The following is a 131,123-nucleotide window of genomic DNA, read 5'->3' as shown; positions in this document are numbered from 1 at the left end:
AGGGGGGGAAGAAGACAACAGGACTTTTATTAGGCACATTTTTGTATGTGATACGCTTGCTTGTAGTATTTATCATACAGAATTTCTCAAAGACGATGTATAGTCTTCAGTCAAAAGACAATTTTAAAATGTAATATTGATGTACAATCTGAACCAGGTGTATGGGTGATAGGCAACGCCTCTGCGCTCAGTGTGCACAACATTCTCAGTGGATTCAGTACAGCTCTGCAGGGAGAGCATGTGTAGAGTATAACTGTATTACTTGAAGGGAACCTTTAAGGAGTTCTTTATCCTGTAAAAAAAAAGTTTCACTTACCTGGGGCTTCTAGAGCTCCCTGCAGACGTCCTCTCCTGCGCCTGTCCTCAAGGATCCTCCCGTCCCCCGGAGCTGGGCACTTTCCTTTTTTCGTCTAACTAGACGAACACCACTGTGCCTACATGGCCGTCCGCGTCCTCACTCCCACTTGCGTCTCCGGGAGTTTACTGCCTATGCGCAGGAAGGCCACAGGCAAGGGAGCGCGATCGAGGACACGCACGGCTGTGCAGGCGCACTGGCTTGGCGACTGGCCGAAAATTAAACTGATCCACAGCAGGGGACCGGATGATTAGTGAGTGACGGCGCGGGCCCAGGACGTCTGCAGGGGGTTGGTAGAAACCCCAGGTACGTGAAACTTTTTTCTTTTCACTCAGTTAACGTTGACTATAAATTTTAGTCCCCGACCCCAAATTAAATATCATATCTCACTGACCGTCCCTACAAGTGACACAGCTACACATCAGGCTTTATTCTTACAGCACAGATGTTGTTAATTATATATAAGAGATTCCTGTGTTGACATCTAATATAGTCACAATTTGACTTAAAAAAAATACAGATTTCTTTGTTGCAGCAGCACAAGTGACTTGTTTTTTGATGGATGTAAATTATAGGCACATTAATAACATTAATTATTTCCTTTTAACCAATAGCCATTGCCAGGTCTTGGCACTCACCTTTATAGCGCAGCACGCGGGGGAAGGGGTTGTACAGCGTCAGCACCTGCTTGTGGCTGCTCTGGTCATCCGCATAGAACTCCAGAGTGGGCGGGAAGACGAATATGGGGAGGGGGGAGCGACTGGCAGATGTTGAAGTGGACCTGTCAGAGATTGTACTCCATTCATCATCTTCTCCTCTGGCAGGCGGCCCCCTGTGCATGGCAGACCACCTCTGCGGGACATCTGTCTGTATCACTGCCCCGTGTATGGGAGGCGGGGGTCACTCCCAGAGGATACGGGGACCGGCAGCTGGAGGGGCAAGACAAAGACATGCATGGTTACTACAGGACAAGCGTCAGAGATCACTGATCCATTCCCACGAGAGGTGCTCACACTCTGTCCTCACCCCAGTCACACACTATTATTATACATTTATATAGCTCTGACATATTCCACAGCGCTGTACAGAGATCACTGATCCATTCCCATCAGTCTCTGCACCAGAGGAGCTTACACTCTGTCCTCACCACAGTCACACACTATTATTATTATACATTTATATAACTCTGACATATTCCACAGCGCCGTACAGAGATCACTGATCCATTCCCATCAGTCTTTGCACCAGAGGAGCTTACACTCTAATGTCCTCACCACAGTCACACACTATTATTATACATTTATATAGCTCTGACATATTCCACAGTGCTGTACAGAGATCACTGATCCATTTCATCAGTCTTTGCACCAGAGGAGCTTACACTCTAATGTCCTCACCACAGTCACACACTATTATTATACATTTATATAGCTCTGACATATTCCACAGTGCTGTACAGAGATCACTGATCCATTTCATCCATAAATAGGGGCATTGAGGAACCCTGGGCAGGAGTGGTCCGCCCATGACGCCGCCTCAATGTCTTGCATAAGGTAACATCTCCACGAGGCAGCATCCCACCTGTCCCTTCCATCCTCGCAGCCGCTGCTTGTTTTACATTTCGATTACCTCCAGTATAGGTAGCCAGGTATAGGTGCCCCCCAGTATAAGTAGCCAGGTATAGGTGCCCCCAGTATAGGTAGCCAGGTATAGTTTCCCCCAGTATAGGTAGCCAAGTATAGGTGCCCCCAGTATAGGTAGCCAGGTATAGGTGCCCCCAGTATAGGTAGCCAGGTATAGGTGCCCCCAGTATAGGTAGCCAGGTATAGGTGCCCCCAGTATAGGTAGCCAGGTATAGGTGCCCCCAGTATAGGTAGCCAGGTATAGGTGCCCCCAGTATAGGTAGCCAGGTATAGGTGCCCCCAGTATAGGTGCCCCCAGTATAGGTAGCCAGGTATAGGTGCCCCCAGTATAGGTAGCTAGGTATAGGTGCCCCCAGTATAGGTAGCCAGGTATAGTTGCCCCCTGTATAGGTAGCCAGGTATAGGTGCCCCCAGTATAGGTAGCCAGGTATAGGTGCCCCCAGTATAGGTAGCCAGGTATAGGTGCCCCCAGTATAGGTAGCCAGGTATAGTTGCCCCCTGTATAGGTGCCCCCAGTATAGGTAGCCAGGTATAGGTTCCCCCAGTATAGGTGCCCCCAGTATAGGTAGCCAGGTATAGTTGCCCCCTGTATAGGTAGCCAGGTATAGGTGCCCCCAGTATAGGTAGCCAGGTATAGTTGCCCTCTGTATAGGTAGCCAGGTATAGTTGCCCCCAGTATAGGTAGCCAGGTATAGGTGCCCCCAGTATAGGAAGCCAGGTATAGGAGCCCCCAGTATAGGTAGCCAGGTATAGGAGCCCCCAGTATAGGTAGCCAGGTATAGGTTCCCCCTGTATAGGTAGCCAGGTATAGGTGCCCCCAGTATAGGTAGCCAGGTATAGGTGCTCCCAGTATAGGAAGCCAGGTATAGGTAGCTAGGTATAGGTGCACCAGTATAGGTAGCCAGGTATAGGTGCCCCCAGTATAGGAAGCCAGGTATAGGAGCCCCCAGTATAGGTAGCCAGGTATAGGAGCCCCCAGTATAGGTAGCCAGGTATAGGTTCCCCCTGTATAGGTAGCCAGGTATAGGTGCCCCCAGTATAGGTAGCCAGGTATAGGTGCTCCCAGTATAGGAAGCCAGGTATAGGTAGCTAGGTATAGGTGCCCCCAGTAAGAAGGGGATGGGAAACTGTGTTAATGATCACTATTATTTAAATCATCTATAGAAGTGAATATTATCAGCACAGGACCAATAAAGAGCTAATACTGATGTTGAGGGTGGGCTCAAGCCCAAGGGCCCCGATGCGGTCGCTACCTCTGCAGGCCCTATTGCTACGCCACTGACTGCAGCACAGCGGGTCACCGCTGATCTGAGCTGGCCGGCACTGTCTGTGCTGGAGGAGGTGGCCACAGATTCAAAAGGTAACATCAGTGTGGGGGAGGGAAGGACAGGCTGGCTACCTATACTGGGGGCACCTATACCTGGCTTCCTATACTGGGGGGCACCTATACCTAACTACCTATACTGGGGGCACCTATACCTAACTACCTATACTGGGGGCACCTATACCTAACTACCTATACTGGGGGCACCTATACCTAACTACCTATACTGGGGGCACCTATACCTGGCTTCCTATACTGGGGGCACCTATACCTAACTACCTATACTGGGGGCACCCATACCTGGCTACCTATACTGGGGGCACCCATACCTGGCTACCTATACTGGGGGCACCCATACCTGACTACCTATACTGGGGGGCGTACATTTGAATACGGCGCTGGTAGACTTGGGCGCAGGATCCAGCTGTTAAATGGCTGGTCCTGCTTCTGCACAAGTCCGGGGCGTTTTAATTACTATTCCCCCTCCAGGCCGACATGGATAGTGAGGGAATGAAATAATTCGGCTTCCAGCGATTGCTGGAGGCCGAATTATTGTGTTTTTTAAGCAACTTCGGCTCCGTCTTCTGACGGAGCCGACCTTCCTCACTGAGCGCCGCTATAGACTGATTCCCATTACAGTCTATGGCGGCGCTGGCTGCGCCCAAATCTAGCAGCGCTGAAAAGCACTGCTCCGTACTGGGGGTACCTATACCTGGCTACCTATACTGAGAGCACCTTTTTACCTGTCTACCTACCTAAAATAAGGGTGTGGGGTTTTTTTTTTTTTTTTGGGGGGGGGGGGGGAGTTGCGGCACAGCTATAACGTGAGGTGTAAATTGTCGGGTGCTGTGCAATCTTTTCAAATCCTCACAAGTTTGCCTCAGGCAGCAAAAAGTCTAGAACTGGGGATAGAGGAGGGTGGGGGAGAGGCACAGAGGAGCCCAGAGGCTTGGAAGAGTGGGAGAGAGGCATTGAGGGCATACATTTGAAATCAGCGCCGGAGACTTGGGTGCAGGATACAGCCGGTATAAGGCTGATCCTGCTGCCGCACAAGTCTGGGCCATATTAATTACTATTCCCCCTCCAGGCCGCCATGGATGGTGGGGAAAGATATAATTTGGCTTCCAGCGATTGCTGGAGGCTGAATTATTGTGTTTTAAAAGCAACTTCAGCTCAGTCTTCTGACGGCGCCGAAGTTACTCACTGAGCGCCGCTATATATGTGATTCCCATTACAGTCTATGGTGGCGCCGGCTGCGCCCAAATCTACCTGCGCTGAAAAGCACTGCTCCGCATCGAGGAGCCCTGGATGTCTGGGGGTTGGGAATGGGGAGCAATAGATATCTGGGGGTTGGGAAGGGTGGGGGGAGAGGCACTGAGGATCCCTGGATGTCTGAGGGTTGGGAATGGGGAGCCATAGATGTCTGAGGTTAGGGGTAGTTGATGAAGTGCCCAGATAAGCACAGCAAGGAGTGATGACAGGTCCTTTCTAGCTAACAGTATCACCTGCCTAGGTTGGGGGGGAGGAGCTATTAGCTATGATGGGCAGCAAGAAGGGAACCCTCTGTTAAAACGTGACGTCACTGCAGGCTATGGTCACCCCGCCCTCCCCCTGCGAGCTGTCAGCAGGGCTATGCAGTGACGTCACACCTCCGAGGCATAGCCCCTCCCCCTCTGCACCCCAGCATAGCCTGTCCGCAGACGGAGCCCCCCAAACACTTACCTGCAGCCGCTGCCATCCCCGCCGCTTCCGGCTCTCACTGTGCTGCCCGCTCATTGGCCGCCGCGCCCGTCCGTCAGGTGGGCGGGGAGCGAGGCTGGCACGCCATTGGTCGGGAGGTGGCTAATCAGCTCGTGAAGCAAAGGGGGTTGCCAGGAGACGGCGGAGTCCCACCCCCACTCATCATGTGATCTTCGCCTGCCGACGACCAGCGGCCATTTTCCCGGAGACCAAAATCTAGAGAGCAAATCATTATGTGCCTAGAGACAGCTGGTCTGGTCGGATACTGTGAGGGAATTCTCAGCCTGCTGGCAGCTGTCCTGAGGAGAAGTCATAATATCATCTCAGGAGAAAGGTGCAGCCACGGGTCATGTGACCTGAATGGCAGAGAGAGTATTAAAGGCCTACTGTAAAGGGGGGGGGATGGTAGGGGTAAAATGAGTTGAAGTTACCTGGGGCTTCTAATGGTCCCCCACAGACGTGCTGTGCCCGCGTAGCCACTCCCCGATGCTCCAGCCCCGCCTCCGGTTCACTTCTGGAATTTCTGACTTTACAGTCGGAAAAACCACTGCGCCAGCGCAGCCGCGTCCTCGCACCTGCTGATGTAACCGGAAGCATACTGCGCAGACGCAGACCGTACTGGGCCTGCGCAGTACACTCCTGGTGACATCAGCAGGAGTGAGGACGCGGCTGTGCAGGCGCAGTGGTTTTCCGACTTTAAAGTTTCATATTCCGGAGGCGGGGATCGGAGCATAGGTGACTGGCTGCAGCGGGCACAGGACGTCTTTTGGGGACCTCTAGAAGCCATAAGTAATTTCAACTCTTTTTTTCGCCCTACCCCCTCCAGTACTCCTTTAAGGTCATTGATTGATAATTGATAAGGTTTTATCTAGAGTTCATGCTTTCATTTGTATAAGTTTGAAGTAAACCCAAAGCACTAATTTAATCTGATTCTGACTCCATGAAGCTAGCGTGAGAAATCGCTGGTGACTTTCTGTGAAGGCTGTGTGACAATAACATTTTCTGTTCCAGGGATATGCATGACTAATATGCAAATGATCACTGTTGCTAGGAGTGTTGGGTGGAAATTCACCGGTGTCAGGAGGAAGTTTCTCAGCACCATGATGAACTCACTAAGGACCCTTTTCCACTAAGATTTGTTTTCCCACAACCGCTATTTTCATGCAGTCTATCAGGCGTACGGCGCAATTGTGGGGGGAAAAAAACGGCAGGAAAATAGTTACTTTGCTATGTGTAGAGCTCAAACGCATTAACAATGCAGCAGGACAACGATTGCGATGAGGAAAAGTTGCATTGCAAATGTTTCACACTAATGGAAACGTTCACCATGGATATTTAAAGCGGAACCATACAGATGGAACTGGGCGGAGCTTAGCAGCGTGCTGCATTGCCGCTGATTTTAAAGAGAAACTCCAACCTAGAATTGAACTTCATCCCAATCAGTAGAGAAATATAATGATTTTCACAAACACACCATCAGGGGGCGCTGTATGACTGATTTTGTGCTGAAACCCCTCCCACAAGAAGCTCTGAGTACCGCGGTACTCTGGGCAAACTGCCACAATGTAACAATGTTCACAGACAGGAATTAGCTGTTTACAGCTGTCTCTAACAGCCAAAACAGCTAGGAGCAGCTACATAACCTGCCCACAGTAAAAATGTCACCATGTAATAAATGTCAGAATGTAAATCAGGGAGAGGAAAGATTTTACAATGAGCAAACACTGACTAAATCATGTATACATAATTATGGTAAAAAATGAAGCACTTTTTTTACTACATTATTTTCACTGGAGTTCCTCTTTAATGCACATTTTATCTCTGAAACGTGTGAGTGAAATACTTGTTTTTTAGCTATATAATAGAGCTTTATTATACTATTGAAGCGTGTAACTTAAAGGATAACTGTAACGAGAGGGATATGGAGGCTGCCATAATTATTTTCTGTTAAACAATACCAGTTGCCGGGTAGCCCTGTTGGTCTATTTGGCTGCAGTAGTGTCTGAATCACACCAGGAGCAAGCATGCAGCTAATCTTGTCAGATCTGACAAAAATGCCAGGAACACCTGATCTGCTGCATGCTTGTTCAGGGGCTTTGGCTAAAGGTATTACAGGCAGAAGATCAGCAGGGCTGCCAGGCAACTGGTATTGATTAAAAGTAAATAAATATGGCAGCCTCCATAGCCCTCTCACTTCAGGTGTCCTTTAATGTAGGTGAAGCGAACTAGTGGTAATACTGTAAGAGATGGAGGAGCATAACTTGTTTTTTCCCATTTCACAGAAATCACCAATGCAGCTGCGTTTGTAGCCTGAGCTGACCTGCTTCCACGTGGCGGTGTGACCTGGCAGCAGAAAATGTCACGTCTGAGCCTCAGCCAGGCATTTGCTAGCGCTGCATTCACTGCCTTTAAAGGACACCCGAAGTGACATGTGACATGATGATATAGACATGTGTATGTACAGTGCCAGGCACACAAATATCTAGGCTGTGTTCCTTTTTTTATTTATCTGCCTGCAAGAGTTAATTATCAGGTATGTAAATGGCTGACTCAGTCCTGACTCACTGATAAGAAATTCCCCTTTTTATCTCTTTCCTGCTCTCAGAAACCATTTTCTGCTAGGAATGTGTTTTATAGTTTGAATTTCTTATCACTGAGCATCACACTGTAATCACTTCCTGTCTGAGTCAGGACTGAGTCAGCCACTTACATACCTGATATTTAACTCTTTCAGGCAGAGAAAGAAAAAAAAGAACACAGGAAAGTTATTTGTGTGCTAGGCACTGTACATACAGTCATACACATGTCCATCTCATCATGTCACATGTCACTTCAGGTAACCTTTAACCTCGGATGTGTGTAACAGGTGTCACTGTAGGGAATATGTTCCTCTATCTCCGAAATAACAATGTAAGTGCAGGACTATTTATTCCCTCGTCTTCAAAGTACACAGCTTGGCCCTGATATATCATGTGTAGCAGAACGGATTTTGTCATCGAGGTGAGATGTCCATAAATGCTGGATTGAACAGATGGACAATCAGTCTCAATTTATAACACCTTCCTCCCCCCAGGGATGGAGCTACCCTGATTGAGTGTGGTAAGGAGTTACAAAGGTTAGGGGCAGCATGACAGAAGGTTCTGTTTCCGGGGCTTTTCAGGTAGATTCTGGGAATGACTACATGTTTAGATGTTGCTGATCTGAGCTTGTGTGAGGAATGGTGCAGCTGCAAGAAGTCCTTCATTTATCCCACACATAAGTGAATTGAGATTTGAGCCAATATGTAGCTATCAACAAATGATCCAATCAAAACGTTCAGACTGAGGTCTGCTGAAGATTGTCCGTTTGCCTTCTCCGTCACTTTGCAATCACGTGCAACTGACCATTCACCCAGGAATGGGATGAAGACAAATAATCTGACGAAATACATATGGTACACGTATTTACAGTGCTTCTTGCTTGTCCAACCAATCAATCACTGATCAGGAAAGTGGTTGTAGCGATTGATTGCCCAAAAGATTACCTGCAGATTTCCTGGAGCGTAGACAGCTCTCCAGAAGCTATAAACGTTGGAAGATCTTCCATTGGGGATTTTTTCCAAAGTACAGTAAGTAGGAAGATTTTACAGCAGCAGAGGTTTAATTACTGAAGTTTAATTTCCCGTTGTTCTATCCATAAGCATTATTATTATTCTGCATTTATATAGTGCTGACATTTTCCCCAGTGCGTTTATTGCACACACTGCATAATTCAGCTCACTTTAAAGAGACACTGAAGCGAAAAAAAAAATATAATATAATGAATTGGTTGTGTACTATGAATAATTACTAGAAGATTAGCAGCAAAGAAAATATTCTCATACTTTTATTTTCAGGTATATAGTGTTTTTTCTAACATTGCATTATTCTATAATATGTGCAGATTACACAACACTCAGCATTCAAAATGATTATTTCAGAGCAGTCTGTGAAGTAATGACCTCTCCTCTAACAGAGGAAAAGTAAACAGTTCACTTACAGTTGAGATAATAAAAGTCAGATAACAGCCCTCTCCACAACTAACTTAGTCAGAGAGCTTAATGGCTTGTTTGCATAGAGATAACAACTGGACTTTCTCAACTCTTCATGTACTGGAAACAATTAGACTGATGTATCTGATCTTAATGTTTTATTTCTTAGCTGTACTACACATACAAATCATAATATCATAATTCTTTTTTCGCTTCAGTGTCTCTTCAATGGGAACCTGAGGTGTGAGACCTATGGAGGCTGCCTTATTGATTTATTTTAAACAATACGAGTTGCCTGGCAGTGCTGCTGATCTTCTTGGCTGCAGTAGTGTCTGAATCACACACCTGAAACAAGCATGCAGCTAATCTTGTCAGATTTGTCATAGATATCTGTTCTGTCATCTGATGCTTGTTCAGGGTGTATGGCTAAAATTAGTAGAGGCAGAGGATCAGCAGGACAGCCGGGCAATCTGCATTATTTAAAAGAAAATAAGCATGTCAGCCTCCATATCTCTCTCATTCAAGTTCCCTTTAAAAGGGAACCTGTAGCGAAAAAAATGTGTTCCTAGGTGGTACTTAAAAGTCACAGGTTAACTTTAAAGGAACACTATTGCAAAAAAATTATAAAATTATAAATACATGTAAACACATACAAATAAGAAGTACATTTCTTCCAGAGTAAAATGAGCTATAAATTACTTCTCTCCTTTGTTGCTGTCACTTACAGTAGGTAGTAGAAATCTGACAAAACCAACAGGTTTTGGGCTAGTTCACCTCTTCATGCGGGATTCTCAGCAAGGCTTTTATTCCTAATAAAGACATTCCCTGAAAAGGATTTATACAATGATGCTAGCCAGACTCCTGCTGCGAGGGGCGCCGCCAGCGTGCAAGTGAGTCACGCCCTCGCTTGGGGCCCGCTCTGCTGCTGGTGGCTCCCAAGTGGTGCAGCAGGAGGGTGGGCGCAGCGGGTGGGGGCCGGGGGTAGCGGGCAGAGAGAAGTTTCAACTCAGAGGCTGCGTGCAGGGATCGAGGAAGCCAGGTGAGTTGAAACTTCTCTCTGCCCGCTCCCCCTGCCCTATTCTGGAGACACCTACCTATCCAACCTATACTGGGTCATCTACCAAACCTATACTGAGGGGTATCTACCTATCTAACCTATACTGGGGGCACCTACCTATCTAACCTACACTGGGTCATCTACCTATCTAACATATACTGGGGGCATCTACCAAACCTATACTGAGGGGTACCTACCTATATAACCTATACTGGGGGCACCTACCTATCTAACATATACTGGGGGCATCTACCAAACCTATACTGAGGTGTACCTACCTATCTAATCTATACTGCGTGCACCTACCTATCTAACCTAAACTGGGGGCATCTACCTATCTAACCTATATTGAGGAGTACTTACCTATCTAACCTATACTGGTGGCATCTACCTAACCTATACTGAGGGGTACCTACCTATCTAACCTATACTGGGGGCATCTACCTATCTAATCTATACTGCGTGCACCTACCTATTTAACCTATACTGGGGGCAACTATACTAGCTAACTTATATTGGGGGCAACTATACTAGCTAACCTATACTGGGGGCATCTACCTATCTAACCTATACTGAAGGGTACCTACCTATCTAACCTATACTGCGTGCACCTACCTGTCTAATCTATACTCGGGCACCTACCTATTTAACCTATACTGGGGGCAACTGTATTAGCTAACCTATACTGGGGGCATCTACCTATCTAACTTATACTGAAGGGTACCTACCTATGTAACCTATACTGCGTGCACCTACCTGTCTAATCTATACTCGGGCACCTACCTATCTAACCTATACTGGGGGCATCTACCTAACCTATACTGAGGGGTACCTAACTAACCTATACTGCGTGCACCTACCCATCTAATATATACTGGGGGCATCTACCTAGCTATCCTATACTGAGGGGCTCCTACCTATCTAACCTATACTGGGGGCACCTACCTATCTAATCTATACTGGGGGCATCTACCTATCTAACCTATACTGAGGGGTACCTACCTATCTAACCTATACTGCGTGCACCTACCTATTTAACCTATACTGAGGGGTACCTACCTATCTAACCTATACTGCCTGCACCTAGGGCCGGCGCTACCATAGAGGCAAAGGAGGCAGCTGCCCCAGGGCCCCAGAGTTTGTAGGGGTCCCGACTCCCCAGTGGCTACAAGAGGAAAAAAAAAAATTTCAAATCGACTTTATAGTTTTTGAGAAAATCGATTTTAAAGTTTCAAAGGAAAAAAAATACACATTTAAAAACCAGCCGACTTTAATGGTTAATAGCAAATCCACCTTAAATGCTAGAAACCCTAAATTTGCAGGATATGTTAAGACAAGACAAGACAAGACAAATAACATTTATATTGCGCTTTTCTCCTTGCGGACTCAAAGCGCCAGAGCAGAGCAGCAGCCACTAGGGCGCGCTCTATTGGCAGTAGCAGTGTAAGGGAGACTGGCCAAAGATCATTGGGAATAAGTGGAAAAAACTATTTTTCAAAAAGACCTTATAGTTTTTGAGAAAATCGATTTTAAAGTTTCAAAGGAAAAAAGTATACTTTTAAATGCAGTAAATGTTACTTTTAGTACCTAACGGTAGTGTAATTTTACATGTATCAAAAGAAAGAGCAATACATTTCCTGACGGGGGTTTTCAGGGGGTCTATACGCAGCCGCAGCGCTTTGGCCAGGGATCGCTATACAGCCGCAATATGGCTGTATGAAGATCCCTGGCATTTTTTTCCTATTTTCCTATTTTTTTTTTAATTATGTGGGGTCCCACCTCCTGCAAATTTTTAACCCCTTGTCCCCCATGCAGGCTGGGATAGCCAGAATGTGGAGCTCCGACCGATTGGGGCTTCAAACCCTGACTATACCAGCTGCAAAAAAAGGTCCCTTAATGCCAATTTTTGCTCCGGGGTATCTGTTGGGGGGGCCCCCCAGGTTTATTTTGCCCTGGGGCCCCATTGTTGCTTAAACCGGCCCTGGGCACCTACCTATCTAACCTATACTGGGGCAACTACTATACGGGCTACTTGTACTGGGGGGACCTATAGCTGGCTACCTATACTGGGGGCAGCTAGACCTGTCTCCACGTGGGGACAGGTATAGCCTAGAAACTGCTAGTATTTGTTTTTTGTTTGCTCTTGTTTTGGCCACGTCAATTTTTTGCCATGGCGCTTAAAGTTTTGTAGTGTGGCTACCCATTTTCTCGCCTTCATGGATGGGGGCCTCAAGTTATGGACTGCTTAGGGCCACCAAAACCAGCTGCACCTGTTCACTGTACACTTTTTTGCACTTGGAGGGAGCAACTGCCATTCACTAAGTGCTTTTGAAACTTAAACAAAACCCTGATAATCCCCCATGAGGAGATGGGCTAGTCCAAACCTGTCGATTTCTACTACCTACTGTAAGTGACAGCAACATAGGAGAAAAGTAATTTAGGACTCATTTTACTCAGGGAGAAACGCACTTCGTATTGATATGTCTTTGCACGTATTTTACATTTTAAAATTTTCGAAATAGTGTGGTCCTTCAAGCTACAAAAAAGCAATAAGGATACAGAGCTGGCACAGCAGAAAACCTACTATTCAAGCATTCATACAGATGAACTGAATTCAGGGGATCAAATGATCTGGAAGTCCAAAACCACAGTGTGTCACTGGGTCAGCTCTGGACACAAAATAGCAAGTGTGCGCAAATCCAAAGTTCATGGCCATTGTCAGCGCTCCTGGATCCACGGTTTACAGTGTTTCTTCTCCGCAGTACCGCCCACAAGAGCCACGTCAATCCTGACACAGTGACACTAACAGGGCTTGTGCTTCCTTATAGGCAAACTTGGCCGTTTACCAGAGCCCTAGAGAAGGCTGATTGACCCCCCAGGTCTCCCCCAAATTGAATAGTGGTCCAAGACCCCTGCAGAGTACTCGCAGCAGAGTGTACTTGCCTATCCGGTAGTGTTGTCCGGATCATGAACGATTCGGATCTTTGATCCGAATCTATTTTGTGAGTCGAATCATCCGAATCATCAAAATGAGTGATTCGGATCTCAAAGGGGGCGGGGCCAGGAGCGACACGCCCCCCTCTCAGCGGGCAGCGGGGTCCTGGAAGCAGAGCAGAGATGGATCGCTCGGTTGAAGGGGAGGCAGCCTTGCACAGCCACAGGTAGATCAGAGAGAGGGGACATGGGTGCCACTGCCAGATATGTGTAGAGCACACAGACTGGCTGAAATGTGCTGCTCATTATAGGCTGTCTGTTCCGTAGTTGTGCACAGTGAACAAATGGGAAACTTTTGGCACATCTCAGTAACGTTACAGGCAGCGTGCTGGGCTAGGACAGGGCAGGCACTGTGATTGCAGCGCAATATGATCCTCCTGCACTTCTCTATACAGCTGCACTTCACTTCTGGGAATGCTTTGGGGAATGGGAGTTGGGAGTATACAGATGAACATATAGGTGAAATATATGTAATGCATAATGATTGCAGCATGTGGGTATTGTGTGCAAACAAACATTTCTGCTCTCTGCTCGTCCCTCCTCCCTTCTCTGTCCACTCCCTGCCCTCTGTCCATCTTCTCTCCCCTTCTCTGTGTGTCCACCCCCCTCCCCTTCTCCTGTCCTGCTAGTCATTTCACCTCCGAATGCTTCCCTTGTAAAATGATCCGAGATTCGGATCAAAGATCTGGATCTTTCCAATGATCCGATTCGAATCATCCGGATCATTGAAAAGATCCGAACTTCGCATCTCTACTATCCGGGCGGCATGCTCCTCCTTCTGTCTTTTGTCTCGCCAGCCCCTTCCCTCCGTGACCCAGCGACGCCTACGAAGTCACATGACAGAGAAATGGCGCTGGCGGCAGATAACGTGTCACTGCCATCTACATCTCTAGACAGAAATATAACAATTTCACAGGCAATTTCCTAACGCTCTACCATGAATTACAGCCCAATAAATAACAGCACAAAAGTAAAATAAACCACACAGTCGACATTGAACAAAACATGATGTTTATTGAGGTGAAAGGTGTATGGGCTTCAGATGAGGGCCCTGTATGGGAAGCCATCTTGGATGGGTGCCATTTTGTTGGTGGGGTACCCTGGGTGTGGGTAATGTCCAGAAATAGAGGTGGGGGGAGGGGGGGGATTAGGAGAGACAATTGGATCAGTGCTAGAAAAATAAACATTTCAGATAAAGTTCAGGTAGCGATGCGAGATGAGAATTGAAAAACAAGCAGGATTACTTCTACAGCGAAACAGCTGCCATTAAGCGAATCACCATGGTGATAAGACTACATTTTCTAGGCATATTGCCATAGTAACAAGGTAGCCACAGCAGCACTTTGTGTGTTACGACCTGTGTTGCCATAGTGACACCAATGCAGTGCTAATACAGTTTCTAAAGCAGCCAAAAGACATTGCAGTACACCTAGTTCCATTACTGCTATGAATGCCACCATAGCAACCAGGCCACTTCTTGAAATGTCGCCATAGTAACTAGGCATCCATTACTAGAAGAATCACTATTGTTAGGTACCATCTATCACTATTATACTGTAGGTTGCCATGGAGATTCAACAGCCCTGAGGTGTTACCATAGCAATATGTCAGCCATTACCAGAAACTTTACTAGCAGCGTTGCCACAGCCAGAGGCCAGTAACGGATCTGCAGCAGCATGGCTGCTACTAGCAGGGCTTCTTAGAGACGCTGGACAGGATCTGGTGCTGCTGGGCGCGGTACGCAATCACGAAGCTGTCGCCTAAAATTCTGCCGCGTCCTTCATCATCAGTCATTCCCATGAAGAGATAGCTGGCGCCTGAAACAAACAGATAATATAGTGGTTAGCCCCACACGGTGTCTGTGGTACTCATCTCCACAGAATATCTCCCCCTGAACAGGGCGAGACTGGGAGCTGAACACAGATCTTAACGCTTAGTACACACAATGCAATTCTGCGTCAGATTGACGGTCTGATTGATCATTTCCGACAGGTCCGATCTGATTCCTGAACGCTTTTTTTCTGATTTATTTTCTGATTACTTATTTACAAAATTGATCAGAAAAACGATCAGGGATTAAATCGGACCTTTCGGATATAATAAATTTGACTGTCAATCTGACAGAAAATTGCCTCATGTGTACTAAGGGAGCAGTCACTTGCTCATCATGTATAAGATATGGGCTGCAGTGGAACAATGATGGGGAGTAGCAGTTCATAGTCACACCACGTGGCTGTCATACAAATACTCGCACACTAATACGTAAGCTCAGTTATAGGCTCAGTCCACACTAGCGTAAAAAACACAACTTTTTCTGGATTGCCCATCAGCGGACGAACATGAAAACGGTTACTGTGTCGGTTTACATTCAGTCGCCGCTTCCACACCGACGTGGTTGGACTCTATGTCCTGCTGATGGCTGTGTGGCTCTGACAGGACATATATTCCAACACATACTAGACCGTTTAGTGGGGGCAGGGCCGGCCCGCTCATGAGGCGGGGTGAAACTTTTGCCTCAGGCGGCACTTCTAGGGGGGCGGCAACCGCCCGTCCATGGGTGCGGGGGGGGGGGGGCCGCCGCCAAGCTGGAGGGGTAGCGGGCAGAAAGGGGGTATTGGGCCTAGCGACGGCTCCACTAATGTCACTTCCTGCAACGCCGCCCACTGTATTGTAAGTGGAGGGTGTTGCAGGAAGTGACGTCACTGGAGCGCACGCTGGAACCGGAAGAGGTGAGTGATCCCCGCCCGTCCCTCTTACTATCGGCTGCTATGTAACCATTTAAAGCTGGAGGTGGAGCGCAGATTGGGGGACCCAGGCGAGGGAGGGGGGGTCCAACCCCCTCACCGCCGCTAGGCCCAATACCCCCCTTCTGCCCGCTAACCCTCCAGCTCGGAGGCCGCCCCCCCTGCACCCACGGCTGGGGGTGGCAATTTTTTCTAAGTTTGCCTCAGGCGGTAAAAAGTTTAGGGCCGGCCCTGAGTGGGGGACAGAAATGGCAAATGTCCAGGGACTGAGCAGCCTCAAGGGAGCTGTAGGAAGCCCCAGGTGAGTATAAAACATGAGACTTCTTTGGTCTCAGGCTCTCTTTAACACGGCTTGTGACAATAATGTGTGCTAATTCACCGATTAAAAATCTTGTGTGATTTGAAAAACGTGATTGCGGCAGATGTGTTATGTCTCAAAGGCACTGAATTGTATTTCCGTTCTTTGTGCAAAACTGCATCCACAAATTTCCTGTGTTTAAAATTCGGACGACAGATCTGGGTTTTGTGAAATTTGCAATTTGTGTTTCAATGCAAGTCATTGGGAACGCGGAATATTCGCAGTAAAATTTTTTGTTTTGCAGGTTAGTTAGATGGATTTCCATGTAAATTGACTACATTAGTACTTATAGAAAAATCGCACATTGGAACATGCACAAACAAATGCACAACAGTTCATACAAAAAACAAAATACATAAATCGCAAACGTAGAATTGTGCATGTGGGAAATCGCTTGCGTAAAACGCTAGGACAAGTGTAAATGCTCCATAAAAACCTGACTGACTGGTCACAATCACATGACCTTGTCTCACTGCTGCTTCCTGCAGGGGACATGAACAGAACATGTGATTAGAACCAGCCAATCATGCTTACCTCCTGAGATTCTACTCTGGGATAAACACTGTAGTGTAAAGTGGACCTCCCTAGGGCTGAGTCCCTAGGATCAGGATTTAGCTTCTCCTTCTGTAGGTAATAAGGTTCTCAGTGTTACCTTTCTTCAGGATGGGGCATCGGGGACACTCGTTGATGATCTCCATGCTCATGGTGTTGCCGGCCTCCTGGATGTTGAGGTCTCCAGCCTTGTACGTGTTGATGATGTTGATGCTAGCCAGTAGCGTGCCTTGCACCTCTCCCTTAGCCAGAGACTTCACTGTCCCGGTCAGCACTAGGCAACAGAAAGCGGAAGTCAGGATGGGATAACATTTTATATCAATCTTCTCCAAGTCACCTCAGCCTTGTAGAAACCAGGCTCTGAGGAATAAAACCTAGCTGAACGATTGATTCTTCAAATATAGCAACTAACTATACCCAGAAAGTCATTAATTATACTTTTCAATGCGGTATGCAATGCAATACTTTAAAACTGAACATCTTTTTAAAAGTCAATTCACTAACGATATGTTAGTGAATTGACTTTTAAAAAGATGTTCAGTTTTAAATCTGCTCTTTTCTGCTTTACCAGATGTGTTACTGCTTAATGAATTCAGACTCTTTGTGTCCAGCACTGCTGCTATAAACAGTTTACATTCTCTTATCACCCAGATTAATGTTACAATTTCCCTTCTTCCGTTCTTCCTGCAGTTGGGGTCTAATGCTAAGTACATACCATACAATTTTCTGTAATGCTGGGAATACACAATGACATTTTTCAGTTGATTTACTTCCCAATCTTATTTCCAATCATTTTTCCGATCGATTTTTTTTATCTTTTCTTATCAATTTCCATTTACTTCTATGAGAAATCGATTAGAAAATCAATCGAAAATAAGATTGGACATGTCGGAAATTATCTATCGAACCATCTATCTGCTGAAAAAACCTTAAGTCACTAAAAAAAATGATTTTTGCTCACCTGGGGCTTCCCTCAGCCCCCCTGCAGCTGATCGGTGCCCTCGCCGTGCCTCTCTGATTTTCCCGTCCCCGCCGGGCTAAGGGAAGCCCCAGGTGAGTAAAACTCATTTTTTTAGTGACTTAAGTGCCTCTTTAAGGTGTGTACACACGCCCTACTACAGAGAACGACGGGTCTGTCAGACCCTCCCACTGGGCAGGCGTTCCCCCAACAGTAGTGCGTGTGTACAGTCTGCCTGCAGACTGATAAGGCTGTTTCTGAACGATCCGCTGATCCGCAGGTAAATCTAACAGAGAAATTGTATGGTGTGTACCTGGCATAAGGTGAGATGGGCAATGACATGTTAATATTTCCCGCTTGCATGCAAATTTAATGGCCAATCAGAACTTGCAGGAAGTCCATGTGATTGGCTCAGCTGAAGGCTGCATACAATTTACATTACATTTGCATGCCAGCTGGAATGATTTCCATCTCACTGACTAACTGCGATGGCCATACATGTGTCAATACCTCCAGCAAATTCACTTTGATTCAAACCAACGTTGATCCATCGACCCCAAAACAACCGACTGATAAAGCTCTGATCGATTTTGGAGAAATCATCAATCAAAAGCATGATTGTTTACACTGGAAATGTTCATTAAGCCGGTAGAGGGAGGAGCCTCAGAGGATCAACATCCACATCGATCTTAACTTTATTAACCGCTACAGAACGAATGGGAGGAGCAGATCTATCGACTCTCATTCACTCCTCTGGTGACATGGTACATCGATCACTACTAACCAATCAAATCCTGATCTGAGAGTGAGTGATCGCTTCCTGGGTGGGGCTGCTATCAACCTGTATTTGGCCGACTTTAGTCTCAGTATTGTAAACAAGATTTGCAGTTTAGCTTTCCTCTTCTGTGGAATAATGGGTAGTTAGCATGTATGCAGTTTGCAAAAAGACCAATTACAATACAATACAATACAATAACATTTCTATAGCGCTTTTCTCCCATAGGACTCAAAGCGCTTAGGCTCTCTCAGATTCAGTAATTGGTAGTAGGATGAAGTATTCACACAACAAAAGTTATATTTCTGCAAATGCCAAACTGAACAGGTGGGTTTTCAGTCTGGATTTAAACACGTCCAGGGATGGAGCTGTCCTGATCTGTTGAGGTAAGGAGTTCCAAAACGTAGGGGCAGCATGAAAGAAGGCTCTGGGACCAAAAGTTTCCAAGTGGACTCTGGGTATGACTAGATTATTAGAACCTGTGGATCTGAGAATGCGGGGATTGCTACGCAGCTGCAACATATCTTTCATGTATCCAGGGACCAGATTATGTAGTGATTTAAATGTCAACAGGCCGATCTTGAATAGGACCCTCCATTCTATAGGTAGCCAGTGAAGGGAGTGCAGGACTGGCGTTATGTGGCAGTGACGGGGTTGGTTGGTTAGCAGTCTGGCAGCAGTATTCTGTATCAGCTGTAGGCGGTACAAGACCTTTTTTGGAAGGCCAGTGTAGAGAGCATTACAGTAGTCCAGTCAGGATGTGATGAAGGCATGGACTAAGGTTGGCAGATCTTCTGGGGGGATGAGGTGCTTGATTTTTGCAATGTTCTTCAGGTGAAAATAGGATGATTTCACTACAGCAGAGTGTAGCACATGCTACACTTGATTGGTCTTTTTCTGAACTTCATAAATTTGCATTGAACTTGCACTAACTTGAAATCATTAGCATCTCATTAAGCATTCGTTGTTTCAGCAGACTAACACAATCATCATGTTTGGCATTTCTTACCGAACTGGTTGGAACAGTAATGGGTTCCCAGCGTTCCCGTCTTCCGACACTTCTCCGGACACTTTCCAGGTGCACCTGTAATGATGTGGTAAGACTGTTAACATATTGTATGTATACCATTCCAAGTTCATACATTAAGGTTCCCTGCTGTAGAGTCCAGTGACCCCATGACTGAGCACATGTCTGAGCACTTGGAGTATTTCTGTGTAGAGTACAGAGCTATGAGACCCTAGTTTCTTCTCTCTCTGGGTGTGGTGGGGCGTTAATTGTACCCATTGCTGTGCCTGTTATAAGGGGATTTCCATTCCCCGCAGGGTTTTTCACATATATATGAAGAATACAGCAGGCTCGACAATGTCCTACACTACAGACTGAATACAAAAACTCAGGGACTTTGGGACAAAGATATCACCACTTTCTTAAAGAGAAACCGTGACCAAGAATTGAACTTCATCCCAATCAGTAGTTGATACCCTCTTTTACATAAGAAAATCTATTCCTTTTCACAAAAGGATCATCAGGGGGATCTGTATGGCTGATATTGTGGTGAAACCCCTCCCACAAGAAACTCTGAGCACCATGGTCCTGGCAGTTTCCTGTCTGTGAACCTTGCTGCATAGTGGGAAATAGCTGTTTACAGCCGTTTCCAACTGCCAAAAAAGCAAGCAGCAGCTACATAACCTGCCAGCAGTAAAAATGTTACCATGTTATAAATGTCACAATGTAAATCAAGGATTCAAAGGATTTTACAATGGGCAAACACTGACTAAATAAAATCATTTACCGGTATACATAATTACTGTAAAAATGCAGCACTTTTTTATTACATTATTTTCACTGGAGTTCCTCTTTAAGCTCCTGCAATGAACGCTCCTCCCTATAGGTCCCTCTGCTGAGGTAAGTATTTAACTTTTTTTGTTTTTAAAAATACAGGTTTACTTTTGGCCTGGTGGGGGACTGGGCTACTTTTCAGCTTGATCCCTTCCCTGTGCTTCAAACTACAATAGGTTTTCTTCCAACGTCAACTGGTGAAACTTTCAACCAGAAAATAAGGTACAACACCTTTTTAAGTCAAAAATTATTTTTTATATATATAAAATTGATTTTGAAGGAAAGGAAAGGAAAAATGTTTTTTAAACTCAAAAAATGACACTTTAAAGAGACACTGAATCGAAAAAAAAAATATGATATAGTGAATTGGTTGTGTACTATGAATAATTACTAGAAGATTAGCAGCAAAGAAAATATTCTCATACTTTTATTTTCAGGTATATAGTGTTTTTTCTAACATTGCATCACTCTATAATATGTGCAGATTACACAACACTCAGCATTCAAAATGAGTCTTTCAGAGCAGTCTGTGAAGTAATGACCTCTCCTCTAGCAGAGGAAAAGTAAATAGTCCAGGAACAGTTGAGATAATAAAAGTCAGATAACAGCCCTCTCCACGACTAACTTAGTCGGAGAGCTTAATGGCTTGTTTGCATAGAGATAACAACTGGAGTTTCTCAACTCTTCCTGTACTGGAAACAATTAGATTGATGTATCTGATCTTAATGTTTTATTTCTTAAGGCCCATACACACGTCGGATTTTAGCGAACGACCCGTCGTTTGAACGGCGGATCGCTAGTAACCAGTCTTATCACCCGAACGATAGTCTGTACACATGTCGGATTTGACGCGAAAACGTCCGAACGACGGAACGTTCAAACGACGGGTCGTTCGCTAAAATCCGACATGTGTATGGGCCTTTAGCTGTACTACACATACAAATCATAATATCATCATTTTTTTTTTCGCTTCAGTGTCTCTTTAAGGGCTGGGGCACACCGAGCGGCTTTTTGAGCGTTTACTCTAGGGTAATGTATTTCAATGGGCTGGTGCACACCAGAGCGGGAGGCGTTTTGCAGAAATGCATACTCCCGGGGTGAGGCATTTTTTGGATTGCGGAGGCGTTTCTGCCTCCAATGTATAGTATAGGAAAACCGCAAACCGCTCTGAAAACGGCAGTTCAGAGCGGTTTGCCAGACGGTTTTGTTACAGAAGCTGTTCAGTAACAGCTTTACTGTAACAATACATGAAATGTACTACACTGAAATCCGCAGCAGCAATCCACAAACCCGAGCAAAACGCATCATAAAAATAAAAAAAGCGTTTAAAAATCTGCTAGCATTATGCGGATCTGCTAGTGGGTTTTTGGTGTGCACGGGGCATAAGAACCAATTTTACTTTCCTTTGCATTTTTAAAATTGATTTTCTCAAAAACTACAAGTTTTTTTTTGTTTTTTTTTATATTTTTTGCCTTGCACTAACCCACTTTGCTACTAACCACTAAAGTCAGCACAAAATGATGCAAAAATAGCACGAAATTATGAATGGATGACACAAAATCAATTCAATCTACAAACTGTAATTGCGTATCGGCATAATTGTGAAGATATGTGCGTAATTTTGCGTAATCGTAATTATCTGAATACGATCATCGCTGCTGAGAAGAAGACTTTTGTTGGCGAACTGCTCCAGGCAGAGGTTTTATAATGGTGGAAAATGATTGAGAGGTGAACCCACCCAACTCTTGATTAAATGCAAATTCTCAAGACATTAACCCTCCAATCACCTGCAGGAACGATGGCATTTTCACGTTTCGGTTTTGCTGTGGTGGTTGGTTTGGGTGCTTTGGTGGCTTTGGGTTTTGGAGTTGGCTTAGCTGTGGCTGGCTTGGAGCTGGCCTTGGGCGCAGCAGGTTTTCTGGTGGGCTTGGGAGTGGTGGTCTTTGATGTGGGTTTAGGCGTGGCTGCTGGTTTGGGGGCAGGCTTCTGCGTTTCCGGCTTCGGTGTTGGTTTAGGGGTGGCTTTTGGGCTGGGCTTGGGCTTGGCGGGCGGTTTTGTCCCAGTAGGTTTGCCAGCAGCAACCACGCTTCCCGAAGTGGCTTTTGAGTCAGGATCTTTCTTGGGTACCTCTGAGGGGTCCTTCATCCTGTAGGTGGCCTCGAATCCGCCTGCCGTCAGGCTGAGGTCAGACACGAACTGAACCAGCATCTCGTTGCCATCAGAATAGACATTACTGAAATATACACATGGAGAGGAATCAGAGAACAAGTCATACAGTACAGTCCTGGGCATCTGGCATCTTGAGAAGTCAAGCAAACAGGCTTAATTGTAAGACTGATCTCCCACCACCAGACAAGGCCATATGGACATTTTACCACCCAAGGCCGACTATGACCACAGGATGGGGCCTCCTCAACCCCCCCATCCTGTGCACCACCATACCTCCCAACTTTTTGAGATGAGACAGCGGGACACTTAAGCCACGCCCCCGACACACCCCTAACCACACACCCCCAACACACCCCTAGTCAAATATATATATATATATATATATATATATATATATATCTCCTTTATTTAAAATTAAAATATTTGTGGGTGGGGAGAAGGGTGAGGGTGCCCAGGGTAAGAGCACAGCGGAGCGGGCAGTCTTACCATTCCTTCTCGCGTACGGGCATCTGGTCTTCTCTGCTTCCTGTGACATCACAGGAAGTAGATGGAAGCAAGAGATGCCTGGTACGCGAGTAGGAATGGTAAGACTGCCCGCTCCGCTGCGCTCTTATCTCTGCATACAGGAGGACACTGGGGGGCACATTCGGAGGGAGGGAGGGACAATACTATCCCAGACCCGCATCCCACACACCGCATCCGCCGGCTGGGGCCTCGATCATTTCTTTTGCACATCTGACCCCCCAGCCGCCCGGGACACTGGGGGGTCATAACGGGATAGCGGGACAGCCCCCCCCAAATCGGGACTGTCCCGCCAAAAATGGGACGGTTGGGGGCTATGTCACCACCCATCCTGTGTGCTCCCCCTGTCCTGTTTGTTCCCCTGGTCCTATGCTCTCACCTAGTGTTCCCCCTATCCGGTGTACTTCCCTGGTCCGGTGCTCCTCCCATTCTGTGCTGTGCTTGGGGAGTGCTCCACTGCCCACCCCTGTGGAAGCAGGGTGGCTGCAAATTGGGTCTGTGACTGCTGCAGTTTACATGTTTGGCAGCCTGCTGCCCGCCCCTTGCTTCCTGGTGCCTTAGGCCATGGCCTTTGTGGCCTTGTTTCAAGTCCAGCCATGCCCACAGATGAAATACAGAGCAACTCGCAGCGGAAACCACTTATAAAACTCCCAGGCACCGGTACTCTTCACTTCTACAGCTGCTCTGCTGCATCCGCGCTGTATGGCTCCTGATGCATCATGTGACCCGATGCAGGTCAGGTGACACATCGGGGGCCCTACGAGGATGCTGCAGAGCAGCTGGGACCTGCAGGAGTAAAGAGGACCGGCACCCAGAGGTTATGTACGTTTTTTTCTGCTGAGCTGTGCTCTGCAAAATGGAAAAGGCCCTTCCCCATAGCTCTCTCCTGACCTCTGGTTATTTGAGACTTCCCCGTGGTCAAGTACTGGTTAAAGTGGACCTGAACTCTTGCACAGGACACAAGGAAAACAGAAAGAAAGCCACCCTGTGTGTTTTTAGAGAGAAGAGCCTGTCTACTTCCCACTTATCTCTGGGTAATCACAGGCGTAATTTAATCCCTGTGTCAGCTCAGGAATTTGGCAGTCCTCATCCTCAGCAGACACAGCTAATTAGTAAACACAGGATATTAACCCTTCCTCCGGTTCCATGAAAGCAGGAAGTAGACACACTGCCAATTTATTTCAGGAGTTCTGTATGAAGTAACAAATGATTTTCTTATTTTTTTGAGCAGAGAGGAAGTTCTGAGTTCTGGTCCGCTGTAACCAGGACCTCACTGTATTTTGTTGTTGGCGGATTGGTGGTGTGTTGCATGGCCAACTGTAGCTGGGGAATGCAGCAGTGCCTCTGCCTAAAATGCCTAATCCTAACTGATCAGTTCACAAAACACCCTAAGTGCCCCCCCCCCTCCCCCTTTCATAGAGTGCTTTACAATTGCCAGCAGTGGATTGTACAGCACCTTAAATCACCCAAAACCCTGTGCCAGAAAATGCGGCAAAAAGTGCTACACCAAACACTAGCACTATCACAAGCGTTGATCACCGTGGGCCCCAGGCCTAATGTAATCACATAACTCCCAACTCATCCTCGAGGTACAACAGACACGGTGGGTAACAGATTGACCTGGTCTTAGGGCTCACTTTGGCGAGGTGTCTCCACAGAATTTGCCGATCTGTCGGTTGTTGTCCGTATCGGCTCCGTTGAACACAGCCAGGTAATCATAGCGGCAATAACTGTCTGCTTCAACGTCAAACTTCCCGAAGGTCAGTTCCACCACCTGTCACACACAGGGCAATGTGTCACGGTACGGCTATATCAGCTGATGGAGATCAGAATATCAGTGCAGAGGGTCCACCTTACCTGGTGTTTGGGGGCAACGATATGCCAGGAGCAGCTGATACCGCTGGGGTAGTTGGTCTTCGGCCAGTTGGGACTTGAGATGGTGCCCTGTTCCTTCTCCAGCTTCCCTCCGCAGAAGAGATTTTCTGCCCCACAAACACCCCAAATACAGCAATACTGTCATTATGGCAAGACATAACATATCACCTGATATAATCACTTTGTCATTATTACCCTGCAGGAGGAGGGGCGGTCTGGCAGCTCCCTTCTGTTTGTGTCACCCTGCAGGAGGCAGGGCAGACTGGCGGCTCCCTTCTGTCTGTGTCACCCTGCAGGAGGAGGGCGGAGTCATAGTTCCCTTCTGTCTGTGTCACCCTGCAGGAGGAGGGGCAGACTGGCAGCTCCCTTATGTCTGTATCACCCTGCAGGAGGAGGGGCAGACTGGCAGCTCCCTTCTGTCTGTGTCACCCTGCAGGAGGAGGAGCAGACTGGCAGCTCCCTTCTGTCTGTGTCACCCTGCAGGAGTAGGGGCAGACTGGCAGCTCCCTTCTGTCTGTGTCACCCTGCAGGAGGAGGGGCAGGCTGGCAGCTCCCTTCTGTCTGTGTCACCCTGCAGGAGGAGGAGCAGACTGGCAGCTCCCTTCTGTTTGTGTCACCCTGCAGGAGTAGGGGCAGACTGGCAGCTCCCTTCTGTCTGTATCACCCTGCAGGAGGAGGGGCAGGCTGGCAGCTCCCTTCTGTCTGTGTCACCCTGCAGGAGGAGGGGCAGACTGGCAGCTCCCTTCTGTCTGTATAACCCTGCAGGAGGAGGGGCAGACTGGCAGCTCCCTTCTGTCTGTGTCACCCTGCAGGAGGAGGAGCAGACTGGTAGCTCCCTTCTGTCTGTGTCACCCTGCAGGAGGAGGGGCAGACTGGCAGCTCCCTTCTGTCTGTGTCACCCTGCAGGAGGAGGAGCAGACTGGCAGCACCCTTCTGTCTGTGTCACCCTGCAGGAGGAGGGGCGGAGTCATATCTCTCTTTTGTCTGTCACCCTGCAGGAGGAGGGGCGGAGTCATAGCTCCCTTCTTTCTGTTTCACCCTGCAGTAGAAGAGGCAGACCAACAGCTCCCTTATGTCTGCGTCACCCTGCAGGAGGAGGACGGAGTCATATCTCCCTTCTGTCTGTCACCCTGCAGGAGGAGGGGCAGGGTCATAGCTCCCTTCTGTCTGTGTCACCCTGCAGGAGGAGGGGCGGAGTCATATCTCTCTTTTGTCTGTCACCCTGCAGGAGGAGTGGCGGAGTCATAGCCAGAGCCGTAACAAGGTCCTCCAGCACCCAAGGATGAGACACCAAAGTGCGCCCCTCCATCCCTCCCACCCCAACCGTCACACACTGATTGCTATTAGACTAAGAGGTGCCCCAGGGCCCCCAACACCTTATTCTATAGTTATCTGGCTTGCAGTCACTGCCATGTATCCCCTCTTCTTATTTCTCTATGCTGCAAACTCAGTAGGGTAATGATAACAGAGTAAGTTGTGTGCCCCTCCTACACTGCGCCCTGAGGCTGGAGCCTCGGCCCGGCCCTGGTCATAGCTCCCTTCTTTCTGTTTCACCCTGCAGGAGAAGAGGCAGACCAACAGCTCCCTTCTGTCTGTGTCACCCTGCAGGAGGAGGGGCGGAGTCATATCCTCCTTCTGTCTGTGTCACTCTGCAGGAGGAGGGGCATCATGTTTGGCCAGAGGTTTGTATCTCACCAGTGTTTTTAGCAGCTCCTGCGCTGTACCACGCCAGGAACCCTCGTCCGCCTGTCTCCTCGTCTGTCACCATCTCCAGCATCATCTCTGGTCCAGAAGACATAATGGCGCCGGGTCGGAATGTGCCGCAGACTCGCGCTAACCTCTGAGCATTCTCGTTGTGTCCATTGTAGATGTTGAGGTAGTCATAGCGACAGCTGGTGTCCGCCTCCATGTCCAGAACTCGGAAGGACAGAATCACAATGTGATCATTGGGGACCTGTCACGGCAACAAGAAATGTGTTAATGTGTGTCAAAGCAGAGCAGGATCATCCTCAAGGCAATCTAGGCAGGGGCCTGGGGCCTAAAAGGTGTCAAGGAGCCCACAAGCCATCTTTCCTGACCCTTCTCCACCTCTGCTTACCAAAATATCTATAGGGGGCGCCAGAGCTACTGCCTTGCCTAGGGCCCCAACAGATCTTAACCCATCTCTGTTTGAAAGTGATTAATAAATGAGCCAAGTAATATCCGTCTGGAAACAGCTCCTTGGCTGGAAGCAGACAACTCTCCATGGGGATTCGCCTGTTTGCTTCCTGCCCCTCTATTGCCTCTTTGTGATTGGACGGGAAGCAGGCGAGCAGAGAGACGTCCGCTGAAAAGGGGAACCTGCAAACTTGGGGCTCATAGTAAGAGGAACTAAAAAGCTACTGACATTTTCTTGGGGGCATTAGAAAACTGCAACGCACAACCTTAGCATGATATCGTCTCTCACTGAGCGTACACATTCTATGCAACTATTAATACCTGAAAATTTGCATTTTACTAGAGAATTCTAAAAGCCGAACTACAATCAAAATATCTTGCAATACCTCAGCCATACTGTTCTAAGTATTTTAAGAACAAACTTTTTTAAAAAGTGCTTGAAAGGGTTAATATGTTTACTTTCGTCTTCTCCCGGGAATCCTACCAGTGTGTTGCAGTGGACCTCACTGATCTCTCCCGGCTGCCGGGAGACTATTCTTTCACTCATCTTTCACTCATCTCACTCATCTCCGACTGCAGAACTTAAAGGGAACCTGAAGCAAGAGGCATATGGAGGTGGCCATATTTATTTCCTGTTGAACAATACCAGTTGCCTGATCTTTCATGTATGTCTGAATCACACACCTGAAACAAGCAGCAAATCCTGTCAGAAACACCTGATCTGCTGCATGCTTGTTCAGAGTCTATGGCTAAAAGTGTTAGAGGCCGAGAATCATCAGGTCAGCCAGGCAATGTGCATTGTTTAAAATTAAATGTCATCCTCTCCTCCATATTCCTCTCACTTCAGGTTCCCTTTAACCACTTCACCTCCAAGGGGTTTTCCCCTTAAAAAGCCAGGGACGTGATTGATAGACCCCTGCAAGCACTTATGGCATCTTGCAGGGATGTAGTTACTCACCCCAGGGGAGGGGAAGTGGTTAAAGTGTGCCTAAAGGGAGAGAATGTGACCAATTTGGGTACTTACCTAGCAGAGGTAAGTCTTTCAATCCCCCAGAGGCTTCCCCCGTCCCTCTTCACCTCGCTGCTCCAGCACTGGGACCCTCGAGGTTCATCCACAAGCCATTGTCGATGGAGCATGGCCACACTGCACAGAAGGCTCACAGCCCTGCAGCATCACGGAGCCGAACGAGCTCAGCTTTCCCCCCCAGGACCAAGCATCGGCTCCATGCTGCTGCTCAATTACATGAGAAATCTATTCTTTTTCACAAACAGACCATCAGGGGGCGCTGTATGACTGATATTGTGGTGAAACCCCTCCCACAAGAAACTCTGAGGACCGTGGTACTCTTGGCAGTTTCCTGTCTGTGAACCTTGCTGCATTGTGGGAAATGGCTGTTTACAGCTGTTTCCAACTGCCAAAAAAGCATGCAGCAGCTACATCACCTGCCAACAGTAAAAGTGTCACCATGTAATACATGTCAGAATGTAAATCGGGGAGAGGAAAGATTTTACAATGGGCAAACACTGCCTAAATCATTTATACATAAGTATTGTAAAATAAAGCACTTTTTTTATTAAATTATTTTCACTGGAGTTCCTCTTTAAGCGCTGTACACACACTAGACTGCAGTTGTCAGAAACAAATGACCGGTCGCCTGATAATGTTTTAAAACATTTCCCCCAACAACAGGTAAAGACAATGGTTATCGCCTGTGAAGAATGATCCATTCAAAAAACGTCACGTGCTGAATTTTACACTTCCGTGGGTCTCTATTTTTGTGCTTCCGCCAACAATCCAATCAGCGAAAAGTTGTTGTGCCATTGCTGAAATTAAAAAGTTCTCTGATGTTGTTCGCTTGTCACTAATTGTCTGGGATCACTTGTTTTCTGATGAACGCGGTCAGGGCCGGTCCGCTCATGAGGCGGGGTGAAACATTTGCCTCAGGCGGCATTTCTGGGGGGGAGGGGGGCGGGCACCCGCCTGTCTATGGGTGCGAGCTGGAGGGGTAGCGGGCAGAAAGGGGGTATTGGGCCTAGCGGTAGGGAGGGGGGTTGGACCCCCCCTCCCTCGCCTGGGTCCCCCGATCTGCGCTCCCCTCCAGCTTTAAAAAGTGAAGTACCGGTAAGTGGACGGCATTGCAGGAAGTGACGTCAGTGAAGCGCACGATGGAACGCGGAAAAGGTGAGTGATCCCTGCCCGTTGCCTCTTAATCATAGAGCTGATACTTCACTTTTTAAAGCTGGAGGGGAGCGCAGATCGGGGGACCCAGGCGAGAGAGGGGGGGCGATTTTTTCTAATTTTACCTCAGGCGGCAAAAAGTCTAGGGCCGGCCTTGACCACGGTCTAACATGTGTACAGAGTTTTATAGCTGTAAATCAAGCAATCTGTCTCTCCAATTATTGCTCTGACCTATTTAGACAGAATGAGTCAGGCAGCTGGCTGTAGAGTTTGACAGACAATGATAGATTGTCAGAATCAGGGTAGGATTTCTGAGAAGGACACAAAGACCATGGCCTTGGGTGATAAAAAGCAGAAGGGCACAGGACTTGGAGAGAGGAGAGACTACATGTCAAGGTAAATCATCTCTCTCTCCTGATTTGCTTTGCTCTGCCTGAACTTCAGAGATCCCTGCATCTCTTTCACTTCCTGCTGTGTGTGCTGCCTGAATTTCAGAGATCCCTGCATCTGTTTCACTTCCTGGTGTGTGTGATGGCAATCAGCATCTGCTTTCACCTGATGATCACATCCTCTGTATGATGAGTGGGGACATACAAGCTGCTGTGAGTAGTATCAGGGCTTCACAGCAGCAGAACTCTTGAGTTCGGTTTGGTGAGTTTCCTCATGCACTCATTCACATTCACCGACACAGATGCTCACCGTGATCTTCCAGACGCATCGCTTCTTGTGCGGGTAATAATTGGGGAATCCCTCGCTGGCGACATAGCCGAACTCTCCGGAGTACTCACCTCCGCACAGGAACACCGGTCTGCAGGTGGGAAGGCAGGAGGTTATATATAGGTTATACATGTTACAGGGACACAGACATTGATAGAAACTTGATAAAAACAACTACAGCAACTAAACCGGTCATTAAACAATACAAATCATATGATCTCTCCAAGACTTTTAGTAATATTATTTAGTGTTTATATAGCACCGATATCTTCCGCAGCGCTGTACATTGTCTTGTCACCTAACTGTCCCTCAGAGGAGCTCACAATCTAATCCCTACCATAGTCATATGTCTATGTATGTATTGTGTAATGTATGTATTGTAGTCTAGGGCTGGTTTAGGGGGAAGCCAATTAACTTATCTGTATGTTTTTTGGGATGTGGGAGGATGCCAGAGTGCCCGGAGGAAACCCACACAGACAAGGGGAGAACATATAACCTCCGTGCCCTGGGCTGGCTGGGACTTGAACTGGGAATCCAGCTCTGAAAGGCGAGAGCGCTAGCCACTACTCCACCGTGCTGGTTTTATGGGTCATCTTTGCCCGATATCACCTTTCACCTTCTCCTGGGATCTGGTTATTTAAAGAGAAACTCCAACCTAGAATTGAACTTTATCCCAATCAGTAGCCGATACCCCCTTTTACATAAGAAATATAATGATTTTCACAAACAGACCATCAGGGGGCGCTGTATGACTGATTTTGTGCTGAAACCCCTCCCACAAGAAGCTCTGAGTACCGCGGTATTCTGGGCAAACTGCCACAATGTAACAATGTTCACAGACAGGAAATAGCTGTTTACAGCTGTCTGTAAAGCCAGAACAGCTAGAAACAGCTACGTAACCTGCCCACAGTAACAATGTCACCATGTGATACATGTCAGAATGTGAATCTGGGAGAGGAAAGATTTTACAATGAGCAAACACTGACTAAATCATTTATACATAATTATGGTAAAAAAATGAAGCACTTTTTTTACTACATTATTTTCACTGGAGTTCCTCTTTAAGCCAGGGGATCTGCAGGCAAAGCCTGTGTTAATTACCAGTAACTGGGTGCTCAAGCAATAAGTTGGATGCACAATGTGGAAAGTTGCTGCTACATAGGAAATAATGGCTTTAGACGATCAACTACAACTAGTGGTCATTTGAACGACAGGGTTAGTGTTTGGAATTAGGAGGGGGCCAGGGCTGGATTGGCCTTGGGTGATAAAATCAGAAGGGCGGCAGGACTTGGAGAGAGAAGAGGTCATATGTCAAAGTACATCATCTCTTCTGGTGCACAGCACAGCTCCTCCTGGTGACAGCAGGCCTTGGGCCCTGTAAAAGTACAAATCCGGCTCTGGGAGGGGGAGGTTAGTTTTAGACACTTGAAGGGGGGTTGATATTAATCATTAGGTGGGGGGAGGTTTGGTTTAGGCACTAGCAGAAGGGGAGCAGGGTAGTGCATAGTAAAATACTGATAATGTAAATGTACTATCGGCAACACCCAGTGCCCAACTCATGTGGCAGCACAACATGTACGCCTCACCCTCCCATAGCAGGTGTAGCCAGCTCCCACCCCCAATAACTGCAGCCCAAAGATTGAGATATGAATTGTTTGGGAAGTGCTGCTAAGTATAGGCGCGTACACACGCTGGATTCCCGCAAACGACGCGTCCTCAGACCCGCCCGCGGTGCGGCGGTTCTGCCAACCGTTTCCCTGTGTGTACAGTCTGTCGGCAGTCTGATAAGGCTGGTTTTGACAGATCCCATTTGACAGAAGCACATTAAGGGGCCCTTTTACACTTAATGCGGTGAGTTGCGTCGCGTCCCATTTGCCAGAATGAGACGCAACGTGGTGCAACATGACACACATTAACCACCTTAGCGTTCAATTTATGGGGCCGCGGGAGGGAAATGTTTGTTGCACTAGGCTAGCTACACATGTTCCCCAAGTCCCCCTGCACCGCTCTGGTCCCCCCGATCCCCACCGGCTATATTTACCTAGCCGCGATCCCGCGAGAACCGCACCTTCCCCAAACAGCTTCTATCGTTGCTACGCAACGATCGGACATGACGTTTGATGTCACCGACGTCATGCGCAGTCCCGATCCTCCCCATAGCGACGCCTGGATGCTATTGGAGAGGCTGCGCCATCGCGGGTTCCAGGGGGTGGTATGTATAAGAGCGGTGATCGGGGGGGATCAGAGGGTGGCGGCGGCGATCGGGGGACACATGTAGCTAGCCAAGTGCTACCGGTAGCTACATGATATAAAATCATTTTTATTGAAAAAAAACCACCCGGGGCCATGCGATCCCCTGAGCTCGTCCATACCGCTCAGGTGGTTACGTTTTTGAGGCCTTGATCACACTATAAGCATTTCCGTTTTTCCTTTAAGCGCTGGCAATTTTAGAAATCGCCCTACACTTGTGCAATGTTTTTCTATGAGAGTGTTCAGATGTGAGTGTTTTGATTTCTCAGAATTCGCAAACGCTCTACATGTACCATTTTCTGGCTCAATGGAAGGTATAGGGAAATCGCAAAGTGCTATAGCGATTTCCCCAGCGCTTTTATGAATAAATACATTGTATTGTATTATTTCCGGGTCAAAGAGTTCACCTCCTGACTGACGCTCTGCAAAAGCGCTTAGAAAACAGCTTTTCTAAGCGCAATACCTCTGGGTCAATCCTAATACCAGGTCTGTGAGCAATGGAGTAAACAAGGATCCTTATCTTACCCCATTTAGATGGTCTGTTTGAATTAAGGCATCTTAATGACGTATTTATGCTTGAAAAAAATATCTGTTTTCCCTTTTGATGTTGCATGTATATAGCTGTCTGTACCACCAGCTTGCAAACTAACAGGATATAAACCTGACGAAGGCTGCAAGGCCGAAAGCTTGCTTATTCTTATTCATTTGTAGTTAGCCAATAAATGGTATCATCCTGATTTAAAACTTCTTGCTAAGCGCAAAGTTCAGGGAAAAGCGCTTTTGAAAAAACTTTATAAATCAATCAAGACGTGCGATAGCGCTGGCGATTTATAATGTGAACAAGGCCTACGGGGGCCCTGAAAACAACCAAAAACATAGTTTGTACTATATATAAATCAAGAGTTGCCAGAAAGTAAATCATTTGTCCACGTTTCTCTCTGTGTAACACAGGACTCAACTTACACACAGATTCCACTTACAGACAGTCCCCCCCGGCACAGAGCCTGTTTGTGAGCAAGGGACCGCCTGGATTGTAGTAATCCTATATTATAATCCCCCTGTGTCCCTGCGTACACTCCCATGTCCTGCGTTTGCGCTACTGCGCATGTGCCGCATGGACAGCTGTTGGGACAGGAGCAGGACGGACCAGGGGGCCAGCGGGGTGGACATGTGTGCGCATGGCGGCGCGCGCTGACATGTGGCGGCAGTGACAGACCTAGAGCTCGTTTTTAAAGAGAAACTCCAACCTAAAATTGAACTTTATCCCAATCAGTAGCTGATACCCCCTTTTACATGAGAAATATAATGATTTTCACAAACAGACCATCAGGGGGCACTGTATGACTGATTTTGTGCTGAAACCCCTCCCACAAGAAGCTCTGGGACCGCGGTACTTTTGGCAGTTTGTTACAATGTAACAAGGTTCACAGACAGGAAATAGCTGTTTACAGCTGTCTCTAACAGCCAAAACAGCTAGGAGCAGCTACATAACCTGCCCACAGTAACAATGTCACCATGTAATACATGTCAGATTGTGAATCGGGGAGAGGAAAGATTTTACAATGAGCAAACACTGACTAAATCATTTATACATAATTATGGTAAAAAATGAAGCACTTTTTTTACTACATCATTTTCACTGGAGTTCCTCTTTAAATGGGCCTAGGTCAACTTGTATTATTAATAATTTATATATATCGCCAGCATCTTCCATAGCATTGCACAGAGAGTAAAACACAGGTAATAGCATAGAAACATGAGTTGTTTAACACACTGTACAATCAGGACATCTAGCGATACACGTACAGTATATACAACATAGATGATGTGTGATGGGATCCTCAGCAATTCTGGTACATGTTCATAAAGCAGAGACAGGAAACACTAGGAGTCCCTGCCCCTGTGAGCTGACAATCTATTATAATATAGTATCATGGGTATAAGGGGGATGAATGATGCATGAAGCAGGGGTTATATTGCAGACGTCACATGGCAATAATACTGTGACTACCGCCAGACAGTGTACCGCAAGTATTAGTGTGAAGCGCGGTACTGGAGTAAATCAAGCATTGCTATGGTAACGCATGTTACTAAGTTATTTGAGTACCGCACGTCGCAGTATACTGCTGACGGTAGTCACGGTAATATTGCCCTGCACTGTCTGTGCACAGTAATATAACCTGCTTTGTGCATCAATCCCATTGAGCTGAGCTCTACTGTGTATGATTATAAAGGTCTACTTCATGTAATTTCTGCCTTTGCCCAGCAGAGGGGGCTGAGAATGTACAAGTGAAGTTTTCACATAGAGAAATGCGCTTGTTCAAGTATTCATTGGATAGTATGCGATTTCAGTAAGTAAGCAGATGCCAACAACAAACATGTGTGTAACTAGAAATCCCTGCCCCCGTCCCCTAGCTTTCTGCACAGGTAAACTGATCCAATGTCATCCAATTGGCCAGAGCACACTTTAATGTGTTTTTCCCATGCAGGTAAAAACAGCAGTGAAGCACTGCACACATTTTCTCTATCAATTACATTAGCTTCTGTGATAAAACGTGCATGTTTTCACACATACAGACACACATGGTGTGCCAAAACACATACAGAAAACCGACAGACGAGTGTGCTCCCAGCCTCAGCTTATTACACTCACTCTGTCCACCTCTGATGGAGCAGAACTGGCTCTGCAGACTCCTCTGGCAGCATTGCTACAGTACACAGCACTTGGGGAGGGTAGAGAGGTTGGGGGCTGGGCGTTGCACAGAAGAGCCTGTCTACAAATAGGGCTGGTGCACACCAGAGCGGTTCTGGAGCGTTTTTTAAAAGGCTTGCAGGGGGAAAATCGCTTGGCTAATGTTAGTCAATGGGATGGTTTACACCAGAGCAGGTCGTTTTTTCCACAAACGCACACTCGGGGGCTGCATCATTTTTTAGATTTCTGAGGAGTTTCTGCCTCAATGTTAAAGTATAGGAAAGTGGAAAACCGCTCTGAAAAATGCTACATCAGACCTGTTTTCCAGGCGTTTTTCTTACAGAACCTGTTCAGTAACAGCTCTTACTGTAACAGTATATGAAATCTGCTGCACAAAAACGCTCCAAAAAACGCCAGGCATGTTTACAAAACCTCTCTAAACATGCCTAGAATCGCTCTGAAAATCTGCTTCAAAAACCTCTAGTGTTTTGCAGATCTGCTAGAGGTTTTTGGTGTGCACTGGGCCTTTGTCGACAAAACTTTGAATGATTCCTTACCAGTGGCCGAGAGCAGTTGCAGTCATTAGAGAGTAGAAAGTTTTTTCTCTCCGTACCCTTAGTTGTCGTCTCCCTGGACAGGGAAAATAAACTTCTCCCCCCACGGGGCCCCCTGCGACTTCTGGACCCCCTGCGTCTGCATCCCTTGCAGGGTCTATTGTTATGCCCCTGCCAACAACTATAACCAAATGTATGTTTTTATTGATAGCGTAAGACACTGATTTCCTCTCACATGGCGGTTGTCATCAGGGCCGGTTTAAGCAACAATGGGGCCCCAGGGCAAAATAAACCTGGGGGCCCCCCCAACATATAACCCGGAACAAAAATCGGCATTAGGGGACCTTTTTTGCAGCTGGTATAGTCAGGGTGTGAAGTCCCAATCGGTCGGAGCTCCACATTCTGGCTATCCCAGCCTGCATGGGGGACAAGGGGTTAAAAAGTTTCAGGAGGGGGGACCCCACATAATTAAAAAAAAAAAAATCCCACACTCTAAACATAAAAAAAAAATTGGGAAAATAGGAAAAAATGCCAGGGATCTTCATGCAGCCATATTGCGGCTGTATAGCGCTCCCTGACCAAAGCGATGTGGCTGCGTATGGACCCCCTGGAAACCCCGTCAGGAAATTTATCGCGCTTTCGTTTGATGCATGTAAAATTACACTACCGTTAGGTTTGCTACTAAAAGTGACATTTACCGCATTTAAAAGTATACTTTTTTCCTTCGAAACTTTATAATCGATTTTCTCAAAAACTATAAGGTCTTTTTGAAAAATTGTTTTTTCTTCTTATTCCTAATAATCTCCTTAACATATCCTGCAAATTTAGGGTTTCTAGCATTTAAGGTGGATTTGCTATTAACCATTAAAGTCGGCAGATTTTTAAATGTGTATTTTTTTTCCTTTAAAACTTTAAAATCGATTTTCTCAAAAACTATAAGGCCGATTTGAAAAAAAATGTTTTCCTCTTGTAGCCACTGGGGGCCCCTACAAGCTCTGGGGCCCTGGGGCAGCTGCCTGCTTTGCATCTATGGTAGCGCTGGCCCTGGTTGTCATTGGATACGGGAGTGATATCTCCCCGAGGTGTGTACACGGCAGGGAAATCTAAACAAAGCTTCAGAATCTCAGGCTAAGCCTATACTGTGTGCATTGCGTTATCCATGTGTTATAGTTCATACATCGTGTAGGGCACACTCTGCGCAAAAAACCCTGCTTGCTATTTACATAGCATGAAGAATGTATATGTAAGATGCACACTTTTTCCTCAAATCACTAAGGGCAGTTCGGTTAAATAATTTAGGCCGGTAAAATACAGCATTCGGTATTTTACACTTTTTTTTCCCCAAATTCACTAAGATTTCCCACGTGCGGTAGAAGTTTGGCAATATACCCCAAAAAATGCTTCAATTCACTAAGCATAGCTCAGTAAGGGCTGGTGCACCTCAGAGCGGTTCTGGAGCGTTTTTAAAAACGCTATCTGTTTGAAAACCGCTTGCATAATATATTTCAATGGGCTGGTGCACACCAGAGCGATTCGTTTTTTCCACAAACACAAACTCGGGGGCTGCAGCATTTTTTAGACTTCTGAGGCTTTTCTGCCTCAATGTTAAAGCATAGGAAAGTGGAAAACCGCTCTTAAAAACGCCAGATCAGAGCAGTTTTCCAGGCATTTTTGTTACAGAAGCTGTTCAGTAACAGCTTTAGGCCCCATTCACACTGCATGCGTTTCCGTCCGCGTTTCGGGAACGCGTGCAGGAGGCAGACACGCATGACATCAGACATTGCATAGACAGCACTGTCTGATGTTCACACTGCAAGCGTTCCAGACCAGTGCGGTCCAGGAACGCATGGTGCACGCATTTTTTCCCAAAACATGCGGCTGACCCATTCACTAAAGTGAATAAGATCAGCCATGCAACGTATACAAATGAGGATGGCGTGCGTTCGTACGCGTTGCATTCCGAACGCACTACCGTCCACGTTTGCTGATGTGAATGTGGCCTTACTGTAACAATATATGAAATCTGCTACACAAAAACGCTCCAAAAACGCTAGGTAGGTTTAGAAAATGTCTCTAAACATGCCTAGAATCGCTCTGAAATCTGCTCCAAAAACTTCTAGCGTTTTGCGGATCTTAAAGCGGTTTTCGGTGTGCACTGGGCCTCTGTCTCACCAGCTGTGGAGCAGGTCAGGCAGGAAGCTGGGAGTCTTCCTACAAGTGGTGTGCAGGAGTCAGGGACTTTTCTGTCCAGTGCTTCTCCAGCATCTGCAGCCACCAGAGGGAGCTCTTCTGTATTCAGTTATACAGTTATGCACATCTACAGGGATACAGAAAAGCCTTTATAAATGTCTCCTGCTCTGCCTACTGAAGCCCTGCCCTTCAGAATATTGGATAAAATGGGGTGAGAAGCATGGCTGTGTGGCTTTCCCTATCGGCTGCCTGGCTCTCCCTATTGGCTGTCTGCTTCCTCTGTCAATGTTACCGCTTGGATGGAGAGAGTGAGTTACGGGCTGGTCAGAGCTGGAGGTAAATACCGCAAACTTTTACTTGATTTACTGACTGCTTAAATCTTTGTGAATTGCCATTTCTTGCCAGTCGGTAATTTTCAGTGCGGTAATAGGTTTAGTGAATCGGTATTTGGCAGTGGCAGCGCCAGGGGGGTGTTTTGGATGCTGAAGCAACCCCTAAAATTCTCCAAGCACCCCCCAGCATGAACGGACTTTCAGGGTCTAAATAGACGCCGTGTCAGTTCACTGACAGCAGCAGCCTGCAGCTCCGACAGCAGCAGAGCAGGGCTACGGTAAAATGGCGTCCGAAGCCCTGCTCTGGAGACTTTGGCTTCGGGCCCCATTTTCCGGGAGGAGGTCTGCAGTGCTGCAGGTGAGTAAATGTTTTTTTTTTTTCATTTATATTAGCAGCAGGTGTATGTTCTGGCCAGGTCTGCCACATGATTGCACGTATTCTCTGGTCAAATCTTCCACATGATTGCATGTATTTTCTAGGCAAATCTGCCGACATGATTGCATGTATTTTCTGGTCAAATCTGCTACATGATTGCACGTATTTTCTGGTGGAATCTGCTACATGATTGCACGTATTTTCTGGTCAAATCTGCTACATGATTGCATGTATTTTCTGGTCAAATCTGCTACATGATTGCACGTATTTTCTGGGCAAATCTGCCGACATGATTGCATGTATTTTCTGGTCAAATCTGCCACATGTTTCCATGTATTTTGTGGTCAAATCGGCCACATGATTGCACGTATTTTCTGGTCAAATCTTCCACATGATTGCACGTATTTTCTAGTCAAATCTGCCGACATGATTGAACGTGTTTTTTGGTCAAATCTGCCGACATAATTGAACATGTTTTCTGGTCAAATCCGCCGACATAATTGAACATGTTTTCTGGTCAAATCTACCGACATGATTGAACGTGTTTTCTGGGCAAATCTGCTCACATTATGTGTATTTTCTTGAGAAAATCTGCACAATTATGTGAATTTTCTGGGGAAAGGGTCACCAAAACTTGGGCCCACTGTCTTTGTGTTGCACTTTTAAAGGGAACCAGAGGTGTCTCTGCAATGACTCACGCAGTGACGTAACAATAGGGGCTTGCTCAGGGCCGTTTTGGGGGGCAGTAGGGGTCGCAGCATGAGGTAAAAGCATGGTCACACATTGGCTGGGAGGGGGGACACTCCCCCCTCACCTCGAGCTCTCCCCTCAGCGCTCCCCTCCAGGATCAGCAGCAGCAGCAGGCGGTGGGCAGGTACACATACCTTCATTTGTTCCACGCGTCGGAGGTTAAGCTCTCTAAGTGTCTTGACGCTACTTCCTGTTTATATTCTCCCTGTGTCTGTACGAGTTTCCTCTGGGCACTCCGGTTTCCTCCCACATCCCAAAAACATACACATAAGTTAACTGGCTTCCCCCTAAAACTCTATATATACTTCCACTTACACCAGAATAGATCATTTTTTTATAACCCCTGCCTTGCTGAATACTTTAATTGCTTCCGAGATAGGCCCAATTTCCTGGTCAGATCATGCTCCACTAGATTTAACTTTAAACTTGGCAAACAACCCAAAAATCCCCTCGGTTTGGAAGCTAAATGACAGCTTACTTTTAGATGAGGAAGTTTACCAAGATATTTTAGAGAGCTTAAACAGCTTTTTCCAAATAAATACAGGATCTGTAACTGATTATTCCACTGTCTGGGAAGCTCATAAGGCAAACATTAGGGGTAAACTCATCGCAATAGCAAGCAGAAGGAAAAGAGCAGCCCTTGCAAAAGTAACAGATCTCCTCACTCAAATTACTACACTAGAAGAATCTCATAAAAAAAGTCCCTCCAAACAGTTATTTAACAAACTGGAAGATCTGCGCAAACAATTAACTGATCTTCAATATACTTCAGTAGAAAGGTCTTTGCTCTTCACAAGGCAAATGTTCTATGAGAAAGGGAACAGGGCCCATACACTATTAGCCAAAAAACTTAGGGATATAAAAACACGCAATGCAGTCCTTTCCCTTAAAGATAAGAAGGGGGTGATACAACATGATCTCCGCTATATAGCCCAGATATTCAGGGAATATTTCTCCGAGATATATAACCTCCAAAAAACAGAAAATTATTCACATCCCACCCAAACAGAAATGAAAAACTATCTTAAATCATGTGGGCTCCCCATATTGTCAACAAATCAATTAAACATACTAAATGCAGGCATAGAACAGGAAGAAATTATTGAAGTTCTTAAAAAAGCTCAGCCCCACAAAGCCCCTGGTCCTGATGGATACACAATGGCCTACTATAAAAAATTTCGAGATATTTTGGCTCCAAAAATGACTTTACTATTTAATAATTTTATGGGAATGGATCCTATTCCAGAAACAATGCTAAAATCGCATATGGTGGTACTGCCCAAACCAGATAGAGATTCATTAGACCCTAAAAATTACAGGCCAATATCTCTACTGAATACAGATTTAAAAATATTTACTAAAATCCTAGCAAATCGCCTATCCCCGCTATTACCATCCCTGGTAGATAAAGACCAGGTGGGATTTGTCACAGGTAGATATGCAGGAGATAACATTCGACGCACTATAAACTTGATAGATTTTATCAACCATTCGAAACTTCCTTCTATACTATTAAGCCTTGACGCGGAAAAGGCCTTTGATAGGCTGAGTTGGCCTTTTCTGTTCCAAACTTTGAGGACCATGGGCTTTGAGGGAGCGTTTCTGAACACCCTCTACAAATTATATTCCAATCCCCAGGTAGCCTTAAAAATCCCATTTACAGACCCCCACCAATATTTCTCAATTTCCAATGGCACCCGTCAGGGCTGCCCCCTGTCCCCCCTGATTTTCGCCCTTTCTATAGAGCCCCTGGCAGCCCGGATACGGGGCAACCCCGATATAACAGGGATAAAAATTGGGGAAACTGCATATAAAATCTCGCTTTTTGCAGACGATGTGTTAATATCAGTAACTAATCCACATATATCCCTCCCTAACATGCATGCAGAGCTCTCTAAGTTTGGATACCTCTCAAACTATAAAATAAACGATAGCAAAACGGAAGCTCTCTCCTTTTATCTTTCTCCCCTAATGGTGGACGGTCTGAAGTTGCGGTTTCCATATAGATGGCAAAAAGACACCCTTAAATATTTGGGAATTCATCTCCCCTACGATTCCAAGAAATTACTTCAATTTAATGTTTCCCCCTTAATCAATCGCATCATTAAAGACCTAAATAAATGGAAAGATTACAACATTTCCTGGATTGGTCGTATGACAGCGTTTAAAATGAACTCCCTACCTAAGCTAGTTTATATATTCTCCACAATACCTATGTGGATACCGCAATCTACACTGCTCCCCCTTCAAAAAGCTCTACTACGCTTTATATGGCATAGTAAACCACCCAGGATTTCCCAAAAAATAATAACTTTGCAAAGACAATTTGGAGGCCTTTCAGCTCCAAATATTTACAACTATTATGTGGCAAGTCAATTTAGGCAGATGGTAGCATGGCTTGAGAAAAGACCCCATGCAAAATGGGCACAAATAGAGTTTGAGGCATTTATGCCTTTTCATCCAAGTGCTTTCCTATGGAAAAATAATGTTCCTCCTAAGGAGGCGAGGGAGATATACTCCTCCCTACGGTCTAATTTGAAATTATGGACAGTTGTGGGGAGGCGTATATCCCTCTTTCCGCAGGTATCAGTCATGATCCCAATATTTGGCAATCCCAGATTCACCCCAGGTCTTAAACGCACCACAGCATCAATATGGCATCAAAATGATATTTGGTTTATCTCTGATTTAATGAACCCTTTTACAGGGAAGCTATACAATTATGATGATCTCAAGGACCATATAGCACTTACCAATGCCAACTACCTGCAATATATGCAAATACGACATTTCGTAGCATCCATCTCCCCCAAGTTGGAATTTCCACAGAAGACAGAGTTTGAAATAATCTGGGATGCAGGTCCCACACAAAAAGGACTAATTTCTTCTCTATATACGTGGCTGAACTCCCCGCAACGTAAGATTCTGGAGTACCAACATCGTTACATGGCATACTGGGACCATGCACTGGAAACAGATACTACTCTTGATACATGGTCAAAGATCTGGATAAACGCATCTAAATCCTCTATTTGTGTGCTTACAAAAGAGAACATATACAAAATAATGCTACTTTGGTATCAAACACCAGTTCGCTTACATAAATGGAACCCCTCTCTTTCCCCGGCATGCTGGAGGAACTGTGGTCAACCTGGCACTCTTCACCATCTATTCTGGTTCTGCCCGGAAATCCAAACCTACTGGTCGGATGCTCTCCAGCTAATAACTCGCTATACTGGTCTAGAAATTCCTAAAGACCCTTGGATCTGCTTGTTGGCTAAACCCATACCGAAGATGAAACCCCATAACCAACGTTTGCTTAATCATTTTCTGACAGCAACGAGATGTGTTATCTCCAAACATTGGAGAGACACCTCTCCACCTAATATCTCTGAAGTGTTAAATAGAGTGAAATATATTTATAAACTAGAATATCTTACGGCTGTAATGCAGGATAAGATTCACATCTTTCAAAAGGTATGGAAAGATATTGACCTGTAAGCAACATATGGTGGTTTGTAAGTTAAGGGTTGATCCCCTGTGCGCTTATTTAGGATTATAAGATCTGGTGGGCTGGCAGGCCACTCTTCCCTTCTCTCCTTCCTTCTTTCTTCTCTGATCTGAATTTCACTTCTGTTTTTTCTCCCTTTTCTCTACTTCTTTCTTACCCCAGAAGAGGGATCTCCATCCCTCCTAGGATAACGGTCTAGCGGGGTCGTCCCATCTCTTTGAGAAAGATGACAGATTTAAACCCATATGGGACTCTCACAGCAGATGGGGTGACTCTTGGTTGGGCTATTGTAATGATGCAAATAGATAATAGATATAAGATATAATTGATTTCCACCTGATTAACAAATAGAGACTACTGAATCAGCTGTTAACATAATATAGCCAACTATTTTGTTCTGATCATTTAAAAATATCTGTGTGGAATGTTTTGTACTTTATTATGCAAAGGAAAAAAAAATAAAAATATTTAAATACAAAAAAAAATCTATATATACACTGTACAGCGCTGCGGAAGAAGTCAGCGCCATATAAATACTAAATAATAATAAAAATACTGATACACTGCCAAGAGGAGGTTAATCCCCCCATCCCACTCCATAGTGTACCACGTCATCGTCCCCCCTCCATAAAAACAAACACATCTGTACAGAACTTGGCCCTGAGCTGTTTCTGGAGGGATGGAGTCCTGATCACGTCAGGTGACAGTAATTGTGCGTGTGTACACATCATTATTGTGGACTGTGTGCGGTGTGACTCTCTGACTGTGATGGAAGGGGGGGGGGGGTTCTGTTTATCCACGTGTGGGGCATGCGGTGGTGGGACGTCCGCCAGGATCTTCTGCATCAGCAGCGAGTGAGTCTCCCTCCAAGCGCTGATTTATGTGCGTTGTTGCGTTGCGAGCCGCAGGAATCTCCACCGCTGGAATTCGCCTTTATTCTATTTCTCTGCAGCGCTCTGTGCGTGTCTTTCTTTACATTATTGTGTGGCAATGGGACCACAGGACAGATTCCTTTACATTATTATCTCATCATCGCATGGATGTCGCAGGCTGACAATGCTGGAGCATCACATCTGCTAACTCTCCACTTTAAATTCCAAACATTGCTGGCTTTACTCTAACCTGTCATTTCCTCCTCCTGTCCTGTCTATATATAATATCTAGAGGGGGGGGGGGGGGAGAGGGGTTATATAGGAAAGGAGGAAAGGGAAGGGGAGAAAATAGAGAGGGGGAGAGAGAAGGAGGGAGAGAATGGAGAGGAGGAGACAGAGTGGCAGAGAGAGAATAGAGAGAAGGAAGGCCCCAGAGCCCCCAAGGTGTGTGTCCCCTCCCCTCCAGCTATGGTAACCCCATACATGCCTGCAGGGAATGAGGAAGAGAGGTGCCGTCGGGAGAAGTCCGGAGGTAGAGCCTGGTGTCCTGCCCGGATTAGGTAAGACCAGGGCCAGTTCTCTCATGAAGCAAGGTGAAACACTTGCATCAGGCGCAGAGATTGCAGGGGCAGCATGTTTGTACTGTGTGCTTACATGTACAGCATGCAGGAGAAGCGAGAGGAGAGCGAGGTGAAGAGGTCATCTTTGGGGAAAAGCAGCTTGTTGTGCTGTGGGAGGAGTCTGACAGTGAGTGAGGAGGGGGGAGGCAGGAGAGCAGCAGTGTGAGGAGGCTGACAGTGAGTGAGGAGGGGGGAGGCAGGAGAGCATCATTGGGGAAAGCAGCTTGTTGTGCTGTGTGAGGAGTCTGACAGTGAGTGAGGAGGGGGGAGGCAGGAGAGCAGCAGTGTTTCATTTGACTTGCACAGCAGAAGGGAGGAGGTGGCACTGCTGTCCTGACTGATGAGGAATGGAGTGGCTGAGGGTGAGCAGTCTGTTTGTCACAGACTCACAGCCAGCCAGTGTGCGATTGTGTTGAGCTGCAGCATGTCATGTGAGAACATTAAATGAAGCAGAGTAAATTGATGGGTGCTGTCGATCATTCTAAATCGGGTGGGGGGGGGGGGGGTGCATCCTTACAAGTTTGCCTCAGGCTGCAAAAAGTCTACAACCAGCCCTGGGTAAGACTCCAATGTGTGTACACTCTGGATTTGTAAGCTAAAGGAAGAGGGGAGTAATTGGGTCCCCAACAATGCTTTTGGGTACATATCACATTTTTTGGGTCACATCAAATTTCATAAAAGTCCTGGTGGCCTAAAATATTGGAGACCCCCGGGGATCCAGCTTACTGAATGGTGGCCTTTTGCTGGACTCTTTACTGTTGTAGTATGTCAGACATACCTCCCAACTTTTTGAGATAAGAAAGTAGGACACTTTAAGATATGCCCCTTTTACACCTCTAACCACGCCCAGCCACACCCCTCACCATGCATATCACAAAGAATTTAGAATCAAAGGATGTTGTTTTATCATTCAAACCACACTGGTACTCTTTATCATCAGTAGTTAATCTTTATTTTAATATTTGAAAATAAGATATATATCAATTTAACTACTTAAGCCTATCTGGACAAATATATCCGTCCAGATAGACTGTGCAGCTGCTGCTGCCTGAGGCGCGCGCTCCCGATGCCTGCCATTAGCCCCCAGATCAATGAATGGGAATATAGTTCCCATTCATCGATCTAAGTCCCCCGCAGAAAAGACAATCTCTTATCAGAAGCCGCAGTCTTTCTGTGTAAAAAAAAAAAAAGTTTCCCTTCCTCTTTCTAGTTCCTGGAAGCGAGATTGTTTGCTTCCAGGACTTTTTGACTGTGGCCATCTTGTGGCCAAATAGTAAAACTACACCCACATACATTTTTTAATATATAAGTGCATTATATTACATTTAAAATTAGCTGTTTACCTCTCACACCAAAAATTACTCAAATAAAATAATAATTAAAAAAAAAAAAACATAAATAGTTACCTAAGGGTCTGAACTTTTTAAATATGCATGTCAAAGGAGTATATTAATGTAATTTTTTAAATTATAAACTCGTAAATACTGATGGACGCAAATTGAAAAAATGCCCCTTTATTTCCAAATAAAATATTGGCGCCATACATTGTGATAGGGACATAATTTAAACGGTGTAATAACCGGGACAAATGGTCAAATAAAATACATGGGTTTTAATTATGATACCATGTATTAATTTCAAACTATAATGGCCAAAAACTGAGAAATAATTCATGTTTTCCATTTCTTTCTTAATCCTCCTGTTAAAATGGATTTAGGATAAAATAATTCTTAGCAATATGTACCACCCAAAGAAAACCTAAATGGTGGCGGAAAAAAACAAGCTATAGATCATTTCATTGTGATAAGTAGTGATAAAGTTATTGACGAATGAATGGGAGGTGAAAGTTGCTTGGATACATAGTGAACAACATTGTAGGCTGAAGTGGTTAATTGATAGGAATAAACACGTTTTTCAGTAGAAAGATACATCTATTTACACAGATCTGTACATCAGTCCTGAAAGAGGGACAAATGAGGGAGAAAGAGGGACAGAATGATGTGGCTCCTAAAGAGTGACTGTCTCTCCAAAAAAGGGAGCTGTGTATGTGTCAGAACTTCAGCAAAGGTTCTATGTAGAGTGCAGAGGATAAAGAACGCCAGCAGTCCACAGTTTCTAGAAAAGTCGTGCCGCGGCCAGAGGAGCAGCGAGTGCTGCTGTGCGAGGATTTGGCAGCGGCGCTACTCGCGGACGTGGACGGCTGCCACACGTTGGAGGTTAGGAGGGCAGCGGCTCAGAGGCTGATTGTGAGCCGTCCAGTGACCCTTTCATGCCTGGAACCGTGTTACAACCGCTGACACTGAGCTCTGTGTCTGACTCCGTACGATAGAGCCAGAGCCAGCCAGACAACCAGTGATGTCACTGCGCCAAGAAAGCCAAACGCTGCCGGTATATACAGCTGTAGATTGGCGTCTGTTTATAAAGTTTGGCCAAACTGAGGCAGAGTAGCGGTAACATTTATAATCTCAGCAGCAGAGGGGGGAGGTGGGTGGGGACTGATGACTGCTCTGTACTGGTAAGTGAAAGTTGCTTATTAGCTGGGGAATGCCCACTGCTCACTCTCCCACCAGTCGACAGTTTTGTAATGGATTCAGGGTCATGTGACTGACTTTTTCTAAAGGGGTTTCTGTGGAACAGCTGCATCAAATATGAGAATTACGTCAGCATCAGGACAGACCCCGACTCAACTCTAGTCACAGTAACAAATCCAGATTGTGAACCAGGAAATAATTGTATGTGACTAATAAATGTGACGTTATCCTTTGTGAAATAACAGATATCACTGGAAAGAAAGTAAAAGCGGAGATAAAAAGGATGCGAGGGAAGAGGGAAAAGAATGTAAAGGGGGGGGGGGGGGGTGTAAATGGATTGAGGCAATCACACACAGATACGGCAGTTGCATTTCACTGTGGAGACCCTTGAATTCTTTCTCAGACATGAGAGCAACTGGCTGCTCATTCATTGTTCAGCGTTAAAGGAACTCTATCAAACCAAGTGTTCTAAGATGACAATGTACAAATAATGTGTAAGTAGCTGTGTAAACATTTTCCTACTTTTCATGTTAAATATGAGAGGCAAAAGCTGTAATTCCCTGTGTGTAGATTTAGGTAGGTGTGGAATGTCTCATTTGCATAGGTGAATCTATGCAGTCTGACATGCTAAGAACAGTGTAATATTGAAGCAGAGTTATATGAAATGCCTCTGGTGTCTGGTGTCACATACTATTACAAATGTTTATGTTGCACATAAGATATGTAACAAATGGGTGTCAGCATACAGAGAGAATCTGATTATTGGGGATCTGCAGTATCCACAACAATACAGATGTCACCTGATTATTGATGATCTGCGGAATCACCAATAATACAAGTGCGACTAACCTCCGGACACCTAACACAGTGAATAAACAATAGCAACAGCAATAATATAGCAAGATGGTGGAAATGTCCACCACACAGCGATTCCTTAGAGGTGTGGTTACTTCTGAATGGGAACCCCGTGTGTGAGATCTTCAGTCCAGGCAAAGAGAGGAATCTTGGCCTCTAGCAGTAATCGTCTGCTAGGGCTGGCATCTCGGAGAGGCAAGCCTCAGAGATAGCCCTACAGTGGGAGACGTTCCACTGAAGGGAGAAAGGTCAGGCGAGCAAAGGTTCGGCAACAGAGAAGGCGGCAACAGTACAGAAACAGAAGACTGATTCAGAGTCGTTTAAACAGGCAGGGTCGGCAACTTGAATCAGATAGGCAGAAGTACAAGAGCGTTTAGAGTAAAGAGTAGTCAGGGATAGCCAGAGTCAAAACACAGGTAAATATACAATACAATCCTAATCTAAGGTGTGACGTCCTTGGTGACAACACCTGGAAAACTGAGCTAAGGTCTGAGCGCTAACACAGAGTGTATTCACGACAGCAGACAGTGAGCAAATGACATCTGTGGGCTTAAATGCAGAAGCCCAGTTCCACCAGCTCGCCCAGGGGGCTGGAACTGAAGTCAGCATGTGATTGGCTGGCTGAGGTCAGCTGATCGCCGGATCAGCTGACCCGTCTTCTTAAGAGATAAATGTCCTGCCGCCTCGCGCGCGTGCGCCTGACCCTCTGCCTCTGAAGAGAGAGGCCAGGTCCCCGGTCAGCGCACGCCCGCGCACCGAAGTCCGCCAGCTGGATTGCGGGACCCGCCGCCATACTGTCAGCCGCGGCGGTGACCGCCCTGCTGAGAGTCGGAAACCGCCGGCTGGGAAGCGGAGGCTGCCGCCATGCTGCCCTGCGCGGCGGCGGCGGCTCCGCTATTCCTCACAAGACAAGATATATTTCCTCTGCTCTTTGCAGAGAGCTCAGTCAGAGACAGGCAGAGCTGTCTCACACACACAGGGCTAACAGATGACATGTGAGGGAATTCCCCCTCCCCTCATGGTTCACTTTGCCAGCCTTCAGATTTTTCAGTCCGAAAAGTGTGAAAGAAATAAGATAAACGGTAAACAAAGAGATAAGCAGCATTCAAATGTATACACCAGTACTTAGCAGCACTTCCCAAACATTTCCTATCTCAATTGAAAAAAAACCAACATGTTAATTGATAGTGTTCCTTTAAGGCAAACCTGAGGCGGACTTTCTGTTTTGCCGCCGGTCATTTTGGCGCAGGGTGAGTTGTATGATGGCTCACCCTGCTCCTGCTGAAATTCCATGCAGTGTTAATTATATCCACCCTCAGAGTTGTAGCAATATCAGAGGGATAAGTAATTTTGGGTCCGGCAATGACCCGCACCGGAATTACAACGCTGCGCGGCCATAGACATGATAACATTACGCCTATGACCGCTCCCAGGTCAGGCACAGTGCAGGAAAGAACGTGCGCCAAAATGACCTGCCTCAAACCTGATACAAATAAATGGGCTCCCTCGGTTTCCATTTTATCCCTGCTGTTGCTCCACTGCGAAAAGTCGCAAAAAAAAAACGTGAAGGCGAAAACGCACGCTAAAACATCTTTGGCTACCTATGGGGAAGGGACGTACCTATGCTGAGGGACACCTTTGGCTACATGTGGGAGGGGGCTGCCTATACTAGGAGATACCTTTGGCTACATATGGGAGGGGGGGCTGTCTATACTGGGGGACACCTTTGCTTACATATGGAAGGAGAGCTGCCTATACTGGGGGATACCTTTGGTTACATGTGGGAGGGGGCTGCCTATACTGGGGGATACCTTTGGTTACATGTGGGAGGGGGCTGCCTATACTGGGGGACACCTTTGGCTACATGTGGGAGGGGGGCATACCTATAATGGGGGATACCTTTGGTTACATGTGGGAGGGGACTGCCTATACTGGGGGATACCTTTGGTTACATGTGGGAGGGGACTGCCTATACTGGGGGATACCTTTGGTTACATGTGGGAGGAGGCTGCCTATACTGGGGGATACCTTTGGCTACATGTGGGAGGGGGGCTGCCTATACTGGGGGACACCTTTGGCTACATATGGAAGGAGAGCTGCCTATACTGGGGGATACCTTTGGCTACATGTGGGAGAGGGGCTGCCTATAATGGGGGACACCTTTGGCTACATGTGGGAGGGGGGCTGCCTATACTGGGGGACACCTTTGGCTACATATGGAAGGAGAGCTGCCTATACTGGGGGATACCTTTGGCTACATGTGGGAGAGGGGCTGCCTATAATGGGGGACACCTTTGGCTACATGTGGGAGGGGGGCTGCCTATACTGGAGGACACCTTTGGCTACATGTGGGAGAGGGGCTGCCTATAATGGGGGACACCTTTGGCTACATATGGGAGGGGGCTGCCTATACTGGGGGATACCTTTGGCTACATGTGGGAGGGGGGCTGCCTATACTGGGGGATGCCTTTGGCTACATGTGGGAGGGGAGCTGCCTATACTGCAGTATCCACCTTTTGCTACATATGGGAGGGGGGCTGCCTATACTGGGGGACACCTTTGGCTACATGTGGGAGGGGGGCTGCCTATGGTATACCTCCCAATGTTTTGAGATAAGAAAGAGGGACACTTAAGCCTAAAAAAAAATTGAATTGCTATGGGGCCTAATCATTTCTAGCTACTCCCGTTTGCATAACTGGTCCTTTTCAGGTTGTGTCCCTGTACAGAAACTTGATTATATAGATATAGATTGTGGTCCCCAATTCTGAAAAATCTATGTGCAAGTGCAGCCACAGTGATCCCTCTATAACAAGTGCAGCCACAGTGATCCCTCTATAACAAGTGTAGCCACAGTGATCCCTCTATAACAAGTGTAGCCACAGTGACCCCTCTATAACAAGTGCAGCCACAGTGACCCCTCTATAACAAGTGCAGCCACAGTGCCCTCTATAACAAGTGCAGCCACAGTGATCCCTCTATAACAAGTGCAGTCACAGTGATCCCTCTATAACAAGTGCAGCCACAGTGATCCCTCTATAACAAGTGCAGCCACAGTGATCCCTCTATAACAAGTGCAGCCACAGTGATCCCTCTATAACAAGTGTAGCCACAGTGACCCCTCTATAACAAGTTTAGCCACAGTGACCCCTCTATAACAAGTGCAGCCACAGTGATCCCTCTATAACAAGTGCAGCCACAGTGACCCCTCTATAACAAGTGCAGCCACAGTGATCCCTCTATAACAAGTGCAGCCACAGTGACCCCTCTATAACAAGTGCAGCCACAGTGACCCCTCTATAACAAGTGCAGCCACAGTGACCCCTCTATAACAAGTGTAGCCACAGTGACCCCTCTATAACAAGTGCAGCCACAGTGATCCCTCTATAACAAGTGCAGCCACAGTGACCCCTCTATAACAAGTTTAGCCACAGTGACCCCTCTATAACAAGTGCAGCCACAGTGATCCCTCTATAACAAGTGTAGCCACAGTGATCCCTCTATAACAAGTGCAGCCACAGTGATCCCTCTATAACAAGTGTAACCACAGTGACCCCTCTATAACAAGTGCAGCCACAGTGATCCCTCTATAACAAGTGCAGCCACAGTGATCCCTCTATAACAAATGCAGCCACAGTGATCCTTCTATAACAAGTGTAGCCACAGTGATCCCTCTATAACAAGTGCAGCCACAGTGACCCCTCTATAACAAGTGCAGCCACAGTGACCCCTCTATAACAAGTGTAGCCACAGTGACCCCTCTATAACAAGTTTAGCCACAGTGACCCCTCTATAACAAGTGCAGCCACAGTGATCCCTCTATAACAAGTGCAGCCACAGTGATCCCTCTATAACAAGTGCAGCCACAGTGACCCCTCTATAACAAGTTTAGCCACAGTGACCCCTCTATAACAAGTGCAGCCACAGTGATCCCTCTATAACAAATGCAGCCACAGTGATCCCTCTATAACAAGTGTAGCCACAGTGATCCTTCTATAACAAGTGTAGCCACAGTGATCCCTCTATAACAAGTGCAGCCACAGTGACCTCTCTATAACAAGTGCAGCCACAGTGGCCCCTCTATAACAAGTGCAGCCACAGTGACCCCTCTATAACAAGTGCAGCCACAGTGACCCCTCTATAACAAGTGCAGCCACAGTGACCCCTCTATAACAAGTGCAGCCACAGTGATCCCTCTATAACAAGTGCAGCCACAGTGATCCCTCTATAACAAGTGCAGCCACAGTGATCCCTCTATAACAAGTGCAGCCACAGTGATCCCTCTATAACAAGTGCAGCCACAGTGATCCCTCTATAACAAGTGTAGCCACAGTGATCCCTCTATAACAAGTGCAGCCACAGTGATCCTTCTATAACAAGTGTAGCCACAGTGATCCCTCTATAACAAGTGCAGCCACAGTGACCTCTCTATAACAAGTGCAGCCACAGTGGCCCCTCTATAACAAGTGCAGCCACAGTGACCCCTCTATAACAAGTGCAGCCACAGTGACCCCTCTATAACAAGTGCAGCCACAGTGATCCCTCTATAACAAGTGCAGCCACAGTGATCCCTCTATAACAAGTGCAGCCACAGTGATCCCTCTATAACAAGTGCAGCCACAGTGATCCCTCTATAACAAGTGCAGCCACAGTGATCCCTCTATAACAAGTGCAGCCACAGTGATCCCTCTATAACAAGTGTAGCCACAGTGATCCCTCTATAACAAGTGCAGCCACAGTGACCCCTCTATAACAAGTGCAGCCACAGTGACACCTCTATAACAAGTGTAGCCACAGTGACCCCTCTATAACAAGTGCAGCCACAGTGACCCCTCTATAACAAGTGCAGCCACAGTGATCCCTCTATAACAAGTGCAGCCACAGTGATCCCTCTATAACAAGTGCAGCCACAGTGACCCCCCTATAACAAGTGCAGCCACAGTGATCCCTCTATAACAAGTGCAGCCACAGTGATCCCTCTATAACAAGTGCAGCCACAGCGACCCCTCTATAACAAGTGCAGCCATAGTGACCCCCCCACTGCTGGCTGGAACCCTCTTCTCCTCAGTAGTCGCGCTCCTGTCCGTGTATGAGTGCGGCCAAACTAGGCAGGTGCAAGTAGGAATCACGGCTGCACAGAGAAATAAGTTGCACCTGAGTGGCTTTATGCTATTGCGTATGCGCGATCCCTACTGGTGCCTGTGCAGTACGGCCGCACTTGTACCTGGATGGGGACACAGTCACGAGCAACACATCCGACAATTCTGCTAAATATGTTCTGGATGGAGCCAGCCCTGCAATGGAGGGTGTAAAGTGATTGGGGGAGAGTCCGGACTGTCCAGAGGCTTCCACTACTGAGGAAAGTATTTTTATATATTTTTTTTATTTAAGTTCAGGTACGCTTTAAATGTCCTCATCAGGAGATGAGCCTGGAATCTGTGTGTCTCCTGACCCTGATGGGGGCTGTGGCTGCGATGTGCAGAATATATGAATGGGTCTTCTGGCACTCCACCTAAACATATATAACAAGGCAGACATAGCGGCCTGTATTCGCCCTGCTCAGGCTGTATACAGGGGGCTGTGTTATCTGGTAAATAGCAGGGTTTTTATATACAGGGATCAGTCTGTATGTGGACAGAGGGGTCTTTATACCTGAACACGGGACCCATTCACTCAGCGAACCCCAAATCTGCCTCGCTTCAAAGACGTGTGAGTATCGTTACAGAGGAAGCGGCAGCATCCGGCGCTGGAATTACCGTAACGGCGTCCATAGATGAACCGTGCAGGGAAAACTCTAATGGACATGGCAGCAATGTCACCGAGCACTGCTACTGTATATTCTGTACCATCAGTGATCCCACCAATCTGTAAAGATTCCACTGCGCCTGCCTGCTGCACGCATGCCTCCCAAGCACCCCCACGTACTCACTCCCCCCGAGCACCCCCGCCGCACTCACACCTCCCTAGCACCCTCGCCGCACTCACACCTCCTGTCCTGAGCACCCCCACCACACTCACACCTCCCGAGCACCCGCGCCGCACTCACACCTCCCAAGCACCCTCGCCGCACTCACACCTTCTGAGCACCCCTGCCACACTCACACCTCTCGAGCACCCCTGCCGCACTCACGCCTCCTAAACACCCCCGCCACACTCACGCCTCCCGAAAACCCCCTGCCACACTCACACCTTCCGAGCACCCTCGCCGCACTCACGCCTCCCAAGCGCCCTCACCGCACACACGCCTCCCGAGCACCCCCACTGCACTCACACCTCCCAAGCACCCCCACGCACTCACACCTCCCGAGCACCCCCGCCACACTCCTACCTCCCGAGCACCCCTGTGCACTCACTCCCCCCGAGCAGCCCCGCCGCACTTACACCTCCTGAGCACCCTCGCCGCACTCACACCTCCCGAGCACTATCGCCGTACTCACACCTCCCGAGCACCCCCACCACACTCACACCTCCCGAGCACCATCGCCGCACTCACGCCTCCCGAGCACCCTCGCCGCACTCACACCTCCCGAGCACCCTCGCTGCACTCACACCTCCAGAGCACCCCCGCCACACTCACACCTCCCGAGCACCCCTGTCGCACTCACGCCTCCAGAGCACCCTCGCCGCACTCACGCCTTCCGAGCACCCTCGCCGTACTCACGCCTCCCGAACACCCCCGCGCACTCACACCTCCCGAGCACCCCTGACGCACTCACACCTCCTGAGCACCCCCGCGCACTCACACCTCCCGAGCACCCCTGCCGCACTCACTCCTCCTGAGCATCCCTGCGCTCTCACACCTCCCGAGCATCCCTGCGCTCTCACACCTCCCGAGCACCCCCGCTGCACTCACACCTCCTGAGCACCCCCCGCCGCACTCACGCCTCCTGAGCACCCCCTGCCGCACTCACGCCTCCCGAGCACCCCACAGCACTCACACCACCCGAGCACCCCCGCGCACTCACTCCTCCCGAGCACCCCCGTCGCACTCACACCTACCGAGCACCCCGCCTCCCGAGCACCCCCACTGCACTCACACCTCCCGAGCACCCCCGCGCACTCACACCTCCCGAGCACCCTCGCTGCACTCACACCTCCCGAGCACCCTTGCTGCACTCACACCTCCCGAGCACCCCCACCACACTCACACCTCCTGAGCACCCCTGCCGCACTCACACCTCCTGAGCACCCCCACCACACTCACACCTCCCGAGCACCCCTGACGCACTCACACCTCCTGAGCACCCCCACCACACTCACACCTCCTGAGCACCCCTGCCGCACTCACACCTCCTGAGCACCCCCACCACACTCACACCTCCTGAGCACCCCTGCCGCACTCACACCTCCTGAGCACCCCCACCACACTCACGCCTCCCGAGCACCCCCGCCGCACTCACACCTCCCGAGCACCCCCGCCGCACGAATGCCTCTCGAGCACCCCCGCGCACTCACACCTCCCGAGCACCCCCGCTGCACTCACGGCTCCTGAGCACCGGGACAACGTCCTGAAAGAGGGACAAATGAGGAGGGACAGAGGGACAGGGCTCCCAAAGAAGGATAGTTGGGAGCTATGTTACACAGGCAGTTGTAATATGTGCACACAGCACTGCATCCACGCCATGCATATTACAACTACATTTTAGATATAGATGTGTGCATAAATAGAGACATTTCATGTATGAGGAGAGATGATAATGATAGTGTACTGCATTAACAAAGAGGAGTGATGGACGCATTGTATAACATGAAGTGACAGTGTATGAGGAGGGGTGAGTGCAGCGTGGTATGAGGAGGGGGTGAGTGCAGCGTGGTATGAGGAGGGGCGAGTGCAGCGTGGTATGAGGAGGGGCGAGTGCAGCGTGGTATGAGGAGGGGTGAGTGCAGCGTGGTATGAGGAGGGGCGAGTGCAGCGTGGTATGAGAGGGGTGAGTGCAGCGTGGCATGAGGAGGGGAGAGTGCAGCGTGGTATGAGGAGGGGCGAGTGCAGCGTGGTATGAGGAGGGGCGAGTGCAGCGTGGTATGAGGAGGGGCGAGTGCAGCGTGGTATGAGGAGGGGTGAGTGCAGCGTGATATGAGGAGGGGCGAGTGCAGCGTGGTATGAGGAGGGGCGAGTGCAGCGTGGTATGAGGAGGGGCGAGTGCAGCGTGGTATGAGGGGCGAGTGAAGCGTGGTATGAGGAGGGGTGAGTGCAGCGTGGTATGAGGAGGGGCGAGTGCAGCATGGTATGAGGAGGGGCAAGTGCAGCTTGGTATGAGGAGGGGCGAGTGCAGCGTGGTATGAGGAGGGGCGAGTGCAGCGTGGTATGAGGAGGGGCGAGTGCAGCGTGGTATGAGGGGTGAGTGCAGCGTGGTATGAGGAGGGGAGAGTGCAGCGTGGTATGAGGAGGGGCGAGTGCAGCGTGGTATGAGGAGGAGTGAGTGCAGCATGGTATGAGGAGGGGTGAGTGCAGTGTGATACGAGGAGGGGTGAGTGCAGTGTGATATGAGGAGGGGCGAGTGCAGCATGGTATGAGGAGGGGCGAGTGCAGCGTAGTATGAGGAGGGGCGAGTGCAGCGTGGTATGAGGAGGGGCGAGTGCAGCGTGGTATGAGGAGGGGCGAGTGAAGCGTGGCATGAGGAGGGGAAAGTGCAGCGTGGTATGAGGAGGGGCGAGTGCAGCGTGGTATGAGGAGGGGCGAGTGCAGCGTGGTATGAGGAGGGGCGAGTGCAGCGTGGTATGAGGAGGGGCGAGTGCAGCGTGGTATGAGGAGGGGCGAGTGCAGCGTGGTATGAGGAGGGGCGAGTGCAGCGTGGTATGAGGAGGGGCGAGTGCAGCGTGGTATGAGAGGGGTGAATGCAGCGTGGCATGAGGAGGGGAGAGTGCAGCGTGGTATGAGGAGGGGTGAGTGCAGCGTGGTATGAGGAGGGGCGAGTGCAGCGTGGTATGAGGAGGGGTGAGTGCAGCGTGGTATGAGGAGGGGCGAGTGCAGCGTGGTATGAGAGGGGTGAGTGCAGCGTGGCATGAGGAGGGGAGAGTGCAGCGTGGTATGAGGAGGGGTGAGTGCAGCGTGGTATGAGGAGGGGCGAGTGCAGCGTGGTATGAGGAGGGGCGAGTGCAGCGTGGTATGAGGAGGGGTGAGTGCAGCGTGATATGAGGAGGGGCGAGTGCAGCGTGGTATGAGGAGGGGCGAGTGCAGCGTGGTATGAGGAGGGGCGAGTGCAGCGTGGTATGAGGGGCGAGTGAAGCGTGGTATGAGGAGGGGTGAGTGCAGCGTGGTATGAGGAGGGGCGAGTGCAGCATGGTATGAGGAGGGGCAAGTGCAGCTTGGTATGAGGAGGGGCGAGTGCAGCGTGGTATGAGGAGGGGCGAGTGCAGCGTGGTATGAGGAGGGGCGAGTGCAGCGTGGTATGAGGGGTGAGTGCAGCGTGGTATGAGGAGGGGAGAGTGCAGCGTGGTATGAGGAGGGGCGAGTGCAGCGTGGTATGAGGAGGAGTGAGTGCAGCATGGTATGAGGAGGGGTGAGTGCAGTGTGATACGAGGAGGGGTGAGTGCAGTGTGATATGAGGAGGGGCGAGTGCAGCATGGTATGAGGAGGGGCGAGTGCAGCGTAGTATGAGGAGGGGCGAGTGCAGCGTGGTATGAGGAGGGGCGAGTGCAGCGTGGTATGAGGAGGGGCGAGTGCAGCGTGGCATGAGGAGGGGAAAGTGCAGCGTGGTATGAGGAGGGGCGAGTGCAGCGTGGTATGAGGAGGGGCGAGTGCAGCGTGGTATGAGGAGGGGCGAGTGCAGCGTGGTATGAGGAGTGGCGAGTGCAGCGTGGTATGAGGAGGGGGTGAGTGCAGCGTGGTATGAGGAGGGGAGAGTGCAGCGTGGTATGAGGAGGGGCGAGTGCAGCGTGGCATGAGGAGGGGAGAGTGCAGCGTGGCATGAGGAGGGGAGAGTGCAGCGTGGTATGAGGAGGGGTGAGTGCAGCGTGGTATGAGGAGGGGCGAGTGCAGCGTGGTATGAGGAGGGGCGAGTGCAGCATGGTACGAGGAGGGGCGAATGCAGCGTGGTACGAGGAGTGGCGAGTACAGCGTGGCACGAGGAGGGGAGAGTGCAGCGTGGTACGAGGAGGGGTGAGTGCAGCGTGGTACGAGGAGGGGTGAGTGCAGCGTGGTATGAGGAGGGGCGAGTGCAGCGTGGCATGAGAGGGGTGAGTGCAGCGTGGTATGAGGGGGGGTGAGTGCAGCGTGGTATGAGGAGGGGTGAGTGCAGCGTGGTATGAGGAGGGGAGAGTGCAGCATGGTATGAGGAGGGGAGAGTGCAGCGTGGCATGAGGAGGGGTGAGTGCAGCGTGGTATAAGGAGGGGCGAGTGCAGCGTGGTATAAGGAGGGGTGAGTGCAGCGTGGTATGAGGAGGGGCGAGTGCAGCGTGGCATGAGGAGGGGAGAGTGCAGCGTGGCATGAGGAGGGGAGAGTGCAGCGTGGTATGAGGAGGGGTGAGTGCAGCGTGGTATGAGGAGGGGCGAGTGCAGCGTGGTATGAGGAGGGGCGAGTGCAGCATGGTACGAGGAGGGGCGAATGCAGCGTGGTACGAGGAGTGGCGAGTACAGCGTGGCACGAGGAGGGGAGAGTGCAGCGTGGTACGAGGAGGGGTGAGTGCAGCGTGGTACGAGGAGGGGTGAGTGCAGCGTGGTATGAGGAGGGGCGAGTGCAGCGTGGCATGAGAGGGGTGAGTGCAGCGTGGTATGAGGGGGGGTGAGTGCAGCGTGGTATGAGGAGGGGTGAGTGCAGCGTGGTATGAGGAGGAGTGAGTGCAGCGTGGTATGAGGGGTGAGTGCAGCGTGGTATGAGGAGGGGTGAGTGCAGCGTGGTATGAGGAGGAGTGAGTGCAGCGTGGTATGAGGAGGGGCCAGTGCAGCGTGGTACGAGGAGGGGAGAGTGCAGCGTGGTATGAGGAGGGGCGAGTGCAGCGTGGTATGAGGAGGGGCGAGTGCAGCGTGCTATGAGGAGGGGAGAGTGCAGCGTGGTATGAGGAGGGGGCGAGTGCTGCGTGGTATGAGGAGGGGTGAGTGCAGCATGGTATGAGGAGGGGTGAGTGCAGTGTGGTATGAGGAGGCGCGAGTGCAGCGTGGCATGAGGAGGGGTGAGTGCAGCGTGGTATGAGGAGGGGTGAGTGCAGTGTGGTATGAGGAGGGGTGAGTGCAGCGTGGTATGAGGAGGGGCGAGTGCAGCGTGGTATGAGGAGGGGCGAGAGCAGCGTGGCATGAGAGGGGTGAGTGCAGCGTGGTATGAGGAGGGGTGAGTGCAGCGTGGTATGAGGAGGGGTGAGTGCAGCGTGGTATGAGGAGCAGTGAGTGCAGCGTGGTATGAGGAGGGGTGAGTGCAGCATGGTATGAGGAGGGGTGAGTGCAGCATAGTATGAGGAGGGGTGAGTGCAGTGTGGTATGAGGAGGCGTGAGTGCAGCGTGGCATGAGGAGGGGAGAGTGCAGCGTGGTATGAGGAGGGGTGAGTGCAGTGTGGTATGAGGAGGGGTGAGTGCAGCGTGGTATGAGGAGGGGCGAGTGCAGCGTGGTATGAGGAGGGGCGAGAGCAGCGTGGTATGAGGAGGGGCGAGTGCAGCGTGGCACAAGGAGGGGAGAGTGCAGCGTGGTATGAGGAGGGGAGAGTGCAGCGTGGTACGAGGAGGGGAGAGTGCAGCGTGGTACGAGGAGGGGCGAGTGCAGCGTGGTACGAGGAGGGGAGAGTGCAGCGTGGTACGAGGAGGGGCGAGTGCAGCGTGGTACGAGGAGGGGCGAGTGCAGCGTGGTATGAGGAGGGGCGAGTGCAGCGTGGCATGAGGAGGGGCGAGTGCAGCGTGGCATGAGGAGGGGAGAGTGCAGCGTGGTATGAGGAGGGGTGAGTGCAGTGTGGTATGAGGAGGGGTGAGTGCAGCGTGGTATGAGGAGGGGGAGTGCAGCGTGGTATGAGGAGGGGCGAGTGCAGCGTGGTATGAGGAGGGGTGAGTGCAGCGTGGCATGAGGAGGGGCGAGTGCAGCATGGTATGAGGAGGGGCGAGTGCAGCGTGGTATGAGGAGGGGCGAGTGCAGCGTGGTATGAGGAGGGGCGAGAGCAGCGTGGTATGAGGAGGGGAGAGTGCAGTGTGGTACGAGGAGGGGAGAGTGCAGCGTGGTACGAGGAGGGGCGAGTGCAGCGTGGTACGAGGAGGGGCGAGTGCAGCGTGGTATGAGGAGGGGCGAGTGCAGCGTGGTATGAGGAGGGGCGAGTGCAGCGTGGCATGAGGAGGGGAGAGTGCAGCGTGGTATGAGGAGGGGTGAGTGCAGCGTGGTATGAGGAGGGGTGAGTGCAGCGTGGTATGAGGAGGGGGAGTGCAGCGTGGTATGAGGAGGGGCGAGTGCAGCGTGGTATGAGGAGGGGTGAGTGCAGCGTGGCATGGGGAGGGGCGAGTGCAGCGTGGTATGAGGAGGGGCGAGTGCAGCGTGGTATGAGGAGGGGTGAGTGCAGCGTGGTATGAGGAGGGGCGAGTGCAGCGTGGTATGAGAGGGGTGAGTGCAGCGTGGCATGAGGAGGGGAGAGTGCAGCGTGGTATGAGGAGGGGTGAGTGCAGCGTGGTATGAGGAGGGGCGAGTGCAGCGTGGTATGAGGAGGGGCGAGTGCAGCGTGGTATGAGGAGGGGTGAGTGCAGCGTGATATGAGGAGGGGCGAGTGCAGCGTGGTATGAGGAGGGGCGAGTGCAGCGTGGTATGAGGAGGGGCGAGTGCAGCGTGGTATGAGGGGCGAGTGAAGCGTGGTATGAGGAGGGGTGAGTGCAGCGTGGTATGAGGAGGGGCGAGTGCAGCATGGTATGAGGAGGGGCAAGTGCAGCTTGGTATGAGGAGGGGCGAGTGCAGCTTGGTATGAGGAGGGGCGAGTGCAGCGTGGTATGAGGAGGGGCGAGTGCAGCGTGGTATGAGGGGTGAGTGCAGCGTGGTATGAGGAGGGGAGAGTGCAGCGTGGTATGAGGAGGGGCGAGTGCAGCGTGGTATGAGGAGGAGTGAGTGCAGCATGGTATGAGGAGGGGTGAGTGCAGTGTGATACGAGGAGGGGTGAGTGCAGTGTGATATGAGGAGGGGCGAGTGCAGCATGGTATGAGGAGGGGCGAGTGCAGCGTAGTATGAGGAGGGGCGAGTGCAGCGTGGTATGAGGAGGGGCGAGTGCAGCGTGGTATGAGGAGGGGCAAGTGCAGCGTGGCATGAGGAGGGGAAAGTGCAGCGTGGTATGAGGAGGGGCGAGTGCAGCGTGGTATGAGGAGGGGCGAGTGCAGCGTGGTATGAGGAGGGGCGAGTGCAGCGTGGTATGAGGAGGGGAGAGTGCAGCGTGGCATGAGGAGGGGCGAGTGCAGCGTGGCATGAGGAGGGGAGAGTGCAGCGTGGCATGAGGAGGGGAGAGTGCAGCGTGGTATGAGGAGGGGCGAGTGCAGCGTGGTATGAGGAGGGGCGAGTGCAGCGTGGTATGAGGAGGGGCGAGTGCAGCGTGGTACGAGGAGTGGCGAGTGCAGCGTGGCACGAGGAGGGGAGAGTGCAGCGTGGTACGAGGAGGGGTGAGTGCAGCGTGGTACGAGGAGGGGCGAGTGCAGCGTGGTATGAGGAGGGGCGAGTGCAGCGTGGTATGAGGAGGGGCGAGTGCAGCGTGGCATGAGAGGGGTGAGTGCAGCGTGGTATGAGGGGGGGTGAGTGCAGCGTGGTATGAGGAGGGGTGAGTGCAGCGTGGTATGAGGAGGAGTGAGTGCAGCGTGGTATGAGGGGTGAGTGCAGCGTGGTATGAGGAGGGGTGAGTGCAGCATGGTATGAGGAGGGGTGAGTGCAGCGTAGTATGAGGAGGGGTGAGTGCAGTGTGGTATGAGGAGGCGCGAGTGCAGCGTGGCATGAGGAGGGGTGAGTGCAGCGTGGTATGAGGAGGGGTGAGTGCAGTGTGGTATGAGGAGGGGTGAGTGCAGCGTGGTATGAGGAGGGGCGAGTGCAGCGTGGTATGAGGAGGGGCGAGAGCAGCGTGGCATGAGAGGGGTGAGTGCAGCGTGGTATGAGGAGGGGTGAGTGCAGCGTGGTATGAGGAGGGGTGAGTGCAGCGTGGTATGAGGAGCAGTGAGTGCAGCGTGGTATGAGGAGGGGTGAGTGCAGCGTGGTATGAGGAGGGGTGAGTGCAGCATAGTATGAGGAGGGGTGAGTGCAGTGTGGTATGAGGAGGCGTGAGTGCAGCGTGGCATGAGGAGGGGAGAGTGCAGCGTGGTATGAGGAGGGGTGAGTGCAGCGTGGCATGAGGAGGGGCGAGTGCAGCGTGGTATGAGGAGGGGCGAGTGCAGCGTGGTATGAGGAGGGGCGAGTGCAGCGTGGTATGAGGAGGGGCGAGAGCAGCGTGGTACGAGGAGGGGAGAGTGCAGCGTGGTACGAGGAGGGGAGAGTGCAGCGTGGTACGAGGAGGGGCGAGTGCAGCGTGGTACGAGGAGGGGCGAGTGCAGCGTGGTATGAGGAGGGGCGAGTGCAGCGTGGTATGAGGAGGGGCGAGTGCAGCGTGGCATGAGGAGGGGAGAGTGCAGCGTGGTATGAGGAGGGATGAGTGCAGCGTGGTATGAGGAGGGGTGAGTGCAGCGTGGTATGAGGAGGGGTGAGTGCAGCGTGGTATGAGGAGGGGCGAGTGCAGCGTGGTATGAGGAGGGGTGAGTGCAGCCTGGCATGAGGAGGGGTGAGTGCAGCGTGGTATGAGGAGAGGCGAGTGCAGCGTGGTATGAGGAGGGGTGAGTGCAGCGTGGCATGGGGAGGGGCGAGTGCAGCGTGGTATGAGGAGGGGTGAGTGCAGCGTGGTATGAGGAGGGGCGAGTGCAGCGTGGTATGAGGAGGGGTGAGTGCAGTGTGATATGAGGAGGGGTGAGTGCAGCATGGTATGAGGAGGGGTGAGTGCAGCATGGTATGAGGAGGGGTGAGTGCAGCGTAGTATGAGGAGGGGCGAGTGCAGCATGGTATGAAGAGGGGCGCGTGCAGCGTGGCATGAGGAGGGGAGAGTGCAGCGTGGTATGAGGAGGGGCGAGTGCAGTGTGATATGAGGAGGGGCGAGTGCAGCGTGGCATGAGGAGTGGAGAGTGCAGCGTGGTATGAGGAGAGGAGAGTGCAGCGTGGTATGAGGAGGGGCGAGTGCAGCGTGGTATGAGGAGGGGCGAGTGCAGCGTGGCATGAGGAAGGGAGAGTGCAGCGTGGTATGAGGAAGGGAGAGTGCAGCGTGGTATGAGGAGGGGCGAGTGCAGCGTGGTATGAGGAGGAGCGAGTGCAGCGTGGTATGAGGAGGAGCGAGTGCAGCGTGGTATGAGGAGGGGCGAGTGCAGCGTGGTATGAGGAGGGGTGAGTGCAGCGTGGCATGAGGAGGGGCGGGTGCAGCGTGGTATGAGGAGGGGCGAGTGCAGCGTGGTATGAGGAGGGGCGAGTGCAGCGTGGTATGAGGAGGGGTGAGTGCAGCGTGGCATGAGGAGGGGCGAGTGCAGCGTGGTATGAGGAGGGGCGAGTGCAGCGTGGTATGAGGAGGGGCGAGTGCAGCGTGGTATGAGGAGGGGTGAGTGCAGCGTGGTATGAGGAGGGGCGAGTGCAGCGTGGTATGAGGAGGGGAGAGTGCAGCGTGGCATGAGGAGGGGCGAGTGCAGCGTGGTATGAGGAGGGGTGAGTGCAGCGTGGTATGAGGAGGGGTGAGAGCAGCGTGGTATGAGGAGGGGCGAGTACAGCGTGGTATGAAGAGGGGCGCGTGCAGCGTGGCATGAGGAGGGGAGAGTGCAGCGTGGTATGAGGAGGGGCGAGTGCAGCGTGGTATGAGGAGGGGTGAGTGCAGTGTGATATGAGGAGGGGTGAGTGCAGCGTGGTATGAGGAGGGGTGAGTGCAGCATGGTATGAGGAGGGGTGAGTGCAGCGTAGTATGAGGAGGGGCGAGTGCAGCGTGGTATGAGGAGGGGCGAGTGCAGCGTGGTATGAGGAGGGGTGAGTGCAGCGTGGCATGAGGAGGGGCGAGTGCAGCGTGGTATGAGGAGGGGCGAGTGCAGCGTGGTATGAGGAGGGGCGAGTGCAGCGTGGTATGAGGAGGGGTGAGTGCAGCGTGGTATGAGGAGGGGCGAGTGCAGCGTGGTATGAGGAGGGGAGAGTGCAGCGTGGCATGAGGAGGGGCGAGTGCAGCGTGGTATGAGGAGGGGTGAGTGCAGCATGGTATGAGGAGGGGTGAGAGCAGCGTGGTATGAGGAGGGGCGAGTACAGCATGGTATGAAGAGGGGCGCGTGCAGCGTGGCATGAGGAGGGGAGAGTGCAGCGTGGTATGAGGAGGGGCGAGTGCAGCGTGGTATGAGGAGGGGCGAGTGCAGCGTGGCATGAGGAGGGGCGGGTGCAGCGTGGTATGAGGAGGGGCGGGTGCAGCGTGGTATGAGGAGGGGCGAGTGCAGCGTGGTATGAGGAGGGGTGAGTGCAGCGTGGCATGAGGAGGGGCGAGTGCAGCGTGGTATGAGGAGGGGTGAGTGCAGCGTGGCATGAGGAGGGGCGAGTGCAGCGTGGTATGAGGAGGGGCGAGTGCAGCGTGGTATGAGGAGGGGCGAGTGCAGCGTGGTATGAGGAGGGGCGAGAGCAGCGTGGTATGAGGAGGGGCGAGTGCAGCGTGGTATGAGGAGGGGTGAGTGCAGCGTGGCATGAGGAGGGGCGAGTGCAGCGTGGTATGAGGAGGGGCGAGTGCAGCGTGGTATGAGGAGGGGCGAGTGCAGCGTGGTATGAGGAGGGGTGAGTGCAGCGTGGTATGAGGAGGGGCGAGTGCAGCGTGGTATGAGGAGGGGAGAGTGCAGCGTGGCATGAGGAGGGGCGAGTGCAGCGTGGTATGAGGAGGGGTGAGTGCAGCATGGTATGAGGAGGGGTGAGAGCAGCGTGGTATGAGGAGGGGCGAGTACAGCATGGTATGAAGAGGGGCGCGTGCAGCGTGGCATGAGGAGGGGAGAGTGAAGCGTGGTATGAGGAGGGGCGAGTGCAGCGTGGTATGAGGAGGGGTGAGTGCAGCGTGGCATGAGGAGGGGCGGGTGCAGCGTGGTATGAGGAGGGGCGAGTGCAGCGTGGTATGAGGAGGGGCGAGTGCAGCGTGGTATGAGGAGGGGTGAGTGCAGCGTGGCATGAGGAGGGGCGAGTGCAGCGTGGTATGAGGAGGGGTGAGTGCAGCGTGGCATGAGGAGGGGCGAGTGCAGCGTGGTATGAGGAGGGGCGAGTGCAGCGTGGTATGAGGAGGGGCGAGTGCAGCGTGGTATGAGGAGGGGCGAGAGCAGCGTGGTAAGAGGAGGGGAGAGTGCAGCGTGGTACGAGGAGGGGAGAGTGCAGCGTGGTACGAGGAGGGGCGAGTGCAGCGTGGTACGAGGAGGGGCGAGTGCAGCGTGGTATGAGGAGGGGCGAGTGCAGCGTGGTATGAGGAGGGGCGAGTGCAGCGTGGCATGAGGAGGGGAGAGTGCAGCGTGGTATGAGGAGGGATGAGTGCAGCGTGGTATGAGGAGGGGTGAGTGCAGTGTGGTATGAGGAGGGGCGAGTGCAGCGTGGTATGAGGAGGGGTGAGTGCAGCGTGGTATGAGGAGGGGGAGTGCAGCGTGGTATGAGGAGAGGCGAGTGCAGCGTGGTATGAGGAGGGGTGAGTGCAGCGTGGCATGAGGAGGGGCGAGTGCAGCGTGGTATGAGGAGGGGCGAGTGCAGCGTGGTAGGAGGAGGGGCGAGTGCAGCGTGGTATGAGGAGGGGCGAGAGCAGCGTGGTATGAGGAGGGGAGAGTGCAGCGTGGTACGAGGAGGGGAGAGTGCAGCGTGGTACGAGGAGGGGCGAGTGCAGCGTGGTACGAGGAGGGGCGAGTGCAGCGTGGTATGAGGAGGGGCGAGTGCAGCGTGGTATGAGGAGGGGCGAGTGCAGCGTGGCATGAGGAGGGGAGAGTGCAGCGTGGTATGAGGAGGGATGAGTGCAGCGTGGTATGAGGAGGGGTGAGTGCAGCGTGGTATGAGGAGGGGTGAGTGCAGCGTGGTATGAGGAGGGGCGAGTGCAGCGTGGTATGAGGAGGGGTGAGTGCAGCGTGGCATGAGGAGGGGTGAGTGCAGCGTGGTATGAGGAGGGGCGAGTGCAGCGTGGCATGAGGAGGGGTGAGTGCAGTGTGGCATGGGGAGGGGCGAGTGCAGCGTGGTATGAGGAGGGGTGAGTGCAGCGTGGTATGAGGAGGGGCGAGTGCAGCGTGGTATGAGGAGGGGTGAGTGCAGTGTGATATGAGGAGGGGTGAGTGCAGCATGGTATGAGGAGGGGTGAGTGCAGCATGGTATGAGGAGGGGTGAGTGCAGCGTAGTATGAGGAGGGGCGAGTGCAGCATGGTATGAAGAGGGGCGCGTGCAGCGTGGCATGAGGAGGGGAGAGTGCAGCGTGGTATGAGGAGGGGCGAGTGCAGCGTGGTATGAGGAGGGGTGAGTGCAGTGTGATATGAGGAGGGGCGAGTGCAGCGTGGCATGAGGAGGGGAGAGTGCAGCGTGGTATGAGGAGAGGAGAGTGCAGCGTGGTATGAGGAGGGGCGAGTGCAGCGTGGTATGAGGAGGGGCGAGTGCAGCGTGGCATGAGGAAGGGAGAGTGCAGCGTGGTATGAGGAAGGGAGAGTGCAGCGTGGTATGAGGAGGGGCGAGTGCAGCGTGGTATGAGGAGGAGCGAGTGCAGCGTGGTATGAGGAGGAGCGAGTGCAGCGTGGTATGAGGAGGGGCGAGTGCAGCGTGGTATGAGGAGGGGTGAGTGCAGCGTGGCATGAGGAGGGGCGGGTGCAGCGAGGTATGAGGAGGGGCGAGTGCAGCGTGGTATGAGGAGGGGCGAGTGCAGCGTGGTATGAGGAGGGGTGAGTGCAGCGTGGCATGAGGAGGGGCGAGTGCAGCGTGGTATGAGGAGGGGCGAGTGCAGCGTGGTATGAGGAGGGGCGAGTGCAGCGTGGTATGAGGAGGGGTGAGTGCAGCGTGGTATGAGGAGGGGCGAGTGCAGCGTGGTATGAGGAGGGGAGAGTGCAGCGTGGCATGAGGAGGGGCGAGTGCAGCATGGTATGAGGAGGGGTGAGTGCAGCATGGTATGAGGAGGGGTGAGTGCAGCGTGGTATGAGGAGGGGCGAGTACAGCATGGTATGAAGAGGGGCGCGTGCAGCGTGGCATGAGGAGGGGAGAGTGCAGCGTGGTACGAGGAGGGGCGAGTGCAGCGTGGTATGAGGAGGGGTGAGTGCAGTGTGATATGAGGAGGGACGAGTGCAGCGTGGCATGAGGAGGGGAGAGTGCAGCGTGGTATGAGGAGGGGTGAGTGCAGCGTGGTATGAGGAGGGGTGAGTGCAGCCTGGTATGAGGAGGGGCGAGTGCAGCGTGGTATGAGGAGGGGCGAGTGCAGCGTGGTATGAGGAGGGGTGAGTTGCAGTGTGGCATGAGGAGGGGAGAGTGCAGCGTGGTATGAGGAGAGGAGAGTGCAGCGTGGTATGAGGAGGGGTGAGTGCAGCGTGGTATGAGAGGGGCGAGTGCAGCGTGGTATGAGGAGGGGAGAGTGCAGCGTGGTATGAGGAGGGGCGAGTGCTGCGTGGTATGAGGAGGGGCGAGTGCAGCGTGGTATGAGGAGGGGCGAGTGCAGCGTGGTATGAGGAGGGGCGAGTGCAGCGTGGTATGAGGAGGGGCGAGTGCAGCGTGGTATGAGTAGGTGCGAGTGCAGCGTGGCATGAGGAGGGGTGAGTGCAGCGTGGTATGAGGAGGGGCGAGTGCAGCGTGGTATGAGGAGGGGTGAGTGCAGCATGATATGAGGAGGGGCGAGTGCAGCGTGGTATGAGGAGGGGTGAGTGCAGTGTGATATGAGGAGGGGTGAGTGCAGCATGGTATGAGGAGGGGTGAGTGCAGCATGGTATGAGGAGGGGCGCGTGCAGCGTGGCATGAGGAGGGGAGAGTGCAGCGTGGTATGAGGAGGGGTGAGTGCAGCGTGGTATGAGGAGGGGCAAGTGCAGCGTGGTATGAGGAGGGGCGAGTGCAGCGTGGTATGAGGAGGGGCGAGTGCAGCGTGGTATGAGGAGGGGAGAGTGCAGCGTGGTATGAGGAGGGGAGAGTGCAGTGTGGTATGAGGAGGGGTGAGTGCAGCGTGGTATGAGGAGGGGAGAGTGCAGCATGGTATAAGGAGGGGCGAGTGCAGCGTGGTATAAGGAGGGGCGAGTGCAGCGTGGTATGAGGAGGGGGTGAGTGCAGCGTGGTATGAGGAGGGGTGAATGCAGCGTGGTATGAGGAGGGGTGAGTGCAGCGTGGTATGAGGAGGGGTGAGTGCAGCGTGGTATGAGGAGGGGTGAGTGCAGCGTGGTATGAGGAGGGGAGAGTGCAGCGTGGTATGAGGAGGGGAGAGTGCAGCGTGGTATGAGGAGGGGAGAGTGCAGCGTGGTATGAGGAGGGGTGAGTGCAGCGTGGTATGAGGAGGGGAGAGTGCAGCGTGGTATAAGGAGGGGCGAGTGCAGCGTGGTATAAGGAGGGGCGAGTGCAGCGTGGTATGAGGAGGGGGTGAGTGCAGCGTGGTATGAGGAGGGGTGAGTGCAGCGTGGTATGAGGAGGGGTGAGTGCAGCGTGGTATGAGGAGGGGTGAGTGCAGCGTGGTATGAGGAGGGGAGAGTGCAGCGTGGTATGAGGAGAGGAGAGTGCAGCGTGGTATGAGGAGGGGCGAGTGCAGCGTGGTATGAGGAGGGGCGAGTGCAGCGTGGTATGAGGAGGGGCGAGTGCAGCGTGGTATGAGGAGGGGTGAGTGCAGCATGGTATGAGGAGGGGTGAGTGCAGCATGGTATGAGGAGGGGTGAGTGCAGCGTAGTATGAGGAGGGGCGAGTGCAGCATGGTATGAGGAGGGGCGCGTGCAGCGTGGCATGAGGAGGGGAGAGTGCAGCGTGGCATGAGGAGGGGCGAGTGCAGCGTGGTATGAGGAGGGGCAAGTGCAGCGTGGTATGAGGAGGGGCGAGTGCAGCGTGGTATGAGGAGGGGCGAGAGCAGCGTGGTATGAGGAGGGGAGAGTGCAGTGTGGTATGAGGAGGGGAGAGTGCAGTGTGGTATGAGGAGGGGAGAGTGCAGCATGGTATAAGGAGGGGTGAGTGCAGCGTGGTATAAGGAGGGGCGAGTGCAGCGTGGTATGAGGAGGGGGTGAGTGCAGCGTGGTATGAGGAGGGGTGAGTGCAGCGTGGTATGAGGAGGGGTGAGTGCAGCGTGGTATGAGGAGGGGTGAGTGCAGCGTGGTATGAGGAGGGGTGAGTGCAGCGTGGTATGAGGAGGGGAGAGTGCAGCGTGGTATGAGGAGGGGAGAGTGCAGCGTGGTATGAGGAGGGGTGAGTGCAGCGTGGTATGAGGAGGGGAGAGTGCAGCGTGGTATAAGGAGGGGCGAGTGCAGCGTGGTATAAGGAGGGGCGAGTGCAGCGTGGTATGAGGAGGGGGTGAGTGCAGCGTGGTATGAGGAGGGGTGAGTGCAGCGTGGTATGAGGAGGGGTGAGTGCAGCGTGGTATGAGGAGGGGTGAGTGCAGCGTGGTATGAGGAGGGGTGAGTGCAGCGTGGTATGTGGAGGGGGCGAGTGCTGCGTGGTATGAGGAGGGGCGAGTGCAGCGTGGTATGAGGAGGGGAGAGTGCAGCGTGGTATGAGGAGGGGTGAGTGCAGCGTGGTATGAGGAGGGGAGAGTGCAGCGTGGTATAAGGAGGGGCGAGTGCAGCGTGGTATAAGGAGGGGCGAGTGCAGCGTGGTATGAGGAGGGGGTGAGTGCAGCGTGGTATGAGGAGGGGTGAGTGCAGCGTGGTATGAGGAGGGGCGAGTGCAGCGTGGTATGAGGAGGGGCGAGTGCAGCGTGGTATGAGGAGGGGCGAGTGCAGCGTGGTATGAGGAGGGGAGAGTGCAGCGTGGTATGAGGAGGGGAGAGTGCAGCGTGGTATGAGGAGGGGGCGAGTGCTGCGTGGTATGAGGAGGGGAGAGTGCAGCGTGGTATGAGGAGGGGAGAGTGCAGCGTGGTATGAGGAGGGGCGAGTGCAGCGTGGTATGAGGAGGGGCGAGTGCAGCGTGGTATGAGGAGGGGCGAGTGCAGCGTGGTATGAGGAGGGGCGAGTGCAGCGTGGTATGAGGAGGGGCGAGTGCAGCGTGGTATGAGGAGGGGAGAGTGCAGCGTGGCATGAGGAGGGGCGAGTGCAGCGTGGTATGAGGAGGGGTGAGTGCAGCATGGTATGAGGAGGGGTGAGAGCAGCGTGGTATGAGGAGGGGCGAGTACAGCATGGTATGAAGAGGGGCGCGTGCAGCGTGGCATGAGGAGGGGAGAGTGAAGCGTGGTATGAGGAGGGGCGAGTGCAGCGTGGTATGAGGAGGGGTGAGTGCAGCGTGGCATGAGGAGGGGCGGGTGCAGCGTGGTATGAGGAGGGGCGAGTGCAGCGTGGTATGAGGAGGGGCGAGTGCAGCGTGGTATGAGGAGGGGTGAGTGCAGCGTGGCATGAGGAGGGGCGAGTGCAGCGTGGTATGAGGAGGGGTGAGTGCAGCGTGGCATGAGGAGGGGCGAGTGCAGCGTGGTATGAGGAGGGGCGAGTGCAGCGTGGTATGAGGAGGGGCGAGTGCAGCGTGGTATGAGGAGGGGCGAGAGCAGCGTGGTAAGAGGAGGGGAGAGTGCAGCGTGGTACGAGGAGGGGAGAGTGCAGCGTGGTACGAGGAGGGGCGAGTGCAGCGTGGTACGAGGAGGGGCGAGTGCAGCGTGGTATGAGGAGGGGCGAGTGCAGCGTGGTATGAGGAGGGGCGAGTGCAGCGTGGCATGAGGAGGGGAGAGTGCAGCGTGGTATGAGGAGGGATGAGTGCAGCGTGGTATGAGGAGGGGTGAGTGCAGTGTGGTATGAGGAGGGGCGAGTGCAGCGTGGTATGAGGAGGGGTGAGTGCAGCGTGGTATGAGGAGGGGGAGTGCAGCGTGGTATGAGGAGAGGCGAGTGCAGCGTGGTATGAGGAGGGGTGAGTGCAGCGTGGCATGAGGAGGGGCGAGTGCAGCGTGGTATGAGGAGGGGCGAGTGCAGCGTGGTAGGAGGAGGGGCGAGTGCAGCGTGGTATGAGGAGGGGCGAGAGCAGCGTGGTATGAGGAGGGGAGAGTGCAGCGTGGTACGAGGAGGGGAGAGTGCAGCGTGGTACGAGGAGGGGCGAGTGCAGCGTGGTACGAGGAGGGGCGAGTGCAGCGTGGTATGAGGAGGGGCGAGTGCAGCGTGGTATGAGGAGGGGCGAGTGCAGCGTGGCATGAGGAGGGGAGAGTGCAGCGTGGTATGAGGAGGGATGAGTGCAGCGTGGTATGAGGAGGGGTGAGTGCAGCGTGGTATGAGGAGGGGTGAGTGCAGCGTGGTATGAGGAGGGGCGAGTGCAGCGTGGTATGAGGAGGGGTGAGTGCAGCGTGGCATGAGGAGGGGTGAGTGCAGCGTGGTATGAGGAGGGGCGAGTGCAGCGTGGCATGAGGAGGGGTGAGTGCAGCGTGGCATGGGGAGGGGCGAGTGCAGCGTGGTATGAGGAGGGGTGAGTGCAGCGTGGTATGAGGAGGGGCGAGTGCAGCGTGGTATGAGGAGGGGTGAGTGCAGTGTGATATGAGGAGGGGTGAGTGCAGCATGGTATGAGGAGGGGTGAGTGCAGCATGGTATGAGGAGGGGTGAGTGCAGCGTAGTATGAGGAGGGGCGAGTGCAGCATGGTATGAAGAGGGGCGCGTGCAGCGTGGCATGAGGAGGGGAGAGTGCAGCGTGGTATGAGGAGGGGCGAGTGCAGCGTGGTATGAGGAGGGGTGAGTGCAGTGTGATATGAGGAGGGGCGAGTGCAGCGTGGCATGAGGAGGGGAGAGTGCAGCGTGGTATGAGGAGAGGAGAGTGCAGCGTGGTATGAGGAGGGGCGAGTGCAGCGTGGTATGAGGAGGGGCGAGTGCAGCGTGGCATGAGGAAGGGAGAGTGCAGCGTGGTATGAGGAAGGGAGAGTGCAGCGTGGTATGAGGAGGGGCGAGTGCAGCGTGGTATGAGGAGGAGCGAGTGCAGCGTGGTATGAGGAGGAGCGAGTGCAGCGTGGTATGAGGAGGGGCGAGTGCAGCGTGGTATGAGGAGGGGTGAGTGCAGCGTGGCATGAGGAGGGGCGGGTGCAGCGAGGTATGAGGAGGGGCGAGTGCAGCGTGGTATGAGGAGGGGCGAGTGCAGCGTGGTATGAGGAGGGGTGAGTGCAGCGTGGCATGAGGAGGGGCGAGTGCAGCGTGGTATGAGGAGGGGCGAGTGCAGCGTGGTATGAGGAGGGGCGAGTGCAGCGTGGTATGAGGAGGGGCGAGTGCAGCGTGGTATGAGGAGGGGCGAGTGCAGCGTGGTATGAGGAGGGGAGAGTGCAGCGTGGCATGAGGAGGGGCGAGTGCAGCATGGTATGAGGAGGGGTGAGTGCAGCATGGTATGAGGAGGGGTGAGTGCAGCGTGGTATGAGGAGGGGCGAGTACAGCATGGTATGAAGAGGGGCGCGTGCAGCGTGGCATGAGGAGGGGAGAGTGCAGCGTGGTACGAGGAGGGGCGAGTGCAGCGTGGTATGAGGAGGGACGAGTGCAGCGTGGTATGAGGAGGGGCGAGTGCAGCGTGGTATGAGGAGGGGAGAGTGCAGCGTGGTATGAGGAGGGGTGAGTGCAGCATGGTATGAGGAGGGGTGAGTGCAGCGTGGTATGAGGAGGGGCGAGTACAGCATGGTATGAAGAGGGGCGCGTGCAGCGTGGCATGAGGAGGGGAGAGTGCAGCGTGGTACGAGGAGGGGCGAGTGCAGCGTGGTATGAGGAGGGGTGAGTGCAGTGTGATATGAGGAGGGACGAGTGCAGCGTGGCATGAGGAGGGGAGAGTGCAGCGTGGTATGAGGAGGGGTGAGTGCAGCGTGGTATGAGGAGGGGTGAGTGCAGCCTGGTATGAGGAGGGGCGAGTGCAGCGTGGTATGAGGAGGGGCGAGTGCAGCGTGGTATGAGGAGGGGTGAGTTGCAGTGTGGCATGAGGAGGGGAGAGTGCAGCGTGGTATGAGGAGAGGAGAGTGCAGCGTGGTATGAGGAGGGGTGAGTGCAGCGTGGTATGAGAGGGGCGAGTGCAGCGTGGTATGAGGAGGGGAGAGTGCAGCGTGGTATGAGGAGGGGCGAGTGCTGCGTGGTATGAGGAGGGGCGAGTGCAGCGTGGTATGAGGAGGGGCGAGTGCAGCGTGGTATGAGGAGGGGCGAGTGCAGCGTGGTATGAGGAGGGGCGAGTGCAGCGTGGTATGAGTAGGTGCGAGTGCAGCGTGGCATGAGGAGGGGTGAGTGCAGCGTGGTATGAGGAGGGGCGAGTGCAGCGTGGTATGAGGAGGGGTGAGTGCAGCATGATATGAGGAGGGGCGAGTGCAGCGTGGTATGAGGAGGGGTGAGTGCAGTGTGATATGAGGAGGGGTGAGTGCAGCATGGTATGAGGAGGGGTGAGTGCAGCATGGTATGAGGAGGGGCGCGTGCAGCGTGGCATGAGGAGGGGAGAGTGCAGCGTGGTATGAGGAGGGGTGAGTGCAGCGTGGTATGAGGAGGGGCAAGTGCAGCGTGGTATGAGGAGGGGCGAGTGCAGCGTGGTATGAGGAGGGGCGAGTGCAGCGTGGTATGAGGAGGGGAGAGTGCAGCGTGGTATGAGGAGGGGAGAGTGCAGTGTGGTATGAGGAGGGGTGAGTGCAGCGTGGTATGAGGAGGGGAGAGTGCAGCATGGTATAAGGAGGGGTGAGTGCAGCGTGGTATAAGGAGGGGCGAGTGCAGCGTGGTATGAGGAGGGGGTGAGTGCAGCGTGGTATGAGGAGGGGTGAGTGCAGCGTGGTATGAGGAGGGGTGAGTGCAGCGTGGTATGAGGAGGGGTGAGTGCAGCGTGGTATGAGGAGGGGTGAGTGCAGCGTGGTATGAGGAGGGGAGAGTGCAGCGTGGTATGAGGAGGGGAGAGTGCAGCGTGGTATGAGGAGGGGTGAGTGCAGCGTGGTATGAGGAGGGGAGAGTGCAGCGTGGTATAAGGAGGGGCGAGTGCAGCGTGGTATAAGGAGGGGCGAGTGCAGCGTGGTATGAGGAGGGGGTGAGTGCAGCGTGGTATGAGGAGGGGTGAGTGCAGCGTGGTATGAGGAGGGGTGAGTGCAGCGTGGTATGAGGAGGGGTGAGTGCAGCGTGGTATGAGGAGGGGTGAGTGCAGCGTGGTATGTGGAGGGGAGAGTGCAGCGTGGTATGAGGAGGGGCGAGTGCAGCGTGGTATGAGGAGGGGCGAGTGCAGCGTGGTATGAGGAGGGGAGAGTGCAGCGTGGTATGAGGAGGGGGCGAGTGCTGCGTGGTATGAGGAGGGGCGAGTGCAGCGTGGTATGAGGAGGGGAGAGTGCAGCGTGGTATGAGGAGGGGAGAGTGCAGCGTGGTATGAGGAGGGGCGAGTGCAGCGTGGTATGAGGAGGGGCGAGTGCAGCGTGGTATGAGGAGGGGCGAGTGCAGCGTGGTATGAGGAGGGGCGAGTGCAGCGTGGTATGAGGAGGGGCGAGTGCAGCGTGGTATGAGGAGGGGCGAGTGCAGCGTGGTATGAGGAGCTGACTTCCCTCCAGCTGGATTTTCAGTTTGCATCACTGCCTCCCCTACAGCTTGTAGTTTGCGCCCCTGGCTCTCCTATGGCTGGGATCATAGTTTGCACCCCTGGCTCCTCCCCTTCCCCCCAGCATGGATCAAAGTTTGCACCCTTGCCCCTCCCCCCGGCATGGATCACAGCACTGCTGCATGGACCATTCTACACTGATTGCATTCACATGTGATACCTTGCAGTTTCCGTAGCAGCCAGACGGAATGGAAGCCAGTGGCCTGTAGCAGCTAATGGGGAATCCTTTTCCATTTCCTCTGCCAGAAGTCGTACAATACACCGGCCTGAGTAATAATAACCTCTATGGAGCTACACACTGCCTGCCTCCTGATTAGGGCAATAATGGCCATTCCTGATGAACGAGTGGCCCAGAGCCCATCCTTTACACTCAATGGGCCTGATTCACAAAGCGGTGCTAACAGTTAGCACCCTGGTGAAAAGCCCTTTATCACGCCTAAACTCTGTTTAGGCATGATACGTTTAGGCATGATAAGTTTAGGTGTGATAAGTTTTTAGGCGTGATAAGTTTAAGCACCAACTGGGTTAGCACCGCAGTGCACAGCTGATCAAAAGTTTTGCGCTAGCAAAGTCTGGTGCACTTTGCATAGAGTTTAATGGCGCTGCTTTGCGTGCGGGACTTTGCATGCGATCTAAACTTATCTAAACTTAGCATGCCTAAACTTAGCATGCCTAAACTTATCATGCCTAAACTGAGTTTAGGCATGATAAAAATGGTTATCACGCCTAAAGTCTCTAACTGGGTTAGCACCGCTTTGTGAATCGAGCCCAATGACTGTGACAGCAGCAGAACTGACAAATATACCTACCTTGGCCTGGAAATCAACCAATCTGGAAGCCTTAAAGGGGCACTCTGATGAAAATGATGCTCTGTCATTATCCCCACCATCAGTTATTTAATATGGAACGCATACATTTCGCCAAAGAAAATAGCTCCTAACACCACCCTACTCCCCTACAGAGTTGAGCTGCATCATTACAACAGATCTTGCGATGGACTCCTCTCTGCTAAACTGCTAGCAGACACTACACAGCTGATTTATAATGCAGCTCACACACTACAGAGCTGTGCTGTTGCTTTTCACATGTAACTAGCTAAGTCAATTAATACACACGCTGGTAAGTAACTAATTAGCAGCCTGTTTATTTATTTATTTACTTAACTAGTTACATGTGAAAAGAAACAGCCCATCTCTGTAGTGGTTGAGCCACATTATAAATCAGTGGTGTAGAATGTCTGCTGTCCATCGCAAGATCTGATGAGATGATGCAGCTCAACCCTGTAGGGGAGTAGGGTGGTGTTAGGAGCTATTTTTTTAACAGAAGGTGTATGGTGAAATGTATGCTGTCCATATAAAATAACTGATGTGGGGATAATGGAACAGCATAATTTTTGCCGTAGTGCCCATTTAAGCCAGCCATAGAGGCCCTAAAAGCCAAAGCATGCCGAACGTTCTATGCCATCAGGAAAGAGCTGCACCACCTCAAACCACCGGTAAAGGTCTGGTGGAAAGTCTTTGATAGAGTCATCAGGATTAGGATTAGATTGTAAACTCCTCTGAGGACAGACAGCGCCATGACTATGTACTCTGTACTCTGTATTCTGTAAAGTGCTGCTGAAGATGTCACTGCAATATAAATACATAATAATAAAAATAATATGGTAGGAAATTAGGCTATGACTATGGTAGGAATAGAGCTCCTCTGAGGGCAGTCAGTGACATGACTATGTACTCTGTAATGTGCTGCAGAAGATGTCACTGCTATATAAATACATAATAATAATATGGTAGGACATTAGACTATGACTATGGTAGGGATTAGATTGTGAGCTCCTCTGAGGACAGTCAGTGACATGATGACTATGTACTCTGTAATGTGCTGCAGAAGATGTCAGTGCTATATAAATACATAATAATAATATGGTAGGACATTAGACTATGACTATGGTGGGATTAGAGTGTGAGCTCCTCTGAGGACAGTCAGTGACATGACTATGTACTCTGTAATGTGCTGCAGAAGATGTCCGTGCTATATAAATACATAATAATATGGTAGGACATTACACTATGACTATGGTAGGATTAGATTGTGAGCTCCTCTGAGGACAGCCAGTGACATGACTATGTATTCTGTAATGTGCTGCAGAAGATGTCACTGCTATATAAATACACAATAATAATATGGTAGGACATTAGACTATGACTATGGTAGGATTAGAGTGTGAGCTCCTCTGAGGACAGTCAGTGACATGACTATGTACTCTGTAATGTGCTGCAGAAGATGTCAGTGCTACATAAATACTAAATAACAACAATTACACACAACAGCCATACAGAAAATTTCCAGCAAGGTAACACTCTTACCTGGTGTATTTGGGGGAGGGGGTAACGATTTCCTGACCCCACGAGACCCCCAGGCAGAGACAGAGCAGGAGGACGATGACCATGTTGTCCGACGAGTCAGATCAGAGTCTGCAGACTGTGCAGGGAGGGGGACGGCACCCGATATAGTGTATAATGTAAGGGGTCAGTATCTGGACACTAGAGGACAGGAACTGGGTCCAAAGTCTGTGTGTCTGTGTGTGTGTACAGGGCAGGGGGCCAGTCCACAGTCTCTGTGTGTGTGCAGGGCAGGCGGTCAGTGTCCACTCTGTGATCAGGACGGGTGGGTCAGAGTCCCATAGGGCAGGGGGCCAGTCCCCAGTCTGTGTGTGTGTGCAGGGCAGGCGGTCAGTGTCCCCTCTGTGATCAGGATGGATGGGTCAGAGTCCTGTAGGGCAGGGGGCCAGTCTCTATATACTGTGCAGGGGGTGATCTCTGCTGTCTCCACTCAGAATGAGGGTCTAGGACTTCCTTTGTCCCCCAGCAGCAGATGAGAGATCCAGATGGGAGTGAGTGTGTTGGAGAAGAGTCAGGGCTAGTTGTCAGAAGAGGAGGGGGAGGAAGAATCTGGTAAAATCAGATCCAGATGTCGCCTCCTCTGCTCTCTGCAGCGCACGCCGACCCCCCGCACTCCGCTGTCTCAGGATACGTCAGCACCGCGCGCTGGCACACCTGGCGGCCAAGTGTCCCCGCGTGTCCCCGGCCCACCTGCTCCTCCGCACTCAGGAAGACACATGGAGAGGATCTGCCCTCCACAGTCACACACTGCAGGGGGAGAGCGATGAGGACAGAAGCGTGTTGTGTGATCTGGGTTTTCGATAAGTCTGCTTAAAGGGAACCTAAACTGAGAGGGATATGGATGTTTCCTTTTAGACAATACTAGTTGCCTGGCAGCCCTGCTGATCTCTTTGGCTGCAGTATTGGCTGAATCACAACCCTGAAACAAGCATGCAGCTAATCCAGTCTGACTTCAGTCAGAGCACCTGATCTGCATGCTTGTTCAGGGGCTGTGGCTGAAAGTATTAGAGACACAGGATCAGCAGGAGAGTCAGGCAACTGGTATTATTTTAATAGGAAAAATCCATATCCTTCTCAGTTTAGGTTCCCTTTAAAGAGAAACTCCGACCAAGAATTGAACTTTATCCCAATCAGTAGCTGATACCCCCTTTTACATGAGAAATCTATTCCTTTTCACAAACAGACCATCAGGGGGCGCTGTATGACTGATATTGTGGTTAAAGCCCTCCCACAAGAAACTCTCAGGACCGTGGTACTCCTGGCAGTTTCCTGTCTGTGAACCTTGTTGCATTGTGGGAAATAGCTGTTTACAGCTGTTCCAACTGCCAAAAAAGCATGCAGCAGCTACATCACCTGCCAGCAGTAAAAATGTCACTATGTAATAAATGTCAGAATGTAAATCAGGGATTTAAAAGATTTTACAATGGGCAAACATTGACTAAATTATTCATACATAATTATTCTAAAAATTAAGCACTTTTTTATTACATTATTTTCACTGGAGTTCCTCTTTTAGGTGTCCACTAACTCAGTGGCGTACCTAGGGTATTTGGCACCCGGTGCTCATTATCCACAGACACCCCCCCCCCCCCCCCCCCCCAATCAGGAAGACAATGTGCGGCTCGCTTAGCCGAAAAATGGGGCTACATTGTGCGGCTGCGCTGAAAAATGGGTGTGGTCATGGACCAAAATGTGGGTGTGGTCACAGGTGGAGACAAATTTACATGAACCTAGCAATGGTGGGACATTAGATTATGACAGTGGTGGTGAACCTTTTGGAGGCTGAGTGCACAAACTACAACCCAAAGCAGTGGTGCTCAGCAGAGCTCGAATATTCGAGTAGCTCGAATATTCGAGCTCTTTTTTCAGCTATTCGAGCTCGGTATTCGAGCTCTGAATAGCTGCAGCTATTCGAATGGGCTATTCGAGTAAACGCGAATAGCCCATTCACTATTCGAGCTATTCGAGCTAACAGCGCTATTCGAGCTCGAATACCGAGCTCGAATAGCGTCATAGCACAGATTGATGTCCTTAGAGCCAATCAGAGGGCTCCCAGGCCCTCTGACGGCAGCCAATCACAGAGGGGGACCCTGGCCAGCCCCTACCCTATAAATAGCGGCCGCCATGTTCCGTTTTTCCGTCCTTGCCTGACTTTGTACAGAGAGAGATCTGCTCCTTTGTGCTTTGGCTTAGCAAGAGCTTTATTGTGGTCAACTACCTAGCGTTTTTGCTCACATACACCTCCTATACACACCTATATTGTTGTTAGTTAGATAGACATTGTATTTTAGTTAGTAGCTTGTGTGTTACATAGAGACAGACACAGCTGCTGCAGGCAAGCTCACACTGCTTTAGGCCTCAGGGCCTTGCCTGTGTGGGCAGCTGTCCTCCTGTCCCCTGTTAGTTTATTATACCAGTGTTTCTGCTGTCCTACCTTTACTACTGAGTGATTGTATTTTGTAGTAACTGTACTAGGACACTCACTGTCACTGTTTGTTCATAGCTCCTGCGTGTGCGTGCACAGTACACACACTCTATTTCCTTCTGATTACTATTGATTATTGTAATTTCTAGTTGTACTTACTAACTACTTACTACTAGGGACACTCAGTCACTGTTCATAGGCTAGTTCCTGCGCTGCGTGTGTGTGTGCGTGCACTGTCAGTACACACACTCTATTTCCTTCTGATTACTACTGATTATTGTAATTTCTAGTTGTACACTTACTTACTTACTACTAGGGACACTCAGTCACTGTTCATAGGCTAGCTCCTGCGTGTGTGTGTGCGTGCACTCACTGTCTGTAGTGTAGTGTGCACACACTCTATTTCCTTCTGATTACTACTGATTATTGTAATTTCTAGTTGTACCTACTGTTACTACTTACTACTAGGGACACTCAGTCACTGTTCATAGGCTAGCTCCTGCGTGTGTGTGTGTGCGTGCACTCACTGTCTGTAGTGTACACACACTCTATTTCCTTCTGATTACTACTGATTATTGTAATTTCTAGTTGTACACTTACTTACTACTTACTACTAGGGACACTCAGTCACTGTTCATAGGCTAGCTCCTGCGTGTGTGTGTGTGTGCACTCAGTACACACACACACTTTATTTCCTTCTACTTAATCTGATTACTACTGATTATTGTATTTTCTAGTTAGTGTACTAGGGGACACACTCACTGTTCACTGTTCACACTTATACTGATTACTGAATTATTGTATTTTGTATTAGTACTGTACTAGTAATCACTTAGCGATCTAATCACTTAGTGATTAGTGTCACCTCACCCACCAACCCACTCCATTAAAGTACCCCACTTTTTCACCCGCCCTTTTAAAAAACTTTTTTGTTTACGCCCAAAACATCAAAGATGTTTGGAAGTGGCAGCCAGCGCGGTTTGGGCAAGGGGAAGGGCAGCAAGGGAATCAAGAGGAGAGGGAGCAGCATTGTGGCAAGCCGCGGCCGCGCCACCATGCACAGTTCCGCAGCAGCAGCAGCTGCGTCAGTGGCTAACATTCCTCCAATAGCCACTGGCCGTGGACGCCTTGGGCGCCGCCCAGCAGGAGCAACTCACGCTGCAGAGACACAGCAGCAGCAGCGTGTAGTACCTGCTCCTATTTTCCTCCAGCCGGGTCGGAAACGTCCCATTGAGGAAAAGGATGCAGCCACTGTGGTGCAACTGATGACGGAGGATGAGCAGCCCGCCATCAGCTCTGCATCCGAGGCCTCCACCCTCACCACCACCACCACCCCTGTTCGCAGCAGCCGCCCAGCAGGACCTGGGGAGGAGGCCAGTTCACCGTCACAAGTTGGCGACCTGTCACTCAGCAGTATTTTTACCCCAGGCACCATCAGGGTATTGTCTGCTGTTGTTGGCGATTTGGAGGAGGAGATGCTGATGGGCACTTTGGGGGATGAGGGATTGGACAGCAAGACTGTGGCGACAGTCAAGCAGCCCATCCATGCATCAGGAGAGGAGTTTGGGGGGTCATCATCCCAGCAGGACATGTTTCAGGAGGGGGAGGATGATGATGATGATGATGTGGTGACAGACAAAGACTGGGTGCCGCCACCACCAGCACCTGGGGATGTCATCATCAGCAGCTCTGAGGAGGAGGAGGAGGATGCGCTTGTGGGCCTTGCAAGGAGGCACATCATTGCAAGCATTGGCAGCAGTAGGCAGGCCCCACAGCCTGCTGGTGTCTCAGGCTCAGCAGCAGCAGCATCTGCCAGTACCACCACCAGCCGCACCCAAGCCCCCCCCCCCCCCAACCACCACAGGGAGACAGGAAGCAGCGGCTCCAGGCCGTAGGGGGTTGTTTTTGTCACCAATCTGGCGATTTTTCACTATGCCCACAGTGTACAGCAAGTACGCCACTTGCAACCACTGTCAGCGGAAGTTGAGCAGAGGTGCAGACCCCTTAAAGTTCAGCACGAGCTCGCTCATCAACCACCTTGCTGCGAAACATTTCCACCAGCATGAGGAGTTCCAGAGGCTGAAGGCATCTGGTGCTGGCAGTGGCACCACACCCATCACTGCACAGCCTTCAGCAGCAGCAGCAGCAGCAGCAGCAGCAACAGCAGCCACCCGCCCTCCTGCTCCTCCAGCAGCACCAGCAGGAGTGCGGAAACGCACTGCTCCTCCCCCCTCTGCAACTCCTGCCGCCGACACTGAGGCCTGTTCTGGCAGCCAGTCCTCAGTGGCCTCCTCTGCTGTGTCTGCTGATTTCCGTGCCAGCAAAAGGCCACGCCAGAGCCTTTTGAGCGAGTCCTTCCAGGGGGTGGTTAGGGCTCTGCCTCCCAGCAGCCGTTGCGTGCGGCAGCTGAACGGCTTGCTGGCACGGGCCATGTGCTCCCAACTCCTGCCGTACACGCTCGTGCAGGAGGGGAGCGACATGCGTGCGCTGCTTGCTTGTGCAGCCCCAGACTGGCAGCTCCCCAGCAGACACTTTTTCGCCCGCAAGGCCATTCCTGCACTGCACCGCTTTGTGATGGCCAATGTGGAGCGAGGGCTGGAGCACGCGGTTGGTGAAAGGGTCCACGTCACCATGGACTCCTGGAGCAGCCGCTTCGGGACAGGCCGCTACCTGTCCTTCACTGTCCACTGGGTCAGCTTGGTGGAAGGGGGTGAGGATGGGAGAGCAGCAGCGGGCACAGCAGCAGCAGCAACACAGTGGGTGGTGCCACCCCGCAGGGTCAGGGGAACTGCAGCAGGTTCCTCCGATCCTCTGCCATCCTCCAGCACACCTGGCCAAACCCCCCGCCTCAGCAGCAGCGTGAAGGCTCGCCACTGCCAAGCGCTGCTGCAGTTGGTCAGCCTTGGGAAGACCAAATTGACGGCAACCCATGTGTTGGCCAAACTCCAGGAGCAGGAGAGGATTTGGCTGACCCCCAGAGGCCTCAGAGTCGGAGAGGTGGTGGCCGACAATGGGGCCAATCTGGTTGCCGCAATTGACAGGGGAAACCTGACCCACATCCCCTGTCTTGCCCACGTGCTGAACCTGGTGGTGCAGAAGTTGTTGCGCACCTACCAGGGGATGGGCGAACTGCTGGAAACGGCAAGGAACGTTGTGCGTCACTTCCGGCGCTCGGCTGCAGCCTGTGCGAGCCTGGAAGACGTGCAAAAGGAGCTGGAGCTGCCACGCCATCGGCTGATCCTTGACGTTCCGACTCGCTGGAACTCCACCCTGGCGATGTTGGAGCGTCTGGATGAACAGAAGCACGCTGTCAACCAGTACCTTGCCAGGGCCACTGTTTCCGCCGCTCAGAGAAGGGACAAGACCAGCAACATCCCGTCCATCGTCCCCGATGATGACTGGAGGCACATGCAGCAGGTGTGCTTAGTGCTGGCTCCCTTTCTGCAGGCCACTAACATGGTGAGCAGGGACCATGCTATGGTCTGCGAGTGGGTGCCCCTGGTTTGTCTGCTGAACAGGGCCCTCGATGCTTTGCTGGAACAGGGAGCGGCAGCCTTGGACCAGCAGGAGCGGCAAGCAGCTGCACAGTCCACCTCTGAGGGGGAGGAGGAGGACTTGGTGGAGGTCCCTGACCTTGCTGCTGATGAGGGGGATCAGCACAGCGCAGCTGAGTTGGTGCGGGGGTGGAGAGAGGATGAGGCGGCAGAGGAGGAGGATGAGAACAGCACTTCCGTTGATGTGCCAGCACACGTGGCCCGCCTCTTCCCAATGGCAGCGCACATGCTGACGTGCCTGCGCAAGGACCCCAGGGTGATCCAGATGAAGCAGAGGGAGGACATCTGGATCAGCATGATGTTGGACCCACGCCTCAAGGGGAAGTTGAGCCAGTTCCTGTCGCCTGCAGGAGGAGACCCAGCGCAACAAATAAGGAGCTTGCAGCAGGCCCTTGTTGAGCGCTTGGAGGAAGCCTTCCCCCTGCCTTCCACCCCCACTATCCAGCCAGCACAGAGGCAGCAGCAGGTGCCTGCATCCAGCAGCAAGCGCCCCACAGACCTGCTGTCTCTCAGCAACGAGCTCTACAGGACTGTAGAGGCTCCGGCAGCAGTGACTAGAGAGGAGGTGCATGTAGCAGCATCCTCCTCCGGTCACAGCCAGCGCCTGACCCGAATGGTGGCTGACTACATGGGGTCCTAGATCAGGCTTGATAGCGATGCCCCTGTTGATCCCATGGAGTATTGGGTCAAGCGCCTGGAGATCTGGAGCGAGCTGGCGCAGTACGCCCTGGAAGTGCTGTCCTGCCCCCCTTCCAGCGTGCTGTCCGAGCGCTGCTTCAGTGCAGCTGGTGGCGTGGTCACCGAGAAACGCTCACGTCTGTCTCACAAGTCTGTGGACAGACTGACGTTTCTCAAGATGAACCAGGCGTGGGTGGAAGGCGAGTTCCTGGCCCCTGTTGTCGGCGAGAGGGGGACATGAACTGGCTGCCGGAAGAACCATCGTTAATGTGCCTTACCACCCTTTACCACCTCCTGGCTCCTGCTCACTAAGCCAGCCTGGTTCACTTTGACTATTACGTCGCCTACAGCCACACATTTTACATCTACAGTGGGCTGCTGTGTACTGCCCTTCTGCTGTCTGTCTGTGTTTCCCACTGCCAGGGTACACAGAATTACCTTCTGCTGCCGCTTTGCCACCAGCTATTACGTCCAACAATAGCTATATCTGTGTAATTTGCTGTAAAAAAAAGGTTTAATTTTTCTGAGGTGCCCGGGTTGAAAACTGTGTTGTCCCAGTTGTGTATTGGACATGATGTGGGCTGCACGACCGCTGTCTGGGACCTCCTGTTGTGTTTATTTACAGCCCTGGTATCAACGCTAGGTACCAGGGCTATTATGTCACGCTGCCTACCTACCTGCTGCCACACTCACACTACAGTCTCCTCCATTCCTCCTGCTGCTGCTGCTTCCTGTCTGTGTTTCCCAGTCCCACTGCCAAGGGTACACAGATTTACCTTCTGCTGCCGCTCTGCCACCAGCTATTACGTCCAACAATAGCTACTCTCATTACTCCTCCATTCCTCCTGCTGCTGCTGCTGCCTGTCTGTGTTTCCCACTGCCAACGGTACACAGATTTACCTTCTGCTGCCGCTCTGCCACCAGCTATTACGTCCAACAATAGCTACTCTCATTACTCCTCCATTCCTCCTGCTGCTGCTGCTGCTGTCTGTCTGTGTTTCCCACTGCCAGGGTACACAGAATTACCTTCTGCTGCCACTCTGCCACCAGCTATTACGTCCAACAATAGCTATATCTGTGTAATTTGCTGTAAAAAAAAAAAAGTAAACCATTAAAAAAAAAAAAAAAGGTTTAATTTTTCTGAGGTGCCCTGGTTGAAAACTGTGTTGTCCCAGTTGTGTATTGGACACGATGTGGGCTGCACGACCGCTGTCTGGGACCTCCTGTTGTGTTTATTTACAGCCCTGGTATCAACGCTAGGTACCAGGGCTATTATGTCACGCTGCCTACCTACCTGACTGCCTGCTGCCACACACTCATCCTCCTCCTCCTGCTGCTGAATTTACCTCCTGCTGTCTGTGTGTTTCCACTGCCAGGGAGCACATACAATGGCGCTTCCAACATGCGTGCGCCACCAGCTATTTATTACGCTCAAAAATAGCTGCATTTCTTTAAAAAAAAAAATATAAAAGAGAAATAAGTGAAGAAGAAGAAGACGATATAGAAGAAGAAGAAGATATAGAAAAAGAAGAAGACGAAATAGAAAAATAATAATAAGAAGAGGATATAGAAAAAGAAGATATAGAAAAAGAAGATATAGAAGAAGAAGATGAAGAAGATGAAGAAGATGAAGAAGAAGATGAAGATGAAGAAGATGAAGATGAAGAAGAAGATGAAGAAGATGAAGAAGAAGAAGACGATGAAGAAGAAGATGATGAAGAAGATGAAGAAGAAGAAGACGATGAAGAAGAAGATGATGAAGAAGATGAAGATGAAGAAGATGAAGAAGAAGAAGATGAAGATGAAGAAGATGAAGAAGAAGAAGAAGAAGAAGATATAGAAGAAGAAGAAGATATAGAAGAAGAAGATATAGAAGAAGAAGAAGAAAATGAAGAAGAAGAAGAAGATATATAAGAAGAAGAAGATATAGAAGAAGAAGAAGAAGAAGAAGAAGAAGAAGAAGAAGAAGAAGAAGAAGATATAGAAGAAGAAGAAGAAGATATAGAAGAAGAAGATATAGAAGATGATGAAGAAGAAGAAGAAGTATATACAGTACTGAACAGAATTTTGGACACAACTTCTCTTCTCTTTCCACCTTTTTTTTTAAAGGAACATCCCCACATAATCACTTGCTGTTGTTACTTGGGAAAAAAAGATGTTTCTTGCATCATTCACCCTCAAAACAAGTGTTGGAAGCTATTTAAGGCCAATTCGAATAGTCAGCTCGAATAATGAGCTCGAATACCGACTCGAATAGTGAGCTCGAAGTCCGAGGTCGAATCGAATAGTAAACACATGATTTAACTGACAGATCTGCAGATCTGAAAATCCAACCTGGTGGATCTGATCTGCAGATGAATGTCAGTTAAATCATGTGTGTACGATGATCTGCAGTTCTCATAGACTATCATTGCAATTTGCAGGGTTGGATTTTTGGCAGGAACAGATCTTTTGCAGCTACAGATCTTTTGTGTCTGTACAGCATCTGTGTGTGCAGCATCTTGCAAAGTTTTTTTTCTGATGGGGAGTTCAGCTCCATAGAATAGACTGTGTAGAGTATGGCTCTCATACTACATGGAAGGGGGTAAAACAGATCTGTGATCTTTCATTTTCAAAAGACTATGGTCTGATGTGTGTATGAGCCTTAGGAGTCTCACCCAAGGACTCCTTACTGAATAGGTGCTGGCTTACAGGAAGTTCTCCTGACATCATTCAGCAGGTAATACTTTTGTTCTACTTTGATTTTCTATCACTAATAGAAATCTTCTGTGGTAGATGAATTCTAACAGAAAATAACTATGTTACGCTGTATGGACGGATATCTTTTTTCAACCAAACGATGTTTTTATGTTCTAATCTAAACATATGAAGAAAACTTATTGTGATGCCATTGTTTTCATCTAGTATCATGTTGGCACCATCTAGTGGTGAATAGAGAGTACTACAATATTGTTTTTATGACACGGGGTTTGTAACGTCCAAAAATAAAAAATAAAAATAGTAAAAAAAATTGTGACCCAAATATAAATATATTTAACCCCCCTTTTTTTCTATAATAGGTCCCTATATGTCCCTCAGTTTTTCTTTGGTCTGGGTGCCTTTACCTGACTTTCATGAGCTATGCAGTGCCAGTGGGATTATGGGAAGTTTTTTTCCGTTAGCTACAGTATCAAGCTTGTCTCAGAATGCAAATAACAGAAAGCTTCCTACGGATAAGATAAGGACACTATGACCAGAGGTAATTGAATTCCGCCCCCTTTCCCCTTGAAGCGTTCACACAGTGATGTTAGCCTGTTGACTAGGTGATGGTTGCTGTGGGAGGGACAGTAAGCTGTGGCAATAGGGAGGGGTAATTAACACTGAGCGGGGTTGAAAAGAAAAGGACAGAAGTGATGTCACTTTTGGCATCACAGAGAAACATTAAAGATGGAAACCAGCAGAGATGTTATTTGCTTTGTTTCATATCAGATTTCTCCTTAATCTGACAGTGAAAATTAAAAATAGCAGGATAGGTAAGTAATTTCTCATTGGACGATTTTTATTTTATTTTTTCAGTTAATAGGGAGTTTCATTCGACTTTAAAATACCAAACATTTCACTTGTGTTACCGCATGGGAATTGACATTTATTGAGGTATTTACCACACAAGTCAATAATTTATCTCACTAGTCAGTAATTTTGCGTTTCCATGCAGTCTTAAAGGAAAACTATCAATTAACATATTTTTTTCAATTAAGATAGGAATTGTACGGGTGCCAAGTACTGGTGTATACATTTGAATCTTTATCTTGTTTGCTGTGATCTAATTCCTTTCACACTTTTCTGATGGGCAGTCTGCTGTAATCTGACACCAGAATGATCCATGAGGGGAGGGGGAATTCCCTCACACTGCATCTGTTAATCCTGTGTGTGTGCAGAGAGCTCAGTCAGAGACAGGCAGAGCTTTCTCTCACAGAGAGCGGAGGAAATGTATCACATGTGCAACATAAACATCTGTAATTGTGTGTGTGAAACCTGATACCTGACAGGCTTTTGTTTTCATAGAACTCTGCTTCAATATTACACTGATCTACAATATTACACTGTTCTTCTACATGTTTAGTAAATTCAGCTGTAATGTGGTAATGCTTGGTGAATTGAAGGCATCGACCCAATTAAGATTCAAGCTGCAATTTGCTGTCACTCACTGTCCCTCAACAGGGTCCCCAACGTAACAATGTTAATGGACCACTATTGTGAAAAAAGTAGGCAGTTAAAATCTGACAGAACCAACAGGTTTTGGGCCAGTCCATCTCCTCATGGGGGATTCTCAGGGTTTTCAACAGCATTTCCTGAACAGCGGTTGCAAAGTCTAGCTGACAAAATAGTGTGCAAGTGAGTAGGGAGGCTGGCTGGTATGTTACTATTTTGGCAGTTAAACTGCTATTCAGGAATTGCTACTGAAAACAAAGAAAACCCTGAGAATCCCCCATGAGGAGATGGACTGGCCCAAAACCTGTCGGTTCTGTCAGATATTAACTGCCTCCTTTTTTTCGAGATAGTGGTTCTTTAACATACTTTATGAGCGATTTTGTATGTTTTTGGGATGTGTAAAGGAGTAGGAGACCCCTGGCCGATTCAAGCACTGCAATATAAGATTGCTTGTTGGCCAGATCATCACCGTGCCACCTCTTTTATTGTGTAATAGTACAAGAGGTGTAATAGTTGAAGTACTTTATTGTCATTGTGTAACACAAGGAAATTGTGAAATAACAGAGGATCTTTCTCCTTGCCCCACAGGAGATAACAATTTTGGATACTGAAGAAGAAAGATAACTCAACAATAACACCGAAGTCTTTGCATACATTTCGCAGGGTGTATTCTTACACGTTGCGCTTAAGAGCACTTGATGAAGGCTTATGCCTCTTTATCCAAGCTGAGATGCTCAGAGCCAGAGATTACCTCCCTTCTATGGACGTTTGGTTGGACACACTTGGCTCAGTTGCAGAGACCCTTCTCTCTCTCTCGAAAGAGAGAGATTCGTAGTTTAGTATCTCTTCATGTTCTGGGATCTCCACCGTAGAGTGGAGCTCATGCGCCATTCCCCTATGACCTCCATGGATCCCACTGGTGTGAACGGCACAGCCCCTTTTGTAGGCAACATTTCAATTCCAAGCTTTTTTAATGGCCTTTGGTTACCACATCCTGAGGCTTCTAGGAATGTCTCAGGATTTGGTCAAAACACAATAAAGTCGTAATAGCTTTTTTCACTTCTGCATTTTTAAAACTGTATATAAGGGGGTTAATCAAAGGAGAAACCACGGTATAAAAAATGGAGAATACCTTACTGGCATTGTCCCAACTTAAACCCAAGATTGGTTGGAGGTAGATTCCAAAAGCTGCCCCGTAGAAAGAGATGACTACAGCGAGATGGGAAGCACAAGTGGAGAATGCCTTGGATCGGCCTTCAGCTGAACTTATGCCTAAAACGGTGGAAATGATTGAGACGTAGGACATCAGTATAATGGGAACACAAGCAAGCCACATGAACAAAGAAACAACAAACATAACCAGCTTCCTGAGATAAGAGTAGGTGCACATGAGCTTCAGAAGTGGTGGGATATCACAGAAGTAATGGTTAATACTATGTGAGCCACACAAAGGGAAATAGAATATGGTGATTGTATGCGAGACAGCAGCCAAAAAACTGATTATATAAGCCCCAGACACCATTGTCCAACACTTGTGCTTGTTCATAATACTATGGTAGACCAGAGGTTGGCATATGGCTACAAAACGGTCATACGCCATGGCTGTCACCAAATAACTTTCTGAAATAACAAAAACGGCAAATGAAAACATCTGAGCGGCACATCCGATGAACGAGATGGACTTGGTGTCAGAGATGAAATCTGCCAGGACTTTGGGGGTGATGGTGGAAGAATAACACAAGTCTACGAATGACAGATGACTCAGGAAGAAGTACATAGGAGTATGAAGATGGTGGAACGTCCTTATCAAGAGGATGAGCCCCAGATTACTCAGGAAGGAGCAGGTATAGATGAGGGAAAACAGAACAAAGAGGAGTCTCTGGATAAAGGAGTTAGTGGTCAGTCCTAGGAGGACAAAACTATCTGGTCTGGTCAGATTCACGTCCATATCCATTAGGAGCTAAAGGTGAGATGAGTAGATACGTTTATGCTTGTTCACTCACTCCAAATAAGTCTAAGATACTCCCCTTTTCTTCACATGAAAAGGAGAGGGAGGAGTTGGGCAAATTTGACCGACTACAGGAGAAGCGGAAGGGCCTATAAAACGGTCTAGAATGAATAAAGTGAGACTCTGTGGAGTTCCCGAATGTGTTACTAACTTGGACAAATATCTCCTAAAGCTCTTTATGGACTTTGTTCTCCGCTATAAACCAGACTACCTTCAGATGGAAGGTGACGCAGGTGAAAGTACACAACCCATCTAGAGACTTAATTGTCCACTTACAGGGTTACAGGGTGAAAGAAGATAATTTAACATCCACAAGAAGATGACAGTATGATTCCAACAACACAACACTCAATGTTTCTCCAGCCTGTCTGTTATAACGCTTCAAAAATGTAGACTTCTCAAGCCAGTTACTGTGGACCTCCACTCTAAAGGAGTAATAAAATATAGATAACCGGTTTACACTACATACTCAAGTGACGAGAGTCTTTTTCCATAGAGTCTGTGGTGGAGAATGCATGTTGTTTAGAGATATTGAGACTCTCTCGTGCTGTGGACACTGGATCAGAACCAAATGGACCTTCTGCAAGATTCCCACTGTCTTAGTCTAAAGTTCCTCTATCATTGAAGTGGTCGTTACCCCAACTATGACCATGAAACAGCCAGAATGCCATCATTTGTTCAAACTTAGGCTTTAAAGGGGACCTGAACTCTTGCACAGGACCGAAGGAAAACAGAGAGAAATCAACCCTGCATGGAGAGTTTAGCCTGTCTAATTCCCACTCATCTGTGTCTAATCACAAGTTGTAATTTGATCTCTTTCTGTGTCACCTGACTGCCATGGCAGAGATGGCAGATAAGCTCATTTGAAAGCAAAGGCTGATGACAATATGTCTGCTTCCATGAATCAGGAAGTAATCACAGGGCAGATTTATTTTAGGATTAGCTTTTTGTTTGAAGGTTTTTATGCTTTTGCGTATCTTTTAGAGCAGAGAGGACATTCTGAGTTCAGGTCCGCTTTAAGCTACTTAAAAGTATCTAAATAATTTCAGTTACTTGGATCAGATTGGGCAGCATCGGCTCTTTGCTCGAGTGGCAGGGCCAGATTTAAGCCAAGGCCCCATAGGCCATGGCCTAGGGCACCACAGAATTAAGGGCGGGTCCAGCAGGCCAGCAGGCTATACTGTGGGGGAGAGCCACTTATACTGGAGGTAGGGGGGATGTCAGGCTATCTATACGGAAGAGGGGAGAAGGCTTCTTATACTAGAGGGACGGGGGGAGGGGTCATCAGGCTACCTATACTTGAGGGAAGGGGGGGTGTCATCAGGCTACAGTGGAGGAGGGGGGAGGGGTTATCTGGCTAGCAATACTGGAGGTGGGGGTCATCTGGCTGCCTTTACTAAAGGGAAGTGTCAACGGGCTACCTATACTGGAGGGAGGGAGAAGGGTTCTCTGGCTACCTATTCTGGGGGGGAGGGATCATTTGGTTACCTATACTGAAGGGGGGCGGTTGCTGACGGCAGTAAAGAGTAGAAATCCGTCCCCATCGTCCGGGGTGGGACCTCCCTCAGATAGATTTATTTATTTTCTATTTGGGAGAGAGGGGGGGTGTCTTTGTCACTCATGTGAAGTTATTCTCTGATTGTTCTTTTCTTGGGGTTAATGTTTTGGTAATCATTTGATGGTTAAAGAGGAACTCCAGTGAAAATAATGTAATTAATTAAGTGCTTCATTTTTACAGTAATTATGTATAAATGATTTAGTCATTGTTTGCCCATTGTAAAATCTTTCCTCTTCCTGATTTACATTCTGACATTTAGCACATGGTGACATTTTTACTGCTGGCAAATGATGTCACTGGAAGGAGACACTGCTTGCTTTTTTGGCAGTTGGAAACAGCTGTTATTTCCCACAATGCAACAAAGCTCCCACAGTGTGATGTCAGAACCTTGGTCCTGACTTCACACTGTGGGCGGGGTTTCACCACAATATCAGCCATACAGCGCCACCTGATGATCCGTTTGAGAAAAGGTAAAGATTTTTCATGGGAAAGGGGGTATCAGCTACTGATTGGGATGAAGTTCAATTCTTGGTTACGGTTTCTCTTTAAAGAAACATTTGGGAGTTTCAGTATTGGGTGGGAAAGGTGTGCTGAGGGTGTAAGGAGCTGATTCCATTTCCAAATAGTTTCTGGCCTTACATCAGTTATGCTCTTGCTCTTTGGCATTATCTTGAAATAGTAAAATGCCCTGGGATGTAATATTTGTTTCACACATTGGCTATCATTCATAAAGGAGCTGTCGGTAAAGAGAATCAGTGCGGGAAAACACAGCTGCCGGTATTTTAGACTTCTGGGTGGGCATTCATAAAGATGTATCCATGTGCGGTAGCAGTGCGGAGATTCCCCGAACTAGGCTGGCGGTAGGCAGGCGGTAGGCTTGCGGAGACACAGAAGCTGCCGAGTTGATACATTTCTCCGTGTTCCGCTCTGCTGCAGCTGCCTGGGAGGTCTGTGTGTCTCCATTCACTTACATTGGTATCGCCACATCAGAGGGAGCGGTACTTCCCGACCTCACACCGCTTGCGGTGATCTTTATGAATTAACATTTTGCTACATTTGTTCCGATAATCACCGCACAAGGCGGTGATTTATCACTCTGCTCGGTAGTGTCAGTTTTTCATGCGGAAAGAGCCTTTATTAATGCAGAACTTGCTAAGGCCTGGTGCACACCAGAGGAGTTTTTCTGAGCATTTTGAGTTTTTAAATCTGCTGCTAATGTTATTCTATGTGTCTGTGCACACTGGAGCAATGAGGTTTTGTAAAACCCATAGCATTACATTGGGAAGAGCCTTTAGAGGTTTCAAAAGCTCTTCCCAATGTAATGCTATGGGGTTTTTACAAAACCTCATTGCTCCAGTGTGCACAGACACATAGGAGAACATTAGCAGCAGATTTAAAAACTCAAACCGCTCAGAAAAACTCCTCTGGTGTGCACCAGGCCTAAGTGTTCGGTAAAGTCAGCTGTTTTAAGCATTTCCGCATGCGGAAATGCTTTATGAATGATAGCCTTTGTTAGAGGATTAACGTAAAAAATTTTTTTTGCCAAAAAGTGCTTCAAAAATATATAAAGCCCCACCTCCTTTTTATTTTTTCTAAAATAGGTCCCTATATGCCCCCACGTTTCTTTGTCTGGTGAGCTTACCTTTGTATAACTGTAGTGTGCAGTGCAACAGGATTGTAGTAGTTTTTTTTTTTCCAAGATAAAGTAACAAGCTAATTTCAGCATGCAAATAGCAGAAAGCTTCCTATTTCTGATAAGATAAGGACTCTGTGACCAGAAGGTCATTCATAGGGATGGTCAATAAGATGCAAATAATCTTGAGTTGATGCAACATTATGCAGATTTCCTACACAACTTTATGCAGCTTGAAAATGAACCAATGAAATCAGATTTTATGCAGCATTTTCAAGCCTCATACATTTGCTTACAGAATTTTCTTATAGTGATGTACGTCTATTGTCTAGGTGATGATTGCTGTGGGAGAGACAGTTAGCTGAGGCAGGAGGGAGGGAAGATTAAAGGGAACCTAAACTGAGAGGGATATGGATTTTTCCTTTTAAACAATACCACTTGCCTGCCATCCTGCTGATCTCTCTGGCTGCAGTAGTGGCTGAATCACACACCTGAAACAAACATGCAGCTAATCCAGTCTGACATCAGTCAGTGCACCTGATCTGCATGCTTGTTGAGGGGCTGCGGCTAAAAGTATTAGAGACACAGGATCAGCAGGAGAGTCAGGCAACTGGTATTATTTTAAAAGGAAAAATCCATATCCTACTCAGTTTAGGTTCCCTTTAGGACTGAGCTGGGGTGGAATAAAAAAGGTAGAAGTGATGTCACTTCTGACATCACAGAGAAACAGTAATGGTGGAAACCAGCAGAAATATTACTTTCTTCTTTTCATATCACACGTCTCCTAAACTTGACAGTGAACACTAAAAACAACATTTCTTCTTGGATAATATATTTTTCTTTTTTTCAGTTAACATGTAGTTTCATCCCATAATTTCATTAAACAATCCAGGTAAGACATCATATATGGCCGCGCGGTGGCGTAGTGGTTAGCGGTCTTGCAAGGAGTTTGTATGTTCTCCCCGTCTCTGTGTGGGTTTCCTCCGGGCTCTCCAGTTTCCTCCCGCATTCCAAAACCCTACAGATAAGTTAATTGGCTTCCCCCTAAATTGTCCATAGACTATGATACATGCACTACACAATACACACATAGACATATGACTGTGGTAGGGACTAGATTGTGAGCCCCTCTGAGGGACAGTTAGTGACAATATTCTCTGTACAGCGCTGCGTGAGATGTTGGCATTATATAAATACTTAAAATAAAATAATAAAGAAATATACCATGGACCGTTACCAATAGCTGAGAACTGGAGTTACCCTTCCACAGTAAACTCACTTCACAGCTTTCTAGAGAGGTCTAGGTGCCATCTGCTGAACAGAAATGCATAAACGAGTACCAATCTCCAACCATGTGTGAGGTGTTCAAGTATACAACAGACAACACAGGGCAATATTTTATAATGTTTGATGTTCTCAAGGAGAAGATATTTATTGTTCCTTGAATATGTGTCCCCAGTAAAGACCAGGCCAGATTACTTAACTACTTAAGGACCGCCTCACGCCAATGGGCGTGACCACGGCGGTAGCCCCAGGACCGCCTAACGCCAATTGGCGTCAAGTCCTGGGGCTGCAGTTTCCCAGGGAACGGCCGCACGCATGCTCGATAGTTCTCTGCCGCTTCATGGAACTGAGTTCCGTGAATAGCCTGGTAGCCGCCGATCGCGGCTAGCAGGCTGCCTGTAAACGTAAGGGGAAAGAAATCCACTTTGTTTACAAGCGTACAGCACTGCCGGGGGCCGCAGCGCTGTACGAGATCGGCGATCCCCGGCCTCTGATTGGCGGAACAGGACGGATTGCTGTCCTGTTCCTATTCAGTCACCGGAGGGGAGGGAGAGAAGGGGAGGGGGAGGGGAGGGAGAGAGAGCCTCGCTGAGGCAGCTGAAAAAAAAAAAATAAAGCCTTCAGCGATCGGACCCCTCCGTCGGCATGTCCCTTTAGGGACAAAAAAAGGAGGCGAGTCCGATCGCTGGGCACCTGAGCTGGGCTGTGCAGGCCTGTGTGAGGCTGAAAAGCCTGCACAGCCGAGCAATGCAAACATGAGCCTGGTCTTTAGGGTGGGGGGGTTACCACTGCGGTCGTCAAGTGGTTAAAGGACAACTATCGATTAAAACAACTTTTTTTTTTATGCTGCATGTTTGGGCATACATTACCACAAGTACCAGGAGCGATTCTGGTGGTGTCCAGGGCACCAGCAGAGGCAGTATAACAAAACATGTACATCTAAAGAGAAGTTTGGCTGCCTCTTATTATTTATATTGTAATGCTGTCTCTGCACGGAGGACAGCATGTAACAATACATGTAATAACAGGCAGCTACTCTTCTGATGTTACCGACAGTTTACTTCAGTAAATAACCGCACTTCTATCACAGCTGTGAACATTTTTATGAATTAGCACATTAAAGTCTAAAATACAGAATGCGGTGTTTTCCCGACCAGATTTTTTCACTGCACAGCCTTTTATGAATTGACTCCAAAATTGAAGGCTCAGGGAATCGAAGTATACTTTTCCCTTAACCTCCTTAGCGGTAACCCCGTGTGTGACACGGGGTAAGCCGCCGGAGGGTGCCGTTCAGCCCCTGCTGGGCCAATTTGCATCATTTATTTTTTTCAAACACGCAGCTAGCACTTTCGCAGCTAGCACTTTGCTAGCTGCGTGTTTGTTCCGATCGCCGCCGCCCGCCGCCGATGCGTCGCTACCCACCGCTATACAGGCGCCCCCACCCCCGCATACCCGTTGCGCAGCCTGGCCAATCGCCGCCAGGCTGCGCTATGGGGTGAATCGGGATTCCCCATGACGTCGATGACGTCACTCCGTTCGTCGCCATGGCGACAGTGAAAGCCCTCAAGGAAATCACGTTCAGAACGGGATTTCCTTATGGGCAAGTGGCGCCGGCGGCGATCGGGCATTACAAGGGGACGCCGCAGGGAGGGGGGAAGCATGTAGCTAGTGCTGGGCTAGCTACATGGTAAAGAAAAAAAAAAAAAAGGTGGAAAAAACCCTCCCGCGGCCGCGCAGCCGCACAATTCATACCGCCAGGGAGGTTAAAGTGTAAAAAGTCAGTGGTCTGTATTAGTGGGCCCTGCCTCTGACCATCGCAACTTCCCGAGAAATCAACCTGTCAATTTGCCTGAACTTTGTCAAGATCTCATTTTATAATGCTTAGAAATGATTGATTTATGACTTTCAAGATTTCATGAAGTTTTGTGAAATGGTGTATTAATAGTTAACTATGCCAATCCTAATAATGTTTTAGTAATATTTATTCATTGAGATTTCTAAAAAAAAAAAAAAAAAGGAATAAAATAGTAAATGAGAAATCTAAAATACAAAAAGAAAACAAATGTATTGCTTAAAACAAAACAGAAAATAAGAAAACGTTTGTGTGTTCATTTTTACAAAAACAAACCTTAAACCAACATATTTCAAAGTATCAATGATAAACTTATTTTTAATGTTAACGAAAACAAAGATACAGAAATGAAAAGAAGACCAAACCTTGCAAAATATTATATTTTAGAGCTGTGCGTAGCAATGAGAGAGGCCTGAGACATGTGGGGGATCCATCACCCCAACATACAGATACGGGTGAATGTGTCCGCCTCCTTATTTACAGCCTCATCTCCGTAACACGTAACCGTTTCGCCCAATTACAGACCAGCTCCTGGGATGATCCGTAGCCTTGAGATTAATTATAGCCGTACAGACTTACGCAGAGGAATACATTAAAGGGATGAAAAATAAAGAAATTTGAAAATCCTAATTTTTTCTGGTTATAGTATCTGCAAATCACATAGTAGAGTGACCAGACGTCCCGGATTGCCCGGGACGCATCCCTGATTCGGGGTCCGCTGTCCCAGGCAGCATGAGGTCCTGGGAAACGTCCCGCTTTCAGCAGCGGGACGTCCCGGCCGCGGGACTCTGGCCACACTGTAACTGCATGAACTGAAATGTGCCCACATTGCGTTTTGTGCTGAAATGTGCCCACATTGCGTTTTGTGCTGAAATATTGCCCACATTGCGTTTATTTTGTGCTGAAATGTGCCCACATTGCGTTTTGTGCTGAAATATTGCCCACATTGCGTTTATTTTGTGCTGAAATGTGCCCACATTGCGTTTATTTTCTGGTGTCCGGGGTAACTGTTACTACATTTATTATTTAATGGTCATAGATGGCTATGTTTGCTGCTTTGTGGTTACGGTATACTATTAGCATCACACAGTTTCTGCACACCCATGATGCGAATCCTCGTTTGACCACATCATGGCGTAAACACTGCTTTCTTATGCCTCGCTGTTACATCATTATGTTAGCTCCACCCATACAATGTCATGACCACGCCCATTTTTCGGCGCAGCCCCCAGTTTTCGGCGCGCCCTCCCCCCGTCCCGTCCCGGGTTGAACCGACAAAAATCTGGTCACTCTATAAATAGGGATATGTTGGCAATATTGGCAATATTTTTTTTCTAGAAATTATTTCACTGCTACTTCAAGAAACTTCATCAGTGTAGAGGAAAGAAGAAGCTTCCTGTAGTGGCCACAAAATATCTACTAGGATACAAAAAGGTGTCCATGTCAAGCTGTTATCTTTCCTTTTGAACGATGCTATATACATGGATAATAATAATAATAATGTAATTGATTAACCACTTCCCTACCCCAGGTTATTTCCCTTTAAAAAAAAATCGCAGCAATTTTTACATATCACACTCCTCCCATTCATTCACCAATAACTTTATTGCCACTTATCACACCAAAAGAATCTATATACTGGTTTGGGTTTTTTTTGCCACAAATCAGGCTTTCGTTTTGTACTTGTTGCTAAGAATTATTTTCTATGCATTTTAAAGTTACATAGTTACATAGTTACATAGTTACTTTGGTTGAAAAAAGACATACGTCCATCGAGTTCAACCAGTACAAAGTACAACTCCAGCCTGCTCCCTCACATATCCCTGTTGATCATAAAATCCCTGGATTAACATCATTGGCATTACCTAGTAATTGTAGCCATGGATGTCATTCAACGCAAGGAAAGCATCTAAGCCCCCTTTAAATGCAGGTATAGAGTTTGCCATAACGACTTCCTGTGGCAATGCATTCCACATCTTAATCACTCTTACTGTAAAGAACCCTTTCCTAAATAAATGGCTAAAACGTTTTTCCTCCATGCGCAGATCATGTCCTCTAGTCCTTTGAGAAGGCCTAGGGACAAAAAGCTCATCCGCCAAGCTATTATATTGCCCTCTGATGTATTTATACATGTTAATTAGATCTCCTCTAAGGCGTCTTTTCTCTAGACTAAATAAACCCAGTTTATCTAACCTTTCTTGGTAAGTGAGACCTTCCATCCCACGTATCAATTTTGTTGCTCGTCTCTGCACCTGCTCTAAAACTGCAATATCTTTTTTGTAATGTGGTGCCCAGAACTGAATTCCATATTCCAGATGTGGCCTTACTAGAGAGTTAAACAGGGGCAATATTATGCTAGCATCTCGAGTTTTTATTTCCCTTTTAATGCATCCCAAAATTTTGTTAGCTTTAGCTGCAGCGGCTTGGCATTGAGTACGATTATTTAACTTGTTGTCGATGAGTACTCCTAAGTCCTTCTCCAAGTTTGATGTCCCCAACTGTATCCCATTTATTTTGTATGGTGTTAGACCATTGGTACGACCAAAATGCATGACTTTACATTTGTCAACATTGAATTTCATCTGCCATGTATGTGCCCATATAGCCATCCTATCCAGATCCTGTTGCAATATAACACTATCTTCCTTAGAGTTGATGATTCTGCACAATTTTGTATCATCTGCAAAAATAGCAACATTGCTCACTACTGTATCCACTAGGTCATTAATAAATAAATTGAAGAGCACTGGACCCAGTACAGACCCCTGTGGGACCCCACTGCTAACAGTCTCCCATTTTGAGTATGATCCATTGACCACAACTCTTTGTTTTCTGTCCATTAGCCAGTTCCCTATCCAAGCACACAGACTCTTCCCCAGTCCTTGCATCCTCATCTTTTGCACCAGACTTTTGTGGGGAACAGTGTCGAATGCCTTAGCAAAGTCTAAGTATATCACATCTACAGCATTCCCAATATCCATATTAGCATTCACTACCTCATAAAAGCTGAGCATGTTAGTCAAACAGGACCTGTCTTTAGTAAACCCATGTTGATGCTGAGAAATAAGATTATTTTCTACTATGAAGTCATGTATAGTATCTCTTAGTAACCCCTCAAATAGTTTGCATACAACTGATGTTAAGCTTACAGGTCTATAATTTCCTGGATCTGATTTTTTGCCCCTCTTAAATAATGGGAAAACGTGGGCTGTACGCCAATCCACTGGGACTCTGCCAGTTGCAAGAGAGTCACAAAAGATAAGATAAAGGGGTTTATCTATAACTGAACTTAATTCCCTTAGGACCCGAGGATGCATGCCATCCGGGCCAGGTGCCTTGTCTATTTTTAATTTATTTAGTCTTGCCTTTACTTCTTCCTGCGTTAAGTATTTAATATTACAGTTAGAAGATTGAGACTCTTCCGCCTCTGTAATTTGCAACAGTGCTGTTTCCTTTGTAAAGACAGAAGCAAAGAAAGCATTTAATAACTCTGCCTTACCTTGGTCATCCACCATTGAGTTCCCACCCTCATCCTTTAGGAGTCCTATACAGTCAACCTTTCTTTTTTTAGAGTTGATGTACTTGTAAAACTTTTTTGGGTTAGATTTGATATCCCTAGCGATTTGATTTTCAGCTTCGATCTTTGCCAGCCTAATTTCTTTTTTACAATTTTTATTGCACTCCTTATAATTGCTTAGTGCAGCCTCGGTCCCCTCCTGTTTTAGGACCTTATAGGCATTCTTTTTCCTCTTCATTTTATCTTTAACCTTTCTATTCATCCATAGAGGCCTTTTTTTATTCCTAGACATTTTGTTTCCATATGGGATATACATACTACAATATTGATTGAGAATACGTTTAAAAGGTAATTATAAAATTGAAAAAAGCCATTATTTCTCAGTTTTCAGCCATAATAGTTTAAAAATAAAAAGTGGAACTATGAATAAAACACACACACATTTTATTTGCCCGTTTATCCCGTTTATAACTAAAATTTCACTTATGTCCCTAGTAGGCTGCATATATTTTATTTGGAAATAAAGGTATTTTTTTCCGTTTTGTGTTTCTTTAAACTATATCAATAGTTAAAAGCCTTTACTTGAAAAAAAAAAAAAGTAATACATCCTCATGACATAAATATTAAAAATTCACTAAGGTAACTATGTATTTTTTTAAAAGTGTTTTATTTGTGTAACTGTTGGGTAGGGTTGAAAGTGGTTAAAAATTTTAAAAAAAATGTATTTTATAAGGTTACCATTCATGTATTTTTTTTTTTAAATGTTGTCACTTTGATTTTTTTAAGAGGTTTATTTTGGCAACTATGGGGGATGGGGTAGAAAGGGTTCAAATGAATGGAGGGATTTATTTATTTTAATGTATTTTACTTGTAGTTTTAGTTTTCGGCCACTAGATGTCCCCAAACTTGCCTGTGTACAGGAAGTAATGTGTATGAGTGTTTTTGTTGTTGTTGTTGTTAAAGAGAACCTGTAACAAAAAAAAAGGTCCTTTGGGGGGTACTTACCTCTGGAGGGGGAAGCCTCAGGGTCCCAATGAGGCTTCCCCCTCCCCTGTAGCTGCAGGCAGTGCAGTGTTGGCTCCCCCAAAGCGTCCTGCAATCCTCCCTCAACAAGCCTGACAAGCGCTGATAAGCACTGATTTATTTACCTTCCCTGGCTCCAGCGGGGGCGCTGTTTCGGCTCTCCGCACAGAGATACGCACGTTACTGCGCTGGATAGAGTACTGGTTAAGGGCTCTGCCTTTGACATGGGAGACCAGGGTTCGAATCCTGGCTAGGTCAAGTACCTATTCAGTAAGGCGTTCAAGGCAAGACTCCCTAACACTGCAGGGTGGCCTCTTGAGCGCATCCCAGTGGCTGCAGCTCTTGAGCGCTTTGAGTCCGACAGGAGAAAAGCGCTATACAAATGTTCAGATTATTATTATTATTATTATAGATAAGCGAAGATAGCCAATCTCCATCGAGTCCGCTCTACTGCGCAGGTGCAGGAGACTTGCGTCTATGCAGTAGAGCAGCCCGACAGCGATCGGCTATTCCCGCCTATCTCCGAGCACAGAGACGTTACTGCGTCTGCGCTGGAGCCGGGGAGGTAAATATTTACATCTTGGCTGTTCGGAGAGCTTTATCTCCGCCGCCGTGGGACCGAAGAGGACGGAGGAAGCCTCAATAGGATCCGGATTGGCTTCCCCCACCTGACGTGACTACCCCCCAGGGGAGGTTTTTCTCGTTACAGGTTTTCTTTAATGACTGCAGGCATCATGCTATTCCTGGTGATCATTTACTTTGGGGCACTTTGATCAGCATTAGGAACACATGTTCCCAGTCATTGATCACGAACCGGCGGGTCAGCAACGGGGGCACACGCGGGAGCACCTGCGACCGCGTGCCAGGATTGAAAACACACAGAGACGCATATCTACGCTCCGGATCTGCAAGTGAAGTTTCCAGGAGCGTAGATATGAGTCCCAAGGATCCGGAAATGGTTAATTACAGCTACACTAAGAACGTGTAAGCATTCTGGATGTGGAGGGCTGGAGTTGGGCACCTCTGCTCTGCACAATGGTCACCTCCGTATAGATAAAATAAATGAGGAAGGAATGCCCAGAAACCTATATAGCCCCCCATACTTCTGCAAAACAAAAGCCTCATACAGTCATTATACAGATGCTGAATTCTAAGCCATGAATTGTCTGTAAATGGTGCAGATCAGGGGTGTCAAACTGCAATAGAAAGTGCGCCGGAAATGAAGATTGAGACCAAGTCGCGGGCCAACCTCTAGTGGCCCCCTCCCTTCTTTATAATTTTCCCTGGTGTCTAGTGGCTCTTCTCCCTCCCATATACAGTACCCTGGTGTCTAATGCCTCTTCCCCCCTATACAATTCCCTGGTGTTTAGTGATCATCCCTCTCCTATACAGTTCCCTGGTGTTTAGTGATCATCCCTCTCCTATACAGTTCTCTGGTATCTAGAAGCCCCTCCCTGCCCTATACAGTTCCCTGGTGTCTAGTGGCCCCCACCCTCCCCTATACAGTTCCCTGGTATATAATGGCCCTTTGTTCCTCCCCTATGCAGTTCCCTGGTGTTTAGTGATCATCCCTCTCCTATACAGTTCCCTGGTGTCTAGTGGTCCCCTCCCTTCCCTATACAGTTCACTGGTGTCTAGTGGCCCTGCCTTCCCTAAACAGTTATCTGGTGTCTAGTGGTCCCCTCCCTTCCCTAAACAGTTCCCTGGTGTCTAGCAGCCCCCTCCCTTCCCTATACAGTTACCCTGGTGTCTAGTGCTTTCCCCTCTTTCCACACATGGCTTCCCTGGTGATCTAGGGCTTTACCGCCAATATAGCATCCCATATAGAATCCCTGGTGGTCTAGAGTAAGCTAAAGATCATACAAACTGGGGAAACCAATTTGATGGATCTGAGGGCCAGAGTCTGTCATGTATAGTGTAGATGAACATGTTAAACTGAGTTGCACGAACCATCGATACAGACAGACGTCTAATGATAGCTCCGTTTCCCCGATCAGGAGACCATTTCATTGGTTCTCTGGGAGCCAATCACAGTGATCTCAGAGTAAAAATTAAAACAAACAAAAAGGTTCTGGTCCTTATGGGGCCAGAGGGGTCCAGTCCTGAAGGAGTTAAAGAGAATCTGTATTGTTAAAATCGCACAAAAGTAAACATACCAGTGCGTTAGGGGACATCTCCTATTCCCCTCTGTCACAATTTCGCCGCTCCCCGCCGCATTAAAAGTGGTTAAAAACAGTTTTAAAAACTTTGTTTGTAAACAAACAAAATGTCCACCAAAACAGGAAGTAGGTTGATGTACAGCATGTCCACACATAGAAAATACATCCATACACAAGAAGGCTGTATACAGCCTTCCTTTTGAATCTCAAGAGATCATTTGTGTGTTTCTTTCCCCCTGCAGTTCTCATGCACTGAAGTGTCAGGCTGCTCCTTTCTTCCTGCAAACAGCTCTGCCCTTGTCTGTAATTCCGCAGTATGTGAAAGCCCAGCAAGCTCAGAGGAGGATTTATCCAGCTTGTAAAAGATAAGAGAGAAGCTGCCCTAATCTAAATAACACACAGGCAGTGTGCATAGAGGGGCCAGGAGGGGGGGAGTGCATAGCAGAACCACAACACTAAAGAACTTGGCAGCCTTCCAGACACAGGGCGACAAGTCCGACAGGGGAGAAATAAGCTGATTTATTACAGAGACGGTGATAGTATAAAGTGCTGCAGTAAGCCAGAGCGCATTCGAATAGGTTTTGGAACTTGTAGGATGATGAAAAACAGGATGCAATTCTTGTTACAGAGTCTCTTTAAAGGACAGAAAAGTGTAAAATTGGACATATTTTTTTTGTTTGTCTTGGGAATAAACGTTACCTTGTATAGAATAATTTTACATGTTTGATCAGATATATTCACAACATGGATTTACCAAAACTTTCCAGCTGATCCTTTTCACTTCCAGTTCTGTGGCTTTTGAGATTCAGTTTCAGTCCCACTAACATAAAACTTTGCTTACAGATGATTTCTAATGGGCACATCCAGTATACACTGACAGTCCCCTACTTACAAACGACTCGAGTTACAACGTTTCATACGTACAAACATAGTTGTCTTCATGCACAAAATATACAATACTGCTTTTCTTTAGTCCATATTTTTGTTATAAAATTTTACAGTATTTTAAAAACTGTTATAGGAAGTCTAAAAGCATGTTGATAAAAAAAAAAATAAAAAAAAACAGTTTATACTACAGTCCAGATGCAATGGACTGTGTTATCTTCTAGGAGATCATTTTCATATTCATATTCAAATAATTTTTGTGAAAAGATACTATTAAAATTATTTTGAGTAATTTCTTGAGGAGAAAAGTCAGGATAAAAAGTGAATTGCATATGGGCCTACATGTCCAAATCCAGAGACGTCTGAAAGTAAATCATGTATCCAACATTTCCCCATGTATTATGTACTAGCTGGACGCCCGGCGTTGCCCGGGTATGTATTTGGCTGGTGTTGGCTCCGCCCACCTTTTCTAACCCTAACACACAATTATTCCATTACTCAATGACCTAGTTTGTGAGCTTTGCAGTCTTTGGCATCAATAATTTGCATTGAAATTAAACAAATCTGATTGGCTGTTTTTGGCTCCACCCCCTTTTCTGAATTTGAACCCCAGTCACCCAATGACCAACTGTACAAGGTTTGAGGCTTTTGTAGGCTCCACCCACTTTTCTGAATGTTAATTCCAGTCACCCAGTGACCAACTGTGCAAAGTTTGTGACCCTTAACATTAACAGTGTAGGAATGGCTGCAGTTTACATTTACCCAGTGCTGCCTGGGTATGTATTTGGCTGGTGTTGGTTGACCCTACTTTTTTTAACCCTAACACACAACTACTCAATGACCAGGTTTGTGGGCTCTGCGGTCTTTGGCATCAATAATTTGCATTGAAATGAAACAAATCTGATTGGCTGTTTGTGGCTCCACTCCCTTTTCTGAATTTAAACCCCAGTCATCCAATGACCAACTGTACCAGGTTTGAGACTTGTGCCATTAACAGTGCAAGAATGGCAGCAATGAAATATTCCCTTTAAAAATCAATAGGTGTATTTTGATTGACTTTTGTAGGCTCCACCCATTTTGGTTTCTGAATATTAATCCCAGTCACCCAGTGAGCAACTGTGCAAAGTTTGAGAACCCTGCCATTAACAGTGAAAGGGCTGGTTCAGACGGACGTCTGCGTGGTGTCGCGTTTGGGGGCGTTGCGGCGGCTGCGCGTTCAGGCTTTCAGTAGCCTTCGCGTCGCGTTCCGATGCGGCCGCGTTTTTTGTTCCCCTAGGGGGACATTAGCGTCGCGGTTGGCCGCCCCCTGGAAGCAACATGTTGCTTCCAGGGGCAGCTTGAACGCTCGCAAAAATTGGGACCCGAACGCTGCGATCGTGCAAACGCGCGCAAAAGCTCGGTGTAAACGCTCCTATTCACTTGAATGGGAGCGTTTACCGCGACTTCCGAACGCTTGCGGTAAACGCTCCGCAAGCGTCCGTCTGAACCAGCCCTAAGAATGGCTGCTGTTTACATTTTCCAGTGAAATTTGTATTTGTCTCCGCCCACTTTTTGGTTATGGGAATAAAAAGTATCCTATACTTTATTCCAGGTAATGTACTATGTGTGTGCCAAATTTCATTCAAATCCGTTCAGCCATTTTTGCGTGATCGAGTAACAAACATCCAAATATCCAAACATCCAAACTTTCCCATTTATTATATTAGTAGGATTTCCAAGAGCGCAAGAATGAAATAAGTGGAAATGACCTTATGTTTGACTAATTTTCGAAATACCATCAGAGTCATTTTCACTCATCCCTATTCACCAATAACAGAGAATGTAGTATGGCATATGAAATGTAAGTGCTGGCTAAGGAAGAGGTACGATAGGGTGGATCAGGTCATCTCAGTGCCGGATCCGCAGTGCACCTGACTTAGGCCCCGGCATAGACCGTAATGTTAATAACTTTATGGTGGCACACAGGCATTTCTCAAGAATTCCCTGTAATTCTGGTTCCAGCAATAGCCGGACCCCGTATTACGTGTCTCCCCCGAGTTGCTACAACTGGGAAGAGTTTTTAACATAGCCCTCGAGTTTCAGCGGCAGCAGGGAGATCCGTCTTTCCACTCACCCTGCATCCAACTGAACCACAACTGAACCGTATCTTCGCAGATAGGCAATGCTGGGTAAGGTATCTAGGGAAAGGGAATACTGTCTACTCTAATACATAATGCTCATCACACTCACCTGACTCGCTTATGCCCAGGACAGGTCTCCAACAATGCTGAGATTCTTTGGATATCAGTGAAGCCCCTCCTCCATGGGAGCCAGAAAGTGGGCCATACACTGGCAAATGGCCGCCCTAAAGATAGATCTGTCTTTGATTGATATCTGATCAGGGATCTATTCCTGCCACACACTACAAATATATCTTTAATAGATCTCAGCCTGAAACCTATGGAACCGCCGCAGTGTAGGGCCAGCTGACTGGCCACCCAGATCTCCCCCTGATTAGTAGTGCTCACCGACCTCTGCGCTCCCTTCAGGATGTGTCCTTCCGTTTTCATCTCCTTTGTGCCTCTTCTCCATGGTTTAGCGGTTTGTACTCACGGTGCATGTGCTTCGGTGCCGCAAGTACTCTGCAGGGGCCCCAGGGGGGTACTATTAATTGGGGGAGACCAGAGGGTTACTCACCAGCTTTGGGGCCCTGGCCAAATGCTCAGCTTTAACCTTCCATCCATAGGAAAGCCGCAAAGCTACCATGGTGCCCCACCCTCTTTTGGCAAGATCTTCCATCCGGTGCGATTGATCATTTTTTTTCAATTTCAGCCAGAAATTTATGAAAATTATGCTTGGCTGACCATTTCAGGGCATCTAAGCTACCAGGGAAAAATACATTTTATGGGCATCTTTAGGTCTTGGGCTATCTATTTTGTAAGAGCAGCCATTGTTGACCTGCCATATTAACAAGTACATGTGATGTTTCCAAGTCCAGTGTCATTATTGTCCTTAGAAGGTTCTGAGGTTTGGCCCTGGGATGTTTCCAAGGCCAGTGTCATCATTGTCCTTAGAAGGTTCTGAGGTTTGACCTTGGGGCTTTCTCCCAAGGCAGAAGCAGTTCCATGATAGCTCAGCTAGATCACCAGTAGATGCAAAAGTTTACTTCCTCTGTACAACTTCAATACCTCATAAGCTTATTATCCATCAAGTTGCAAATTCAGTGTCTTGAGAGCAGATTTAAATATAAAAATATCCAGGCGTGCTTTTCCATGAAGGCACAGTTAAATTTGAATGCCATTTGTGCAGATATGAAATATATCAGATCCAACACATATACATATGCAGAAATTGCTCCTTGCATTTGTATCATTTACTATATAAACAGGCTTTACTGGTACCAGCTGGTTAATATTAGATAACAACATGACTACCGGAGAAGAAAAGTAACTCAGCCATAAACATTTTAAGGCCTAAATTGTGTAGACTGTATTCTTGTATATCCAATTGATAAAGACCTGAGATGCTCCTGAGCTGGAGACTACTGATCTTCTGTGGACCATACCACAGGTCCTTCTCAAGAGATCAATGGTTTAGTATTGCCTGGTGCTCAGAGAACTGCACTGGCATCTTCATCCAACCTTCCATGACCTTCGCAGAATCCCACCAGTGTCAACAGCACAGCTGCTTCTATAGACAGAACTTCAGGTACAAGATTTTTGCATGGCCTTAGTGTTCCAAGGTCAAAGGCTTCTAGGAATGTTGTAGGACTTGGTCGAAACAGAATAAAGTCATAATACCTTTTTTCACTTCCGCATTTTTAAAACTGTATATGAGAGGATTGAACAAAGGAGAAACCACGGTATAAAAAATGGAGAATATCTTACCAGTGCTGTCTGAACCTAACCCTAAGATTGGCTGGAGGTAGATTCCAAAAGCTGCACCGTAGAAACAAGTGACTACAGCGAGGTGGGAAGCACAAGTGGAGAATGCCTTGGATCGGCCTTCAGCTGAACTCATGCCTAAAACGGTGGAAATGATTGACACGTAGGACATCGATATAATGGGAACACAAGCAAGCCACATGGCAAAAAATACTACAAACACAACCAGCTTCCTGAAATATGAGAAGGTGCATATGAATTTCAGAAGTGGTGGGATATCACAGAAGTAATGGTTAATATGATATGAACCACACAAAGGGAAACTGAAGATGGTGATTGTATGAGTAATGGCAGCCAAAAAGCTGATTATATAAGCCCCAGACACCAACTCCCAACACTTGCGCTTGGTCATAATACTATGGTAGACCAGAGGTTGGCAAATAGCCACGTAACGGTCATACGCCATGGCCGTCACCAAAAAACTTTCTGATATAACAAAAACGGCAAAAGAAAACATCTGAGCGGCACATCCGATGAACGAAATGGACTTGGTGTCAGAGATGAAATCTGCCAGGACTTTGGGGGTGATGGTGGAAGAATAACACAAGTCTACGAATGACAGATGACTTAGGAAGAAGTACATGGGAGTATGAAGATGGTGGAACGTCCTTATCAAGAGGATGAGCCCCAGATTACTCAGGAAGGAGCAGGTATAGATGAGGGAGAACAGAACAAAGAGGAGTCTCTGGATAAAGGGGTTAGTGGTCAGTCCTACGAGGACAAAACTATCCGGTCTGGTCAGATTCATGCTGTCACTGTGTGTTTACAAAAAGCTCAGAGAGAGAAATTAACGAACAGATTTTGAGGAGAAAAATAGCAATATTAATAAATTCTTAGTAGGAACAGTTGTTATATACATTTAGTAGAAAGGTGGACGAGGCGGCATGGTGGAGTAGTGAATGGCGTTCTTGCCTTGTAACCTCAAGGACATTCTCTGCATCCTTCGTGTTTCATGGATTTCCTCCTGCTTCCCTAAAACACACTGATATGTTAATTGGTACCTCTAAATATTGCCCTTAGACTATGGTAAGACAATACATTATGTGACAGTGATATAACTATGTACTCTGTAATGTGCTGCAGGAGATGTCACTGCTATATTAATACATAATAATAATATGGTAGGACATTAGACTATGACTATGGTAGGATTAGAGTGTGACCTCCTCTGAGGACAGTCAGTGACATGACTATGTACTCTGTAATGTGCTGCAGAAGATGTCAGTGCTATATAAATACATATTAATAATATGGTAGGACATCAGACTATGACTATGGTAGGATTAGAGTGTGAGCTGAGCTCCTCTGAGGACAGTCAGTGACATGACTATGTACTCTGTAATGTGCTGCAGAAGATGTCAGTGCTATATAAATACATAATAATAATATGGTAGGACATTAGACTATGACTATGGTAGGATTAGAGTGTGAGCTCCTCTGAGGACAGTCAGTGACGTGACTATGTACTATGTAATGTGCTGCAGAAGATGTCTGTGCTATATAAATACATCATAATAATATGGTAGGACATTACACTGTGACTATGGTAGGATTAGATTGTGAGCTCCTCTGAGGACAGTCAGTGACATGACTATGTACTCTGTAATGTGTTGCAGAAGATGTATGTGCTATATAAATACATAATAATAATATGGTAGGACATTACACTGTGACTATGGTAGGATTAGATTGTGAGCTCCTCTGAGGACAGTCAGTGACATGACTATGTACTCTGTAATGTGCTGCAGAAGATGTCAGTGCTATATAAATACATCATAATAATATGGTAGGACATTACACTGTGACTATGGTAGGATTAGATTGTGAGCTCCTCTGAGGACAGTCAGTGACATGACTATGTACTCTGTAATGTGTTGCAGAAGATGTATGTGCTATATAAATACATAATAATAATATGGTAGGACATTACACTGTGACTATGGTAGGATTAGATTGTGAGCTCCTCTGAGGACAGTCAGTGACATGACTATGTACTCTGTAATGTGTTGCAGAAGATGTCAGTGCTATATAAATACATAATAGTAAAATGGTAAGACACTAAACTATGGCTATTGCAGGATTAGATTGTGAGCTCCTCTGAGGACAGTTAGTGACATGACTATGTACTCTGTAATGTGCTGCAGAAGATGTCAGTGCTATATAAATACATATAAATAATAATATGGTAGGACATTAGACTATGACTATGGTAGGATTAGATTGTGAGCTCCTCTGAGGACAGTCAGTGACATGACTATGTACTCTGTAATGTGCTGCAGAAGATGTCAGTGCAATATAATCAGAATCAGAATCAGAATCTTTATTTCGCCAAGCACGACTGGGTCGTGCCCGGAATTGGGCTTGGCACGTACAGGGTACTGATACACAATATAGTTACAGATACAGGACAGGACATAAATACATAATAGTAAAATGGTAAGACACTAAACTATGGCTATTGCAGGATTAGATTGTGAGCTCCTCTGAGGACAGTCAGTGACATGACTATGTACTCTGTAATGTGCTGCAGAAGATGTCAGTGCAATATAAATACATAATAGTAAAATGGTAAGACACTAAACTATGGCTATTGCAGGATTAGATTGTGAGCTCCTCTGAGGACAGTCAGTGACATGACTATGTACTCTGTAATGTGCTGCAGAAGATGTCAGTGCAATATAAATACATAATAGTAAAATGGTAAGACACTAAACTATGGCTATTGCAGGATTAGATTGTGAGCTCCTATGAGGACAGTCAGTGACATGACTATGTACTCTGTAATGTGCTGCAGAAGATGTCAGTGCAATATAAATACATAATAGTAAAATGGTAAGACACTAAACTATGGCTATTGCAGGATTAGATTGTGAGCTCCTCTGAGGACAGTCAATGACATGACTATGTACTCTGTAATGTGCTGCAGAAGATGTCAGTGCTATATAAATACATAATAATAATATAGTAGGACATTAGACTATGACTATGGTAGGATTATGTTGTGAGCTCCTCTGAGGACAGTCAGTGACATGACTATGTACCCTGTAATGTGCTGCAGAAGATGTCAGTGCTATATAAATACATAATAGTAAAATGGTAAGACACTAAACTATGGCTATTGCAGGATTAGATTGTGAGCTCCTCTGAGGACAGCCAGTGACATGACAATGTACTCTGTAATGTGCTGCAGAAGATGTCAGTGCTATATAAATACATAATAATAAAATGGTAGGACATTAGACTATGAATATGGTAGGATTAGATTGTGAGCTCCTCTGAGGACAGTCAGTGACATGACTATGTACTCTGTAATGTGCTGCAGAAGATGTCAGTGCTATATAAATACATAATAGTAAAATGGTAGGACACTAAACTATGGCTATTGCAGGATTAGTTTGTGAGGTCCTCTGAGGACAGTCAGTGACATGACTATGTACTCTGTAATGTGCTGCAGAAGATGGCAGTGCTATATAAATACATAATAATAATATGGTAGGACATTAGACTATGACTATGGTAGGATTAGATTGTAAGCTCCTCTGAGGACAGTCAGTGACATGACTATGTACTCTGTAATGTGCTACAGAAGATGCCAATGCTATATAAATACATAATAATAATATGGTATGACATTAGACTATGGTAGGATTAGATTGTGAGCTCCTCTGAGGACAGTCAGTGACATGACTATGTACTCTGTAATGTGCTGCAGAAGATGTCAGTGCTATATAAATACATAATAATAAAATGGTAGGACATTAGACTATGACTATGGTAGGATTAGATTGTGAACTCCTTTGAGGACAGTCAGTGACATGACTATGTACTCTGTAATGTGCTGCAGAAGATGTCAGTGCTATATGAATACATAATAATAATATGGTAGGACATTAGACTATGACTATGGTAGGATTATGTTGTTAGCTCCTCTGAGGACAGTCAGTGACATGACTATGTACCCTGTATTGTGCTGCAGAAGATGTCAGTGCTATATAATTACATAATAGTAAAATGGTAAGACAGTAAACTATGGCTATTGCAGGATTAGATTGTGAGCTCCTCTGAGGACAGTCAGTGACATGACTATGTACTCTGTAATGTGCTGCAGAAGATGTCAGTGCTATATAAATACATAAAAGTAATATGGTAGGACATTAGACTATGGTAGGATTATGTTGTGAGCTCCTCTGAGGACAGTCAGTGACATGACTATGTACTCTGTAATGTGCTGCAGAAGATGTCAATGCTATATAAATACATAATAATAATATGGTATGACATTAGACTATGGTAGGATTATGTTGTGAGCTCCTCTGAGGACAGTCAGTGCCATGACTATGTACTCTGTAATGTGCTGCAGGAGATGTCAGTGCAATATAAATACATACTAGTAAAATGGTAAGACACTAAACTATGGCTATTGCAGGATTAGATTGTGAGCTCCTCTGAGGACAGTCAGTGACATGACTATGTACTCTGTAATGTGCTGCAGAAGATGTCAGTGCTATATAAATACATAATAATAATATGGTATGACATTAGACTATGGTAGGATTGGATTGTGAGCTCCTCTGAGGACAGTCAGTGACATGAGTATGTACTCTGTAATGTGCTGCAGAAGATGTCAGTGCAATATAAATACATAATAGTAAAATGGTAAGACACTAAACTATGGATATTGCAGGATTAGATTGTGAGCTCCTCTGAGGACAGTCAGTGACATGACAATGTACTCTGTAATGTGCTGCAGAAGATGTCAGTGCTATATAAATACATAATAATAATATGGTAGGACATTAGACTATGGTAGGATTAGATTGTGAGCTCCTCTGAGGACAGTCAGTGACATGACTATGTACTCTGTAATGTGCTGCAGAAGATGTCAGTGCTATATAAATACATAATAATAATATGGTAGGACATTAGACTATGACTATGGTAGGATTAGATTGTGAGCTCCTTTGAGGATAGTCAGTGACATGACTATGTACTCTGTAATGTGCTGCAGAAGATGTCAGTGCTATATAAATACATAATAATAATAATATGGTAGGACATTAGACTATGACTATGGTAGGATTATGTTGTGAGCTCCTCTGAGGACAGTCAGTGGCATAACTATGTGCTCTGTAATGTGCTGCAGGAGATGTCAGTGCTATATAAATACATAATAATAATATGGTAGGACATTAGACTATGACTATGGTAGGATTAGAGTGTGAGCTCCTCTGAGGACAGTCTGTGACATGACTATGTACTCTGTAATGTGCTGCAGAAGATGTCAGTGCTATATAAATACATAATAATAATATGGTAGGACATTAGACTATGACTATGGTAGGATTAGATTGTGAGCTCCTTTGAGGATAGTCAGTGACATGACTATGTACTCTGTAATGTGCTGCAGAAGATGTCAGTGCTATATGAATACATAATAATAATATGGTAGGACATTAGACTATGACTATGGTAGGATTATGTTGTGAGCTCCTCTGAGGACAGTCAGTGACATGACTATGTACTCTGTAATGTGCTGCAGAAGATGTCAGTGCTATATAAATACATAATAATAATATGGTAGGACATTAGACTATGACTATGGTAGGAATAGATTGTGAGCTCCTTTGAGGATAGTCAGTGACATGACTATGTACTCTGTAATGTGCTGCAGAAGATGTCAGTGCTATATGAATACATAATAATATTATGGTAGGACATTAGACTATGACTATGGTAGGATTATGTTGTGAGCTCCTCTGAGGACAGTCAGTGGCATAACTATGTACTCTGTAATGTGCTGCAGAAGATGTCAGTGCTATATAAATACATAATGATAACATGTTAGGATATTAGTCTATGAGTATGGTAAGATTAGATTGTGAGCTCCTCTGAGGACAGTCAGTGACATGACTATGTACTCTGTAATGTACATAGTCCACAGGCCACTGTAATGTACATAGTCCACAGGCCACTGTGCTTCCCCTGCTAAAGAAATCTTCACTTGACCCTGCTCTGCCATCCAACTACCGCCCAATCTCTCTCCTCCCTTTTGCCTCAAAAATTCTTGAACGCCTGGCCCACCAACGCCTGACCAACTTCCTTAACTCCAACTCCCTTCTCGATCCCCTGCAATCTGGTTTTCGCACAGCCCATTCTACAGAAACCGCCCTCACCAAAGTGGTAAATGACCTCGCCCTTGCCAAAGCCGAAGGTAAATACTCCATCCTGCTCCTCCTGGACCTCTCCTCGGCATTTGACATTGTCGACCACTCCCTCCTCCTCCACTCCCTGCAGCTAATGGGCATTCAGGACCTAGCCTTAGCCTGGATCTCCTCCTACCTCTCCAACCGCTCCTTTACAACATTTTTCAATGGCTCCTCATCCACTCCTACACCCCTCTCAGTTGGTGTTCCTCAAGGTTCCGTCCTAGGACCCCTACTGTTCTCACTCTATACTGCCTCAATTGGCAAAATCATCTCCTCCATGGGTTTCAATTACCACCTGTATGCCGACGACACCCAGATATATCTCCACACCCCAGACCTCTCCTCCTCTACCATGGACAAAGTCTCTGCCTGCCTCACATCCATTTCCTCCTGGATGGCTGCCAGGTACCTGAAGCTTAATTTGGACAAGACTGAGCTTCTAATATTCCCACCCCGCACAGCTGCACCCCTCCCAGATCTGCACGTCACTATTGAAAATACTATAATCCACCCTACCTCCCAAGCCCGCTGTCTAGGCGTTACTCTGGACTCTGAACTTTCCTTTACCGCCCACATCCAAGGTATTGCCAGATCCTGCAACTTCCACCTCCGCAACATCTCCAAGATCCGCTCCTACCTGTCCCCTGACACTTCTAAACTCCTTATCCACGCCCTTGTCATCTCCCGCCTAGACTACTGCAATTCTCTTTTATCTGGCCTCCCCTCTAACCGTACTGACCCACTTAAATTGGTAATGAATGCGGCAGCCAGACTGATACATTCTTCTCACCGCAGCGCCTCTACAACTCCGCTCTGTAAAGCACTACACTGGCTCCCCATCAGCTTTAGGATCAATTTCAAAATCCTGTGCTTTGCCTACAAATCAGTGCACAAGACCTGCCCAACCTACATCTCTGATCTGGTCCACAGGCACATACCAGCCCGCCCCCTCCGATCCTCCAATGACCTGCGCCTAGTCGCACCACGCATAACTAGTGTTGGGCGAACATCTAGATGTTCGGGTTCGGGCCGAACAGGCCGAACATGGCCGCGATGTTCGGGTGTTCGACCCGAACTCCGAACATAATGGAAGTCAATGGGGACCCGAACTTTTGTGCTTTGTAAAGCCTCCTTACATGCTACATACCCCAAATTTACAGGGCATGTGCACCTTGGGAGTGGGTACAAGAGGAAAAAAAAATTAGCAAAAAGAGCTTATAGTTTTTGAGAAAATCGATTTTAAAGTTTCAAAGGGAAAACTGTCTTTTAAATGCGGGAAATGTCTGTTTTCTTTGCACAGGTAACATGTTTTTTGTCGGCATGCAGTCATAAATGTAATACATATAAGAGGTTCCAGGAAAAGGGACCGGTAATGCTAACCCAGCAGCAGCACACGTGATGGAACAGGAGGAGGGTGGCGCAGGAGGAGAAGGCCACGCTTTGAGACACAACAACCCAGGCCTTGCATGGCCTTGCATGAGGACAAGAAGCGTGCGGATAGCATGCTTTGTACCACCATGCAGTCATAAATGTAATAAAGATAAGTGATTCAATAAACAGGGACCACGCGGCAACGCTAACCCAGCAGCAGCAGACGTGATGGAACAGGAGGAGGCGCAGGAGGAGAAGGCCACGCTTTGTGAGACACAACAACCCAGGCCTTGCATGAGGACAAGAAGCGTGCGGATAGCATGCTTTGTACCGCCATGCAGTCATAAATGTAATAAAGATAAGTGGTTCAATAAACAGGGACCACGCGGCAACGCTAATCCAGCAGCAGCAGACGTGATGGAACAGGAGGAGGCGCAGGAGGAGAAGGCCACGCTTTGTGAGACACAACAACCCAGGCCTTGCATGAGGACAAGAAGCGTGCGGATAGCATGCTTTGTACCGCCATGCAGTCATAAATGTAATAAAGATAAGAGGTTCCATAAACAGGGACCGGCAGCGCTAACCCAGCAGCAGCAGCAGCACACGTGATGGAACAGGAGGAGGCGCAGGAGGAGAAGGCCACGCTTTGTCAGACACAACAACCCAGGCCTTGCATGAGGACAAAAAGCGTGCGGATAGCATGCTTTGTACCGCCATGCATGCAGTCATAAATGTAATGAAGATAAGAGGTTCAATAAACAGGGACCGGGCGGCAACGCTAACCCAGCAGCAGCAGCACACGTGATGGAACAGGAGCAGGCGCAGGAGGAGAAGAAGGCCATGCTTTTTGAGACACAACAACCCAGGCCTTGCATGAGGACAAAAAGCGTGCGGATATAGCAGCAATGCTTTTTGCCGCCATGCAGTCATAAATGTAATACAGATGAGAGGTTCAATAAACAGGGACCGGAAACGCTAAACCATCCCAGATGTTCATTGGTCATGTTACTTGGTTGGGGTCCTGGAGTGTTGCGTAGTCGTTTCCAATCCAGGATTGATTCATTTTAATTTGAGTCAGACGGTCTGCATTTTCTGTGGAGAGGCGGATACGCCGATCTGTGACGATGCCTCCGGCAGCACTGAAACAGCGTTCCGACATAACGCTGGCTGCCGGGCAAGCCAGCACCTCTATTGCGTACATTGCCAGTTCGTGCCAGGTGTCTAGCTTCATGCCCGGTTTCAGGTCCAGCGGTGCCAGCCACAAATCCGTCTGTTCCTTTATTCCCCTCCAAATTTCCTCCCCTGTGTGCTGCTTATCCCCCAGATCAGCTTCAGCAACGCTTGCTGACGCATGCCAACAGCTGTGCTGCAGTGCTTCCACGATCCTACTGCTGCTGGTGCTGGGTTAGCGTTTCCGGATGAGGTACAGCTTTGAGATGCGTTGGAGGAGAAGGAGTCAGAGAGGTAGGTGCTGCTGTTGTTATCCAGTGGGAGGGACGGCGATGCAGCTGTTTGCGGCGTGGGCAACACCCGCGCCGTAGCAGGTGAGGAATCGCTGCCAGGCTCCACAAGGTTCACCCAGTGCGCGGTAAGGGAGATGTATCGACCCTGGCCGAACGCACTCGTCCAGGTGTCAGTGGTGAGGTGAACCTTGCAGGCAACGGCATTCTTCAAGCTTCGGGTTATTTAGCTGACCACGTGCTCATGCAACTCAGGCACTGCAGAGCGCACAAAGTGGTAGCGGCTGGGAACCACGTAACGTGGGATGGCCACTGACATCATGCCCTTGAAGCTGTTTGTCTCCACCACTCGATATGGCAGCATTTCGCAGGCCAGAAGCTTGGCTATGCTGGCTGGCTGTTACTGCCACGGCCCGGGCTCAAACATCTCAGAGACAGACAACTCAACCGTAGGGCTGCACACCGAAGGGCTGTTGGTTGTTGTGTTTGATGAACACTGGGAGACCTCAAGAGCACTAGTCCGGAAAGTGACAGTGTCAGCATCGTCTGATGTTTGTGAATGTTGTGAACCACGCAATGGCTGGGCTACTGCTGCTGCTGAGGCGGGTCTGGTGGTGAGTCTGGTGAACCCAAGGGAGGCAGTGTTGCTGGTGGTACCCTGTCCTGCCGCGTTTGCCCACAGAGTGGGATGTTTGGATAGAATGTGGCGGCTCATGCTGGTGGTGGAGAGGTTGTTAATACTTTTCCCCCTGCTCAGGCGGATCTTGCACACCTTGCAAATCGCCATGGTAACATCCTCAGTGCAGTCTTCAAAGAAAGCCCAGACTTTGGAGCACCTGCCTTGCTGGCGATTTCTGTTTGCGCCTCTTTTGCCTCTCACTTGAACTTCCATGCTTGCGGTGCCTGAAATTGCGCGCCGCCTACCTTGTGGCACAAGGCGAACTCGTGCAGCAGTGGGTTCCTCAACAGACTCATCTGTGCTGCTGCTACGACGGCGATGTTCTCGTTCACAAACAAAATCTGGGTCTATGTCCACATTGTCCATACCCTCCTCTTCCATCTCCTTAAACTCGTCATATGTCATTGTGGGGGGCCGCCGCCGTGGAGTAGAGCTCCCCAGAACAACCTCTGCGCAGCTCACTCCAACGTCGTCTGGTTATCTGGCAGTTGTGTGCGTGGTGTCGCTGCCGGTTGTGTCAGCTTTGTGCCCACTGGCTCCTTGTAACTGGCTGAGGACTCGGACCCCGTGCGTGATGTGCTGGTGCTGCTTAACCCACTGCTGGACGCTTGAGAGGTCATCCAAGTAATTATCTGGTCCTGTTCTTTTGGATCTGTGAGGGTTGTTGTCCTGGACAACATGGGCGGTATTGAGTGGGTTTTCTTGGGTGCTCCCCTGTGGCCTGTACGTGAACCGTCAGGGGAAACACCTCTTCCCTTGCCCCTCCTTTCACCGGATTTCTTCCTCATTTCACTTATCCTTAAAGTACACGCTGACTGGCAGCAGTACAGTGGCAGTACAGAAATGCTATACAGTGGTGGGTGAGCGGTGTACCACTATTGTCAGCAGCGACACAGAGCACAATGCTATACAGTGGCGGGTGAGCGGTGTACTACTGTTCCCAGCAGACACAGAGTGGAAGTAAACACAATGCTATATAGTGTGGCTGAGCCGTGTACACAGAGTGGCATTAAACACAATGCTATATAGTCTGCTATATAGTCACCCCGAACAGGGTGATGTTCTGCAGAACCCGAACAGTGGCAAACACTGTTCGCCCAACACTACTGGGAGGAAACGCAGATTTTAGTACCTAAACACACGATACAACATGTTTTCCGGGGTCGGACTCTGAGGCACATACAGATGGTCCCGATCATCATCCTCATCATACAACTCTTCTCCTGAGTCTGACCCACCCACCACCTCTGCCACCCCAACATCCCCAGACACAGACCCCTCATCGTCCTCAACATTAACTTGGGATGCTGGCCTGAGCCAGACCTCCTCCTCCACATTAGGCCCCATCATCTCCTCAATGGCAGCCCTCATTAATCGCTCTGGCGACGGACCGATGGACACAACGTTCTCCTCCGGGGAGGGCTGCTGCTGACCACTGGCTGCTGGGGTGGATGTTATAGCTTGCGTGGGGCGTTGGCTGTTGCTGTTGTTGGGAGTGCTGCTCACAGCGGAGGTCTCTGGGGAACTCATGTTGAGCTCATATAGTGGTTGACGGTGAGTGGAGTATTACTGATCCCAGCAATATACACACTGACTGGCAGAGTACGCAATGCTATATAGTGTGGCTGAGCGGTGTACACAGAGTGGCAGTAAACGCAATGCTATATAGTCTGGCTGAGCGAGCGGTGTACTACTGTTCCCAGCAGAATCAGAGTGGCAGTAAACAATGGTATATAGTCTGGCTGAGCAGTGTACACAGAGTGTCAGTAAACAATGGTATATAGTCTGGCTGAGCGGTGTACACAGAGTGTCAGTAAACAATGGTATAGTCTGGCTGAGCGGTGTACACAGAGTGTCAGTAAACAATGGTATATAGTCTGGCTGAGCGGTGTACACAGAGTGTCAGTAAACAATGGTATATAGTCTGGCTGAGCGGTGTACACAGAGTGTCAGTAAACAATGGTATATAGTCTGGCTGAGCGGTGTACACAGAGTGTCAGTAAACAATGGTATATAGTCTGGCTGAGCGGTGTACACAGAGTGTCAGTAAACAATGGTATATAGTCTGGCTGAGCGGTGTACACAGAGTGTCAGTAAACAATGGTATATAGTCTGGCTGAGCGGTGTACACAGAGTGTCAGTAAACAATGGTATATAGTCTGGCTGAGCGGTGTACACAGAGTGTCAGTAAACAATGGTATATAGTCTGGCTGAGCGGTGTCCACAGAGTGTCAGTAATCAATGGTATATAGTCTGGCTGAGCGGTGTACACAGAGTGGCAGTAAACACAATGCTATATATAGCGTGGCTGAGCGAGGTGCACAGTGGCAGTACACACAATGCTATATAGCCAGGCTAAGCCGTGTACACAGAGTGTCAGAAAACACAATGCTATATATAGCGTGGCTGAGCGAGGTGCACAGTGGCAGTACACACAATGCTATATAGTCAGGCTAAGCCGTGTACACAGAGTGTCAGAAAACACAATGCTATATATAGCGTGGCTGAGCGAGGTGCACAGTGGCAGTACACACAATGCTATATAGCCAGGCTAAGCCGTGTACACAGAGTGTCAGAAAACACAATGCTATATATAGCGTGGCTGAGCGAGGTACACAGTGGCAGTAAACAATGCTATATATATAGTGTGGCTGAGCGAGCGGTGTACTACTGTTCCCAGCAGCGACACACAATGACTGGGGGGGGACCCTGGCTAGCGTGGCTGGAGAGCGAACTACCCTGCCTGCCTACCCAAAGCTAAACCCACAGAGAAATGGCGGCGATATGACGTGGTTCGGGTATTTATTTACCCGAACCACATGACCGTTCGGCCAATCAGAGCGCGTTCGGGCCCGAACCACGTGACCCGTTTGGCCAATCACAGCGCTAGCCGAACGTTCGGGGAACGTTCGGCCATGCGCTCTTAGTTCGGCCATGTGGCCGAACGGTTTGGCCGAGCACCGTCAGGTGTTCGGCCGAACTCGAACATCACCCGAACAGGGTGATGTTCTGCAGAACCCGAACAGTGGTGAACACTGTTCGCCCAACACTACGCATAACTCAGTCACACGCACGATTGCAGGACTTCACCAGGGCCGCCCCTACTCTCTGGAACTCTCTCCCACCAGCCGTCAGACTCGCCCCCACCTTTAATTCCTTCAAACAAGCTCTCAAGACTCACCTCTTCACGCTCGCATACCCCCCTACACCAGCACCATAATATGTTCTGTTAGACCCCCTCTCAAAAGACGCACCTATTGTCTCCACCCCACCCTTTAGATTGTAAGCCTCCGGCAGGGCCCTCCTCCCTAACGTATCCAGCTTGATTATGCAATCTTACTCGCAACCACCCCTCTTGTAGACTCGAACAGTCTCTATTTTGACCTATGACACTGTATTGTTATCAAATCATTTGCATGATCTTGTTTTGTTGTGAGTTTCCGTATGTTCTACCTGTATGTTAACCCATTTATCTATTGTGCAGCGCTGCGTAAGATGTTGGCGCTTTATAAATACAATAAATAATAATAATAATGTGCTGCAGAAGATGTCAGCGCTATATAAAGACATAATAATAATATGGTAGGACATTAGACTATGACTATGGTGGGATTAGACTGTGAGCTCCTCTGAGGACAGTCAGTGACATGACTATGTACTCTGTAATGTGCCGCAGAAGATGTCAGTCCTATATAAATACATAATAATATGGTAGGACATTAGACTATGACTATGGTAGGATTAGATTGTGAGCTCCTCTGAGGACAGTCAGTGACATGACTATGCACTCTGTAATGTGCTGCAGGAGATGTCAGTGCTATATAATACATAATAATAATATGGTAGGACATTAGACTATGACTATGGTAGGATTAGAGTGTGAGCTCCTCTGAGGACAATCAGTGACATGACTATGTACTCTTTAACCACTTCACCACTGAGGGGTTTTACCCCTTGAGCACCAGAGCAATTTTCACCTTTCAGCGCTCCTTCTATTCATTCGTCTATAACTTTATCATTACTTATCACAATTAAATGAACTATATCTTTTTTTTTCCGCCACCAATTAGGCTTTCTTTAGGTGGGACATTATGCCAAGAATTATTTTATTCTAAATATGTTTCAATGGGAAAATAGGAAAAATGTGGGAAAAAAATCATTATTTTTCAGTTTTCGGCCATTATAGTTTTTAAATAATGCATGCTACTGTAATTAAAACCCATGAAATGTATTTGCCCATTTCTCCCGGTTATAAAACCGTTTAAAATATGTCCGTATCACAATGTTTGGCACCAATATTTTATTTGGAAATAAAGGTGCATTTTTTTCAGTTTTGTGTCCATCCCTAATTACAAGCCCATAGTTTAGAAAGTAACAGCGTTGTACCCTCCTGACATAAATATTTAAAAAGTTCAGTCCCTAAGGTAACTATTTATGTTTTTTTTTATTGTAAATTTAAAAAAAATATTTTAATTACAAAAAAAAAAATGGGGAGTGTGGGAGGTAATGAGTTATTTTTTTGTGTATAATTAATCTATTTGTATGGGAAAAATGCTTTAGGGTGTAGTCTTACTATTTGGCCACAAGATGGCAACAGTAACTTTTTGTTTAATGCGACCTTCAAGCGTCCTTCCGGACGCTTGGAGGAAGTACTAGGAGGCTGGGAACGTTTTCTTTTTTCACAATGATCGTGCTGCTTAGCGGAGAAGCGGCGGATCATTGTGGGGCTTAGATCAACGAACGGGAATGGATTTTCGAGCGGCCGGCGGCGTGTTTACGAGCGGGAGTGCGTGCTAGAGCGAGCGGGAGCGCAGGCAGCGGCGGGAGCGCGGAAAGCACGGATTTCTCCATCCCTGGGGGTGAAAGGATGGAAAAAGGGATGGAGAAATTCGTACGGGTGGGGGTAAAGTGGTTAAAGTGCTGCAGAAGATGTCAGTGCTATATAAATACATAATAATAATATGGTAGGACATTAGACTATGACTATGGTAGGATTAGCGTGTGAGCTCCTCTGAGGACAGTCAGTGACATGACTATGTACTCTGTAATGTGCTGCAGGAGATGTCAGTGCTATATAAATACATAATAATAATATGGTAGGACATTACACTATGACTATGGTAGGATTAGAGTGTGAGCTCCTCTGAGGACAGTCAGTGACATGACCATGTAAAGTAGAGATATTTTCCCCTATTCAATTCACTTTTTCAGCTAAGTTTTCTCCTAGGTGAGATCTCCACATGGCCTGTAAAAGCCGGATCCAATTCACCCTTTCTGCTAGTTTTAGAGATATTTTTTCATCTTCCATACGTACCAACAAGTAGGTGAAAAAGTAATGTGAGTATTACTCTGAGTATTCTCTTGCTTGCTGGTGGCCATTGTGTTTTTTGTTTTTTTTAGAGAAAAGGGTTAAACAAAAGCTGTTTTGCATAACTTTCCTTCCAGGTTGTGTCCTTGTATATAGACAGGTGGGGCCAAGACCTCCAGCCATGGTGCAGCCTTTTATCCAATTACCCTACCCATTCCTTTTTCCCTTTCTTATCCTTCCCCCTATTCCTACCCAACATGCCAAAAATTAAAAAAGGAACTCTAACCTGAGCTGTTAAGATGTTTGTAATCTTATATATTAGGTATGCCGGGTTGTATTTGATATGTTTCTCATCTGACATGCTATTATTGGTAGATACCCCATGAGTAGGGTGATAACTTGTATTGTTCAATGTTTGTAATGCAAATTTTTCTTTAATAAACACCCTTGAAACAAAGGAATATGATTGTATACACATATATTTGTTCCCACTACTCCCCTTAACAAACGTAGCAATATTGGTGATGATAGCATATTGGGGGTCTTTCCTATTAACTGCTAAAGTTGTTACGAAATTACACAAAATTACAGTTCCTGACAACAAATGAAATCAATTTTTATGAAATATGAGGCAAAATTATGTTTATGTAAAATTTGTGGTCATCACTAAACGCTAAGGGTTAAATAGTCGCTGTCTGTGGGAGGGGCTGGGAACGCAACCCTCCGCTAAGAGTGGATCAACAGTCTAAAATAAGAATACAGAGGGGCCAAAGGATGTAAAATAATTAAAAATGCTTTAACACAAGTAGTGGACTTACCTTTTTATTGTTAGTCACACAAATGTGATTTTTTTTTAAAAAAAAAGGAAAAAGGGATACTCAAAAATTGCAATGCATTTCTTGGCACAGCTGCCGCTTCTTCAGGAACATATGAGTGAGTATCGGATCAAATGAGTGTCGGAGCTTAGCACCTCTGTGTAACAAACAATTATGAGGTAAGTCCACCATTAACTCTTTTTAAAGCATTTTTAATTATTTTATTTAAAATGATCTCAGATACCGGACCTTGGGAGGCTTAAAATGAGGTTATAGAAAGAAAAAGAAACATTGCACAATATTTTATTTAGTAAATATCTTTAAAGGATACCAGAGATGAAGTGAGTAGGAGAAACAGGGGGAAGCAGGCATGTGCTGGAAGGTGTCCTGATGTCCACCGCTCACCTCGTTCTCCTCTCTGCCCCTCCGATCCACCTACATGCCCCCCCGGCAGCCTCTTCCAAGTCGGGCATTAGTGTGCAGAGTGCTCCCGGCCACGTGTGTCCTACACAACGTCACAACTCCGTCATACGCATGAGCAGAGCGCTCCCGGCTGCGGGTGCGCAATGTAGGACGTGTGCAGCTGGGCCAGCGCCTACACACTAATGCCCGACCTGGCCGACCCAGAAGAGACTGCCGGGGCGGCTTTTAGGTAGGAAAGGAGGTGAACAGAGGAGAACGGGGGTGCGGTGGGCTCAGGACAGCTTCCAGTACCTGCCTGCTCCTCCATTTTTAATGCTTCGTTCAGCTCTGGTATCCTTTAAGTGTAGTAAAAAGCGAGTCTCGTGGCAAAGGGATTGGATGGCTTAGAGGAGCGAGGACCTGTCACCTGTTCAGACAGACACAAGTGCAATTGTCTTGCTCGTTATTTGCAGCTATATTTCCAGCAGACATAAACACTTTCTCCAATTACACACCGGCTCTTAATTAATCACAGCCTTGGGATTAATTATAGCTATGAAAGCTAAATATTTAAAATTAATCTGACACAAAGGAATATATTAAAGGGATAATAGGAACACCTGGGGTGGTTCAAAATTATCCTGGTCCCAGTTTATCCCCCCCAAAACAATAACAAAATCATGTAAATCCTGCAGTATTGGCTATTAAAACATTTCTATTATTATTAAACTTTTGTAAAACATATAAAGCGCTATAACCTATTAAGCAGCGCTGTACAATAGATAAGGGAGCAGCACTAAACAATGTTACATAGGACATTATAGCGTTCATCAATGGTGCACAAAATAGAGACAGTGTAGGGTAAGTATAGCAGACATTTTAAATGAGATAAGAAAAGAAACTTAGAAACACAGATAATCCATTATTCCAACAGTAAAAACTCAAAATGACGTTTACTATACAAATGTTAATAGTTTAAAGAGTAAGTCTAAGGGCTGGAACCCACAAGAGCGGTTTTTTGAGCATTTTGGCAGCACTGCGATACGCTAGCGTTTTGCCAAAACGCTCAGATGATGTTAATGGATGGGGCAACTTCCACAGGAGCGTTTGCGTTTCCCAGAAACGCAAACGCAGGACGTGCAGCATTTTGGGAGCGTTAGCGCTTCAATGTAAAGTATTGAAACGCTACCAGAAACGCTCAGCAAAACCTAAACTGAGCGGTTTTGCTAGCGTTTTTGCGGTTCAGCACACTGTAACAAAATTAAAAATAATTCACAGGACCAATCAGGATAAAAACGCGAAACGCAACAGTTGTTTGTAAATGACTGCATTCTTTACAAAACAGTGGCTTAACAAAACAACCGCTGAGGAAAAAAATACACTGTTGCAAAACGCGACCGAAAACGCGCATGAATCCGCTTGCAAACCGCTCAGACAAAACGCTAGCGGTTGCGTTTTGCGTTTGCGGATTTCAGTGGGTTCCAGGCCTCACCCAGGGTTGAACTTAATCCCAATCAGTAGCTGAATTCCCTTTCCCACAAGAAATCATTACCTTTTCTTGGACAGATCATTAGGTGGCTCATATTGTGGTGAAACCCCTCCCACAGTGTGATGTCATGGCCAGGGCCCTGACATTTTCCTGTCTGAGAACCTAGTTGCATTCTGGGAAATAACAACCTTTTAGCCTATCACATTGTTAGTGGGTGTGTTTACAGATAATTTATTATTTATTTATTTTATTTATTTATTTATTGTATTTATAAAGCGCCAACATATTACACAGCGCTGATAATGGCAGTTGGTGTCTGTCACGCCCCCTACTGGCCAGCCTGCTTCAGCCTGCCAATCAGCACACAGACGATCCAATCTCGTGACTACACTTGTGCTGGAATAGCTTGGGTTGGGCATACAGACAGGCCAGGAGGGAAGGCGTGAACACACAATCAATTAACTACACACAATTAGATGGTAAACGCCTGTCACCACCGATTCTAATATAAATCGGGGAATCAGCCCCTGCTCACTATCCTAAGCCGGGGAGAGAGAGGTTAACACAACCTAATCCTACTAAACAATACAGTTCTCTGGGTAACAGTCTCTGCAGGAGGCAGGATCCTTCTGTGGTACTCAATACAGGCAAATAGCGGAATAGGGCTTGTTCACACCTAGGGGTGTTTTCAGGATCCGATCCGAGATGAACTTTTACTCCGTGCATAATTGTGTTCCTTTCCTATTGTTTATAGGGCATTCCTAAGCCAAATACTTTTTTGCTTTTGTTTTAACCCTCTGGGCGATACAATTACATCGCCCAGGAGGGGGCGCAGCACTTTTTAAATTTTTTTTTTTTTTTTAAATCATGTAGCTAGCCTAGCGCTAGGTACATGATAGCCGCTGTGCAACGGCATCCCCCCACCCACTCCGATCTTCGGCGATCAGAGTAAGCAGGAAATCCCGTTCAGAACGGGATTTCCTGCTGGGCTTCCCCGGTCGTCATGGACGTCGTGACGTCAGATTGAGTCCCGATCCACCCATCAGCGCTGCGTGGCACTGATTGGCCAGGCTGCGCAAGGGGTCTGGGGGGGGGGGGGCTGCACGGCACGGCAGGTAGCGGCGGATCGGCGGCGATCGGAAGTTACACGCAGCTAGCAAGGTGCTAGCTGCGTGTAACAAAAAAAAATTATGCAAATCGGCCCACCAGGGCCTGACAAATCCTTCTGCGCATACCCCGAGCTCAGCTCGGGATTATCGCCCAGGAGGTTAATACTCTAATTCCCTATAAACTAAAAAAAGCCACGCCCACAGGTTTTCAGAGAGCCAAGGCAGTAGCAAGGGCTCATGGGAGCTCAGTCTGGGCAGGAGGAGGGGGAGATATTACTAGCCAGAGATTTCAGAGGCAGAGGGGAGGAGGGAGGAGGAGGGGGGATTAGGTTTTTTTGCACAAGATACAGATAAGCCTGCCTCTGTGTAATGTTTACACACAACATGGCTGCTGTCATTGTATCACAGGAAGAAATAATCATATTCTATTGAAGCTGTATGCAGCTAGATTTGCTGTGTAAACTATCTAAACTTTAGATAAGATATATAGACAAGTGTAGTTATAGTTAGTTTTTCATCTCGGATCCGCTTTAAAGCGCCGCCGATTTTTAAAATCGCCCTAAAAGCGTGTGTACAATGATTCCCTATGAGAATGTTCACATATGAGCGTTTTGTTCGCGATCCGCTCCAAAAAGCGCTGCCTGTACCATTTTTGGGGTGATTTGCCTATAATGGAAGGTAGAGGGAAATCTCAAAGCGCTTCAAAAAACGCTTGGTATATCGATTTCCCCAGCGTTTTCATGAATAAATACATTGTATTTATTCATTTCCGGGTGAAAGAGTTCACTTCCTGACTGGAAAAAAATCTATTTGCAAAAGTGTTTAAAAAGCACTCTATACTGCGCAGGAAAAGGTGCAGGGAAAGGCGTTACAGCCTCTTTAAGGTGCCCATATATCAGACAGTGTATGGGCAGATCAACCAAGAGACAGATCTCTCTATGATTGAATATGATCAGAGAGAGATCTGTCGGCTGCTCATTCACCGCAGACCGATTCCCGGTCAATTACATGTTGATATTGATCCGGAATCGGCCTAGTGACGCCACATCCGCCGACCTCGTTGGCCCGACGCTGTCCCCCTAATGTTCAGTGCCCCCCCGAAGAGCCCAGTGCACCATACATTACATGTCCATGTCCCCTGCTTGCTCCATCCATACAGACGCCCATGTGTACGCCAGCATACACGTGGGGTGTGTGGATGGACCCCCGAGCCAGAGGCAGACATGGACAGGTAATGTATAGTGCACTGGACACCGGGAGGCACCTAGAACATTGGGGGGACAGCGTTGGCGGTTTGGTAGCCTTCATCACTCATTCGGAAATCGCTTTCGGTACCGCCGCGCACCACAACAGCCCGCCGCCATCTTAAAGCATGTCCGATCTAAATGCTCTGCCCAAAATTGGCTGCATCCCGATCGGACATGCAGTTGGCGGCGCTGAGTTTCATCCGATTCGATAATAATTATTAAGTCAGATAGTCAATTGGCCGTCCAGTTGCTAAATGCATGGGTACTTTAATTGCGTACGTTAAAAAAGGGCGTCGGGGAAAAAAGGGCGCAGGGTTTTAAACGATAAGCATGAATAACGTTTAAAAAAAAATGGTGCTATGTTTTATAAAGTTATAAATCCTTAAATAATGTGTATAAAATCGGCAATTGTAAAAACGTTAATCTTCCATGTTTAAAAAGCTAAATGTATAATAACGTTTTATAAAACATTAATAAGAATTTTACTAAAACTATACCTAACCCTACTCTCACACAGAACCCTCCCTGTACCTACCCCTAACCCCTAGACCCCCCTGGTAGTGCCTAACCCCTAGACCCCCCTGGTGGTGCCTAAACCTAAGACCCCCCCTGGTGGTGCCTAAACCTAAGACCCCCCTGGTGGTGCCTAAACCTAAGACCCCCCTGGTGGTGCCTAAACCTAAGACCCCCCTGGTGGTGCCTAAACCTAAGACCCCCCTGGTGGTGCCTAAACCTAAGACCTCCCTGGTGGTGCCTAAACCTAAGACCCCCCTGGTGGTGCCTAAACCTAAGACCCCCCTGGTGGTGCCTAAACCTAAGACCCCCCTTGTGGTGCCTAAACCTAAGACCCCCCTGGTGGTGCCTAACCCGTCCCTAACCCCCCCTGGTGGTGCCTAAACCTAAGACCCCCCTGGTGGTGCCTAAACCTAAGACCCCCCTGGTGGTGCCTAAACCTAAGACCCCCCTGGTGGTGGCTAAACCTAAGACCCCCCTGGTGGTGCCTAAACCTAAGACCCCCCTGGTGGTGCCTAAACCTAAGACCCCCCTGGTGGTGCCTAAACCTAAGACCCCCCTGGTGGTGCCTAAACCTAAGACCCCCCCCCCCCCTGTGATAAGCATGAATAACGTTTTTAAAAAAATATTGTACTGTTTTTCGTTTAAAAATATTGTTTTTAAAAAATATTGTACTGTTTTTCGTTTAAAAATAATGTTTAAAAACTTAAAAATCATTAAATAATCATGAGAAGCAGTTATAAAACATTAAAAGTCTCCGGGCGCCGCTTGTAAAACGTTATTTTTCTCCGGCGCCCTTTTTTCCTGTTGGGCGCCCATGAAACGATATTTATTATGGGAGTGAATGGCGGCGCCCTTTTTGTCCACCTGCCTCATGCGCCCAAATTTCCTGCCTCCACCTTAATTGTATATTCAGGAAACAACCCTAAAGGTACATGAGATAACTGACATGGCCGCACTCCCTCACTCTTACTGGGGCTGCTATATTCTGCCTTTTAGGACTCTTGTTTTCAAATGTCGGCTGACTAATACCACATCCCTTTTCTCTGGAAAGAAATGTTTCCTTTTTAAGAATCGGTCAGCTGTAGAAATGTTTGAGTCAGTATTTGCAGCATTGCCTCAAATACTTTTCAGAACTTTAGATGGATTTTCTCCTAGTCCTTACTCAGAGGAATCTGGATTTATGATAACAGCAGCCAACTTGTTTATTCATTTGTGTTTGATATTATCGATGCTTCGCAGAGGCGTATCTACAAGGGTGCAGGTATGGCATGTGCCATGGGCGCCTCATACTGGGAGCGCTGCTCCCTAGCATCCTTGGTGTTCTCCATACAAATACCATTTTTTTTTAATCTGTGGACATTCTGCTGCATGGTTACATCTTTTAGGTAAACAAGCTGTTATTTTGGGGATATTTATAGGTTGGCCTATTGCAATACTCCATTCTTACAGGCCATGCATTACTTCCCATGTAAAATATTTGGAGGGTGCGCCCCACTCTTCCCCAGGGGCTGATTTAAAGAGGAACTCCAGTGAACATTTTTACTGTTGGCAGGTGATGTAGCTGCTGCATGGTTTTTGGCAGTTGGAAACAGCTATTTCCAACAATGCAGCAAGGTTCACAGACAGGAAACTGCCAAGAGTATGTACTTTTCTTGTTTTTTGTGGGAGGGGTTTCACCACAATATCAGTCATACAGCGCCCCCTGATGGTCTGTTTGTAAAAAGGAATAGATTTCTCATGTAAAAGGGGGTATCAGCTACTGGTTGGGATAAAGTTGAATTCTTGGTCGGTGTTTCTCTTTAAGTGTTTGTCATAGGCACAGTTTTCCCTAGATATACCTCTGATGCATAATCTGTAAAGGAAATTCAATTTTTGTTCAAAATTGCTGTAAACAAATGTATCACAGAACTGCACAAGTCTCAAGTCTTTCCCCTGGTAATGGTATTGCCTCCAAGAAGGAGACTGAGGGGCTGCATCAGGGCAGGATGGAGAGGACCTGATGCTGGACATGCAGAAGACCAAGGTGGAGGCAGAGTAGAGCGGGTGGCTGCAGTGGAGGAGGATAGAGAGGACCTGATGCTGGACATGCAGAAGACCAAGGTGGAGGAAGGGTAGAGCGGGTGGCTGCAGTGGAGGAGGATAGAGAGGACCTGATGCTGGACATGCAGAAGACCAAGGTGGAGGCAGAGTACAGCAGGTGGCTTCAGTGGAGGTGAATGGAGAGGACCTGATGCTGGACATGCAGAAGACCAAGGTGGAGGCAGAGTAGAGCGGGTGGCTGCAGTGGAGGAGGATAGAGAGGACCTGATGCTGGACATGCAGAAGACCAAGGTGGAGGAAGGGTAGAGCGGGTGGCTGCAGTGGAGGAGGATAGAGAGGACCTGATGCTGGACATGCAGAAGACCAAGGTGGAGGCAGAGTACAGCGGGTGGCTTCAGTGGAGGTGAATGGAGAGGACCTAATGCTGGACATGCAGAAGACCAAGGTGGAGGCAGAGTAGAGCGGGTGGCTGCAGTGGAGGAGGATGGAGAGGACCTGATGCTGGACATGCAGAAGACCAAGGTGGAGGCAGAGTACAGCAGGTGGCTTCAGTGGAGGTGAATGGAGAGGACCTGATGCTGGACATGCAGAAGACCAAGGTGGAGGCAGAGTAGAGCAGGTGGCTGCAGTGGAGGTGAATGGAGAGGACCTGATGCTGGACATGCAGAAGACCAAGGTGAGGGCAGAGTAGAGCAGGTGGCTGCAGTGGAGGTGAATGGAGAGGACCTGATGCTGGACATGCAGAAGACCAAGGTGGAGGCAGAGTAGAGCGGGTGGCTGCAGTGGAGGAGGAGAGGACCTGATGCTGGACATGCAGAAGACCAAGGTGGAGGCAGAGTACAGCAGGTGGCTTCAGTGGAGGTGAATGGAGAGGACCTGATGCTGGACATGCAGAAGACCAAGGTGGAGGCAGAGTAGAGCAGGTGGCTGCAGTGGAGGAGGATGGAGAGGACCTGATGCTGGACATGCAGAAGACCAAGGTGGAGGCAGAGTAGAGCAGGTGGCTGCAGTGGAGGTGAATGGAGAGGACCTGATGCTGGACATGCAGAAGACCAAGGTGGAGGCAGAGTAGAGCAGGTGGCTGCAGTGGAGGTGAATGGAGAGGACCTGATGCTGGACATGCAGAAGACCAAGGTGGAGGACAGCAGAGTAGAGCGGGTGGCTGCAGTGGAGGTGAATGGAGAGGACCTGATGCTGGACATGCAGAAGACCAAGGTGGAGGCAGAGTAGAGCGGGTGGCTGCAGTGGAGGAGGATAGAGAGGACCTGATGCTGGACATGCAGAA

The 131,123-nt window shown here is 48.7% G+C and overlaps 3 protein-coding genes and 1 long non-coding RNA gene across 4 annotated transcripts; all 4 read right to left on the bottom strand.

The window, feature by feature from the left end:
- Positions 1-1,208: 1,208 nt before the first annotated feature.
- Positions 1,209-5,173, bottom strand: LOC137560869 (uncharacterized). Its single transcript, XR_011029838.1, has 2 exons — positions 5,045-5,173; positions 1,209-1,284 (listed from the first exon to the last, which is right to left on the bottom strand). It is a non-coding gene; the product is annotated as an uncharacterized lncRNA (long non-coding RNA).
- An 8,943-nt stretch (positions 5,174-14,116) lies between these two features.
- Positions 14,117-77,007, bottom strand: PCOLCE (procollagen C-endopeptidase enhancer). The gene is made up of 9 exons (XM_068273888.1): positions 76,471-77,007; positions 29,951-30,059; positions 26,611-26,869; positions 24,898-25,022; positions 24,678-24,814; positions 22,137-22,582; positions 19,519-19,593; positions 16,877-17,050; positions 14,117-14,939 (listed from the first exon to the last, which is right to left on the bottom strand). Exons 1-9 carry the CDS (start codon positions 76,551-76,553, stop codon positions 14,809-14,811), a joined length of 1,539 nt encoding a protein of 512 aa, XP_068129989.1. The 5' UTR covers positions 76,554-77,007; the 3' UTR covers positions 14,117-14,808.
- An 11,350-nt stretch (positions 77,008-88,357) lies between these two features.
- On the bottom strand, positions 88,358-89,308 carry LOC137561808 (olfactory receptor 8D1-like). The gene has a single exon (XM_068273164.1). The coding sequence runs from the start codon at positions 89,306-89,308 to the stop codon at positions 88,358-88,360; it is 951 nt and encodes a 316-aa protein (XP_068129265.1).
- Positions 89,309-107,005: 17,697 nt separating this feature from the next.
- Positions 107,006-107,944, bottom strand: LOC137561806 (olfactory receptor 5G9-like). Its single transcript, XM_068273163.1, has one exon. It carries the CDS (start codon positions 107,942-107,944, stop codon positions 107,006-107,008), a length of 939 nt encoding a protein of 312 aa, XP_068129264.1.
- Between the last annotated feature and the right edge of the window lie 23,179 nt (positions 107,945-131,123).

The sequence above is a fragment of the Hyperolius riggenbachi genome, chromosome 3 (assembly GCF_040937935.1).
Source record: "Hyperolius riggenbachi isolate aHypRig1 chromosome 3, aHypRig1.pri, whole genome shotgun sequence".
Taxonomy (NCBI): domain Eukaryota; kingdom Metazoa; phylum Chordata; class Amphibia; order Anura; family Hyperoliidae; genus Hyperolius; species Hyperolius riggenbachi.
The sequence above is the reverse complement of the archived record's forward strand: the minus strand, read 5'-3'. Positions and strand labels throughout refer to the sequence as shown.

Coding starts and splice junctions, on each gene's coding strand:
- LOC137561808 (XM_068273164.1), bottom strand. CDS start 89,308: ATGGATATGGACGTGAATCTGACCAGACCAGATAGTTTTGTCCTCCTA.
- PCOLCE (XM_068273888.1), bottom strand. CDS start 76,553: ATGGTCATCGTCCTCCTGCTCTGTCTCTGCCTGGGGGTCTCGTGGGGT. Junction 17,051..19,518: donor TTACTGTTCCAACCAGTTCG/GTAAGAAATGCC, acceptor TCTGTTGCCTAG/TGCTGACCGGGACAGTGAAG. Junction 14,940..16,876: donor ATGCCCCATCCTGAAGAAAG/GTAACACTGAGA, acceptor TGTTTGTTTCAG/GCGCCAGCTATCTCTTCATG.
- LOC137561806 (XM_068273163.1), bottom strand. CDS start 107,944: ATGAATCTGACCAGACCGGATAGTTTTGTCCTCGTAGGACTGACCACT.